Source organism: Oncorhynchus masou, chromosome 12, assembly GCF_036934945.1.
Source record: "Oncorhynchus masou masou isolate Uvic2021 chromosome 12, UVic_Omas_1.1, whole genome shotgun sequence".
Classification (NCBI taxonomy): domain Eukaryota; kingdom Metazoa; phylum Chordata; class Actinopteri; order Salmoniformes; family Salmonidae; genus Oncorhynchus; species Oncorhynchus masou.
The window spans coordinates 29,380,530-29,524,708 of NC_088223.1; the positions used below are offsets into that span (position 1 = coordinate 29,380,530).

Sequence of the window (144,179 nt, forward strand, 5' to 3'; positions counted from 1 at the left end):
CCCTCACACGTCCCCGTGCCTCAACTAATCTCAGCCCCCCTCACACGTCCCCGTGCTTCAACTAACCTCAGCCCACCTCACAGGTCCCCGTGCTTCAACTAACCTCAGCCCCCTCACACATCCCCGTGCCTCAACTAACCTCAGCCCCCCTCATACGTCCCCGTGCCTCAACTAACCTCAGCCCCCCTCACACGTCCCCGTGCCTCAACTAACCTCAGCCCCCTCATACGTCCCCGTGCCTCAACTAACCTCAGCCCCCTCACACGTCCCCGTGCTTCAACTAACCTCAGCCCCCTCACACGTCCCCGTGCTTCAACTAACCTCAGCCCCCTCACACGTCCCCGTGCTTCAACTAACCTCAGCCCCCTCACACGTCCTCGTGCCTCAACTAACCTCAGCCCCCTCACAGGTCCCCATGCTTCAACTAACCTCAGCCCCCTCACACGTCCTCGTGCTTCAACTAACCTCAGCCCCCTCACAGGTCCCCATGCTTCAACTAACCTCAGCCCCCTCACACGTCCTCGTGCTTCAACTAACCTCAGCCCCCTCACAGGTCCCCATGCTTCAACTAACCTCAGCCCCCTCACACGTCCTCGTGCTTCAACTAACCTCAGCCCCCTCACACGTCCTCGTGCTTCAACTAACCTCAGCCCCCTCACAGGTCCCCATGCTTCAACTAACCTCAGCCCCCTCACACGTCCTCGTGCTTCAACTAACCTCAGCCCCCTCACAGGTCCCCATGCTTCAACTAACCTCAGCCCCCTCACACGTCCTCGTGCTTCAACTAACCTCAGCCCCCTCACAGGTCCCCGTGCTTCAACTAACCTCAGCCCCCTCACACGTCCTCGTGCCTCAACTAACCTCAGCCCCCCTCACACGTCCCCGTGCTTCAACTAACCTCAGCCCCCTCACAGGTCCCCATGCTTCAACTAACCTCAGCCCCCTCACACGTCCTCGTGCTTCAACTAACCTCAGCCCCCTCACAGGTCCCCATGCTTCAACTAACCTCAGCCCCCTCACACGTCCCCGTGCTTCAACTAACCTCAGCCCCCTCACAGGTCCCCATGCTTCAACTAACCTCAGCCCCCTCACACGTCCCCGTGCTTCAACTAACCTCAGCCCTCTCACACGTCCCCGTGCTTCAACTAACCTCAGCCCCCTCACACGTCCCCGTGCTTCAACTAACCTCAGCCCCCTCACAGGTCCCCATGCTTCAACTAACCTCAGCCCCCTCACACGTCCTCGTGCTTCAACTAACCTCAGCCCCCTCACACGTCCCCGTGCTTCAACTAACCTCAGCCCCCTCACACGTCCCCGTGCTTCAACTAACCTCAGCCCCCTCACACGTCCTCGTGCCTCAACTAACCTCAGCCCCCTCACAGGTCCCCATGCTTCAACTAACCTCAGCCCCCTCACACGTCCTCGTGCTTCAACTAACCTCAGCCCCCTCACAGGTCCCCATGCTTCAACTAACCTCAGCCCCCTCACACGTCCTCGTGCTTCAACTAACCTCAGCCCCCTCACACGTCCTCGTGCTTCAACTAACCTCAGCCCCCTCACAGGTCCCCATGCTTCAACTAACCTCAGCCCCCTCACACGTCCTCGTGCTTCAACTAACCTCAGCCCCCTCACAGGTCCCCGTGCTTCAACTAACCTCAGCCCCCTCACACGTCCTCGTGCTTCAACTAACCTCAGCCCCCTCACAGGTCCCCGTGCTTCAACTAACCTCAGCCCCCTCACAGGTCCCCATGCTTCAACTAACCTCAGCCCCCTCACACGTCCTCGTGCTTCAACTAACCTCAGCCCCCTCACACGTCCTCGTGCTTCAACTAACCTCAGCCCCCTCATACGTCCCCGTGCCTCAACTAACCTCAGCCCCCCTCACACGTCCCCGTGCCTCAACTAACCTCAGCCCCCTCACACGTCCCCGTGCCTCAACTAACCTCAGCCCCCTCACACGTCCTCGTGCCTCAACTAACCTCAGCCCCCCTCACACGTCCCCGTGCCTCAACTAACCTCAGCCCCCCTCACACGTCCCCGTGCCTCAACTAACCTCAGCCCCCCTCACACGTCCCCGTGCCTCAACTAACCTCAGCCCCCTCACACGTCCCCGTGCCTCAACTAACCTCAGCCCCCTCACACGTCCCCGTGCTTCAACTAACCTCAGCCCCCTCACACGTCCCCGTGCTTCAACTAACCTCAGCCCCCTCACACGTCCCCGTGCTTCAACTAACATCAGCCCCCCTCACACGTCCCCGTGCCTCAACTAACCTCAGCCCCCTCACACGTCCCCGTGCCTCAACTAACCTCAGCCACCCTCACACGTCCTCGTGCCTCAACTAACCTCAGCCCCCCTCACAGGTCCCCATGCTTCAACTAACCTCAGCCCCCTCACACGTCCTCGTGCTTCAACTAACCTCAGCCCCCTCACAGGTCCCCATGCTTCAACTAACCTCAGCCCCCTCACACGTCCTCGTGCTTCAACTAACCTCAGCCCCCTCACAGGTCCCCATGCTTCAACTAACCTCAGCCCCCTCACACGTCCTCGTGCTTCAACTAACCTCAGCCCCCTCACACGTCCTCGTGCTTCAACTAACCTCAGCCCCCTCACACGTCCCCGTGCTTCAACTAACCTCAGCCCCCTCACACGTCCCCGTGCTTCAACTAACCTCAGCCCCCTCACACGTCCTCGTGCCTCAACTAACCTCAGCCCCCTCACAGGTCCCCATGCTTCAACTAACCTCAGCCCCCTCACACGTCCTCGTGCTTCAACTAACCTCAGCCCCCTCACAGGTCCCATGCTTCAACTAACCTCAGCCCCCTCACACGTCCTCGTGCTTCAACTAACCTCAGCCCCCTCACACGTCCTCGTGCTTCAACTAACCTCAGCCCCCTCACAGGTCCCCGTGCTTCAACTAACCTCAGCCCCCTCACACGTCCTCGTGCTTCAACTAACCTCAGCCCCCTCACAGGTCCCCATGCTTCAACTAACCTCAGCCCCCTCACACGTCCTCGTGCTTCAACTAACCTCAGCCCCCTCACAGGTCCCCGTGCTTCAACTAACCTCAGCCCCCTCACACGTCCTCGTGCTTCAACTAACCTCAGCCCCCTCACAGGTCCCCGTGCTTCAACTAACCTCAGCCCCCTCACAGGTCCCCATGCTTCAACTAACCTCAGCCCCCTCACAGGTCCTCGTGCTTCAACTAACCTCAGCCCCCTCACAGGTCCTCGTGCTTCAACTAACCTCAGCCCCCCTCACACGTCCCCGTGCTTCAACTAACCTCAAACCCCTCACACGTCCCCGTGCTTCAACTAACCTCAGCCCCCTCACACGTCCCCGTGCCTCAACTAACCTCAGCCCCCCTCACACGTCCCCATGCTTCAACTAACCTCAGCCCCCTCACAGGTCCTCGTGCTTCAACTAACCTCAGCCCCCCTCACAGGTCCCCGTGCTTCAACTAACCTCAGCCCCCTCACACGTCCCCGTGCTTCAACTAACCTCAGCCCCCTCACAGGTCCCCATGCTTCAACTAACCTCAGCCCCCTCACAGGTCCCCATGCTTCAACTAACCTCAGCCCCCTCACAGGTCCCCATGCTTCAACTAACCTCAGGACCCCTCACACGTCCTCGTGCTTCAACTAACCTCAGCCCCCTCACAGGTCCCCATGCTTCAACTAACCTCAGCCCCCTCACAGGTCCCCATGCTTCAACTAACCTCAGCCCCCTCACACGTCCTCGTGCTTCAACTAACCTCAGCCCCCTCACAGGTCCCCATGCTTCAACTAACCTCAGCCCCCTCACAGGTCCCCATGCTTCAACTAACCTCAGCCCCCTCACAGGTCCCCATGCTTCAACTAACCTCAGCCCCCTCACACGTCCTCGTGCTTCAACTAACCTCAGCCCCCTCACAGGTCCCCATGCTTCAACTAACCTCAGCCCCCTCACAGGTCCCCATGCTTCAACTAACCTCAGCCCCCTCACACGTCCTCGTGCTTCAACTAACCTCAGCCCCCTCACAGGTCCCCATGCTTCAACTAACATCAGCCCCCTCACAGGTCCCCATGCTTCAACTAACCTCAGCCCCCTCACAGGTCCCCGTGCTTCAACTAACCTCAGCCCCCTCACAGGTCCCCATGCTTCAACTAACCTCAGCCCCCTCACAGGTCCCCATGCTTCAACTAACCTCAGCCCCCTCACAGGTCCCCATGCTTCAACTAACCTCAGCCCCCTCACACGTCCTCGTGCTTCAACTAACCTCAGCCCCCTCACAGGTCCCCATGCTTCAACTAACCTCAGCCCCCTCACACGTCCCCGTGCTTCAACTAACCTCAGCCCCCCTCACACGTCCTCGTGCTTCAACTAACCTCAGCCCCCTCACAGGTCCCCATGCTTCAACTAACCTCAGCCCCCTCACACGTCCCCGTGCTTCAACTAACCTCAGCCCCCCTCACACGTCCTCGTGCTTCAACTAACCTCAGCCCCCTCACACGTCCCCGTGCTTCAACTAACCTCAGCCCCCCTCACACGTCCCCGTGCTTCAACTAACCTCAGCCCCCTCACAGGTCCCCGTGCTTCAACTAACCTCAGCCCCCTCACACGTCCTCGTGCTTCAACTAACCTCAGCCCCCTCACAGGTCCCCGTGCTTCAACTAACCTCAGCCCCCTCACACGTCCTCGTGCTTCAACTAACCTCAGCCCCCTCACAGGTCCCCATGCTTCAACTAACCTCAGCCCTCTCACAGGTCCCCGTGCTTAACTAACCTCAGCCCCCTCACACGTCCCCGTGCTTAACTAACCTCAGCCCCCTCACACGTCCACGTGCTTAACTAACCTCAGCCCCCACACGTCCCCGTGCTTCAACTAACCTCAGCCCCCTCACAGGTCCTCGTGCTTCAACTAACCTCAGCCCCCTCACACGTCCCCGTGCTTCAACTAACCTCAGCCCCCTCACACGTCCCCGTGCTTAACTAACCTCAGCCCCCTCACACGTCCCCGTGCTTAACTAACCTCAGCCCCCTCACACGTCCCCGTGCTTCAACTAACCTCAGCCCCCTCACACGTCCTCGTGCTTCAACTAACCTCAGCCCCCTCACACATCCCCGTGCTTCAACTAACCTCAGCCCCCCTCACACGTCCCCGTGCTTAACTAACCTCAGCCCCCTCACAGGTCCTCGTGCTTCAACTAACCTCAGCCCCCTCACACGTCCCCATGCTTCAACTAACCTCAGCCCCCTCACACGTCCTCGTGGTTCAACTAACCTCAGCCCCCTCACAGGTCCCCATGCTTCAACTAACCTCAGCCCCCTCACAGGTCCTCGTGCTTCAACTAACCTCAGCCCCCTCACACGTCCTCGTGCTTCAACTAACCTCAGCCCCCTCACAGGTCCCCATGCTTCAACTAACCTCAGCCCCCCTCACAGGTCCCCGTGCTTCAACTAACCTCAGCCCCCTCACAGGTCCCCATGCTTCAACTAACCTCAGCCCCCTCACACATCCCCGTGCTTCAACTAACCTCAGCCCCCTCACAGGTCCCCGTGCTTCAACTAACCTCAGCCCCCTCACACGTCCCCGTGCTTCAACTAACCTCAGCCCCCTCACAGGTCCCCGTGCTTCAACTAACCTCAGCCCCCTCACAGGTCCCCATGCTTCAACTAACCTCAGCCCCCCTCACAGGTCCCCGTGCTTCACTAACCTCAGCCCCCTCACAGGTCCCCGTGCTTAACTAACCTCAGCCCCCTCACACGTCCCCGTGCCTCAACTAACCTCAGCCCCCCTCACACATCCCCGTGCCTCAACTAACCTCAGCCCCCTCACAGGTCCCCGTGCCTCAACTAACCTCAGCCCCCTCACAGGTCCCCGTGCTTCAACTAACCTCAGCCCCCCTCACAGGTCCCCATGCTTCAACTAACCTCAGCCCCCTCACAGGTCCCCGTGCTTCAACTAACCTCAGCCCCCTCACACGTCCCCGTGCCTCAACTAACCTCAGCCCCCTCACACGTCCCCGTGCTTCATCTAACCTCAACCCCCTCACAGGTCAACGTGCCTCAACTAACCTCAGCCCCCTCATACGCCCGTGCCTCAACTAACCTCAGCCCCCTCACACGTCCCCGTGCCTCAACTAACCTCAGCCCCCTCACAGGTCCCCGTGCTTCATCTAACCTCAGCCCCCCTCACACGTCCTCGTGCTTCAACTAACCTCAGCCCCCTCACACGTCCCCGTGCCTCAACTAATCTCAGCCCCCTCACACGTCCCCGTGCTTCAACTAACCTCAGCCCACCTCACAGGTCCCCGTGCTTCAACTAACCTCAGCCCCCTCACACATCCCCGTGCCTCAACTAACCTCAGCCCCCTCATACGTCCCCGTGCCTCAACTAACCTCAGCCCCCCTCACACGTCCCCGTGCCTCAACTAACCTCAGCCCCCTCATACGTCCCCGTGCCTCAACTAACCTCAGCCCCCTCACACGTCCCCGTGCTTCAACTAACCTCAGCCCCCTCACACGTCCCCGTGCTTCAACTAACCTCAGCCCCCTCACACGTCCCCGTGCTTCAACTAACCTCAGCCCCCTCACACGTCCTCGTGCCTCAACTAACCTCAGCCCCCTCACAGGTCCCCATGCTTCAACTAACCTCAGCCCCCTCACACGTCCTCGTGCTTCAACTAACCTCAGCCCCCTCACAGGTCCCCATGCTTCAACTAACCTCAGCCCCCTCACACGTCCTCGTGCTTCAACTAACCTCAGCCCCCTCACAGGTCCCCATGCTTCAACTAACCTCAGCCCCCTCACACGTCCTCGTGCTTCAACTAACCTCAGCCCCTCACACGTCCTCGTGCTTCAACTAACCTCAGCCCCCTCACAGGTCCCCATGCTTCAACTAACCTCAGCCCCCTCACACGTCCTCGTGCTTCAACTAACCTCAGCCCCCTCACAGGTCCCCATGCTTCAACTAACCTCAGCCCCCTCACACGTCCTCGTGCTTCAACTAACCTCAGCCCCCTCACAGGTCCCCGTGCTTCAACTAACCTCAGCCCCCTCACACGTCCTCGTGCCTCAACTAACCTCAGCCCCCCTCACACGTCCCCGTGCTTCAACTAACCTCAGCCCCCTCACAGGTCCCCATGCTTCAACTAACCTCAGCCCCCTCACACGTCCTCGTGCTTCAACTAACCTCAGCCCCCTCACAGGTCCCCATGCTTCAACTAACCTCAGCCCCCTCACACGTCCCCGTGCTTCAACTAACCTCAGCCCCCTCACAGGTCCCCATGCTTCAACTAACCTCAGCCCCCTCACACGTCCCCGTGCTTCAACTAACCTCAGCCCTCTCACACGTCCCCGTGCTTCAACTAACCTCAGCCCCCTCACACGTCCCCGTGCTTCAACTAACCTCAGCCCCCTCACAGGTCCCCATGCTTCAACTAACCTCAGCCCCCTCACACGTCCTCGTGCTTCAACTAACCTCAGCCCCCTCACACGTCCCCGTGCTTCAACTAACCTCAGCCCCCTCACACGTCCCCGTGCTTCAACTAACCTCAGCCCCCTCACACGTCCTCGTGCCTCAACTAACCTCAGCCCCCTCACAGGTCCCCATGCTTCAACTAACCTCAGCCCCCTCACACGTCCTCGTGCTTCAACTAACCTCAGCCCCCTCACAGGTCCCCATGCTTCAACTAACCTCAGCCCCCTCACACGTCCTCGTGCTTCAACTAACCTCAGCCCCCTCACAGGTCCCCATGCCTCAACTAACCTCAGCCCCCTCACACGTCCTCGTGCTTCAACTAACCTCAGCCCCCTCACACGTCCTCGTGCTTCAACTAACCTCAGCCCCCTCACAGGTCCCCATGCTTCAACTAACCTCAGCCCCCTCACACGTCCTCGTGCTTCAACTAACCTCAGCCCCCTCACAGGTCCCCATGCTTCAACTAACCTCAGCCCCCTCACACGTCCTCGTGCTTCAACTAACCTCAGCCCCCTCACAGGTCCCCGTGCTTCAACTAACCTCAGCCCCCTCACACGTCCTCGTGCTTCAACTAACCTCAGCCCCCTCACAGGTCCCCGTGCTTCAACTAACCTCAGCCCCCTCACAGGTCCCCATGCTTCAACTAACCTCAGCCCCCTCACACGTCCTCGTGCTTCAACTAACCTCAGCCCCCTCACACGTCCTCGTGCTTCAACTAACCTCAGCCCCTCATACGTCCCCGTGCCTCAACTAACCTCAGCCCCCTCACACGTCCCCGTGCCTCAACTAACCTCAGCCCCCTCACACGTCCCCGTGCCTCAACTAACCTCAGCCCCCTCACACGTCCTCGTGCCTCAACTAACCTCAGCCCCCTCACACGTCCCCGTGCCTCAACTAACCTCAGCCCCCTCACACGTCCCCGTGCCTCAACTAACCTCAGCCCCCCTCACACGTCCCCGTGCCTCAACTAACCTCAGCCCCCTCACACGTCCCCGTGCCTCAACTAACCTCAGCCCCCTCACACGTCCCCGTGCTTCAACTAACCTCAGCCCCCTCACACGTCCCCGTGCTTCAACTAACCTCAGCCCCCTCACACGTCCCCGTGCTTCAACTAACATCAGCCCCCTCACACGTCCCCGTGCCTCAACTAACCTCAGCCCCCTCACACGTCCCCGTGCCTCAACTAACCTCAGCCACCCTCACACGTCCTCGTGCCTCAACTAACCTCAGCCCCCTCACAGGTCCCCATGCTTCAACTAACCTCAGCCCCCTCACACGTCCTCGTGCTTCAACTAACCTCAGCCCCCTCACAGGTCCCCATGCTTCAACTAACCTCAGCCCCCTCACACGTCCTCGTGCTTCAACTAACCTCAGCCCCCTCACAGGTCCCCATGCTTCAACTAACCTCAGCCCCCTCACACGTCCTCGTGCTTCAACTAACCTCAGCCCCCTCACACGTCCTCGTGCTTCAACTAACCTCAGCCCCCTCACACGTCCCCGTGCTTCAACTAACCTCAGCCCCCTCACACGTCCCCGTGCTTCAACTAACCTCAGCCCCCTCACACGTCCTCGTGCCTCAACTAACCTCAGCCCCCTCACAGGTCCCCATGCTTCAACTAACCTCAGCCCCCTCACACGTCCTCGTGCTTCAACTAACCTCAGCCCCCTCACAGGTCCCCATGCTTCAACTAACCTCAGCCCCCTCACACGTCCTCGTGCTTCAACTAACCTCAGCCCCCTCACACGTCCTCGTGCTTCAACTAACCTCAGCCCCCTCACAGGTCCCCGTGCTTCAACTAACCTCAGCCCCCTCACACGTCCTCGTGCTTCAACTAACCTCAGCCCCCTCACAGGTCCCCATGCTTCAACTAACCTCAGCCCCCTCACACGTCCTCGTGCTTCAACTAACCTCAGCCCCCTCACAGGTCCCCGTGCTTCAACTAACCTCAGCCCCCTCACACGTCCTCGTGCTTCAACTAACCTCAGCCCCCTCACAGGTCCCCGTGCTTCAACTAACCTCAGCCCCCTCACAGGTCCCCATGCTTCAACTAACCTCAGCCCCCTCACAGGTCCTCGTGCTTCAACTAACCTCAGCCCCCTCACAGGTCCTCGTGCTTCAACTAACCTCAGCCCCCTCACACGTCCCCGTGCTTCAACTAACCTCAGCCCCCTCACACGTCCCCGTGCTTCAACTAACCTCAGCCCCCCTCACACGTCCCCGTGCCTCAACTAACCTCAGCCCCCCTCACACGTCCCCATGCTTCAACTAACCTCAGCCCCCTCACAGGTCCTCGTGCTTCAACTAACCTCAGCCCCCTCACAGGTCCTCGTGCTTCAACTAACCTCAGCCCCCCTCACACGTCCCCGTGCTTCAACTAACCTCAGCCCCCTCACAGGTCCTCGTGCTTCAACTAACCTCAGCCCCCTCACAGGTCCCCATGCTTCAACTAACCTCAGCCCCCTCACACGTCCTCGTGCTTCAACTAACCTCAGCCCCCTCACAGGTCCCCATGCTTCAACTAACCTCAGCCCCCTCACAGGTCCCCATGCTTCAACTAACCTCAGCCCCCTCACAGGTCCCCATGCTTCAACTAACCTCAGCCCCCTCACAGGTCCCCATGCTTCAACTAACCTCAGCCCCCTCACAGGTCCCCATGCTTCAACTAACCTCAGGACCCCTCACACGTCCTCGTGCTTCAACTAACCTCAGCCCCCTCACAGGTCCCCATGCTTCAACTAACCTCAGCCCCCTCACAGGTCCCCATGCTTCAACTAACCTCAGCCCCCTCACACGTCCTCGTGCTTCAACTAACCTCAGCCCCCTCACAGGTCCCCATGCTTCAACTAACCTCAGCCCCCTCACAGGTCCCCATGCTTCAACTAACCTCAGCCCCCTCACAGGTCCCCATGCTTCAACTAACCTCAGCCCCCTCACACGTCCTCGTGCTTCAACTAACCTCAGCCCCCTCACAGGTCCCCATGCTTCAACTAACCTCAGCCCCCTCACAGGTCCCCATGCTTCAACTAACCTCAGCCCCCTCACACGTCCTCGTGCTTCAACTAACCTCAGCCCCCTCACAGGTCCCCATGCTTCAACTAACATCAGCCCCCTCACAGGTCCCCATGCTTCAACTAACCTCAGCCCCCTCACAGGTCCCCGTGCTTCAACTAACCTCAGCCCCCTCACAGGTCCCCATGCTTCAACTAACCTCAGCCCCCTCACAGGTCCCCATGCTTCAACTAACCTCAGCCCCCTCACAGGTCCCCATGCTTCAACTAACCTCAGCCCCCTCACACGTCCTCGTGCTTCAACTAACCTCAGCCCCCTCACAGGTCCCCATGCTTCAACTAACCTCAGCCCCCTCACACGTCCCCGTGCTTCAACTAACCTCAGCCCCCTCACACGTCCTCGTGCTTCAACTAACCTCAGCCCCCTCACAGGTCCCCATGCTTCAACTAACCTCAGCCCCCTCACACGTCCCCGTGCTTCAACTAACCTCAGCCCCCTCACACGTCCTCGTGCTTCAACTAACCTCAGCCCCCTCACACGTCCCCGTGCTTCAACTAACCTCAGCCCCCTCACACGTCCCCGTGCTTCAACTAACCTCAGCCCCCTCACAGGTCCCCGTGCTTCAACTAACCTCAGCCCCCTCACACGTCCTCGTGCTTCAACTAACCTCAGCCCCCTCACAGGTCCCCGTGCTTCAACTAACCTCAGCCCCCTCACACGTCCTCGTGCTTCAACTAACCTCAGCCCCCTCACAGGTCCCCATGCTTCAACTAACCTCAGCCCTCTCACAGGTCCCCGTGCTTAACTAACCTCAGCCCCCTCACACGTCCCCGTGCTTAACTAACCTCAGCCCCCTCACACGTCCACGTGCTTAACTAACCTCAGCCCCCTCACACGTCCCCGTGCTTCAACTAACCTCAGCCCCCCTCACACGTCCTCGTGCTTCAACTAACCTCAGCCCCCTCACACGTCCCCGTGCTTCAACTAACCTCAGCCCCCCTCACACGTCCCCGTGCTTAACTAACCTCAGCCCCCTCACACGTCCCCGTGCTTAACTAACCTCAGCCCCCTCACACGTCCCCGTGCTTCAACTAACCTCAGCCCCCCTCACACGTCCTCGTGCTTCAACTAACCTCAGCCCCCTCACACATCCCCGTGCTTCAACTAACCTCAGCCCCCTCACACGTCCCCGTGCTTAACTAACCTCAGCCCCCTCACAGGTCCTCGTGCTTCAACTAACCTCAGCCCCCTCACACGTCCCCATGCTTCAACTAACCTCAGCCCCCTCACACGTCCTCGTGGTTCAACTAACCTCAGCCCCCTCACAGGTCCCCATGCTTCAACTAACCTCAGCCCCCTCACAGGTCCTCGTGCTTCAACTAACCTCAGCCCCCTCACACGTCCTCGTGCTTCAACTAACCTCAGCCCCCTCACAGGTCCCCATGCTTCAACTAACCTCAGCCCCCTCACAGGTCCCCATGCTTCAACTAACCTCAGCCCCCCTCACAGGTCCCCGTGCTTCAACTAACCTCAGCCCCCTCACAGGTCCCCATGCTTCAACTAACCTCAGCCCCCCTCACACATCCCCGTGCTTCAACTAACCTCAGCCCCCTCACAGGTCCCCGTGCTTCAACTAACCTCAGCCCCCTCACACGTCCCCGTGCTTCAACTAACCTCAGCCCCCTCACAGGTCCCCGTGCTTCAACTAACCTCAGCCCCCTCACAGGTCCCCATGCTTCAACTAACCTCAGCCCCCTCACAGGTCCCCGTGCTTCAACTAACCTCAGCCCCCCTCACAGGTCCCCATGCTTCAACTAACCTCAGCCCCCTCACAGGTCCCCATGCTTCAACTAACCTCAGCCCCCTCACAGGTCCCCGTGCTTCAACTAACCTCAGCCCCCTCACAGGTCCCCGTGCTTCAACTAACCTCAGCCCCCTCACAGGTCCCCGTGCTTCAACTAACCTCAGCCCCCCTCACACGTCCCCGTGCCTCAACTAACCTCAGCCCCCTCACACGTCCCGGACTGTATTTTCCGATGGCCCCACGGCCGCCATCCCACTTCTGACACCAATGTGGCGTTCGAGGGTCCACTCCTCAGCCAGTTAGCTAACTAGAAGAATGAGGAGATGATAGCTCAAGATGAACCGGGGAACCAGGTTTAAACGGCTTCGAAATACAGGCTAACAGAGGGTTAGAAGGGTCGCCCAAAACAATAAACTTATCTGGCTTACTGTATAACTTGGTGGAACTCAGAGATGTTATTGCAATCCATACATTCTCGGTGTGTCTCGCTCTGACCCCCTTCAACCCCCAAAACTCGTGGCCTATCCGCTATTTGAACTATGGGTAACTCCTCCCCCCATACTCTTGTGTTATCAGGTGTGTGTGTGTGAGAGAGAGAGAGAGACCAGGAGTGGATAATTTGAGTGTTTTGCCAATAATCACCCATCAGGATCCTCCAGTGAAGAGGCACTTATTTACTGCTCTGCTTGAAATAGGACAGCAGCACTGAATGGTACTCTGTATTTGTAGCATGGTCCATCATGGGAATCACTGTGATTGTCTGCAATCATTCTCTCCAGAACCAATTGACGTGGCCACATCATCACTGAAATAGGAGAGAGGTTATCATCGTGGTTACAGACACAGTAACCTGTTATTAGGGTTGGTCGGCAATAACCTGTCATCAAAAGTTGTCCCTTTATGCATATCCTGATTGAAAAATCAGACCGATTAGATCAAATAATTGATCGTATAATATCAAACAGAGGCATGACCCCATGCCAGAGAGATTTTATATTAAATAGTTTTAAGTTGTGACCTGCAGCCGAACACTAAGATAAAGACCCTCTCATCATCAGCTGGAGTGGGGATCTCCCTGCCTACATCCCTGACAACTCTTTCTTTATGTCATGGTACTGTAATACATGGACTGGGGAAGACAATAAGCCATTATGGTGCTAGGGTTTGGGTTCAATTCCCTCAGGAATCACATACAAATGTATGCACTCCCTGTGCTGTAGAACGCTTAGGAAGAAAGTGGGTATTAAGCAGTACATATTGTATCTGATCCTAGCTGCTGTCTCTCTTTAAAACAAACGTTTGTTCTTCTTAAACAAGACAGAATTCTATGGCTTTAGGCTACTAACTCAACACTACCTGATATTCCAAGGGATACACACCGTGGACACACAGGGAGAGGGTAAGGGTAGCCTCCAGTCATACGCACAGCACCTGCCCTGTGTAACCCTTAACATCATTCAGACAGCACAGGCAAGCTACAATTAAGGGACATGCAGGGGCCTGTTGCTGAAGGAAGAAGAAATATCATTGAGTTCATCTTTTATTGTGCAATATTCCCCACGATTCAGTTGGCCTACATTAGATGTATTTATTTTTTACGGACAATATAAGCACTGGCCATCTGTTTGAATTGCTTAATAATGACAAAACCCTGTTATACTATAAACATCTAAAAGGGAGACTCGTCCACATGTTTGGGCCATTTTTGTCAGTAAATAAAAACAAACACAAAAGATAAACATATTGCCTGAGAGCCTTTGTTTATGTAACTACTTGACTGAACAAACATTGGATTATTTCTGGGAAGAGCTCTTTTGAAAGTGTGTGAACATGGTGTGAAAATCTCCATTTAGTTGTAACCGTCGCCATCTGGTGGCCTTGGTGTGTAATACATGGACAGAAAGCATCAATTCCAGTTACTGTGTGGAGACAAGCGTATCACTCAGGTTATAAACACACAACTGATTTTATGGTTTTCCATAAAGAATCAACAATGTTGAACATAAATAAGCACAGAGGTCAACAGACCAATCATTCTGGATCCATGACTGACATGAAATAGACCATTATAAAGTCAGTGCTTTTCATTTTGAGGAATATTGGCTGAAATAACAGGAAATGCCCTTTTCAAATTTGAAATGCATTGTGGATGACCACTGATCTATAGTGTGTCCAAGTTGTTGTGATGAAGGGAAACACTTTTTGAAATACAAAATGTGCAGTGTATTCACTTCTCTGCTCTAGTGAATGCAAATGCCGTAGGTCCAAGCGGACAATAAGGAATATCATTTTATTTGTATGAAATGGACTGTCAGTGGTAAGTGATCTTTGTGTGTCCCTACGACTCAGTGTGCTCGTGTTTCATGCTCAGTGGCAGTTCATTGCGTTTTCTGTGCAAATGACTGCAGGGGTAGGCGTAACGAAGTGGATCAACGTGAACTTTCACAGTTATCTTGTATATCAAATAACTAAGCCTATAACACAAAGACAGGTTCTCAATCTGAAACCACACTCTGAATTCTTCCTATTCAGATGCCCTGGTTCAGTGGGCCTTCTCATATCACACAGTATCTTATTAGATGTGTCAAACCGCACAAAGAACAAAAAGGTTCAAATGAACAAGAGGCTAATTTTGGTCCAGTATCACTGCTCAAAATCAAGAAAGGGATCCGATTCACACATCTAATATGTGGATTATGGAATAGCAATTAGTGCTGGGGATCCTGTCTGGACTAATAGTGCAAGCAACTCAAGGAGGAAGGAGTATTTGGACATGGCATGAGGCAACCACATGCGACGCAAGATACTGCTAACATGTCTCAGGTACATAGCAGTATTATAGAGGTGTATATGAATCATGAGAAACACTGCTTTAGTAAAAACACATTCCTGTGTGAGGTGAAGCATTTCTGAGGTATGCTGTAGGGGTGTCTTGAGTCGTTACTGTTGAATGAATGGTTGGTTTTGAACCGTAAAACAGCAGTTAGGATTTTCAAGACGTCCTCATCTGCCAGTGCATTTCAGTCATGTCCGTGTTGTGCATACTAGTCACTCTTACTATTGTCCTTGGGTCTTAGGCTAAGTACGAGAGCTACTCTTATCGATGTGGGGGATCTCTTCAAGTTCAGAGACATTGATCTATAGAAAGCTCTATGTACTAACGCTAGCCTATCACATACTAACTCAAGCTCATCCGTCCGGTTCTGCTTTTAGATTTAATAAAAGGATTTGGGTTGTTTGGCACTCACACAGCCAGGTTTTTGGGCCTCAAGCCAGCTACTCTAATAATCTGAGCCATCCCAAATCAGTAGGTAGGTATCCCCAAAGTTGATCAAGCCTTATTAAGCCAGACTGAATGCTGCACTCATAGCGACATCAGTTTGGATGCTAGGCTAGTTTTTGGCCGCCCAGAAAAATAACAGAGTCTGTATGAGGCCCTGTAGTGTTGGCTAGGTCTCTTCAGCTGGAGTGTGTCAACAGAAGAACGTATGGTTCACTGAGTAGCTACACAAGTTTGCCCCACAAAATACCAGCTCTTTTGTTGTGCTTTTCGCTGTAAACAAAGGGGCTATTCAGTTCAATTACATTTGGAGGTTTGTCTATGTGTCCTATAAGTGTTCACATCACATGTACCACTCTCACAGCAGGTAGCGCCCTCTTCTGATAGGACGCTGTAATGTATCTCTAGAAGGGCTCTCCATTCATTTGCAGTCTAATAAAGGCCCAAGCAGGCTATAGAAATTGCTAGTAGATGTGATAGGCCTAGCTAGTGAAAGCTGGCCACCGTGCAATGACTTCTCCAGACGGTCACACCCCCCACAGCGATCCTCAGTAATACATCCTTAAGCTCCAAAGTAACAGTCACACATCCTTGTCCCCAACCACCAGAGGCCCAGGATGTAAAGAGGGTGCTGGTGATGCTTCAGTCATGTCCCACCTCTCCCAGAGGACTTGTGGACTTACAAAGCTTTTATAATCTATCACCTGACTGCATCCAGTGTGATTGACTGTAGTCTCTTCCTATAGCCGTGCGCCATGAGTCTGGCAAGTGGGACTAAACTGTTGTACAGCATGCAGAGCGTAGAGCTGTGGAAGGCAGCAAGGCGCAGGTCCATTCACTCAGAGGAAGTGAAGAGTTTGCTTGACTCAGTGCAATGTGGCAAAGCTGTCCCTTACGTGCTCCTCTGCCCCTGTGCCATGACTAGGCCCAAGGCCTGGAGAGGTGGGGGGGCTGAGGCTGACGTTGTATGCCGGGTTGGAGATGTGGAGAGCAGCCCGCTTGCTGCTGCTGCTCCGTGCCGACCGCGTCTTGTGGTGCCGGTTATGGTGGTGGTGCAGCTGGCGGGGTTCGTCCGGAGGACTGGTGGTGTGGCTGTGGTGGCGGCCTCCGCATTTCAGAGAGGGCACCGCAACAGGGTCAGGATCAGAGGTTACATCAGGGTTAAAGGTCACCGCCGGGTCAGCTGGGTCGATGCTGTCTGGACAGGAAGTAGAGACGGTCTGGGGTTTCCCTGTCTGGGGACACGGAGAGCGAGATGCCGACTCCAACAGATCTTTAGTTCCCTGCGTGCACTGGGTGGGAGAAGGAGAGAGGGAGAGGGTGGCGGAGAGAAAGAGATGAGACAAGGGCAGCAGAAAAGACAAGAACCACCAAGAACAGTTAGCCCAGCTGAAAATAAAAAAAACAACAGAAGTCCCCCAGGGGAGAGGAGAGATCACTCAGACAGCTATGCAGAGCAAAACTATGGGTCAACGGTCAAGCTATAAGTAATTGAGGTGGTGCAAGGACATGCAGGTATTCTGATGCTTGGTAGCAGACAGTCATTTTGGTGAGGGGTAACCATGCAGATGATAAAAAAATGTAACTTGGAAGCTCAAAGTAACACAGTGATGTTGTATCAACCTTGCCACGGTATTTCCACAGCACCAGAGATCACATCAAATTCTCGTTTGAGTAACGTAAGACCCATACACGGTAAGGGGACAGGGCAATTGCTTTAAAGAATGGTCCTTTGAGGGTTTTATTCTCGCTTGCAAAAGTGACAGATAAATTCAAGTTACTTGAAAGATGAAGTAACAAAGGTCAACAAAAACCCACCAGAGCATAAACATTGTAGTGTGGAGATGATTGCATGTCTGACTGCTTAAGTAGAGAAGAGAGAGATGCTCTTATGATGTTATGTAAAGGACTGGCGTAGCTGTCAGCGCACATTTAGCACATGCAGAACCTGACCACCGAGGGGAATTTAGAAGTGTTTGCATTTTCGCCTCTGTGGAACAATTTTCATTTATGCTTCCAAAGAGAAAATAGAAGCAGTTGTAGAGACTGAATGGATATAAACTATTAACGAGTCTACTGCTTGAAAAGGTTTTGCTCATTGTCTGGTGTGTACATATACCGTGAGCACCAAGTATTGAGACAGTGATATGATGTTATGCCTCTGTACTCCAACACTAGATGTGAAATGAAACAATGGCTATGAAGTAGCTTAAAGTGCAGACTAAACTTTCACCCATAAATCATTTAGAAAATACTGCACTTTCCACCCCATTTCAGGGGACCAAAAACAAACAGCAAAAACTGTAATCATTGTGTACTAGGAATATGGGTCCAAATACTCAACTTTTGACTACTTTAATACACAAGTGAATTTGTCCCAATACTTTTGGCCCACTAAAGCTGAGTCTGCACTTTTACCTCCATCATTGTATCATTTCATCCAAAGCGCTGGAGTACAGAGCCAAAACAACACACTCACAGTCCCAATACTTTTGGGGCTCACTATCTGTGCATTTAAGCATGCATGAGTGTATCTGAGGCATAGCTGACAAGAAAACAACACAAATATATTAAAGTACAACGAATGTGCCATTATCCTTTCCTCGGTTTGACGGTCTGATATTCCAAACCTCACAGGTCTGGACTTTGTGTGTGATGGGATCCAGCCTGACGTGGTTGAAATCAGCCATGTTAAAGGAAAAGCATAGTAGCACTGGGAGAGAAGCCAGCCAGGCAGGCAGAAAAATAAAGCAGACAGCAACCAGCCACAGAGAGAGGGGCCCCTAGAAAACCTTCCTTCTGCACCAGGGTCGGGCTCTATTCAGTTTTCAACTCAGTACTTCCAAATAAGTGAATTGGCATTCAATTGAAGAAGATGTAGACAGTAGCCACAGAGACGGGTAAGGCCAGCCAAACACTCTTACTGCACTCTACCTGGGGTCATCTCACCAACCTGTCTGTCTCCACTAACCTTGCTCATCAGCCAGCACAGGACAGAGCAAAGTCCAGACAGCTGTCCTCCTAGTGGGGGGTGGTGATGGGCCATACACACAAATACGGAGAGACACAATACCAGTTGACACTACGGAATAGGCACACAGGGGTAAGGCTTAGTGACAATGATGACATCGGGACTGTTCACACATATGATTAAGCTACATCTTAACTGTAACACACAGGTGAGAATTTAAAAAAAGAATGCACGTCTATTAAACTCATTTGGAAATAAAAACGTATTTATTTCATTGTTAAAATGGAATATTTATTACTGTACATTTCAGATTAACATAATTTATTCCAAAATGACGTATAAATATTTAGATGACCAAAATAAACAAAAAGACAAAATAATAAGATTGTAATATAAAACATATTTTAAAAAGCATAAGAAAACAGTAAGAGGGAGATGATTTGGACTGTCTTGAGGCAGACAGGTAGACTAGTGTCAGGCCAGCGTCGGATTCGCTGGTTCGAATCGCCGAGCCGGCTAGGTGAAAGATCTGCCAATGTGATATTGAGCAAGGCACTGAACCCTCATCGCTCCTGTAAGTCGCTCTGTATAAGAGTGTCTGCTAAATTACTGAAAACATTTCAAATGTAAACGCAGGTAGCTTTTATGTCACGTTTAACATGACCATTACATTATGGTATGACACACAAAACTCAACACACACACGCCAATACACAGTCACGTCAGAGACAAATGCAGACAACAAGAACATTGAGGGAAGACAAATAAGTGTTTTCACACTCTGTAAACAAAGATAATTCCATGTGCATAAATAGAATACCTTTTCCATGCTTTCTCAGCAGACCCACTGAATATCAGTGAGGGAGGGTGTCCAGATTGAGACAAATGAAAACAGCACTTGGGTACAGATGTATTTGTGACCGGTAAATTCCCAGCAGTAACCACTTCCATTACCAGCATGTGGTTGCTAAAAGTAGAAATACTGAACCAATACTGTGCTTGGTCTCTCTCTCTGATCTAACTCCTTATGTGCAAATACATTCTAATCCGCAAACTTCCAGCAGAGATGACAGTGCCCTTGTATCCTTAAAGTAAACCGAGGTTCGGTCAGCTTGTCCCTATTGCCTGAATGTAAACAGAAGGAAGGCCTAGTCTGAACGGTCGGAGACTGCCACTGCTGTCAGACTGAACTACAAACACAGTGGCAGTCGTACTTTGTAAACAAACATATTTTAAAGAAAACTCCTAGTACCGACGTTTCTCCTCAACTGCAAAACAAGGGCAAAACCTTTAATCCAGCTGGGAAGCGGATGAAACATATGTAGGCTGGTCCCTTTTTCACTGAAATGAAATACATAAATGACACCGAGTTGCCTGATTATAAGATTAGGGAATGGAATGGCGTGAGTAACTAACGGTTGAGCTACACCCAGGTCAAACATGGCCTCGCAGCCAGTTTCACTTCCTCTTTCCAGCCAGAGACAGTCTTTTACTGTCAACTGTAAACAATCAACAGTCTGGTGTAGACTGGATTACCAGGACCAGGCAACAACATATGTAATGACCACACCAGGATCCTGGACCCTTAGCAATAGTACTACAGTACTCTGGTATGAGGGACTAAGTCATGAGGGGGTGACCCCATACACAACAGCCAGTCAGGCAACAGTCAAAGGGGGTTCGGTTGGAAAAGGCAACTAAACTGGAGTCTGCAAGTCAGGCTGATGGTGGTTTGGGGTTGCAGGTGGCGGTATAGGGGAGGGGGGAACCTGCAATGCACAAGGGGGCAGCTGGGACGGCGTGGGCCCTCCTACCACGTTTATCTCGTTCTTAGCGGCCAGCTCTATCTCCGTGGCAACGGTCTGGGACGACTCCTCCACTGGCATGAAGCCTCGCCTGTCAATCAAACTGAACACGGGACAACATGGAGGAAACAGGTTAGTCAAATAGTTCAGGCTTCAGGTCAATTCAGTTTCCTTCTTAGTCAAATCAAGGAGTGATTAGAAATTAAATTCATGCATTGGAGAAAATCCTCAGAAAACAATGGGGCATTTTTAAACACTTCCTAAATAGACGGATTTGAAGAAAGAACTGACTCAACCCCTATCAAAGATACATTATAAACCAGACTGAGTCTCACCTGGGAGGCATGGGTCCACAGAGTACAGAGCAGCAGTTAGTCAGGATGTTGTTATAGCTGTAGGGGTTACCGGTGTCCTCCGTCCCACTCTTCCCCGACCACGAGCCTTTGATCTGGGACCAAGAGAGACACACAAGACTGACCATCAGTCCTTGTCCAAGACTAGTTTTAGTATATTTGTCAGGGACCAGGCACAACAAATATGACACCATGTTAAGTTACATGGCTACTTTCCATCTGCAGTCTGCACATACCGGAAGGGTCACTTAACTGTTTAAAGCGCAAAATCTGCAGTCAGTCAAACATTTGATTTTCCTGGGTTTTATATACATTTCCACACTATAAGGTTGGAGTAATAATATGACATTTTGAAAATGCCCTCATAGTGTAAGAGCTGTTTAAAAAGCCTGTGAAATTTTTCCATTTTGGTGGGATGGGGTTTTGGCCTTCCATGGTGGCATCACTGTGGTAAATTAGTTTGTAATCCAATAAGAAAGAGTTCCAAACCTCTTTGCTAATAACAGCTAATTTTCCATTTCCCCCTCACCACTCAGACCACTCCCAGACCGTCCTAGCTAAACTCTTACTTGAGAAATTGCCCTTTGCTAAGATGCCTTTGTTTCTTTTTGACCATGTTAATTGAAAAACAATCACAGTAAAGATACTTACTGATTTGATAGAGATAAAAAGAGCTGCATTAAACCTTTAAAGTGTATAATACCTATATGTCTATTATACATATCCCAGGAGAGACAGAGATATCACACTCATTGGCATTTACTCACATCTTCATTTGTTGTCAGGTTAGAAGCAACCAGATAGGTATGGAAGCCTGAGAGGCCCAAGATGGACCAAACTGAAAAGAAGCAAATCACCAGCTCCACAGCAGTGCAGGAAGAAAAGTCAAGGACAACATTTATGGTTTGAGTATCTAAATATCACCAGAGATGTCAGCTGGACAGATTGAGAGACCCATTCGTATTCTGCAATATGGCCAATAAGCTGAAGTGAATGACAGTTTAGGTGCCCTAACACCAGACTACTCGAGGCAGGGAGTGGTATTATGAGGGGATCTGATCGGTTACCAAGACACAAAGACTTGGTAAAAGGATATCTGGCTGGACTCTCCTGAAGAGCAAACATCAGGCCTCTCCCTCCTTGTGCCCCTGAGGACAGAACCATTGAAAGTTGATACAGAAAACCATGACAGGATGACAAATCAGGATCTACGCAAAAGTTCCAAGCCTGGGCAGTGTCTTCTGTGTAGACTACGTACTCAGTGCTAGATGTGTGGCGACACAGCCAAAGATGAAGACTGTCAGGAAGGACAGAGAGACGATGAAGGTGTAGAAGAAACGATAGTTCCTCTTCCCAACACAGTTCCCCACCCAGGGACAATGGTGGTCGAATCGCTCTGGAGGACAGAAAGAAAGATTGAGGAAGAAGAACATTTACAAATATCTACAAACAACATCTCATTGACACGAAGGCCAAGCTCTCAAGCTCTCAAGCCCCTTTCAACAGTCAAATAAATGTGAATTAAATGTAGAAAAGTCTAGAAAAAAAAAATTAAGAAGGTCTGCTTTCAAAGTTGATCAACATCTTTACGGAGGAGACAAACACTAATAAATACTCTTTATAAGAATGTTTTGTATGAACAGTCTTTATTTATCAATCTCAGTAACAGGCTGTGTAGTATAGTCTAAATCACTCAGTCTAATAAATGGCAGTGTGTCCCTCTGTCTACGTTCCGTGTTGAACGTCCACCTCTGTCACCAGTCCTTACCCACACAGTTGTCACAGAGGGAGCAGTGGGAGGTGCGCGGTGGCCGGAACATCTTGCAGGTGAAACAGTACTTGAGCTTCACTACCTGCTGGTTGATCATCACCTCCTTGGTGCGGGGAGGGGGTCGGTAGGTGGAAGAACCAGAGTTATCTGAGGAGGAGAGAAAGACAGGGAGGACATATCAGGAGATATAGTACACAAGGTGTGTGTGTGTATTACTATTCTCTTGGGTACCGGAAATCCCCCAAATTCCTCACAAGGATAGTAAAACAAGGAAAATTCTCTTATTTCAGGCTTAGGTATTAGGGTTAGAATTAGAGGTCAGGGAAAAGAGGATTTTGAATGGAAATCTATTTTTGGCCCCCACTAGTATAGTAAAACCTATGCTTTGTGTGCATGTGTCCATGTTGTGATCCAGGCAGTAGTAGCTTTAGGCCTAATTGCTGGCGGAGTGGTGTCCATTAAGGCGGCGTCATTGGGGAGGCAATCAATCAACACAGGCTCTGTGTAATGTATGAAAGTGTGCTGCCTGCCTGGCAGTCCCATATGCTGAGTTTAGACAGGCAGTCCGATTGTGATCTTTTTGTTTCAGTTGAGTATCAGGTTTCAGTTGAGTGATGATTTGATGTATTACACTGGCTCTATCACTACATGGCATGAGCTCATTAATAAATAGTCAAGTGTAAGGTACGTTCAAGATAACAACGGAGTCAATGTTTGATAGACAGCTGAATATTTGGCAGCTAGTCAGAACTAAGTATGATACTTTTGATAACTTTCTGGAAGTATTCATCTGGTTTAAGGAAATAGGTCTAACCAGCAGATATGCACAACTTAGGCCTAAACCATGTTGCAGAAAGCTGAGTGGACATCACGCTCTGTCATCCTAACAGAGACACGTCACAAGAGCATGAGAATATCACTCAATAACTTATTTTTATACTTTTGGTGCCACACAATGAAATTACTCTATTTAAAACCACAACTCCCTCTACGTGAAGTGAGTTTCCACTCTACAAAAAACAGAGAGAAAGAGAAAATTAGGGAGGGGGAGCGAGAGAGAGAGAAGTTAGTGGCAACCCACTGCAATGGGGCCCGTGTCTTAATTTTTCACAAAATTAAACGGCGGAGTTAACTACCCACACAGAAACAAGCAGTGCCACTAACAATTCAAAGACCTCCATCCATCCATCCCTCCCTCCAAAACAAATGGTGAACGTCTACAAAAAAGCTGTGAAAGTGAGTGGGAAATGAAGAATGTTCATTCAGGTGTGTATGTGTTGCCCTTACCGATCTGCTTCTCAATGTCTGCGGCCTCGTCCGGTGTAGCCCGGGGCAGGATGCCAGGGTCAGTGAAGCTGGTCTGCAGGAGGGAGATGACTACAAACACAAACAGCACTCCTCCAATTGCTGGGATGAACACCGTCAGGTGCTTCAACAGGAAGGGACAGCTGTGGTGACAGGACAAAGAAAAAAAGAGGACTATATTCAGCAACAATTAAAGTGGACTGTCATATATGTTAAAATTAAGGGTGTGTTTATACTGGAAGCCCAACTCTGATATTTTGCCCAATTAATAGGCAAAAGACCTGACCTGATGAATCAAAAGACCAATGACACAGTAAATCCGTGTGGAGCGCAAATAGTGATCTTGAGTATTCGTTTTTCACAATCTATTCAGAATATTACTGTGCATTATCTGCATACGATCGGGAGCGCTTCTTCAGGAAAATCTCATTAAGCAATACTCGGAGTACTTCTTAAAAAGCCTAATTTACATGTTGCTTATGAGTGTATTTCACAATACTTTTGGATTATAAATTGGATTGTGAGTCGTGCATAAATGCTCTGCTGAATATAAAGTTCGTGTCATCCTCGCCAATCAATTACATTATACTTCAAAAACACGCCAACCAGTAAAATGGCTCTTTGGCTAGCTTTGCTACAAGCCTGTCAATGAGCGTTAGCATTCGAACTAACAACTGCTGAATCCAAAACAGGTATTTTGCACCTATCACAACCAAATATAATATTAGTGACTGTTCAAGCAATAATCAAAACAACATTGTAAGCCTAGGAGAACCCACCCCCCAAAAAATGATAATATCTTATTTCAGTGGGTGATAATACATGCGCGCTGACTGACAATGTGTGGTTATTCCAGCTTCATTTCCGCAACCAAAAATCATGCGCATAACGTAACGTTCGTGTGTCGGGTACCGAAAATAAAAATCAGAATTGGGCGGACTGTTAAATGCAGCCTAAAGTGTTTTGTGTAGCCTGGCTTCATTAAGGTCTTTTTTTAAGTACCCAGGACAACTAGAGGACAAGATTGATTGCAGAGAACTGCAGCAACAATCAGGACCATGACTAACCACATGAAGGACTAGTTCTCATTTTCAACACGAGAAACTGTAAACGCTGTCAAACAATAGTACAATATTGCAATAGTTTCTCAACCACCAGGATCTGGTTTTAATCAACTTTCACTTTTTAATTACTACTGGTAGCATAGTCTCATGAGATGTAACACACATTTCAGCAAGACACTTGTAAGAATGTGTAATGACATGTTCTGGTATTAAAACTATTCCTCTTATTGTTACCAGAATCTACTGTATTGGTTAAACTGCTAGACACACAACCAAACTTACCATGGTTTGTTGAAACCTGTGTGGCATAATTTTAATGGCTAGGGCAAACATGTGTCAAAGCCATGCAAAAGAAAACGAGAACTTGTACTTACTCGAAAACAAAGAACAGTACAGTGGTGACCAAAATGAGGCCGAGGGTGAGTGGAAGGACACCACTTTGCTGAGCCACTATGATCCGTCCATCACAGTAGAAGCGATTCTTGCCGGGGAAAACTTCCCATTTTCTCCGTGCGGTTTCCCCCTTCTTCTCTTCCTGAACAGCATCGTGTTGCGGCGGCAGGGTCGGTGTTGGCGTTGAAAGTGCCTGCGGGTCGATTTGCTGGTATTCGCAATGTTTCATGATTTACGAAATTTTGGCGCTTCCCGAATAGAAGAGCTGTCTTGTGCTTGCCACCGCTATCTACATAGGCAGCAACTTGCTAATTCTCTAGCTAATGTTTGCTAACTAACGTTACCTAACAATAACATCGACTAGCGTGTTGCCAGGAACGTCAGCTACAAACATGTTCCAGTGCCGGTAAGTTAGTGGTCGTCATTGAATCAACGTCACCAAGCGTATCCAGTGTATGCAAACAGTGTCCCCAAAAATCTACACTCCATGAGGAGAACAATTCGACAATGATATTATCCATCATATCGGTCTATCAACCTGAAGAACAGCAGTGTGTGTGACCCATTGCATTCGTATGACCGCTTAGCTGGCTAGGCTAACGCTCTAGCTAGGCTAACGCTACCTAGTTAGCCCAAAAATCAGTGATGAACAGACTAACGTTAGTGAATAGTAGCTAGGTAGAAAGCATATCCTATACACAGCATACAAATAGGTATCAATACCATACCAGGGTTCTGTTTCATACGGACGGTTCAATATGATCCTATTTGAAACCACCAACTCCTACACTTTCAGCCAGGCAGATGAAACAAAGTGATGTTGGAATTTCCCGGTGGTGATGTAGATGAGGGCTTTCGTCGGGAGTTTTCGTAGCTACAAATTGACCCTAACCAACTGAAGACCGTCTGTTATACTAATAAACATCATAATCGAAATTCAAATTTATGTTGGTCTCGTGTAGTCTATCACATTGGAAGCGTACAGGTCAGGCGCACTTCTCTCTATCATCCAGCGTTATGACCGAGATGAAGCGGCGAAGCGAGAGGATTTACTCCACCCAAAATCTATCCGCGTGAGAATAAGCCCCTTTTTTTCCCAACTGACATCACATGTATTTCCATTTCTATTCTAAAAGCGGTCCCTTGTCCATATAATATATAATATTTGGTTATGATCGCTATGGAATGTTTACGACACATTAAAATGTTGTACGGCGTTCATGATTTGCTGGCAAGGAATTACGTGGGTTAGTCAACTATTTTTCTCCTTCCCCCTTCTGACACCCAGGTGGCGACACGCATCTCTGCTTCCTCAAACTCAACCCTGATAAGACCGAACTGCTCTTCTTCCCCAGGAAAGTCTGCCCGCTCAAATACCTCTCCATCCGGGTTGACAACTCCAGTGTCACCCTCCCAGAGTGCAAAGACCCTTGGCTTGACCCTGAACAACACCCTGTCTTTCTATGCAAACATCAAAGTGGTGACCCGCTCCTGCAGGTTCATGCTCTACAACATCAGTAGAGTACAACCCTACCTCACACAGGAAGCGGTGCAGGTCCTAATCCAGGCACTTGTCCTCTCCTGTCTGGACTACTGCAACTCGCTGTTGGCTGGGCTTCCCGCTTTTGCCGAACCCCTGCAATTTATCCAGAATGCAGCAGCCCGTCTGGTTTTTAACCTTCCCAAGTTCTCTCATGTCACCCCACTCCTCTGCACACGCCACTGGCTTCCAGTAGCTCGCATCCACTACAAGACCATGGTGCTTACCTACTGAACAGCAAGAGGAACTGCCCCTCCCTACCTTCAGGCTATGCTCAAACCCTACACCCCAACCCGAGCACTCCGTTCTGCCACCTCAAATCTCTTGGCCTTCCCACCGCTACGCTCAACCCAGTCCAAGCTCTTCTCTGTCCTGGCACCCCAATGGTGGAACCAGGTTCAGAGTCCCTGCCCATCTTCCAAAGACATCTAAAACCCTACCTCTTCAAACATTATCTTAAATAATCCTCCTCACCTTGACACCCCCCCCCCCCCCTTCTCGCTCTGACTCAGCTAAGTTATTGAGGAAATAAATGTACTTTATATGCCTAAATGACTAAAATGTAAATGAAGTTACCAGTATCTTTGCTTACACCTCAAAAGGCAAAATCCAGGTAGTCTACTTTGTTTTATGATCATATTAACCATATTAAATCATGAACAAGTGACCCAATAATGTCAATGCAAAATTACTTTTATTAAACCTAGATATTTAGAAGACCAAATTTCTGCATTTCCATTAGTTGACTGTTGTCACTACTGTTCCTTTGGGGGGCTTGGGCTGGTGTTGCTACTGGATGACATGAAGTCTGGGGAATCCCGCTGGAAGAGTTTACACGAGTTTAATCTCAAGAGGCTGCCAGGGATGTGTTTGAGGTGGCTGCAGAGGGGCTTGGAGGCTCGCTGAACAAACTGTTGTTGCTCTTGACTGGACAACCCAGCAGAGCCACCATCCCACTGCTTCTACTAGTGGTCCTGGAAATGTCCAAGTCCATGGAGTTGACCACCCTTTTTAGAGAATACGGGAAGAAAATAGAACTTTATTTGTCCATTTTGCACAGGATATTCAAAATGTTCTCTGAAACCACCAGCCCTTCAGTTGCAATTTCAGTTCCCACGTTTTCATTGCCCTGCCCGGGATTTGAACCAGTGACCTTCTGGCTATAGGTCTGTCTCTAACCTTTGGGATACTTTCCTCTTGGCAGCCTGGAGAAGTGGGATTTTCCTCCTGCTGTCCTCTTGGACAGGCTTATTATCCGTCTGCCTGTTAGTGTGGGTGGGGCGAGGAGGGGATTGGCACCAGTGTTCTGGTATTCCTACCAAACTTCACAGCCAAAGCTCTGCTTTCCTTTGTATCTGTGGAAAGAAAAATACATCAGGATTTTATGAAATAATATACAGTAGTCTATAGCATATTTAGCACCAAATTCAATCTAATATGAGGTGTTATGAATATCATACAGGATCGATAAAGGTATTCAGGACTCCTACCCGAGACTGCATCAATTGGAACCTGAAAATCTCTATCCAGAGACAATGATGGATTTGGTCATCAGTATACACAGCATACTAATCAGCTCCACCCATTTCAGTTTGCTTCACGGCAAGAGCTCGTAAGGAGACTCAGCAGTGAATCTCCTCTGAATACTCTGGCCAATGCAGGTTCTCTGTAATAGAAGAGAGAGTGATTTTATTTACAATTAAGAAACATTGCATAGTATCAATAGCCCCAAAGGCTGAATTATTTGTTTTATTATACATTTCATAATAAAAATACCATGGACTATATGGTAATTGTACTTCAAGTACAATTGATAGGACTGGATTAAACTCTTTAAAGTATTATTGTGGTAGAAGTTTAAAAAGTTTGACTTTAAATCCGTTTTATGGATTTACGTGTGGTTTGGGAAAACATTATAGTAGTGGTAGTGTCTGCAGTAGTAACGGTGGTGACTGGTTATAGTTGAGAAATGTAGAATGGCCTGAACATATGAAAGTTGGTAGGGTGTATCTAGCTTGAACAGTTCAAGAGTTACTGTTTGTTAGTTATTTTATGCTAATTTACATTGTTATACTTGATAAAAGTTTTAAAGAATTTGAAGTTAGGATAGCCTGAACATGTGAAAGTTGGTTTGGTGTATGCAGCTGGAACGGTTTAAGAGTTAATGTTGATTCGTTATTTTATGCTAATTTAGATCGTTATATTTGTAAGTCGCTCTGGATAAGAGCGTCTGCCAAATGACTTAAATGTAATGTAATGTTATACTTGATAAAAGTTTTAAAGAATTTGAAGTTAGGATAGCCAGAACATGTGAACATTGGTTGGGTGTATGTAGCTGGAATGGTTTAAGAGTTACTTTTGGTGGGTTAGGTTATGCAAACGTGTGCACATTTATATAGTTATTAGTTAATAACATTTTGATTTGATTTACACAACATGCCTACCACTTTGAAGATGCAAAATATTTTTTTATTGTGAAACAAACAAGAAATAAGACAAAAAACTGAACACTTGAGCGTGCATAACTATTCACCACCCCAAAGTCAATACTTTGTAGAGCTACCTTTTGCTGCAATTACAGCTGCAAGTCTCTTGGGGTATGTTTCTATAAGCTTGGCACATCTAACCACTGGGATTTTTGCCCATTATTCAAGGCAAAACTGCTCCAGCTCCTTCAAGTTGGATGGGTTCTGCTGGTGTACAGCAATATTTAAGTCATACCACAGATTCTCAATAGGATTGAGGTCTGGGCTTTTAGGCCATTCCAAGACATGTAAATGTTTCCCCTTAAACCACTTGAGTGTTGCTTTAGCAGTATGATGAGATCATGTGACAGATCATGTAACACTTTATTTAACTAATTATGTGACTTCTGAAGGTAATTGGTTGCACCAGATCTTATTTATGGGCTTCATAGCAAAAGGGGTGAATACATATGCACGCACCACTTTTCCATTTTATTTTGTGTATGTCCATTTCATGAAATCCTTTTAAATTACAGGTTGTAATGCAACAAAATAGGAAAAACGCCAAAGGGGATGAATACTTTTCCAAGGCACTGTATCTGCCCCTTTATTTATCCTAAGGCTCTGACTTGGTGTACACGGCACATGTTCTGAATTCTGTTGGTGTACATTTCAAAAGTGCCAAACAAATAGTTATATTCACTATGTCCGTCCTAGCTCGCTCATTAATGTCTTAATCAAAATTACGGATGGCCTCTTATACGCTTGTCGTCCCCTTATGCCATAGTTTGTACATCTCAATTGTCATTAGAAACCACATTTGTTTAAGCAAGCCAGCCATATCAGCTGTGTTTTTTTTAAAGGCAGTAAATAAGGCCGAAGGAACTGTTTCACTGCCAGACAAGGCTTCGCTGATAGCCAGGTGTAGCAGTGGTAAGATGTTGGGACTCTGCTGTTGGGGCAGCTTTATGTAGGCCCTAATAGTTTGTGGGCACCGTTGCAATATTGTTTAGTGTTGTGTTGTGTAGCTGCTTTGCTGGCATGCATCCTACTTCTTCTTTTTGTCCCACCAAGATTTACATGCTAAAATCACCACTGATAATAATACTATTTCATTATTTCTCATGGATCAGAAAAGTTTATGTCTCGTTTGTGCACAGCATTCTCTGTAGCGGAGAGATGTCGAATTTCAAAAGTGAAACATTGTTTGCGAGGTCAGACAGGCTGACAGCAAGGGTTATACCAACCATCACTGTTGGAAATCAAATGCAAGTTGAGAAGCAAGATTAAATAATGTGTTAATAAATGTCTTATTGCTTATAACATTGGTTGCGTGTCAGATAGAATGTTGGTTGCATGTTGTGTTTGGCCTTAAGATGTACAATCACATCATGCATCTATTAGCCTCACTGTGGCTGAGCTCCCTGCCATCCAGGACCTCTATATCAGGTGGTATTTTGCATCTTCAAAGTGGTAGACATGTTGTGTAAATTAAATCTAATTTTATTTTTCACATACACATTGTAAGCAGATGTTAATGCAAGTGTAGCGAAATGCTTGTGCTTCTACTTCCGACAATGCAATAATAACCAACGAGTAATCTAACCTAACAATTCCACAACAACTACCTTATACACACAAGTGTAAATATACATGAATTACATAAAGATGGCAAGATGCAGTAGATGGTATAGGGTACAGTATATACATATGAGATGAGTAATGTAGGGTATGTAAACATTATATTAAATGGCATTGTTTAAAGTGGCGAGTGATACATTTTTACATCAATTTTTACATTATTAAAGTGGCTGGAGTTGAGTGAGTATGTTGGCAGCAGCCACTCAATGTTAGTGTTGGCTGTTTAACAGTCTAATGACCTTGAGATATAAGCTATTTTTCAGTCTCTCGGTCCCTACTTTGATGCACCTGTACTGACCTCGCCTTCTGGATGATAGCGGGGTGAACAGGCAGTGGCTTGGGTGGTTGTTGTCCTTGATGATCATTATGGCCTTCCTGTGACATCGGGTGGTGTAGGTGTCCTGGAGGGCAGGTAGTTTGCCCCTGGTGATGCGTTGTGCAGACCTTACTACCCTCTGGAGAGCCTTACGGTTGTGGGCGGAGCAGTTGCCGTACCAGACAGTGATGCAGCCCGACAGGATGCTCTCGATTGTGCATCTGTAGAAGTTTGTAAGTGCTTTTGGTGACAAGCCAAATTTCTTCAGCCTCCTGAGGTTGAAGAGGCGCTGCTGCGCCTTCTTCACGACGCTGTCTGTGTGGGTGGACCAATTCAGTTTGTCCATGATGTGTACGCCGAGGAACTTAAAACTTACTACTCAGTGGGTTTTGTCCAACATGTCTCTGGACCTACTCACTGACACAGTCATACTCTGGACCTAGTTTTGTCCCATGGATCTTAATGTTTTTCCTCATAATCCTGGACTATCAGACCACCATTTTATTATGTTTGCAATCGCAACAAATAATCTGCTCTGAACCCAACAAAGGAGCATCAAAAGTCGTGCTATAAATTCTCAGACAATCAAAATATTCCTTTATGCACTTCCAGACTCCCTCTGCCTACCCAAGGACATCAGAGGACAAAAATCAGTTAACCACCTAACTGAGGAACTCAATTTAACCTTGCGCAATACCCTAGATGCAGTTGCACCCCTAAAAACTAAAAACATTTGTCATAAGAAACTAGCTCCCTGGCATACAGAAAATACCCGATCTCTGAAGCAAGCTTCAAGAAAATTGGAACGTAAATGGCGCCACACCAAACTGGAAGTCTTCCGACGAACTTGGAAGGACAGTACCATGCAGTATCGAAGAGCCCTCACTACTGCTCGATCAACATATTTTTCCAACTTAATAGAGGAAATTAAGAACAATCCTAAATTTCTTTTTGATACTGTCGCAAAACTAACTAAAAAGCAGCATCCCCAAGAGAGGATGGCTTTCACTTCAGCAGTAATAAATTCATGAACTTCTTTGAGGAAAAGATCATGATCTTTAGAAAGCAAATTACAGACTCCTCTTTAAATCTGCGTATTCCTCCAAAGCTCAGTTGTCCTGAGTCTTCACACCTCTGCCAGGACCTAGGATCAAGAGAGGCACTCAAGTGTTTTTATTTCTTGACACAATGAAAATAATCATGGCCTCTAAACCTTCAAGCTGCATACTGGACCTTATTCCAACTAAACTACTGAAAGAGCTGCTTCCTGTGCTTGGCCCTCCTATGTTGAACATAATAAATGGCTGTCTATCCACCGGATGTGTACCAAACTCACTAAAAGTGGCAGTAATAAAGCCTCTTGAAAATGCCAAACCTTGACCCAGAAAATATTTAAAAAACTAAATCGGCCTATATCGAATCTTCCATTCCACATTTGAAGACAATCATGGTAGCAATAATGTATTCTAATACACCAGATGTGTCCTTGAACCGATTATTTTAAATCGCACATAGAAGAAGTTATAAGAATAGTTTAGTTGCTAATGGCAGCCTGCAATACCCCAGTTGGCATTGAACTTACATTTGTCAATGAGAGGGGGCAGCACTGAGCAAGCCTGCAATGTCACTTCCTGGAGTAGTTCAAACTGCAAAAGTTGTCTCCATGAGACACCATCTTAACCAACTTCATTTGGCTTCAATATGCTATTGAGTCTTCACATAGGAATGGTGTCACGTGATCGATGGTTTTTTGTCCATTCATATACATAGTTATTGCTCTTCATCCTGCATCTATCTCCTGCATTGTGGGAGGCTCTATTGTCAACCAATCATTAGGGTGTTTAGTTTTACCCACGCAAATGTGACCAAAGACCTGATTGAAACTGGAACTAACTGTGGAATGCTGTGTTTGGTTTTCACCAGGCATAATGGGACCCATGTCATGCAAAAAGTTATTATTTTGACCAGGGGCACAACTTTGGTTTAGAAGTGGGGAGGATATATCCAATTTTTGTTTTTCTTCAGTCAGATAAACACTCCAAACAGCAGTCAAGCATGGTGGTGGTAGTGTGATGGGTTGGGGATGATTTGCTGCCTCAGGACCTGGACGACTTGCCTTAATAGAAGGAACCATGCATTCTGCTCTGTATCAGAGAATTCTACAGGAGAATGTCAGGCCATCTGTCTGAGCTGAAGCGCAGCTGGATCATGCAGCAAGACAATGATACAAAACACACAATCAAGTGTACATGAAAATGGTTCAAGTCCAGACCTAATCCCAATTGAGATGTGGCAGGCCTTGAAATGAGCAGTTCCTGCTTGAAAACCCACAGATGTTGCTAAGTAAGAGCAGTTCTGCACACAAGAGCCGGCCAAAATTCCTCCACAGCGATGTGAGACTGATCAACTACAGGAAGCATTTGGTTGCAGTCATTACCGCTAAAGGTGGCACAACCAGTTGAGTGTAAGGGGGGAATTACTTATTTATTTTTTTAACACAGGGAAATTTGGCATTTCATAACTTTAATTAAATTAAAATAAGTATTTTGTTATTTGTAAACTCAGGTTCACTATCTAATATTATGTTTTGGTTGAAGATCTTAACATTCAGTATCAAGACTAAAATCAGAAAGGGGGCAAATACTTCTCCCCGGCACAGTATATGTATAAATTAATGTGATACTTGAGGCGCTCTCACTAATTAATTGTACACACATATATTCAGTTTGTGAGTGTGATATGTGGAGACATGTTAATTTCGACAATATAAAGAACAACTTTTATAAACAATGTCAACACTGCCATGTTGCACTGAGCCTTGCTATTGGAAAATCACATCAGTGTCCGATTTTCAGCTGTCGCAGATGCACTTCCCCCGATTTCAGTGCTCGACTTTTGTCTAGTCAGTTGCTTTTGATTTACCACTCAAAAACAAGCTCAATATCGCCGGTGCTGCTCATGGAAACGTCAGTTCAGTCTACTTTTAAGCAATGTACTGGCCTCTACGGTACTAGAACCTGGCTGAACCCAATTTGAGGTAGCTAACAAAAGCCTTATGAGGTGAAGGTAGATAGAACTGTACATACAGGAAGTGTGCTATGGTCAATCTCATAACACACTATCAGCAACCTCTAGGAGATCAGTAGCATTGTAAAACAAAATATATGCCTCAACTTGACTACAGCAGAGATCCTAACTTCCAAAAGACGTGTGGCACACTGGAGCAAAACACTTTGTACAAAATGAGAGTTTCTGCCCGTTCGGATCCTAGTGAATACACATGTGGTGTATGACTGCAGGGCCACCAATAACAGACTCATTCAAAAGCCCATAGTAAATAAATCCATCAAACATCTTACGAAGATTTAATGTACATTTATTCGTAACACGTGGAACATATAGTATAAAGATTTCATAATGAAGAAATTATATTCATTAAGCCAAAAAAAGGAAAAAAAAATAGGAATTTACATCAAGTCTTTAGCTACATCGTCTGAAATACAAATATGCAGAATCCATATCACTGGAAAAACAAAATGAACAAAATTCAAACGGTTTATTTCTTCATCAGGGGTCTTGCTTTGCTTTGATGTAGGAGCTGAAATGGAACTGTAGCAGACATGGTTTCTGTCATGTTAGACTCAGTGGTACTGGAGACAAACTTGATCAGTGTGTCGTGGGGGTGTGTGTGGGAGTGGGATGAGACGTTGCGAGGGAGTCGCAGCAGCGGAGTCCCTGTAGCGAGAGACAGGCGGGTGGGTCAGGGGTGAGGGTTCAAAGGTAATTCCATGGTGAACTTGATGCAGGGAATTTCACTTGAATGTAACCTTTAATTCATCTAAGATTAAAAATGGTGAAGAGCAACAGAAAGGTTAGAGAGAAAGAGAGAGGTGTAATGTACAACATCATATATACACAGCAGTCGGGACTGAGTCTAAAGTAGAGGAGCAGTCCTAAAAGGTGACTTATTTTATAAGGGTCAAGTCATACAATCGAGGGACAAAGAAGAGGTCGGGGTGTTGTAAGGTTCACGATACTTTGGGGGGAAAGCCTTTTGTCATCTCTCTCAGTTCAACATTTAACTAAAATCATTTTTAAAAACTACAGTTTGCTGCCAAGCCAGCGTATCTCAGTGTGAAACAGTATTATTACAGTATGTTTACAGTTGTTTTTAAGGTGTACAGTACATGGGGAGAAAAGTCCTACAATCTACTGCACAGGCCTCCCCGTTGAAGATGTCTGTCTGTTCACAGCTGATAACCTGGGTCGTGTAGGGCTGAATAGAGAGCGTCCAAGTTACAGCAGTATACCAAACCAGAGTCCAGGAGTCTGTTTCACCGTACATTAACCAAAAACAGGTTTTCCCTGTCCATGCCCGCCCTGCTCACCACCAACTCCAAGGGAGGAGAACCCGGGCACATATATCCCCCAAACTCACTGTAAACGAGACAGCAACTTTGGTTACAGTTTTTATGTTTTATTTTTTTGTGTCAATTTTTTAAAATCTTTTCATTAAAAAAGTTGTTTCCCGCCGGGCAGCGCTCTCCCTTCCTCCCAAGCCAGGGTCCCATTTAATCTGTTATCACATATCCACGTTAGTTTCTCAGTTTCCGTGTTCCAGAATGTTTAACTCCACCGCTACTTCAGTAAATCTGTCCTTTAAGTGAGAACCAGGGGGGTAGAAAGGACAGACAGTGGAATCCGAGGTGATTTTGCATAAATTAAAACTAGGACAGTCAGTTTTGCTCTTAGTTCTCCCACTCGACACACAAAAAAAATAAGGGTGGGGTGAAGAACGGGGTGGGGGAACAGAAAGAGAAAGCGAAGCTGAAACCCCCACGGCTGTCATGACTGGCCAATCAGAAAGAGTACGTCACAGATCACATGGGACACCAGAGAGTTCATGAGTGGTGAGACAGAGATGTCCAGTAGGCGGGACTCGTACAGGGTGAACTCTGAGTGGTTCTCCTCCACCTTAGCCATGGCGTGCAGGGCGCGGGCCGCTCGCCGCATCATGTCCACACTGGTGGGCTCAAAGTGAGCCCCCTGTAGGTGCATCAGGGAACTCTGGCTCTGCTGGTACTGCGTGGCTGCTAGACTGTCCTCCAGGAAGCCCAGGAGGTTACCTACGCTGGCCTTCTGCACGGCGATGGCCCTGGCCGCCATGCTGTCTCCCTGGGCCAGGTTGGCCAGTAAGACCACAGACATCTCCCTGCAGACAGCCACCTTCCTCTCCCCGACCAGACGCACCAGCGTCCCGTACAGCTTCTCCAGCCGGCTGAATGGAGGCGTGGCCAGGATAAGGTCCACGTTGTTGTCCTGGATGCTCAGCTTGCTGAGGGTCTCCAGCACCAGTCTCTGGGGGGATAGGGCCCCATGGGGCCCCAGCATGGGGAAGGGGTCCAAGGCCTCGGCTGAGGGACAAACAGCCCAGTGGAGCAGGCCATCCAGCAGGGGCAGACAGATGCTCTCTGGGTAGATGGACAGGTCCAGCTGGCCGGAGATGTTAGCCAGAGTGACCAGGCAGTTCTCCCTGAGGACCTCCAGACAGTCCCACCACCATTCGTCTCTCTCACAGCTCACCCCCTCGTCCTCCTCCTTCTCGTAGGTGACGGGGGCCTGTTTCCTCTCTGGGTGACGGTGGTGGAGCAGGACCAGACGGCCCAGCAGCAGCAGCAGCCCTGGGTGTTTGGACATCTCCAGGTCGTTGCCGGGGATGAAGGAGAGCGATCGAACAATGTTGGAGACGCAGATGCAGCGGCGAGCCAGGGCGTCCTGCCAGTCCGACAGCGTGCTCAGTGGGGTCTCGTCCTTGCTGTGAGGCTCGTCCTCCAGGATGGTGATGTTGCGTCGGCTCTGCTGCGCCTTGCGGATGGAGAACAGGAACTGTCCCCCGCTCTCCTTCTGCTCCTCGGCTGCTCCTCGCACCGCCTCCTCCGTCACCGAGCCCGGCCGGGCCGACAGCACGTCGTCAATGGTGGCGGTGACCGGGGCAGGTGTGGTTGGGGCGGAGGTCTTGGTGGTCTTCTCTGCAGGGGAGGTGGTCTGCTCCTTGCCAGACTTGGTCTTCTCAGGGTGTTCCGACACAGTCACGGCAACCTTCTTCCTGCTCTCGGTGACTGACGGCAGCACCCGTTTCCGCTGCTTGAGGAGTTCGGACCGGCTCTCGAAGTGGGTCTGGATGTGTTCCGTGGTGTCCCCCCCGCCGATACTCCAGTGGATCAGTCCGCTGTCAAAGCTCTGCCGCCGGCCTTGTTTACTGGAACGGCAACCAGGGAAGGGGTCTTTCTTACGCACCATCTTGATGGGCAGCTTGTCGAACTTACTGGCCTGTTTGGGTTTCTCCTGGGAGAGGCTAGAGTCCTGAGGGGCTGGGGAGGAGGAAGAAGACTCTCCTCCTTCCCTTTCCTCCTCTGCTGTCAACTTCTCCGTTGTGGATTTCTCCTCTTTCCCCACCCCCTCCTGTTTCACCTGGACCTGCTGCGACGAGGTGGTGGTGTCGGTGTTGCTTGTCCTCTCCTCCTCCTCCTCCTCCTCTTCGTCATCCTCTTCTTCTTCCTCGTCCTCCTCCATGTCCTCCTGCTCAGGTAGCTCTTCATCAGAGCAGTCTTCGTCGGCAGTATGCGGGTCGATGAGCATCCTCTGGCCAGGGTCTCCCACCTCATACTCCTTCAGGATGCCAAAGATCTGGATGAGGCAGCGTCTGAAATACTCCACTACCAGCTCCAGGAACCCAGGCAGCTGAGAGGAAACAGGATATGACAGGTCAGGCTGTAATCATGCATGAATTCTTTATTCAGAGATGTGACAACCTAGAAAATCTGATTGGAGGATAATGTCAGACAATACATAGATATTTGAAAGTTTTATTAGAATGCTTCTTAAAGAAAAACACGATCATCTGGTAAAAATGTTATATTTTTTAAGTACAATATTAATATAATAAAAGTATTATGGGTGTTTCATTCTAAGGCCTGTTGTTGTAACTCACCTGGCAGAGGTTGAAAGTAGAAATGCTGTTGTCATCATACAGTAGAATATTAATGGTGTCCAAGGCCCAAGTGCTCTCAGCTAGTAAGCCTGACTTCAGTGACATCATCACTCTCCAGGCCTCTGGGGTGCCTGAGAGAACACAGCAGAAAATACATCAGTGACTGATACAGGAGGATGGCACCACTTTACTAGCATTACAGACCTTTTTTAAGTAACATAAAATTGATCAGAAATACAGTGTAGACATTGTTAATGTTGTAATGGTATATCTACAGAGGCCCAATATCAGCAACTATCACTCCTGTGTTCCAATGGCACGTGTTAGCGAATCCAAGTTTATCATTTTAAAAAGCTAATTGATCATAAGAAAACCCTTTTACAATGTTAGCAGCACAGCTGAAAACTGTTGTTCTGATTAAAGAAGCGATAAAACTGGCCTTTTTTGGAGTAAATGAGTATCTGGAGCGTCAGCATTTGTGGGTTCGATTACAGGCTCAAATGGCCAGAAACAAAGAACTTACTTCTGAAACTTGCCAGTCTATTCTTGTTATGAGAAATGAAGGCTATTCCATGTGAGAAACTGCCAAGAAACTGAAGATCTCATACAACACTGTGTACTTCTCCCTTCACAGAACAGCGCAAACTGTCTCCAACTAGAACAGAATGAGTGGGAGGCCCCGGTGCACAAATGAGCAAGAGGACAAGTACATGAGTGTCTAGTTTGAGCAACAGACGCCTCACAAGTCCTCAACTGGCAGCTTCATTAAATAGTACCTGCAAAACACCAGCCTCAACATCAACAGTGAAGAGGCGAGTTTGCGCTGTTCTGTGAAGTACACAGCATTGTACGAGTTCTTCATTTTCTTGGCAATTTCTTGCATGGAAGCCTTCATTTCTCAGAACAAGAATAGACTGACAAGTTTCAGAAGAAAGTTCTTTGTTTCTGGCAAGTTTGAGCCTGTAATCAAACCCACAAATGCTGATGCTCCAGATACTCAACTAGTCTAAAGAAGGCCAGTTGTATCGCTTCTTTAATCAGTACAACCGTTTTCAGCCATGCTAACATAATTGCAAAAGGGTTTTCTAGTGATCAATTAGCCTTTTAAAATGATAAACTTGGATTAGCTAACACAACGTGCCATTGGAACACAGGAGTGATAGTTGCAGATAATGGGCCTCTGTGCGCCTATGTAGATATTCCATAATTATTACTATTATTTTAATTATACATTTTTTTTATTTTATTTTTTAAAATCAGCCATTTCCAGCTACAATAGTCATTTACAACATTAACAATGTCTACACTGTATTTCTGATGAATTTGATATTATTTTAAAGGACAAAAAATGTGCTTTTCTTTCAAAAACAATAACATTTCTAAGTGACCCCAATGTAAGTGACTTTGTGCAAAGGGTCTGCTAACATTTAATCTCCTGAAAATGGCAAGTTTGCGTACCGATGTCTTTCATGGTGAGTCTTCCTCTGGGTTTGAGGATGGGTTGGGAGGCCTCCACTGACCCTGGGGGGAAGGATATGTCCCGCCTGATGAGAGGGGGCTGCACAGGGGCCTGGCCTATGTGGGAAGCAGGCACGGGGGGCCCCGCCTTCTGCATCTTGATGCCGGAGTGCATGTAGGGCGACTTGGAGGGGGACGTCCGGCTCTCCATGGGGCGGGGCATGGGGGCAGGACTGGACACCTGGGATATGTGGTTCTGGGAGCTCTGATAGTTGGACTGCAGAGGTCTGGACATGGGGGGACCCGAGCCCCCCGGTCCGTAGGGGGGTTGTCTCTGGTTGGGGTGTCCCGGCCACTGGCCCTCGTGGTTAATCCGCTGGTCTGCCCCTGGCATCATCTCCTCAGACCGGTTCATGCCGTGGTACCCCTGGGGGGGCCCCTGGCCAGGTCCCGGAGGCCCCTGGCGGTTGGGGTAGTTGGGGTAGCCCATCTCGTTGCGTCCCTGCCACATGGGGCACTGAGGGCCATCAGGGGCCGCCTGCATTGGGCTGCCCATCATTTGGGGAGGCATGGGGGACTGGGAGTTTGGGCCTCCGCTAGAGGGCGCCCGGTCTCGGCCGAAGGGGAAGGGGAACTGGCCCTGGGGGCCAGGTGGTCGGCGGTCGGGGTAACCTGTGTTGTACTGATTGTACATGTCCTGTTGGCCCTGGGGGGCCCCAGGGGGCTGGGGCCCTGGCTGCTGCTGACCGCTGAAGGGGACATTGTACATCCCATCCCCCTCGTGACGCTTCGCTGGGGGACCGTAGGCCCCGTCGCCTGGAGACCGCTTATAGTTCTGAAAACAGTAACATTGTTAGCATCTCAATATCAAAACAATAGTATTGATTATGAATTCAATACATTTCAAGTTAAATATATACCTCATCCCACATTCATTACATGGAAGTTATACTGATAAATGTAAGTCCATTTTAACTCCACATTTACAAGGCTTCTGAAGCAGATATGGGTATACAAAGAGAGCAGTGGACAAAATGTTCTTACCGGTTGTTGCTGTGGAAACATTCCTGGCTGCTGATTGGGGTAGGGGCCACCAGGTGGCGCTCCTTGGCCAGGATACTGATTACCATAGGAATCATGCCTGAAACAACATGCAACAAGGTAAACAAACTAACACTTTGGCTATTGAAATGCAGCAGAACTTAACTCAAGTAAACTACACAGAAAACAACACAAAATAAGACAATGTAAACGTTTGAATAGAGAACATAAGCTCACACCGAGATCCACACCTTCTTGACAAAATACAGTAATTATTTAACATGTATAAGATCCATTATGTGACTTATTCCAGTTTGAGGTACTGACCGTTGCACCGGTGGGGGTCGGCTGGGGGAGTACATCCCCGAATCGGCCCCTGAAGGCATTAGGTTGGGCTGGGGGGCTCCAGGACCCATACTGCCGTCAGGACCCATCCCTGGTTCCTGTCTCCTGTCATATCCAGGTACATAGGGGTACTGTTGTCTCTGACCCATCTGCATGTTGGGGACCATGGGCCCTGGGGGGCCTCTGTTGAACTGCCCCTCCACACCACTGTTCGGGCCCAACGCTGGAGTCATGAATTGCTCTCCAGCTGCAGAGACACAAAGAGTTCTGGTTAAACACTAAACAGTGTCTCAATATTGAACGGGACAAGTCTGTCTAGGCCACTTAGCAGGTGATTAGAACCCACCACAACCCACAAAGCCACAGTCTTAACCAGCTGAGCCACGCATGATCACACTGGATGATAGACAATATACTCCAAGTCTTCGTACAGTATTCTTCTACAATTTCCTATGACCTCCAAATAAAATGTCTAAAAACAAGTTAACCCACTGCTCACCTTTCCTCATGCCACCAAAGGGGTCCTTGTTGGGTTCATAGGGCCCCATGCGCCCCATCATCTCCGGACCACCCATCCCAGGCTGGTAGCTGTTAGGGGTCATAGAGTTCCGTCTGGCAAACGCCGGGTCGCCCCCATCTGCAAACGGGTCCTGCAGCCTATAGGGAAGCAAGAGAGAGTTAATTACCCACACAATAAAAAAAGAGTTTTTAACTGTGTTAATGAGTTTGCTTCCCCTTGAATGGAAAAATCTCTTCTGTTTTTGTTACCAACACTTCTTCGGTGGAAGAAGGAAGGGGAGGAGATTGTTGTCAGGTGTGGTAGAGAGTGATGTATTGAGACAGTAGTAGAGAGTATTATAGGTACCTGACTCCTGGCATGGGGGGTATCTGGCTGTGAGGGGTGGAGGCTGGGGTGGGGGGCTTTAGGTCCCCCCCCTCCGCCATGGAACTACTGGTGGACTGGGGGGTCTGGGGGCCCTGCAGAGATCCAGACCCAGCTGCAACGCACAGTAGAAATACACACATTTTAGGAACACGTCACGGGGCTAAATCCCACACAGCCTCAGTGGTAGTAGAGGCTCACAGTGAGAGATAGAGAGACCACCTTAGCAGTGTTGAGGCTAAACCTCTCTCAAATCCCATGCTGCACACACAGTGCACAGAGGAGTCAGGCTGGCTTTGGGAATCCTACATCTCAGCATGACTAGCTGCCGGCATCACCAAATCACCAGGAAACAATGATCTAAAGTCAGCCTCTGTCAGATTACCACATGGTCCAGTGTGTTTGTGTTGCATGGCATGGGCTCTCATCAGATTACCACATGGTCCAGTGTGTTTGTGTTGCATGGCATGGGGGGGGCTCTCATCAGATTACCACATGGTCCAGTGTGTTTGTGTTGCATGGCATGGGGGGGGGGGCTCTTTTCAGATTACCACATGGTCCAGTGTGTTTGTGTTGCATGGCATGGGGGAGGCTCTCATCAGATTACCACATGGTCCAGTGTGTTTGTGTTGCATGGCATGGGGGAGCTCTCATCAGATTACCACATGGTCCAGTGTGTTTGTGTTGCATGGCATGGGGGAGCTCTCATCAGATTACCACATGGTCCAGTGTGTTTGTGTTGCATGGCATGGGGGGGGGGGGGGGGCTCTCATCAGATTACCACATGGTCCAGTGTGTTTGTGTTGCATGGCATGGGGGGGCTCTCATCAGATTACCACATGGTCCAGTGTGTTTGTGTTGCATGGCATGGGGGGAGGGGCTCTCATCAGATTACCACATGGTCCAGTGTGTTTGTGTTGCATGGCATGGGGGGGGGGGGCTCTCATCAGATTACCACATGGTCCAGTGTGTTTGTGTTGCATGGCATGGGGGGAGGGGCTCTCATCAGATTACCACATGGTCCAGTGTGTTTGTGTTGCATGGCATGGGGGGGCTCTCATCAGATTACCACATGGTCCAGTGTGTTTGTGTTGCATGGCATGGGGGGGGGGGGGGCTCTCATCAGATTACCACATGGTCCAGTGTGTTTGTGTTGCATGGCATGGGGGGGGGGGCTCTCATCAGATTACCACATGGCCCAGTGTGTTTGTGTTGCATGGCATGGGGGAGCTCTCATCAGATTACCACATGGCCCAGTGTGTTTGTGTTGCATGGCATGGGGGGGGGGCTCTCATCAGATTACCACATGGCCCAGTGTGTTTGTGTTGCATGGCATGGGGGAGCTCTCATCAGATTACCACATGGCCCAGTGTGTTTGTGTTGCATGGCATGGGGGGGGGGGGCTCTCATCAGATTACCACATGGCCCAGTGTGTTTGTGTTGCATGGCATGGGGGAGCTCTCATCAGATTACCACATGGTCCAGTGTGTTTGTGTTGCATGGCATGGGGGAGGGGGCTCTCATCAGATTACCACATGGTCCAGTGTGTTTGTGTTGCATGGCATGGGGGAGGGGGCTCTCATCAGATTACCACATGGCCCAGTGTGTTTGTGTTGCATGGCATGGGGGGAGGGGCTCTCATCAGATTACCACATGGCCCAGTGTGTTTGTGTTGCATGGCATGGGGGGGGGCTCTCATCAGATTACCACATGGCCCAGTGTGTTTGTGTTGCATGGCATGGGGGGGGGCTCTCATCAGATTACCACATGGCCCAGTGTGTTTATGTTGCATGGCATGGGGGGAGGGGGCTCTCATCAGATTACCACATGGCCCAGTGTGTTTGTGTTGCATGGCATGGGGGGGCTCTCATCCTTTGCCCAGCTCACGCCTTTCTGATGAGTCATGTGTTCCATTCATTAACTGACACAAACACACACACAGGAGGTCATTGGCAGGTCACAGTTATTCACATTTTCTCACTTGTCACATACAGCACCGCTCACATCAGTCAGCTGGAGGGAAATCCCTGCCCCTCTCCCTCCCTCCCCTGGGGCAGGGATTTCCCTCCACTACAGCTGAAGAGAAGGGAAGGAGGGGGGCAGAATCTCAGGGAGGGAAAAAAAGAGCAGTCAAGGGAGGGAGCAAAAAAAAAAAAAAAAAAGTGTGTCACTTTACACACACACCCACCTCTCTTCCCATTCATCATTTTCTGGCTCAGCACAAAGCTCCAGGGAGGGAGGGAGAGGGTGTCTGAAGCCGTGGGCCAGGAACCAGACACCAGGCACTGTAGTAGTATTAGCAGCAGCAGCTAGTAATGGAGGTATCAACAGACAATCCCCCTTCATCCTCGTCCCTTTCCGCCCCCCAACTCCCTGACTCCTCACCCACCATCCCCCCAGCACTGACTCTCTGCCACCAGATATGACTGACTATCCTTGGCTTGGCTAGGCCAGACCAGACCAGCAGAGCAGACTGCTGAGGAGCACGTGGCTGGTTCTGGCATCATATCATCATGGTGTGTCTGCCAGGCAGGCTGGGGGATACCAGAGTCCAGCCTCTCCAAAACAAATAGCATTTAGGGTGAGAACAACGACAGAACACAACACCCCCCTGAGGAGAGAAGCAGCGTAGGGCAGCCCCTTTAACCTCCAGCATTAGACGATGAGGAACCACAGAACAAACACACACGGTCTGCGCCTCTCATAGACAACCACAGGACTGCCTCAGCATACCAATATGTTTCGAATAAACTGAATGAGTGTTTGTGGCCTGAGGAGGCAGAAGGACATTGACATCCAGGACAGGACACATACCAAACAGACCAACACATACCAGGCTAAAGGACAAGTCGACCCCGCCCCTTGTCTTTACACACACACACACACACACACTTTGGTAAATGCCAGGAAGTATTCTCCCAGATATGCTCATGAAACTGTCGGAGGACACCACACACACACCCGTGACTTACTACCTTGGCAACGCTATCACTTATCAGCCAAAACAGCGGTGATTTAGAGAAGGCGGCGTCTCATACAGAGATGACAAAACGCTGCTGGAATTTTGCCTTTTAACTTTAAAATGAATAGGATACAGTAAAATATGCTAGTTCATGGTCCAGTTATATGGGGCGAAGAGGGAAACGAGAGATCCATGTGATAAATAGAACAGTAACCACACCAACCGCAAGAGACTGGAGAAATGAAACATTCTTTCATTCATTCCAGTTGAATCAATGCGACTATAAGTCAACCTGAACAGAGTCGGTATGGGAGAGAGGGGACGTAAAGGTTTAGTTTGACTGTCCGGCACTGACATGGGCTAGGGGGCTGATGCACACACACAACACTGACCTGGGCCGGGGGGCTGATGCACACACACAACACTGACCTGGGCCGGGGGGCTGATGCACACACACAACACTGACCTGGGCCGGGGGCTGATGCACACACACAACACTGACCTGGGCCGGGGGCTGATGCACACACACAACACTGACCTGGGCCGGGGGGCTGATGCACACACACAACACTGACCTGGGCCGGGGGCTGATGCACACACACAACACTGACCTGGGCCGGGGGCTGATGCACACACACAACACTGACCTGGGCCGGGGGCTGATGCACACACACAACACTGACCTGGGCCGGGGGGCTGATGCACACACACAACACTGACCTGGGCCGGGGGGCTGATGCACACACACAACACTGACCTGGGCCGGGGGGCTGATGCACACACACAACACTGACCTGGGCCGGGGGGCTGATGCACACACACAACACTGACCTGGGCCAGGGGGCTGATGCACACACACAACACTGACCTGGGCCGGGGGCTGATGCACACACACAACACTGACCTGGGCCGGGGGCTGATGCACACACACAACACTGACCTGGGCCGGGGGCTGATGCACACACACAACACTGACCTGGGCCGGGGGCTGATGCACACACACAACACTGACCTGGGCCAGGGGGCTGATGCACACACACAACACTGACCTGGGCCGGGGGCTGATGCACACACACAACACTGACCTGGGCCGGGGGCTGATGCACACACACAACACTGACCTGGGCCGGGGGGCTGATGCACACACACAACACTGACCTGGGCTGGGGGGCTGGATCTTGGGCTGGGTGGTCTTTTTGGCGTCGATGAAGAGATCCGGGGGCGGGTCCTCGCCACGTTCGATCTTGCACTCGAAGGCGTACAGACACTGAATGTACTGCTTCTTCAGAGAGCTGGCGGCGCTGCTGGACGTGCCCACGTTCAGGTTGGTGGACAACTCCCTCCACTTCTTATTCTTGTTCACCTGGTGGGCGGGCGGAACGAGGAGAGCTTACAACACCACAGAGCTCCCAAACAGTTCAGACTAGGTAACTATGTGTTCATAGAACAACTCTACATTTCTGTAGAAACATTAAGTGACGATAAGACAAGATTATCAGGCAAATGATGACACGTCGGTATACTAAAACACACAGATAAAGACACACTAAACACCAAGCACTGCAAAACCGGTATCCCACTGACCTGTGTGAGGCCTCCGATCTCTTTGACCGAGACGTAAAGTCTGAAGAGGTCCAGAGGTTTGCGTCCCACGGCGGGAAGGTTGGTCATGCCCGTGGCCTTCTCCTCAGTGAACGCCAGGTAACGGTCTACCCACGTCCTCCTCTCCGGCTCCGGACCCAGCTCATACAGACGAGTTATCTTCTCATTGGTCGTCGTCGAAGAGTTTGACTTCTGAAAGAGGGAAATGGGAGGAGGAAGAGGTGAGGATTTGGCTTGATGTTCACCATTGACATCAACTTACTTCCACTCACCAAGCCACAGTAGTAGAATCCCAATACTAGGTCAGCCATATTGAGTGTGCCCATGACGTTACCAGTCAAAGTGGCATGGTCAGAGTGGCTTTGACCTTTCTAGGGACTCTATTTCTATGCACAAACACAACCATGCAGCGCTTTCATTCTGACTGTATCATTCAGTACCACAAAGTCGGTGACCACAAACCTTCTTTACCTTCTTGGTTTCAGGTTTGGGCGTGCCGTCCACCTTGTTGTTCATCTTCTGGGCTGGGTTCAGTTTGACATCGATGCCAAACTCAGGGCTAGGAACAATGCCTGGCAGAAGGAGAACAAATGTTACTTATTAGTTAAGTAACATTTCAATCCAGTTCATTGACAGTTCTATACCATTTCAAATATCACGTCAGATGATATGCCAAAAGCAAAAATGTTGTCCACTTGAGTTTGGTGATAATAAAATGTCGAGACGCAACAGATTGGATATGTCCTCCAGACTCACCAGGTGTGTTGTTGGCCATGTTCCCTCCCATAGGCCCTCCTCCATAGGGTCCTCCCTGGTTCAACATGCCCTGCATGCTGTTGATGGCCCCTGGCCCCGGGCCGTACGGAGACCCTGCTCCCATCATCCCCTGGGGCATGTTGGGGGGGTAGCCTGGAGGCCTGAGGGGGGGCAACATAAAACCATTCACAATGGTTACGATACATGACACAGTTAAAAAACATACGCGGAAGAATACCGTGGGATGAAAACCTCATAACGAAAACGTATTCAAAATAGCTTCTGACGTTTCTAAATTGTATGTTCGTCAATGGGAAAATATGGCAGTTTATTCCATTTCCTGACAAGTTTCTGTTTTGGAGATAGGTTTTAATCTGACGATATGAATAATCTTTCACAAACAAAACCAACTAAATGTCTGAATACTGTATTTCTCATCCCTCCCTTTTCTTAGAGGCCCACATCTGCCTAAAATCCCTTGTTATCTCCGTCCCTTTTTTCCCCTTCCCTCTGTGCTCAACATCCTCAGAGGACACTTGGTTTGTGTTCAGTAGGGTACACTCTTATAAAAAAAAATAAGTATTAAAAAATAAAGAGTATTTCTCTCTGTTTCAAAACGTCTTACCTCCTGATATACCTGTCTGGGTCTCCAGGCTTCTTCTTCTCCACCCACCTACCTACCTGCCTGCCCGTCCGTCCGTCTCTGGAGCTGTTTCTCTGCTCTGAGCCTCAGCTGACTTCCTGACTGAACAACGGTGTGAGCTTTCTTCTCTGTCCCTGTGTTCTGTGTTACCCTGCCTGACTGGTAGACTGAATGGGCTCACACCGGACCTCACCCGCTGGGAGTGGGAAAGATCAAACAATGGGGTTCTCTTTCCAACAAAGAGATGAACCATGTAACACTGAATGGCACGCGAATCTGTCTCCTAAAGCAGCAATACTGTGTCGTTGAGTGCAGACCAGGCGGCCTACCTGTTATGGATAGAGTTAGCTCCGGGGCCACCGTGGTGCATGGCGGAGGCTGCATCCGGAGGGCCCCCGGGGCCCTTCCTGTTCATGCCTGGAGGGGGACACATCCCAGAGGTCACCTGTGGGGGCATGCCAGGGCCCATATTGGGGCCCATCCCAGGGCCGTAGGGGCGAGCACCCATCTGACCTGGTCCCATCCTGCCGGGGGGCATGCCTGCGTACGGCGCCCCACCAGCCTGGCCTGGCATAGGGTTCATGCCTCCTGGACCTCCAGGATAGTTGGCGTTGGGCATGCCACTGTAGCCAGGCTGTCTGGGGTAGCCTGGAGGGTGGGGAGAGAGAGATACATCAGGTTCTAGAGGGCATATGTCATTTGTCCATGTAGTACCTACCTATTTCACCATTTCCAAACGTCTTATTTTAATTGAATACAACCCAGGTCTTAGGCATTCTAATCCTAAATAAGAAAAAGGACTTAACAGCTGGGCCTACTATTTGAGTTTAAAAAGGAGGTGGTTTGGATTCAAGCAGATATATCGATACCTGTGGTGTATCTTTAGGCCTGTTGTACGCAGCCTGTGGTGAACCTAGACCTAGTCTGCCTCAGAAACCTTCTAGCCTCCGGCATATAGAAACCTGCCTGGGAGTTTCAGTGGTCCACGTCTAAATTTAACTCCACAGATATGGTCGGTCTTTGTTCTGACAGGCTAGCTGATGAAACATGGTGTAGACGCTGGGCTAGAGTCTGATTCGATGACTAATCTATCTCCATACTTCTTCAAAAACAGTGAAAAAAGCCCTCTGAGGGAGAGAGCTAGAGAAAATTACACGTTTTACATTTTTATTCTACATTTAAAATGCAGCTTCAAAGGGTTCACTGTATCGAAGCTACGAAACGCTGTGATGGTTGTAGGACGACAATTTAAAAATCTTTTGAAAGATTAGAATGTTCTGATCTTTTTCAACGGTCCAGAAAGCAATGCTAGGCTATAAATGAGGACAAAAAGGAGAGTACAGTGCTCCTACTATCCCAACAATCAATGGCTTTACAATCAGGGCGAGACACGTGTGTATGTTAAGGCAATAGCACTTTAAAGCAGGAAAGGGAGCACGTGGCTCTTACTACCGCGCTAAGATCTAGAACAGGAGGATCGTATGTTTCCTGTTGACACTTATTTCCCCTTTTCTTCTCCCACTCCTTTCACTAAGCCGGGAGAAAATCATTCAGCAGCTCTTAACGGACATCGTTAAAGGGATACTTCGGGATTTTGGCAATGAAGCCCTTTATCTTCTTCCCCCTGCTTATCCCATTATAACCAAGGTGCTTCAGCATGCAGCCTTCCATCACGCGGAGCGGCAAAACACTTTGCGTAGCTGCCATCGGTTTGTATGAGGTCTACATAGTTGTGAACGTATCTTCCTAACATTCATTTAACCAGGTTCGTCTCCTTTTCAAGAGAGACCTGGAATATTTAGGCCGGTCATTAGATTTGTTATTGAACTAGGCAAGTCAGGCCAACCTACAAGGTCAGCCATAGTAGTGTGGCGCCCCTGGAGCAAGTTGGGGTTAAGTGCCTTGCTCAAGGACACCGACAGGTTTTTCACCTAGTTGGCTCGGGGATTTGAACCAGCAACCTTTCGGTTACTGGCCCAACGCTTTAACCACTAGGCTACCTGCAGCCCCATTCAGCGGGACAGAACCAACCTGATGACTTCACTGTGTACAAGCTGTGTGTACGGGGCCTCACCTTGTGGTCCGTACTGTCCACCCTGAGGGCCGTAATTCCCCATGGAGTTGTTCTGAGGGTAGGGCCCCATCCCAGGATGCATCTGGCCTCCCGACGACTGGCGGGGGGATAAGGCGGAGCCAGGTTGCTGCGGCGACCCGTACGGAGGCATCTGGGGGTTTCGCATGTACACTACAAAAGAGAGAGCGTGAGATGGAGGAAAGGAAAAGTTAGCTACACTCTTTCATTCACACACAGCAGCCATAGAAGAGTCGTTTTTGTCTCCTAAAAGCCCATCGAGGGACAGGTGTTGAAAGTCGATCCGTCCTAACAAACTAGAAATAAGCAAGTTTGATTTGTCAATCGTGCAGGCTGCAGTCACCTGCGCCAGGGTAGTGGATCTCAAACACGACCCCTCTCTTAACCTACTCACCCCTGTCCTGGCCCATGGCTGACTGGTTCATGGATGAGTGGATGCTGTCTGAATGGACGCTGGGTGGCCGGGCAGGCATCTGGTTACCTGCGTGATTATCACCAGAGATTCAGACCCAATGGGCATCATAGCAAACAGATCAAGCCTCCATCTTACAACAAAGTGGTGTTTTACACCAGCTTCAGGAAGCTGGACGTGTACTATTTGATAGGATATTACTGCTTCTCTCTGGAAACCAACATCGGTGGCTCTATTGACCACTCGGATGTGCGATCATAAACACATGTAGCTCTATTCTCTCTCTCCACCCACCTGGCACGGCAGCAGGCGAGAGGGGTCCAGAGCGGGAGGGGGTGACGCTGGCAGGGGAGCCCACGGGGGAGGGGGAGGGCCCGCGGATGCCAGGCAAGTGGGGCGAGGTGTGAGGTGAGAAGGGTGACTGGGCGGGGTTACTCTGTTCCCCCTGGCTACTGGACACGCCCGACGTGCTGACGCCCGGACTCAGAGCCCCCTCCGTACCAGTCGGCAGGTCATCTATAGAACCAGAGAGGTCCTGGAACGAGAGAAGGCGAGAGAGGAGAGAGTAAGTACCATAGAATGGCATAGAACACTAGGAAGTATGAATCGAGAAACAGTATTTATTTATTTATTTGGAAGACATGGTTTTGGTTATGCAATAGAACGCGTGATGTTCACTTGGATATTGTGGGTTGTAAGTTCAAACATATTGGGCAGCAAAAGTCAAGTCGTCTCATCGGTCCAAAGTCTATAGAGGGGATCCACATGAACAGATTCCAGGGACGAAGACAACAAACCCACCAGCTGTGTGATCCATTTCAGAAGAAACACTGCAGTCCTGTGTCCAATTCAGAGACATAAGCGTCACCATTTATCCATCTGGCTATTCACAATACATTGTGGGGGTGACACATTTTCCCCAGTTCAGGATTCAGTGTGGCCCTAATGCTATGGTGTGGCAATGACATTGTCAGAAGAGGTGGGCTGATCATTGTGTTCAATCGGGAAGTTCAGTTGTTTACACGCCCGTGGATCCCATGTGCTCTCCTCTCTAACTGCTAGCTAGTTCATCTGACAGTCACGGAGGGAGGGAGGGAAAAAAAAAGAAGTGGAGGGAGGTGGTGGAGAAAGAAAGAGAAAAAAAAAAAACTCACTGGAAGGTAGCCAAGTATTCCCACAAAAATCGCACACTCTGTGGCAGGCAGGCAGAGAGGCTGGCTGCGGCCCCGAAGCCGGCGGTTTTCAAGTTGAAACGGAGCCCGGTGCTATTTTTGGGCCGTGACCTGACGGAGGCACCCGAGAGGGGCCGACAGAAGGAGGACGATGATTCAGCAACCCTCGCCTCCCTCGTTCTCGCTCTATGCCAGCAAAGAACTGTGAGTGCCATGACCCACGCAAGAACATGGCATTGTGTGTGTGTGTGTGTGTGTGTGTAACCCACAGGAGAGGTGGAGTGTCTGTATGCAACTCCACTCTATAATAGTGGCCTTGTCCCAGATTAAAGAGCCATGTCAGGATTTGAACCGTGTTAGTTGACCTCCCCCACTCTGGTCACAGAACACACATCACAAGACCAGTCATCTGACAGCAGGGTTGACGGGAGGCAGGGCGAGAGAGAGGCAGCCCAGGTAAAGCAGTCATTGTAGCATTCTGCCCAGGGCCCAGCCCTGCCTGCCCATCTCGCTGCTTGAGGACCCCACTCCGTCTCAGAGAGAGAGCAAGAGAAACTCCATCCCCACCCCACCAAGGCCACAAGGTAGGCGTTAAAGGTCAGAGGTGAGGGGTTAATCATCTAAGGCTGTGTTCTGTGGTCATCTCATTAAGAGGTCACATACAGTGAGCTCCAAAAGTATTGGGAAAGTGACCATTACTGTAAATAAGAATATAATATATGTCCCTAAACACTTCTACATGAATGTGGATTCTACCATGATTATGGATAATCCTGAATGAATCTTGAATAATGATGAGTGAGAAAGTTAGAGGCACAAACATCATGCCCACACGACATGCTAACCTCTCACCAATACAATTGCTCCTGAAGCTAAGCAGGGTTGGTCCTGGTCGGTCCCTGGATGGGAGACCAGGTGCTGCTGGAAGAGGTGTTGGGGGGGGTCAGTAGGAGGCACCCTTTCCCCTGGTCTAAAAAAATATCCCAATGCCTCAAGGCAGTGATTGGGGACATTGCCCTGTGTAGGGTGCCGTCTTTCGGATGGGACATTAAATGGGTGTCCTGAATCTCTCTGTGGTCACTAAAGATCCCATGGCACCCATCTTAAAAGTTGGGGTGTTAACCCTGGCGTCCTGACTAAATTCCCAATCTGGCCATCATAGTCACTTAATCATCCCCAGTTTACAATTGGCTCATTCCCCCTTCTCCCCTGTAACTATTCCCCAGGTCGTTACTGTAAATGATCATGTGTTCTCAGTCAACTTATCTGGGTATATAAGGGATAAAATATGATATCAAAAACAGTAGGAGGTTAGCATTTTTGGGTGGGTATGATATGTACGAGTCTAACTTTCTCACTCATGATTATACACCATTCAGTCAACGATTATCCGTAATCATGGTGGCATCCACGGTCATGTAGAAGTGCTCAGAAATGTATTCTATTCTTATTTACAATAAAAAGTGACTCCAAAATGAGACAATGCTGTATGTACCATTCATTTCAATTTGGCACGAAATAATCGGAGAAACAACCAAATCAAATCAAATGTATTTACAAAGCCCTTTTTTCTTTTCTTTTTTTTTTTTACATCAGCTGATGTCTCAAAGTGCTGTACAGAAACCCAGCCTAAAACCCCAAACAGCAAGCAATGCAGGTGTAGAAGCACGGTGGCTAGGAAAAACTCCATAGAAAACCAGAACCTAGGAAGAAACCTAGAGAGGAACCAGGCTATGTGGGGTGGCCAGTCCTCTTCTGGCTGTGCCGGGTGGAGATTATAACAGAACATGGCCAAGATGTTCAAATGCTCAGAGGACCAGCAGGGTCAAATAATAATAATCACAGTGGATGTCGAGGGTGCAACAGGTCAGCACCTCAGGAGTAAATGTTACCAAAACCAAAACAAACAGCAAATGTATCCAACACATTTGTAGTCACAAGCTTGATGTAGTCATTGCATGCAATGAATATGGGACTAAATACTAAACTTATTAGTGCTTTAATACACAAATTAAATTGTCCCAATTTTTTGGTCCTCTAAAATGGGGGGCTATGTACAAAAAGGGCTGTAATTTCTAAACGGTTTACCAGATATAGATGAAAATACCTCAAATGTAAAGCTGACAGTCTGCACGTTAACCACATAGTCATTGTATAATTTCAAATCCAAAGTTCTGGAGTACGGAGCCAAAACAACAAAAAATGTGTCACAGTCCCAATACTTTTGGAGCTCACTCTAAATAGACAGGCATCAGGACTATAGAGAAACTCAGCAAGACCAGGAAACAGCGGTCACGTTAGAGTTTGGAAATCAGCATTTTAAACCATTTCACCTGAGTTTTATATTGAAAGTCAACAATGTTTATCTTCTTCAGAGTGATCAGGGATGTGCAACTATAGTTTTCCTTCACAGAAAATACATTAGTGCAACACATTCGGCACAAAATAGCTTCATTTCCATCAAATGACAACAGAAGTGCAACGCTATTTGGCTAGCAGCCACACAACTAAATGATCTTACAATGGAACAGCAAGGTCTTGCTCACTAAAATAATGCGCGGCCTTCATATGTCTAATGTTTAACATAGAAAGAATGCTACATTTCCTAACGTCTTGCATTTTACCAGAGAAAATTAGGCTACACCAAGAAAAGTACCTGGGAAAATGGGAAGGGAGACACTGAATGTGACACGATGTATGGTCCTACCAGTGTGGAGCTTAGCGAGAGAACTGAATAACCAGTTATTGTGCACGACGCGCAAACAACCTCTTTAAAATTCCCCAATAATCTCCCCCAACCAAAACTGTCAGCTGTGATCCCTGGATACAGCCAATGCTGTGTACACACACAGAGCCTCCGCCTAGCTATACTACTCCCACTCCGCAGCCAGTCATTGATTTTTTTCCCCCCAACTCGATATTAGCAGCAGCAGCGAGAGCGAGAGAGAGCGAGAGCCAGGCTCTGTTCTGTCCTGTTCAGTTGTGCTGACTGCACAGATCTGCTGGCTGCCTGGACACACAGAGAGAGAGAGGAGAGAGGAGAGAGAGAGCTTAACAGGGGGGTGGCAGCACTACCTACTGCTTCCATTCACCAGATGGCTACTCATCACAGAGAAAGATAGAGAGATAGAGAGAGGGATGGAGAATGAGGGAGAGTAGAGAGAGGATGGTGCAGTACAGAAGGGCTGGGGGAAAAGACTATTGAATAGAAATGACCCAGAAATAGAAAACAGACCCCTATCAGAGCCCTGACAACAATCCACATATGTTACGTACTAAGGCTAAGCTAGCGCAACGTGGGTGAGAGAGAGAGAGTGGAAGCCAGTGCTGCAGCTCCTCTATAGCACCATCTCCCCCTCTGCTCGGTGGCAGCCATTTTGTGTTTCAAGCTAACATGGGAACTTCCATAGAGCTTGATTCCATCTTTTAAAACAAGAAAACACCCCGACTAAAATAGAAAAGCACTTGTAAAACGAAATCTAAAATTCTAGAGACAAAAATGTAAAAAAATATATATAAAATAATTAATTCCTAAGGTCCAGTCTTAGAAGATCATTTGACCCAATTTTCATAGTCTTATAGTAAGTATCCATGTTGTTTCTAAAGCAGCCACTAGCATAGCCATACAGCTACAGTCTCCTGTTCCCATCCACTCTACCGTCTAATGTATTCCATTTGCAGATTACTTCAGTGAATCAATCAGGCTAAACTCCAGAACATTAGTCTACACTACAGTCCAAAATGGCACGTTATTCCTTATTGAGTGCACTACTTTTGACCAAAGCTCTATGGGGCGCAGTTCAAAAGTAGTGTATTTTCGACACAGCCCATGAGAAGCAGAAAGTAGGGGAAGGACAGTGGTTAGTGTGAGTGTGCTGTGACATCACCAGTCAGTCAGTAACCTAGCTGCTATCAGGTGGCTAGGCTGTGACCGGGTCAGGGACAGCAGTGTAACATGATCTGGGGACTAGTGGGCTGGTGGTCCTGGAAGAGTTCAGCTCACTGTCACCCACTCTCAATAACACCCCCCTCTCTCCATTTCCCTCTGGCTTGCTTGCTCACCCACTCACTGCCTGCCAGGTTCTGTTCTCAGACTTCAGTACACACAGAGAAACAGGCTTTGGGGATAATACACACAGAGACAGTAGATAGGGCATAGGAACACGTACGTCTGCACATATGCTCCGTCATCCTCTCCAGAGAGGTGAGGGGAGGGGGATGGGTGAGGGGAGGGGGATGGGTGAGGGGGAGAAAGAAGAAGAAAAAAAGCTTGCTGCATCTCTGGGGCTGCCATGGTAACCATACTCCACGTGTGTTGACACATTAACACATTAGTGCAGACACCGCCCCTCCCCTCTGGCCTCCCTGTGAGCCTATAGGGGTCACGCTGCAGTCAGCTACTACAAGAAGTGGCGTCATTGTTACAAGAAGCTCAAATAAACCAAAGCCATCCTCTTCCTCCCAGCTTTGCATTATGTTTTCATCAGTTATAGTACTGCTCTACTAACTGAACACTAAATCGTACATTACCTCCGGTTACTATGGGTAATGCCTGCTTGCTATGGTACTGTGCGTCTCTGATCTTCTCAGAAGAGATGAAATTATTTTTCCAAAGACCCCATTTCACTATTAAAACAACATCTCACCTGATTTCACTTCCAGTGTTGTTTCTCCCCACTGCTTCAGTGCATATCCACTACCTGGACTCAGATGCATGGTAGTCAAATGACGACTGCACTGCAGCCATTTTATAGGTTTAATATGACAACAAATACCTATTTTCATATTTGCCTTTCGTTCAGTAGTTGTTGGGGACCATTTTGCATTCTGTGAGTATGTGGCTTCACCATAGACCCTCGTAACATCTGAACATACAGACAGTTGAATACAGTTGAACAGGAGAGTTGAACAGGAGAAGTGGGGGAGGGGAGATGACCATCCATGGTCAGAGGAGAGGGTTAGGAATGTTCCCTGCATGCAGGGCCAGGGTAGGTTAGAGTGTTCTGGGTTACTCAGTGTGGGTGTAGAGATGGAGAACCACAGCGTCAGCTCCCCAGCTCTGGGTTGGCTAGGCAGAGCTCAACCATAAGGGGGCACTCCCATCCCACAGTGGAGAAACAGAGGGAGAGAGGAGTAGAAGAGAAGAGAGAGGAGAAGAGGCAGGCCCCAGCCTCATACAGCACAGCAGCCATTACAGTTTCAGAAACACAAGGCTGCAGAATGAGAAGCTCACTACCACCAATGGTACCTTACACAACATAAAGCCAACCATACACACAGCGCTATAGAATCGACTACAAAGCATTACTGTGGTCTTAGACTGAAACCATCGTAGAATACCCTAATATCCAAGCAATGTAAGAGCGTGGGGGATAATTGATTACATTTAAATGAAAATCATTCCACCCGCTAGTCTCTGCCCTGAAGGCAGGTAGGGCAGCAGAGCCAAATGTAAGGCAGTATACCCCAAACCTAGATGCTGTTCTCTCCCCTAGCACACGCCACTCGGAACCCCTCCTAATCTAAAAGGTATGTTCCCTCTACAGACCTAGTCCCTTCCCAGTCCCATCTCCCCCGAGAGCAACATTAGCCTGCTACTTAATACAGAACACCATATGGGGATTGTAATTAATGGAAAAGGTAGAGGAGGCAACGTGGGAAGGGGACATCGTATAAAAAGGTAACAGACTGCTATCCAGTTTTTTTAACAGCATAATAAACTAAATCAATATTGCTCAGGTGTTCTTTTCAGAAATCTAGATGATTATGCTTAAGAGCACGGATGGGTCAAATGTTTAGTCATGAAAATATTGTCTACCTAACTAGATGGGTTTGTAAACATTCAACACCTGAACATTGAGGTTATCTACTGGTAGTAACACACACTGCAGCAGCCTGTGCAGGGGGGGGGGGGTCTAACTGCTGTGAATAACGGGGCTAGGGTGTTTGTGTGTGTGTGTGTGTGTGTGTGTGTGTGTGTGTGTGGGGGGGGGGGGCTTTTGTACATATCACAATGGAAGAGGAGAATCCCAAAGCTCTGCACAGATGCCCCAGTGAGGCAGGCAGCTGCCCTGTCCTGGGTGATGGGTGCTGGGATAGGAGGGGCTGGGAGGGAGGGACCGGGGTCTGCCTAGCCTGCCTGATACCAGGGGCTGATCTGGGGGCTGTGAGGGAGGAACAACAGCCTGTCTGATACCAGGGGCTGATCTGGGTGCTGTGAGGGAGGAACAACAGCCTGTCTGATACCAGGGGTTGATCTGGGGGCTGTGAGGGAGGAACAACAGCCTGTCTGATACCAGGGGCTGATCTGGGGGCTGTGAGGGAGGAACAACAGCCTGTCTGATACCAGGGGCTGATCTGGGTGCTGTGAGGGAGGAACAACAGCCTGTCTGATACCAGGGGTTGATCTGGGGGCTGTGAGGGAGGAACAACAGCCTGTCTGATACCAGGGGTTGATCTGGGGGCTGTGAGGGAGGAACAACAGCCTGTCTGATACCAGGGGCTGTTCTGGGGGCTGTGAGGGAGGAACAACAGCCTGTCTGATACCAGGGGCTGAGCATCTTGACTGGCTGCATCACTGCTTGGTATGGCAATTGCACCGCCCTTGACAGCAAAGCACTACAGAGGGTGGTGCGGACTGCCCAGTACATCACTGGGGCAGGGCTCCCTGCCATCCAGAAACTCTATATCAGGCGGTGTCAGAGGAAGGCCCGAAAACTTACCAAAGACTCTAGCCACCCAAGCCACAGACTGGTCACTCTGCTACCATACGGTAAACGGCAACGGCGCATCAGCTCTCGGACCAACAGGCTCCGAAACAGCTTCTAACCCGAACTCACAAGATTGCTAAATAGTCAATTAATGGTACCCAAATTATTTGCACTGACGCTACAAAAAACTCACTAGACTATACAGTACATTCAGAAATGATTCACACCCCTTCACCTTTACATATTTTGTTACATTACAGCCTTATTCTAAAATTGATTAAATCATTTTTCCCATTAACAACCTACACAATACCAAAGCAAAAACAGGTTAAGAAATGTTAGCACATTTATAAAATTAAAAAAAGAACTGAAATATTACATTTACATTAGTATTCAGACCTCTTACTCAGCACTTACATTAGCGATTACAGCCTAAAGGTATGACGCTACAAGCTTGACACACCTGTATTTGGGGGAGTTTCTCCCATTCTTCTCGACAGATCCTCTCAAGCTTGGTCAGGTTGGATGGGGAGTGTCGCTGCACAGCTTTTTTCAGGTCTCTCCAAAGATATCTGGGCTCTGGCTAGCCCACTCAAGGACATGGCACGATGCCTTCGCCCCAGTCTGAGGTCCTGAGCGCTCTGGAACAGGTGTTCATCAAGGATCTCTGTACTTTGCTCCTTTCATTTTTCCCTCAATCCTGACTAGTCTCCCAGTCCCTGCCACTGAAAAACATCCCCACTGCATGATGCTGCCATCCCCATGCTTCACCGTAGGAATGGTGCAAGGTTTCCTCCATGCATGACGCTTGGTAATCAGGCCAAAAGGTTCAATCTTGGATTCATCATAGAGAATCTTGTTTCTCATAGTTAGAGTCTTAACGTTTCTTTTGGCAAACTCCAAGCGGTCTGTCATGTGCCTTTTACTGAGGAGTGGCTTCCGTCTGGCCACTCTACCATAAAGGCCTGATTGGTGGAGTGCTGCAGAGATGGGAGGACCTTTCAGAAGGACAACCATCTCCACAGAGGAACTCAGGAGCTCTGTCAGAGTGACCATCAGGTTCTTGGTCACCTCCAATCAATTGACTTTACCACAGGTGAACTCCAATCAAGTTGTAGAAACATCAAGGATGATCAATGGAAATAGGATGCACCTGAGCTCAATTTCAAGTTTTATAGCAAAGGGTCTAAATACTTCAGGTAATTCCGTTCTTTGTTTTTTTTGCAGGCCAGCATCCCGGAGTCGCCTCTTCACTGTTGAAGTTGAGACTGGTGTTTTGCGGGTACATTTTAATGAAACTGCCAGTTGAGGACTTGGGAGGCGTCCTCTTCTCAAACTAGACACAAATGTACTTGTCCTCTTGCTCAGTTGTGCACCAGGGCCTCGCACTCATTCTGTTCTAGTTAGAGACAGTTTGCGCTGTTCTGTGAAGGGAGTAGTACACAGCGTTGTACGAGATATTCAGTTTCTTGGCAAATTCTCACATGGAATAGCCTTCATTTCTCAGAACAAGAATAGACTGACAAGTTTCAGAAGTAAGTTCTTTGTTTCTGGCCATTTTCAGCCTGTAACCAAACCCACAAATGCTGATGCTCCAGATACACAACTAGTCTAAAGAAGGCCAGTTTTATTGCTTCTTTAACTTCTTTGGGACTGGGGGGCAGTATTGAGTAGCTTGGATGAATAAGGTGCCCAGAGTAAACTGCCTGCTACTCAGGCCCAGTTGCTAATATGCATATGATTCGTAGATTTGGATAGAAAACACTAAAGTTTCTAAAATTGTTTGAATAATATCTGAGTATAACAGAACTCGTACGGCAGGCAAAAACCTGAGAAAAAATCCAACCAGGAAGTAGGAAATCTAAGGTTTGTAGTGTTTCAAGTCATTGCCTATCAAATATACAGCATCTATGGGGTCATATTGCACTTCCTAAGGCTTCCACTAGATGTCAACAGTCTTTAGAACCTTGTTTGATGCTTCTACTGTGAAGGAGGGGGGGAATAAGAGATGATTGACTCAGGGCTCTGCCAGAGTGGCATGAGCTGATCACGCATGCTCACGTGAGAGCGACCTGCATTCCATCGCATTTCTACAGACAAAGGAATTCTCCAGTTGGAACATTATTGAAGATTTATGTTAAAAACATCCTAAAGATCGATTCTATACATCGTTTGACATGTTTCTACGAACAGTAATATGACATTTCGTCTGAACCTGCCCGCACCTCGTGAGTTTGGATTGTGTACTAAACGCGCGAACAAAAAGGAGGTATTTGGACATAAATGGACTTTATCGAACAAATCAAACATCTATTGTGGAACTGGGATTCCTGATTACTTTTATCTCTATTTCTGCTTTTTGTGACTCCTCTACCGTCCCACATATCCCAGAGAGGTTAAATCAGCACAACACATTTCAACTGTGCTAACATAATTGCAAAAGCGTTTCCTAATGATCAATTAGCCTTTTAAAATGATAAACTTGGATTAGCTAACAACGTGCCATTGGAACACAGGAGTGATGGTTGCTGATAATGGGCCTCTGTATGCCTATGTAGATATTTCTTTACTTAAAAAAAATAAAAAAAATCTGCCGTTTCAAGCTACAATAGGTCATTTACAACATTAACCATGTCTACAGTGTATTTTTGATCAAATTGATGTTGTTATTTTAAAATGGACAAAAAAATGGATTTTCTTTCAAAAACAAGGACATTTCTAAGTGACCCCAAATGTTTAACGGTAGTGTGTGTTATACATACACACATACATTTATACACACTACCAGTCAAAAGTTTGGACACACCTACTCACTCAAGAGTTTGTCTTTGTTTTTACTATTTTCTACATTGTAGTGAAGACATCAAAACTATGAAATAACACCGTAACCAACTAAAAAAAGTGTTAAACAAATCAAAATCTATTTTATTTTTGAGATTCTTCAAAGTAGCCACCCTTTGCCTTGATGACAGCTTTGCACACTCTTGGCATTCTTTCAACCAGCTTCAGGAGGCAGTCACCTGGAATGCATTTCAATAACAGGTGTGCCTTAAGTTAATATGTGGAATTTCTTTCCTGCTTAATGCGTTTGAGCTATTAAGTTGCGTTGCAACAAGGTAGGGTTGGTATACAGAAGATAAGGTTATTTGGTAAAAGACCAACAGCTCAAATATGCAAAGAGAAATGACAGTCCATCATTACTTTAAGACATGAAGGGCAGTCAATTCGGAAAATTAAGAACTATGAAAGTTTCTTCAAGTGCAGTCGCAAAAACCATCAAGCATTATGATGAAACTGGATTTTATGAGGAAGGCCAAAGGAATGAAAGACCCAGAGATACCTCTGCTGCAGAGAATAAGTTAATTAATGTTAACTGCACCACAGATTGGAGCCCAAATAAATGCTTCAGAGTGTTCAAGTAACAGACACGTCTCACCATCACCTGTTCAGAGACTGTGTGAATCAGGCCTTCATGGTCGAATTACTGCAAAGAAACCACTACTAAAGGACACCAGTAATAAGAAGAGACTTGCTTGGGCCAAGAAACATGAGCAACGGACATTAGACCGGTGGAAATCTGTCCTTTGGTCTGACGAGTCCAATTTTGAGATTTTTGGTTCCAGCGCCGTGTCTTTGTGAGACGCAGAGTAGGTGAACGGATGATCTCCACATGTGTGTTTCCCACCATGAAGCATGGAGGAGGAGGTATGATGGTGCTTTGCTGGTTTTTATCTAGAATTCGAGGCACAGTTAACCAGCATGGCGACCACAGCATTCTCCAGCGATATGCCATCCCATCTGGTTTGCGCTTAGTGGGCCTATCATTTGTTTTTCAACAGGACAATGATCCAACACACCTCCAGGCGGTGTACGGGCTATTTGACCAAGGAGAGTGATGGAGTGCTGCATCAGATGACATGGCCTCCACAATCCCCCAACCTCAACCCAATTGAGATAGTTTGGGATGAGTTGGAAAAGTTTTTGTAAGTTGCTCTGGATAAGAGCGTCTGCTAAATGACTTAAATGTAAATGTAAATGTAAAAGCAGCCAACAAGTGGTCAGCATATGTGGGAACTCCTTCTAGACTGTTGGAAAAGCATTCCACATGAAGCTGGTTGAGAGAATGCAAAGACTGTGCAAAGCAGTCAAGGCAAAGGGTGGCTACTTTGAAGAATCTAAAATATATTTGGATTTATTTAACTGGTACACATACATACCTACCTACACACTCCCACACACATTCACTACATACATAAATACATACACACACTTTTAGACTCATCATATACTGCTGCTACTCTGTTCTTGATTTTACTCTTATTATCTATCCTGATGCCTAGTCACTTTAACCTGCTTTCATGTACCCATCTACCTCTAAACACTAATATGGTATTCCCTGTATATAGCTTCATTCTTGTGTATTTTATTTTATTCCATGGGTTACCATTTTATTTTTAAAACTGCATCGTTGGGAAGAGCTCATAAGCAAGCATTTCACAGTAAAGTCTACACCGGTTGTATTCGGTGCATGTGACAAATAAAATGTGATTTTATTTGATTCAGACTGCTTGCTTCTCTGCCTTGTTCTCCAGAGCAACGCCCCTCCCACCGACGACAGACACCCAGCAACAACCCAAAGTAGACTAGAGGGCGCTGCCAAAGCCCTTCACTAACTGACCCAACCACCGTTTCTCAGAGCAGAACAACAAAAGGTGGTTTAATCTAAAAGAGCATTACTTAAAATTTAATGAGCTGTTTTGGTGCATCTAAAATCCCCCTATCCAAGCAACCACCACAGAGAAAGAGGGAGCAGAGAGGAGACAGTGCTGCAGTCAGCCACTGCCTTTGTGCTGAAAAACTAGCTCAGCCTAGCAGAAATGGAGGGGGGAGGGGCGTGCTTGTGTGAGAGAGTGTGTGAGAAAGTGTGTGAGAGAGTGTGCGCGTATGTGCGCACAAGAGCAAAAAGCAGACTGGGTTAGCCAGCTCCAAAACAATTCACTGAGGCAAATTCAAACAATACATTATCAGCAGATTGAATTTTCTCAAGTACATTAATTAAAAATCATGTACGTACGAGAGAGAGAGAATGAGAGGGAGCAGAGGGGGGTGAGAGAAAAAGAGTAGAGAAACCGAGAGAGGCAGTCAACCCAGGAATCTGAATAAGACACGTGGGCACAGGAAGCTCTGGCCCCAGAATAGCAACAGGAAATACGCCCAGGACACTGAATACTGCAACGACAGGCAGAGCAGAGAGAGAGAGGTTCGCAAAATAAGGCTGAGCCGAAGCTGATTTACACACACAGAGACAGAGGGCGATTCCTTACAAAACCAGGACAAAAAAGACTATGATCACAACATTTCATCTATAGAATGGTCCTTTGGAGGAAGGATTGTTGACATTTGTATCTAAAAGCATAATATAGAAATAATCAACATCAGCATATGTATGACATTTTGGCATTACCGGGGCCTCCTTTAATAAGACTCCATGTTTTATGGAGTACGTGCTACAAAGCAAAGTGTCATATGAAGCTTTGTATGGACTCCCGAGTGGCGCAGCGGTCTAAGTGCTCAGTGCAAGAGGCGTCACTACAGACCCTGGTTCGATCCCGGGCTGTATCACAACCGGCGGTGATCGGGAGTCCCATAGGGGACAATTGGCCCAGCATCGTCCGGTTTAGGGGAGGGTTTGGCCGTCATTGTAAAATAATCATTTGTTCTGTAATAAGAGTAGTATTTTGATTTCAATTTTAAAAAAACATTCATTTATTGAAAATATGGACATTCTGAATGGGTAAATGTTTCAACATCTTGTTGGACATAATATAATCTACGGGCTAATTGAAGTTCCATAGTAGGCTCTCTGCTACCTTTAGAGTTATGATCGGATTTGTCTGCATTACCAACAGAGTGAATGTGTATAATCGATTTGCAATGATGTAAAAGAAGGGTTGTGATTGGTTACATTGCCTACTATTCAAATTTTTAAAAAATTGGCCAAACCAACAAAAGCCAAAAGAAAGGTTGGGGCTGAGTAGGGTGAGAGAGAAAAAGTGGTCCGGCCTAGCTAGGCAGAATGCGCCAGAGCTGTGTCGCACAAACAAGCTGCACTGCTGCAGAAGAGTAGAGAGAACTTGGAACATACACTATAGGTCATGGGGGCTGTTTGGGAGATGGGGTTGGTCCGCTAACAGTGATGCAAGCCACAAGTTCCTGTGTGAAGGAATCTAAGGGTGGGGCACAATTGGGCTTTCCTCTTGCACACAAACACGCTGGACAACACAGACCCTGAATCGTATAAGTTCTGAATCAACTACTTCGGATGAAACGCTTGTTAATGAGAAAAGGGGAAAAGCGGAAGGGAGGGATGAAAAGAGAGGGCGGAAAAACAACAGAGAGCGAGTGTATGACCAACATGTGACCTTCCCCTCTCTCGCTCCTCCTCTCTCTAGTCCAGAGCTCTTTCAGTCAGTCAGTGCCCACACACCGAGTCCTTAGGATCCTTAGCAGCGGGGGCAAAAGACCAAGACCAGTGGGAGTGTCAGTGGGATTAGCCCCACGTTGGGAGAGGGGTACAAAAGAAACTCTCAGAGGGCAAGGAGAAGATTAAAAAAGAAAGAGGGGGTAGACTTTCCCATTCCCACAGAGGGCTGACATGGAGAGGAAGTGTCACTTCCAGGGAAAGTGAAAGAACTGCCTGACATTGACAACACTGAGACCGCTACCCTCCCCCTCTACACAGTGACAGACACACACACAGTGACAGACACACACACAGTGACAGACACACACACAGTGACAGACACACACACAGTGACAGACACACACACACACACAGTGACAGACACACACACACACACAGTGACAGACACACACACACACACAGTGACAGACACACACACAGTGACAGACACACACACACACACACACAGTGACAGACACACACACACACACACACAGTGACAGACACACACACACACACACAGTGACAGACACACACACACACACACACACAGTGACAGACACACACACACACACACAGTGACAGACACACACACACACACACAGTGACAGACACACACACACACACACAGTGACAGACACACACACAGTGACAGACACACACACAGTGACAGACACACACACAGTGACAGACACACACACAGTGACAGACACACACACAGTGACAGACACACACACAGTGACAGACACACATACAGTGTTGTGTGTAGGTCTGGGGTTTTATGTGTCAACTATGGGCCTTGTAAATGATATTACAATATCCATATAACCCAGAGGACTTCAACTTATGCTCCTACAGTAGTGACCCCCTGACCCCTGTATGTCTCTGCCTGGAGCCAACCCGAGGCCAAGCCGATGCCTAGATGACCCAGGGTCAGAGCCACCTAAGCAGGGTTAAATCCTCTCTCTCACGGCCTGGAAAGAGTCCCCAGACGACCTCACCCCGTGGTCATCTTGGGTTTACGTCAGGACATTGGCTAGGCCATTACAAAACTAAAATTTTGTTGCTTTTATACATTTGCATGTAGACTTGCTTGTGTTTTGGATCATGGTCTTGATGCATGACAGGACCCAAGTAGTCCAAAAAGTCAGCTGAAGTTTGTCAAAAAGCACCTGGGAGCACCTGGATGATCGTGAAGACTCCTGGAAGTCAAAAGTGGAACTTATTGGACGACATGGTTCCCGTTATGTCTGGTGAAAAACAAAAACTGCATTCCACAGAAATGAACTCATATCAACAGTCAGGCATGGTGGTGGTAGTGTGATGGTTTTGGGGATGCTTTGCTGCCTGTGGGCCTGGACGACTTGCCATCACTGAAAGAACCACGAATTCTGCTCTGCATCAGAGAATGTCAGGCCATCTGTCTTAGCTGAAGTGAAGACAATGATACAAAACACAAAGTCTACATGAGAATGGCTGAAATGCAAACAAAAGTTTTGGAATGGCCTAGTCAAAATCCAGACCTGTTGCTGCAGGACCTGCAACGAGCAGTTCATGCTTGAAAACCCACATGTCGCCGTGTTAAAGCAGTTCTGCATGGAAAAGCGGACCAAAATTCCTCCACAGCGATGTGAGACTGATCAACAACTACAGGAAGCATTTGGTTGCAGTCATTGCCAGCTAAAAGGTAACACAACCAGTTATTGGGTATAAGGGGGAAATTACTTTTCACACTGGGGCATCGGGTGGTGCCACAACTTTGTTAATTAAATAAATAAAATAAGTATCAACAATGTGTTATTTGTTCAGAAATGTTCCCATAATCTAATATTAGGTTTTGGTTGAAGATCTGATAACATGGTGTCAAATAAAAACCTTATTAAAAGAAGAGTGCGGAATGTGTAACAACACAGTATGTTGAACACAGAGCGAGCGAGAGAGAGAGAGTGTGTCTGCAGTTCCGTTAGCAACCTGGCTGAAAACAAACGAGGAACCAGTTCAACTCGCCCGTCTGGTTTCAACCTGCTGCCTGGCTGTTTTTCCATTTTCTCATGCTGGTTGTTGCTGTGCTACCAGGGCTTGACTACAGTCTGTCAGTTAGTCTTGTGAACTCCCACAGGAATATGCAGCAGACAGAAACACTGGTTGTCAGCACCTGGATCAAGCAGACCAGTCTGCTCGTACAATGGCTGAGGAGGTGTTGCCTTGCTAAAGTTAAATCAATTCACCATACATCTTATGGTGAAACCAAATGGGAATGTCCACATTGTGTGAACAATTAAGTTTTTCAAAAGTTTCATTTCAAAAGGCAGTAGACCTAAGCTGTTCTAAAGCTACCTACCTGACATTGATGGTTTATAATTATGCAATGTGCTCTGTTCTGGTTGGGCTATCATTTGGCATTGGCTAAGGCAACACTGGCTTTATGATATGGCTGAGGCGATCAGTGTTGTATCTCCACTGTTCTGGCTGAGGTGTTAGCCAGCCAGCCAGCCAGCCGTGTGTGTGTGTGTGTGTGTGTGTGTGTGGCAGGCTGAAAGGCAGCATGGCTAAAGTTGGCGGGACTAATCTGCACACTCTGTCATGTGCACTCCACGGGGAAGGTAGGGGGAGGAGGGGGCGGCAGGCAATGTGGAATCTGCTTGTCCAGACCTCTGCCAGATGAATGGCTCTCATAGCCAATCACACACAGCCGATGGGGGGAATCCCCAGGAAACACAACCTCCTTGGCCAATGGCTGAGTCCCGAGATAAATAAATAGGATAAATAAGAGAGGGAAACACATCCTTAGTGCGTGTTGCTCAATCGCTCCCCTTCTCTCCCTCACTTTCATTATATCTCATTAACGATCTAATTTTTCACCTTCTATCCCTGCCGCCGTGAATGAGGTCATATGTGTTCTCTGTCTCAACCTATAAACAACCACAGATACTGACTTCAACTGGAGTGGTACGCTTTTTCACACAGAGAGAGAAGTAGTGAAAGTTCAAAACCCTTTCCTTTCATAATCCGGTATCTTTGAATTAGCATTTGCTAATTAATTAGGGGTGAAATAAAAGGTCAATTTCAAAGTGAAAAATATCAAATATAAATCACTTTTTATTTACCTCATGAACATGTTTTCACCTGCTTCTCGAGACAGGTTAATTGTGCTTCAGTAAATGTGGCCTTTTACTCAACTCAACTCAACTCTGTTCGTCCCACAGCTCCACCAACCTGCCCTTTCTCCTTACCTCTCCTCTCAGAGACCTGATTCACCGCTCCTCCCTGCAGTGTGAAGGGAACGCTCACGTCAGAATAACTGTCAACCCAGGAGAGAGTCTATAAAGACCGTGACGTGTGTGTGTGCGTGTTTGTGTTCCAGCTTATTACCATATGAACAGTCAAGGTCAACTCAGCCAGCAGCCAGTCCAACAGAGGGGGCTGGGCCGGAGGAGGTGGATATGCTAAAATAAGGTGCTGGGAAAGAGGTCTGCTGAGTTGACAGTCAGGGAGGTAGTGTTTGTTGTAGTGGTAGAATGATAGAATGTGTGTACGTGTGTGTTGAGTGACAGACCGTTAATGTCTTGGGAGGGCTCACCGGTAAGCTAGAAGGCCGTCCCTGCATGCTGTCCTCTGCTCCACTCTTTGTGGAAGTCATGGGCTGGTTGGAGGGGGGAGCACTGGACTGGGAGCTGAACGAGTCCTGGGAGAGCTCCTGAAGACAGAGGGAGGAAAAAGGGTGAGGAAAAACAGATGACCGTCTGTAGACTGAGGAGCCTACGCTTCCTTTTTCCATATCAAAAGACATTGTCCTGACGTGGAACCCTGCCGACTTACGTTAGCTCCCCAAGCTATGCCTAGGTCTTAGTTCAACGGGGTTGTGGTGATTTACCTGCGGTGGAGGTGGAAACCGCTGGAAGGGTGACTGCTGCAGGGGTGGGGTCTGGGAGTAGGGTGAGGGCTGGCCCTGCTGAGACTGACCCTGCTGCTGGGGGGGTCCACCGTGACCTGGAGAGGGGTGGTGGCCCTGGGGGCCTGGGGAGGGCTGATGGCCTGTGGGTGGCTGCTGCCCACCATGGCTAGGGGGTGGCTGGTGGCCTGGAGAGGGCTGGTGGCCTGGGGGTTGTTGATGGCCCGGGGGTGGCTGGGCCTGTGGAGGGGCCACCCTTTCTTGCTGCTGGGGGGGTCCTTGCTGCTGCGAGGGGAGCTGCTGCTGTGGAGGCTGCTGCCCTTGGGGTCCTTGCTGCTGAGTGTAGCTGGGCTGGGGGCCCTGACCCTGAGGCACGGCCTGGCCCTGCGGTCCCTGGTTGTAGGGTGGCTGGATCTGAGGTGGACCCACCTGCGGAGGGCCTTGGCCCTGGGGATAGGGGCCGGGGGCCCCAGGCTGGCTGTGTTGGGCTGAGGGCTGACCCTGGGAGGTGTGGACCTGCTGGGGGTAGGGGGACTGCTGCTGACCAGCGTGTGGTGGGGGGCCATGCTGGCCGTAGTAGCCCTGGCTCTGCTGACCGTAGCCCCCTGGACCCTGCTGCCCATAACTGGCCATCTGGAGAGGACAAACAGCAATGTAATCACAGATTTAGAGTCTTTACAATCTGTATCAGGGGTCCCTGTATACACATACAGCTGAAGTAGGAAGTACACTCACCTTAGCCGAATGCATTTCAACTCAGTTTTTCACAATTCCTGACATTTAATCCTAGTAAAAATTCCATCTTAGGTCAGTTAGGATCACCACTTTATTTTAAGAATGTGAAATGTCAGAATAATAGTAGAGGGAATGATTTATTTCAGCTATAATTTCTTTCATTACATTCCCAGTGGGTCAGCAGTTTACATACACTCAATTAGTATTTGGTAGCATTGCCTTTAAATTGTTTAACTTGGGTCAAACGTTTCAGGTAGCCTTTTCACATGCTTCCCACAATAAGTTGGGTGAATTTTGGCCCATTCCTCCTGACAGAGCTGGTGTAACTAAGTCAGATTTGTAGGCCTCCATGCTAGCACACGCTTTTTCAGTTCTGCCCACACATTTTCTATAGGATTGAGGTTAGGGCTTTGTGAAGTATGCTTGGGGTCATTGTCCATTTTAGAAGATCCATTCGCGACCAAGCTTTAACTTCCTGACTTCCTGTCTTGAGATGTTGCTTCAATATATACACATAATTTTCTTCCTCATGATGTCATCTATTTTATGAAGTGCACCAGTCCCTCCTGCAGCAAAGCACCCTCACAACATGATGATGCCACCCCTGTGCTTCACGGTTGGGATGGTGTTCTTCGGCTTGCAAGCCTCCCCCTTTTTCCTCCAAACATAATTGTCATTATGGCCAAACAGTTCTATTTTTGTTTCATCAGACCAGAGGACATTTCTCCAAATAGTACGATCTTTGTCCCCATGTGCAGTTGCAAACCGAGAGTCTGGCTTTTTATTGCAGTTTTGTAACAGCGGCTTCTTCCTTGCTGAGCGGTCTTTCAGGTTATGTCGATATAGGACTCATTTTACTGTGGATATAGATACTTTTGTACCGGTTTCCTCCAGCATCTTCACAGGGTCCTTTGCTGTTGTTCTGGGATTGATTTGCTCTTTTCGCACCAAAGTACGTTCATCTGTAAAAGACAGAACGCGTGGTCCCATGGTGTTTATACTTGCGTACTATTGTTTGTACAGATGAACGTGGTACCTTCAGGCGTTTGGAAATTGCTCCCAAGGGTGAACCAGACTTGAGGTCTACAATGTTTTTCTGAGGTCTTGGCTGATTTCTTTTGATTTTCCCATGATGTCAAGCAAAGAGCCACTGAGTTTGAAGGTAGGCCTTGAAATACATCCACAGGTAAACGTCCAATTGACTCAAATGATGTTAACTAGCCTATCAGAAGCTTCTATAGCCATGACATAATTTTCTGTAATTTTCCAAGCTGTTTAAAAGGCACAGTCAACTTAGTGGAATTGTGATAGTGAATTAAGTGAAATAATCTGTCCGTAAACAATTGTTGGAAAAATGTAGTGTCGTGCACAAAGTAGATTTCCTAACCGACTTGCCAAAACTATAGTTTAACAAGACATTTGTGGAGTGGTTGAAAAAGAGGTTTTAATGACTCCAACCTAAGTGTGTGTAAACTTCCGACTTCAACTGTAATTAACAAAATACAATAAATTGATTTAAGAAAAACAATCAAATTCGGCAGTTAACATATAACATGTATTTTTATACATTAGGCTATATTAAATAAGATTAAATAAAGAAGTCACTTGGTAGTCTTGCGAGGCTTTCCTGTACGTAAAAACACTTACAACTAGAGGTCGACCGATTAAATCGGAATGGCCAATGAATTAAGGCCGATTTCTAGTTTTCATAACAATCGGAAATCGGTATTTTAGGACACCGATTTGGACGTTTTTTATTTAAAACATTTTTTTAACACCTTTATTTAACTAGGCAAGTCAGTTAAGAACACATTTTTATTTTCAAAGATGGCCTAGGAACGGTGGGTTAACTGCCTTGTTCAGGGGCAGAACGACAGATTTTTACATTGTCAGCTTGGGGATTAAATCTTGCAACCTTACAGTTAACTAGTCCAACGCTCTAACCACCTGCCTCTCATTGCACTCCACAAGGAGACTGCCTGTTACGTAAATGCAGTAAGAAGCCAGGGTAAGTTGCTAGCTAGCATTAAACTTATCTTGTAAAAAACAATCAATCATAATCACTAGTTAAACTAGTAATATCATCAACCATGTGTAGTTATCTAGTGTGTCCTGTGTTGCATATAATCGTTGCGGTGCGCATTTGCGAAAAAGGACAATCTTTGCTCCAACGTGTACCTAACCATAAACATCAACGCCTTTCTTAAAATCAATACACAAGTATATATTATTAAACCTGCATATTTAGGTAATATTGCCTGCTAACATGAATTTCTTTTAACTAGGTAAATTGTGTCACTTCTCTGCAACAGTGTCAGGGTATATGCAGTAGTTTGGGCCGCCTGACTCGTTGCGAACTAATTTGCCAGAACGTTACGTAATTATGACATAACATTGAAGGTTGTACAATGTAACAGCAATATTTAGACTTAGGGATGCCACCCATTAGATAAAATACGGAACGGTTCTGTATTTCACTGAAATAATATACGTTTCGTTTTCGAAATGATAGTTTCCGGATTCAACCAACTTAATGACCAAAGGCTTGTATTTCTGTGTGTTAATATGTTATCATTAAGTCTATGATTTGATATTTAGTAGAGCAGTCTGACTGAGCGATGGTTGGCAGCAGCAGGCTCGTAAGCATTCATTCAAACAGCACTTTCGTGCGTTTTGCCAGCAGCTCAAGCATTGAGCTGTTTATGACTTCAAGCCTATCAACTCCCAAGATTAGGCTGTTGTAACCAATGTGAAATGGCTAGCTAGTTAGAGGGGTGCGCGCTAATAGCGTTTGGAGTAGTTGTTCTCCTTGCTCAGCAAGGGCCGTGGATTTTGTGGAGCGATGGGTAACTTCGAGGCTGGCGGTTGTTGATGTGTTCCTGGTTTGAGCCCAGGTAGGGGCTAGGAGAGGGACGGAAGCTATACTGTTACACTGGCAATACTAAAGGGCCTATAAGAACATCCAATAGTCCAAGGTTTATGAAATACAAATGGTATAGAGAAATAGTCCTATAAATAGTATATTAACTACAACCTAAAACCTCTTACCTTGGAATATTGAAGTCTCGTGTTAAAAGCAACCACCAGCTTACATATGTTCTCATGTTCTGAGCAAGGAACTTAAACGTTAGCTTTTTTTACATGGCACATATAGCACTTTTACTTTCTTCTCCAACACTTTGTTTTTGCATGATTTAAACTAAATAGAACATGTTTCATTATTTATTTGAGGCTAAATTGATTTTATTGGTGTATTATATTGAGTTAAAATAAGTGTTCATTCAGTATTGTTGTAATTGTCATTATTACAAATACATTTATTTTATTTATTTATTTATTTTAAAAATCGGCCGATTAAACGGTATCGGCTTTTTTTGGTCCTCCAATAAATCGTTATCGGCGTTGAAAAATCATAAATCGGTCGACCTCTACTAACAACACAGCACATTGGTGTTGTATTGTTCTCTAGTAACTCAAAAGAGCAGCTGACCTTGCCTAGCAAGTCCGGTGAGGGAAAAATGAAAACAAAAGCTGTGTGGTGTCTAGCAGGGCACTTACCCTCTCAAGGATTCAAAGAAAACACGAGGAGTTGCAGAAAAGACCTGCATCAAACCCACCTGAAGTGGCGGTTGTGCGAGAGGTAACAATGAGACAGGACTTGTCTTCTCTACAGGGTGCTTAGAACACCCAACAGGCCTGCGACTGTCTATCAAACTAACAGACCCATTTTAGCTGTGACTGCATGGAAGTGTGATGACAGAGGGTATGATGATCGAGAAAGAGAGCGAGCGAAAGCGTGAGAGAGCGAGCGAAAGACCAGGATCAACAGAAAAACGTTACCAACCTGCTGTCCGTATTGCATGCCACCCATGCCGCCAGGGGTGCGTCCCTGCATGCCCATGGGGTATCTCTGAGACCCTGGGGGTCCGTAGCCCTGGCCTGGGTAGGAGGCACCCTGTTGAGCCCCTGGAGGAGGAGGGCCCTGCCCCTGGCCTTGCTGCTGAGAGTAGGGGTTGACTCCACCATACCCCTGGCCTCTCATCTTCCCTGCCTGGTCCATAGGGCTGGGGGGCTGGAGAGAGGGGGAGAGGGCTAGTAAGAAACCAAACTTAAGACATTCATATGTTTATTTCCATCTTTAACAAACATTGCAATAACTGTACCCCTGAATAAAATCATTTGAACCAACTGAACTCATTAAAATGTGACATTGTGATGAATTGTACACAAGCTAAGTTAGAATTTTTTTCAATAAAATGTAAAAAAAAAACTGCATGAGATCTCACTCCGGGGTCCCATAACAAGGCCATGCCACCGGTGGGAAAAGTGAAACCTATGAGGGTATAGCTAAAGAATGCTAACAAAACAGGATTAGTTTCCCACTAAAAAAAACTTGGCCATGAATGAATGAGCCCAGTCTATCCTCCCTCCATCCCTCCGCCAGGAGCATTTGACTGCCCAGGAGATCAGAATGCCAGCGGGAGGATAAAGTTACGTTCCGACGTTGGGGAGTGTTAAAGTTCCTAGGAAAATCATCTGGAGGAAATGGAAGTGTCTGTCTGTTTGTGGTGGCTGGAGGCCTGCCCACCTCTCAGCTGGAGGACTGGAGGGAAGAGAGACATCATGGGAGAGGAGCCTGACCTTGGCTGCACCTGGGGTGGAGTGGCGGGGGGAACCACATGGCTGGGGCAGCGTGTCACACACACACATAAACACACACAGTCGCCTCAGTAATGCGTTGAACACACCGACAGCGTCATAGTGCAAAATAGTAAGCAGCATCATCTGGATATGTGTGCAACAAAAGTTCAACTTTCACCTTCTGCTACCATTTCTGTCAAGCCGTCTACGCATACAGTTTGACGCCTACCTTCTATAAATCCAACGTATGCACCACACCCTGAACGTACTGCAACCGCCTCTGCAACGCAATGCTGCAAGACAAACGCAGCGTTTCATTGGAAATTAATGTAATTCTGGTGTACCAAAAATGCAACGGAGCGGTCGGTGTGTTTGAAGCGTCAGTTTGATTGGACTGGTGGAATACCACCAGCAGTGTTTCCCCTACTACTGAGAGCTGATGGCGGCTAGTTGGTATTGCTCCACTCTTATCTGCATTGTTGGAAAAGGACCCGTATGAAAGCATTGTCCTCTTAGTCTACACCTGTTGTCTACGCTAGTGACATAACACTTGATTTGACTTCAATGCCTGTTGTTTTCTTATACATCTTATACGTCTGTCTCTTTTCATGTAAATGTCACTGGCGGCGACCGCCAGCATACAATCAGAGAGGGGATGCTAGTGGAGAGAGAGGATGCTTTGAAGTACCAGGCAGCAACAGCTTGAGCCTCTTGGACACCAAGACAGGTGGGCAACACAGACACAAGGCCTTCTCACTGCTTCCCACGGTTATTCATCCATCATGTTTTCCCCTGCCAAATCAAACCTCAGTCCCTGGTTATAGGAAGACAACCATAATGTATTTATAGCCCAGACCAGAGAGGAGGGAGAGGGCAGTGTGCCTGAAACATAACAGGTCCCAGCTGTATAACGTTTGAACCTGGGCCAGAGACTGGCTCCTCTCCTCTCTTCTTTTCCTGCTTTAATAACGCCGTTTTGGCACCGTATGAATGACACTGGCGGTATGTGGGAGAGGCGAGGGAACTGGTCCCATGGGGGGTGGGGTCAGCATAAGGAGATAACATATTCATCCACTCCACATTTTACCTCCAGCCAGCCCAGTCACCCACAGGGCAGGCCTCTCTCTCCAGGGCTACCCCAGGTTCACAGACAGAGAGTATGTGTGTTACTATACTCCCTAGGGTCATTACAGGACCCCACCACAGGGAGCTATTCTCCTGTGACCGCACTTTTAACCCAGTCTTTCTCGGGAGTCTGACTGGATGTGCAGAGGCAGCCAGCCACACGACCCTCTAGCTGTCCTCTGGCTAGAAAAGGTAAATACTATCTGCAACCACTTTCAGGTTTGACGTTTTAAAATGGTTTTATTCGTTCAAATTAGGTAAAAACAAAATCACAGTCATTAGTTTACCAGCCTCACAGGAGTGTCATCCAACCCCAGTCAGGTGACTGACCATCATCTATACCATTCTTTCAGTGATCGGTTTAGTTGCAAGCATTTCCTTATATTGTTGAAGTTGTTCAAATGTCTGACACACACATACATACTGCCCAGTCTGAGTCCGAGGCCCTAGGGGATCCCCTTGCGGCGTGTGCGAGAGAAAGATACTTGTCTTTTCATTCTCCTGGATGGAGGTCAAGGATTGTTATGGCATTCTGCTCCTTAACTCACCTATGGAGTACTGTACAACTGTCTCGTGACTGAATGAAACGTGTTGCTTTGAATAGAATTACAGACACACGAAGGTTGGTATTTCAACGTGTCATAAATCAATTGATGTCCTCTACCTTTTTCGTCATGGTTAAATTTGACAATAGCCATTAACGAATCCTACAATGTTCATATTTGTCTCAACCTATTAATTTGCACACAAAAAATGAATGGTGCTACTGTAGGTAGAACTAGCATTAGCTAGCGCTAGTTGGCACTACCTGCACCAAAACAGCGTTATTTTTCATCCTATAGCTTGTTCTCCATCTTTTTTTTAAAAAGTGAGCCAACATGTTTTCAGCATTCCCAAACTTTGTTTTATCATGCTCCCTCGTCTCTCTACAGCAGACATATGGTGAGCAATATGTTTGGAAAATTTATACATGGTGTCGGCACCTAAGTATCGTGACATTGTATTGTGAGGTCAGATGAGTTTGCAGAGGCATGTTTGTTGCTGTTGTGTAGCCTGCATTCTGAGATCATGTGCAATTGTGTTCACTTCTAAACTGGGTTAGAACGACAGTAAAAAGATAGTGGCTGGAGACGTTCAAAGGTTTATGACAGTCTAGAGACTCTCCCTCCCTCGCTCTACCCCACACGGTTCTCTCCCTCCCTCTCTCTACCCCAGAAGGTCCGCTCTCTCTCGCTCTACCCCACACGGTTCTCTCCCTCTCTCTCCCCCGCATGGCCCCTCTGAATTTTAATTTCAATTCAAGGCCTTTATTGGCATGGGAAACATATGTTAATATTGCCAAAGCAAGAAGTAGACAAAAATGTACAGTAAACAATGCACTCACAGAAGTTCCAAAAGAATAAAGACATTTCAAATTTCATATGGCTATATACAGCGCTCCCCAAACTCTGTCCCCTCTCCACCACACTCTCACACTGTCCCTCCCTTGCTCTCTGCCCAGTCATCTAATCAATCGCTTTAAGGAAACTCCTCCCTCCTTTCTTTCCTCTTTCCCCCTAAAAATAAATAAATGCAATTAGCACATGGCTAATCTGCATAGAGGAAAGCCAGAACACTCTTGGCCTTTGAGGGTGGTGGAGGGACTGATGATAGTGGTGCTGTGTGTGTGTGTGTCACAGTGGACTCAAACAGATGGGCTTGGGGCAGACGATAAACAAGTCCTGCTAATTTAATCCTCCACATGGCCTAGGATCTACACAGACTATTGTTCTGTTGTAAAGCCCTGCACACACCGACACACTCACTCAGGGGCCCCCGCACTCAGGGGCCCCCTTAGACGGCAGTCACTGTCACTTACACCCCATGACTTCATGGTTGGCTTTGAGTATATCAATCAATCACGGACGTTAAGGTACTGAGAACAGCTACTTCGAGCCTAAGAAACAACTTGCAAACCTACTGAGCAGGCCTAATCCAATGAGTGTTCACACATGCTAAGGAAAAAGAATACTCTTTGCTTTCACAAAAGTGTATGAAGAGAGGAGCAAGAACAACCATAAGAACACTTTCTATACCAGTATGTCAGTCCCCATCCCTGTTCCCCTGACTATCACAGGCCTAAAGCAAGAGTTGGTGAAACACTTTACAAACTAATGCAACCGCTAAGAAAAACAATGTCGATTAACAGTCGATTACCCGTTGATTTTTAAAAGAAAATATTATGTCTGGTGGGCCAAACAGTAATTTCACTGAGAGGGTCTGCAACCATCCATAGCAGTTAAAGAGCTAAATGTAAACAAAAGGAAAGTTAAACCCATGCCATGTTCTGGCCTGCCACACAACAGCAGTGGTTAGAACTCCAAGCTGACCGCCACATGACTCTGGAATAAAACAAGAAAAACCTCTCCTGCTTACTCTCCTATGGTCTGAGCACACACACGTGGACAGAGAGTCTGAGGCACCACACAGCTAATACAGCAGTACACACACACAGATATAACTCCAGCTGTTCACAAGAATTCTAAAGATCTACAGAACAAAACATAACTACAACAGGTCACACACCCCATAGATTAAAAACGCTTAATTTCAACCCTGTTGGAAGCGAACGGGATGAAACAAGGTTACCAGGCCTTAAGTTCTGAGCCTAAAACCTACATAAAAGATGGGAGGCTCTTATGATCACCATTCTCTTGGGGGGCTAGTCATTTTCTTAATTCAGGTCGGTTGCTTTCACTTGGCACCGGCCCAGAGGGCCACAGGACAAACCACTTGGATATTGAACTCTGCTATTAGACTAGATAGGCTACCCTTCTTAAAATGTAATATTAACCAAATATGGTCTGCAAAGTACTGTCTGGCTTAGGTTGAGAGAAGAACAAAGCGGTCGCCGTCACACACTAAACACAATATTACAAATCAAATTGTCTGACTTTCTTCTATCTGTTCAGCGACAACAAATAATTCTCCCATTTGACAGAGGAAATGGGGCGGCAGGTAGCCTAGTGGTTAGAGCGTTGGACTAGTAACCGAAAGGTTGCAAAATCTAACCCCCAAGCTGACATGGTAAAAATCTGTCCTTCTGCCCCTAAACCATCATTGAAAATAAGAATTTGTTCTTAACTGACTTGCCTAGTTAAAAGGTTAAATAAATCTAATTATTATCATTTATGTTTTTTAATGGTATTTGTTCTGACTTTTTCCTTCTATAGGAAGCATGGTATTAGGTCAATGATAGAAGATATTGAACAAGACCCTCCACTGCAGAACATTAACCTGTTACTGTCAGACCCATCTTCTAGCCAGATCACCATTCCTGACCTGAAGTGAGGCTGGGGGTGCTGGTGGTTGGACTGAGGAAGAAATGAAACAGGCTCACGCCATAGAGTACAACCCAAGTTTAGAATAATTCTGCTTTTTGATTGGTCAACCAACATCCCACCTCTGCTCAAATTTCATTGGCCACGCCATTGTCACCAACCCAGAAGTGAAGACATTTAAGCAGCTAATAAGGAATTATTTTGGCTTAATTTTAGGGGTAATGTCATGATTAGGGTTAGTGGTTAAAATCAATGTGGCACATTAGGCTAACCTTTATTTTAACCCGTAGAGTGGGTCTGTTTTATGCATCAGCCAAAGAGGTAAGACAATACCATGATGTCCCAGCCATATGGCCACAGGTCAGATGATGTCCTCAGTGTTTATACCAGCCTGACTATCAGCCACGGTGACCACAGTGGCCTGGCATGGATGACACCTTACGATAATAAGTGTGTCACTCAGTCACTATACTACCATTTACATGCCTGAAATAACCATCTGAACAAAGCCAGCGGGGCCAAGCCAGGCAGGCAGAGAGGAACAGAAGGTGCTTAAGGAACTGGCTGGGTCACAAGCCTAACCCACTAACACTCTTAGTCACACAACACCTGACTGACAGGGATGTCATTCCCCCTAGTCTCAACTGACTCAAGTACCGGTAGTTGGTCGCCGGTGTAGGTAAGCCTGCCTCAGAGAGGGGAGTAGAACCGTTGGACTGCTGAATTTGCACATCCAGTGCTTCAATGGAACGAAGCACCAACAGTTAGCGATACACACACTTCGTTAAGCCATAGTTAGGCCTGAGGCATGCAAATTCTGGGGTCGTGGAGAGGTTGGTGCATGGCAGGAGATAAACGCTGCAGCCTGCCACACCTACACCTGGACCTGGACTACATGCTGGTGGAGGCCGAGACCCAAGGAGAAACGGTACTAACAGGTTTCAGAAGAAGAAAATGGTAGTTGCCTTTCCCTACCAGTAACTGTACCATTTAACTTTAACCTGGTCAATGATGTTATTCCCCAAAATGCATTGCAAGAAAACCCTCCAACGTCTGCTTTCCCACCCCTCATGAAGCCAATGGCATTTTAGCACAGAGAGCTCGCCTGAGTCCTGAGCAGAGCTGTGTATGAAAAGATGTGAGGTACAGTAACAATCTACCTACCCCCCAGAATCAACAACTGAGGCACCATTCCCCCCTCAACAGCCACACATTTAAAGGTTAACCTGTTTCTCCATAAAACACAATACGTTATGCAAATAAAGTCAGCAGCGCCGCTCGCTAGGAGAGAAGCATATTCTAATCTAGTCCATTTAAAAAAAAAATTGACAATTCAATGCTTTAATTAGCTGTACATTCCAACCTGGACCAGAGTAACAGCCCAAGTTCGACATTTTGTCCAAACATGGAGAAACAAGAGGAATTTGACGACATTTTCAATGAGTTTGCCTTTTTTCTTTTTTTGCGCGTAGTCTTAAATAAATGCTAGCAGTTATGTTTTAAGCTGCACACCTTGTATGCTTCACCTAGTGGAGACCACTAGCATGGTCCCAATCCCATACCACTGCTCTAAGGGCAGTGGCTGGTACAAGTACAAGGAGAGTGAATGTTTTGAGGATGGGGAAAAACAGGTACAAAGTGAACTGATGAAGGTAGGTAACAACGGTGGACACAACGTGTGGAATGAGAGAATAATGTAGGGTCACAGTAAATAAATGAAGACAGGAGAGACTATCCTTCGTTTGCGCCACCTCCTTTTCAGGGATGGAGAAAGACTTCAGTACCGTATTACTGAAGAGAAGAGACGGATGGCTGGTGGCACGTGGAGCAGGTCACTGAGAGAGGATCCTCCTGAGGCTTCTGCCACACAGGAACACACAGACACACACTGCCAAGGACACACACACACAGCTGTCACAGGCAGCCAAAGATCATTCACAAAAACACCCTCCCCCCCAGGGTATCACTGACACTCTTACTCTTTCTCCCTCACTCACACGCACACAAACACACACACCAGCCCGTCACACAGGGCGTGCACACACAAACAGAGTGTTATGAGGCAGCGTGCTGTCCTGGCCGTGTGGCTAATCACTACTCAGCACTGCAGACGGAGAGAAATTAGCGGAGAGAATCTTTGAATGGACAGCCAGAATACAGTAGAACACACCTCCTGTCCAGTCCACTGGCTACACAGCACACCACAGTCCCCACCACCTCACCGGCTACAGCAGTGTTTCTCAACTCTGGTCCTCTCCAGTACATCTTGGTTGCAGAGATTGACAACATTCACCTTAAAAATGAGTAATCATGCTCCTATCAATATTTACCTATAAGATTCCACAAATTGAAGTCATCACCCGTCAGTATGGGCAGGCAAGTTCATAGTGCAGGGAAACAGACCAAAGCCACTCCAACGGAGACTTCACTTGGACTTTGGTCCACTATCACATCAAGGCCCTCAGTCAAACTTCAATACCACAGACAGACACAACCTTTAACTGAATGTACTGTGTGGATCACTACCATATGTCCAGGTTGGTAGATACTATTATTTCAAGGTTCTTATTGTCAAAGTAAATGGACACTAACCAGATTTGATTTCAGCCTGACATGCGGTTCTCTCCCAGAAAACAACTGGGTCTGTTTGTCGGCAGACATCAGAGTCAACCGTTAGGCTAGGTTTTTACAACCAAAGGGACCAATTAGCCCACTGATATTAGGTTAGACATCTCTCACAGCTTCATCTTTGCCTCAACCGATCTTAATCAAGCAATTGGCTTCTCCATCAATCAATAAATTAATTAATTAAAAGCAACATTTGTCACAAAGTGCTTTGCCGTAATTGAGACGAGACCCCAAAAGAGCAAGCACAGCGGAAAGGAAAAACTATTTTTCCATCTACTCCAAGTCCCACAGTCTCAGCACCACCCCCCTAACAACCTGGCCATAGAGCAGGGAAATACAGTGGTGAACTCTGTCCACAGATCTATAGAAATGCATGAACACCAAATGCAGAAACAACTTAAAGGCATTAAAAGTCAGTAACATAGTGATATTGTAGCCTAGGCAGGCACAGCAAATTAATGAAAAGGCATCTAGGGAGCTGAGGAGAGGCAAAAGCATTTCTATTCTGGTGTATCAACCGTTGGAACACGAGTTTATGTGAGCAGCACAATTCAAGAATAACATCTGTCAATCACAGATCGGATTTTAACAACATAACTTGGTTTAACACAAGTCTCTCAGAGGAGATTGCCACTAAACTGCATAATTCTAATTTCTTTGAATTTCCAGCATCTCCACATGCAGAACCGTGGGTGAATGAATCACAAATTGCAGTCCTGGGTATTAAATTGTCCACTACACAGCCTGCATAGAGGAGAATTAACAGGAGTCTGCAAACACCTGAGAGAAAGAACAAACTTTAATGAAGGCAAACTTAAATCTGTTTTACCTCATTTCTACCAGCATGTCACGTGCAACCAGAGGGGAGAGGGGGGGGGACCACACCACCTTTACTCCACACACAGAGACGTGTACAAAGCTCTCCCTCGCCCTCCATTTGACAAATCTGACCATAATTCTATCTCCCTGATTCCTGCGTACAAGCAAAAACTAAAAGCGGGAAGTAACTGTAACTCGCTCAATACGCCAGTGGTCAGATGACGCACATGCTAAGCTACAGGATTGTTTTGCTAGCACAGACTGGACTATGTTCCACGATTCATGCAATGGCATCGAGTATACCACCGCAGTCACCGGCTTCATCAATAAGTGCATCGACAATGTCATCCCCACAGTGCCCGTATGTACATTTCCCAACCAGAAGCCATGGGTTACAGGCAACAGCAGCACCGAGCTAAAGGCTAGAGCTGTCGCTTTCATGGAGCGGGACACTAATCTGGATGCTTATAAGAAATCCCTCTACGCCCTTAGACGAACCATCAAACAGGCAAAGCGCCAATACAGGACTAAGATTTAATCCTACGACACCGGTTCAGAGCTCATCAGATGTGGCAGGGCTTGAAAAATATTACGGATTACAAAGGGAAACCCAGCAGTGGTCTTCCCAGTGACGTGAACCTACCAGACGAGCTAAATGCCTTTTATGCTTGCTTCGAGGCAAGCAACACTGAAGCATGAATGAGAGCACCAGCTATCCCAGATGACTGTTTGATCACGCTCTCCGTAGCTAATGTGAGCAAGACCTTTAAACAGGTCAACATTCATAAAGCCACAGGGCCAGACGGATTCCCAGGGCGTGTACTCAAACATGCCCGGACCAACTGGCAGGTGTCTTCACTGACATTTTCAACCTCTACCTGACCGAGTCTGTAATACCTACATGTTTCAAGCAGACCAACATAGTCCCTGTGCCCAAGAAAGCAATGGTAACCTGCCTAAATGATTACCGCCCACAGCACTCACATCAGTAGCCTGAAGTGCTTTGAAAGGCTGGTCATTGCTCACATCAACGCCATCATGCCAGAAACCCTAGACCCACTCCAATTCGCATATCGCCCCAACAGATCCACAGATGACGCAATCTCAATCGCATTCCACACTACCCTTTCCCACCTGAACAAAAGGAACACCTATGTGAGAATGCTGTTCATTGACTACAGCTCAGCGTTCAACACCATAGTGCCCACAAAGCTCATCACTAAGCTAAGGACCCTGGGACTAAACACCTCCCTCTGCAACTGGATCCTGGACATCCGCTGGGCCGCCCACCGGTGGTAAGGGTATACAAAATCATCTGCAACGCTTATCCGAAACACTGGGGCCCCTCTGGGGTGCATGCTTAGTCCCCTCATGTTCTCCCTGTTCACCCACGACTGCGTGGCCAAGCACGACTCCAACACCATCATTAGGTTTGCTGACAACACAACAGTGGTAGGCCTGATCACCAACAACGAGACAGCCTATAGGGAGGATGTCAGAGACCTGGCAGTGTGGTGCCAGGACAACAACCACTTCCTCAATGTGAGCAAGAGAAAAAGGAGCTGATAGTTTACTATAGGAAAAGGAGGGACGAACAGGCCTCCATTAACATCGACGAAGGCTGATATGGAGCAGGTTGAGAGACAGTTGTGAAGAGGGCACGACAACACCTTTTCCCCTCGCGAGACTGAAAAGATTTGGCATGGGTCCCCAGATACTCAAAAAGTTCTATAGCTGCACCATGGAGAGCATCCTGACCGGTTGCATCACTGTCTGGTACGACAACTGCTCGGCATCTGACCGTCTAGAGGATAAAATGCCATTTCATTATTGACTGAATTGACACTAGCTGATATGACATTGCCACAATGAGGAGCATTGAAGCTGTATTGTATTGACACTAATGCTACAATAAATGTAACACGCTTCATGATTGGTAGCTAGATGCATGACCTAGCTACCAGGTCTAGGACCAAAAGGCTCCTTAACAGCGTCAACCCCCAAACCATAAGACTGCTGAACAATTAATCAAATGGCCACCAAGACTATATAAATTGACCCCCCCCCCCCTCCCCCTGTTTTTACACTGCTGCTACTCTCTGTTTATTATCTATGCATAGTCACTTTACAAATTACCTCGACTAACCTATACCCACGCATATTGACTCGGTACCAGTACCCCCTATATATAGCCTCGTTATTGTTATGTAATTTTCTTGTGTTATGTGATTTGATAACAAAAATTATTTCAGTTTATTTAGTAAATATTTTCTTAACTCTATTTCTTTAACTGCTTTGTTTGTTAAGGGCTTGTAAGTAAGAATTTCATGTTAAGGTCTACTACACCTGTTGTATTCGGCGCATATAACAAATTAAACTTGATTTGATAGGTGTCTTTAAGACAGGTATTCCACGAGGCATCATGCAAGTCTCTGTGGGGAGAATAATAAAACTTAACAATTAAAATGGTGGTACAGTAATCGAAAAGGGTAATGAACTACCGAGCTAACCAATAACTTGTTTAAAATGTTGATATAATGTTTTATAATGTTGAATATTATATGAACATTTAGGGCTAACAATGGCAAATGACAATTGCCAAGAAACGGAAATCTACAAATTCCAACGAAACTTCAATGGATAGAAATTACAAATAGGCCTAGCTATTCAATATTCAGGAGGTCAACGCTATAGCTAGCCTACACGTGGTTGATGATATTCTAAAACCGGAATACACCATTTGTCTGTTGACATGGTTACACATTGTGCAGCATCACATGTGAAAGTAATCATAGTAACCCAGTGAACAAAGCAGTGACACTTGGCTGACACCCCGGGCTGCTTGTAAACACTACAATTACTGCAGCCATCAGATTCTCCTCACAGAACACAGGTCAGATTCTCCTCACAGAACACAGGTCAGATTCCCCTCACAGAACACAGGTCAGATTCTCCTCACAGAACACAGGTCAGATTCTCCTCACAGAACACAGGTCAGATTCTCCTCACAGAACACAGGTCAGATTCTGAAACCCACTGTAGAACCACAGAGCACCAGTCAGATTCTCTCAAAGAATACAACCCATTCTGAAACACACTGTAGAACCACAGAACACCAGTCAGATTCTCAAACAGAACCACATAACTCCTGTCTCTCCTCTACAAGATTATCCTAGATCAGCTAGGAACACTATTCTAGCATGGGGGAAACAGCCACACCTACTCCCTCTGCTGTTCCAGAATCAGCACTAGAGTTCTGCCACATCTCCAATCTGCCCGTGGAGCAGTACATGCACGTATAAGTATGAACACAGCATTTTTGCATGAAGGCTACAGCAGAGATTTTACGTAAATGTACACTAAACAAATTTAGCTGTACTGTATTATTTGAGTGGCAGGCAATACAGTCATCATGCAAATTACTGCAGAGGGACTTACACAACATAATGTGTTCAATGAAACCATCCATAAAGTATATTTTGCACATTGTTATTTTATTTAGCATGCTTGGACACACGCATTACAGCTGAAATGTAGGCCGCTGCACGCTGACCGCAATACAAACATATTTTGCTTGCATATCAAGTAGGCTAAATGTCATGCACAGACGGTTAAACATGCTAAAGCGCGTGAATAATATGCGTAATGTCATCTTGACACTGCCAGAGTACATGAGCTGATGTGGGTGATTTCTACAGCGTTACATTGGACGCAGTTACAAATGGCCAGGAGCAGGGGATGGGGAGCCAATCAGATCTCAGCTAGCATGTCAACCTAAGACCAACTGTCTCCTGGCTTTGACAGAAGGATTTTACCTCCATAATTCAAATCCCAAAGCAAAGCAATCTGCTCCTTCTCAAATCACTGGCCGTGTTTACTACCGGTACTGAGACCACTCCGGAATACAGGGGCAAAATATAACGTCTCTCTGTCGTTAACTACAATGTAACACTCGGAACAATCATCAGAAGATACAATATAACAAGCTGGCGGGGGAAATGTTGCAACTGAAGGATAGTTATTTGCTACATTTACAAACGTCGACCACAGTCAGGTGTACTTTTAGTTATACAATCCGTTCTGCTTGCTTCTAACAAACTATTCCAATATAATCTTACGTCATGTGTCATTTACATCTTGCCGTTTAAAATTGGTGTGAAAGCTTGCAACAAACTTCAGGGCTACATGGAGTGGATATAGCATACAAATACATTTTGCAGTGATTCGTTAGCGGTATAGCTAACGTTAGCTGGAGAAATAACTGTCATTGCGCTTTATACAGTACACGCTTTGCTAAGAAAGAAAAATACACATTGCGCCTTCCAATTTCTCCTCTCAAACGTGTCCCCTTTGCCCCTGGCCAGGCAGACGCTACACATCTTTACCAGCTCAGTGAGTTTGGTATTTTAGCACAGACATGGCTTGTTTCTCTGTTTAAATACTCTAAAAGGAGGTGGTGTAAGGAGAAAACAGAGGCAGCCATTTTAGAGAGCTACCTAGCTAAGCTACATGGGCAATGGCTGTTCCATTGCAACCCTTCACTGCTACACAGAGCTATCTGCAACTTGCTCAAAGTGCACCAGTACTGAGAGAAAAGTTTACCTGGTTTCTGTTCAGAGGTCCCGTGTTCCCAGGTCCCGTGTTCCCTGGGCTCATTGGAGGCGGATGGTGGGTCCTTTGTTGCCAACCCGGATGGCCCCCACCATACTGACTGCTGGCCATATCTGCTGCTCCCTTGCTAGCCCCTTCCTGGTTACTATAGTCTCCTTGTGGGTAATTCTGGTAGGTCCTCGTTGAGCTGGGAGACGTTAGAAGCTGATTTAAAGTCGGGGTAGACGTGGGTTGTAGGTTTCCTATGTTATACCTCTGATTATTGTACGAGGCAGCCATAGCTGTAGTTCCGCCTGCTGGCTGTTGCTTGCCTGGCTGCCCCCCAGCCGCCGGGGGCTGGTTATTACGCGGGGAATTCATGGCGTATCCTTGGCCCTGATAAGAAGTCCGGTTCGGGAAGGGGCTGTAGTTGTTAAAATGGTTGGGGAAGCCGTGCTCGTGTGAGTTGGGCGGGTATGGGTCCATCATGTTACCTGGCTGCACTGCCGGCCCCGCTGCAGCTGCCATGCCAGGGCTTTGTTGTCCGCCATGTTGATGAAAAGGGCCCCGGCTGTAGTGCTGGTTGTAACCGTAAGGAGGTGGAGGGAATGAGCCCTGGTGGTGATGGCCCATCCCGGAGTGGTTATTCCCCTCCGGTCCCCCAGTATCATTCTGGTTGTTATTATTATTCACCCTGGACGAGTTCCCGTTCTTCATGTCAGGCTCCCCTCCTCCCCCTACATTTCCAGCATCGGCCCCGTCCTGCAGATCCTTCTGTCCAGGAGATCCGTTGTCAGATCCCGGTTCCTTATTTACATGTTGTTTCTCTCCCGGTACCGACTCCTCCAGTGGTTCCCGATCCGGCTTTTTAAGTTCGGATGGCGGGCTAGTGTTGAGAGTGGCGACGCTAGCGACCTGCGCGGCCATGATATCCCTCTCTGCCTCTCACAGCGAGTCACTCACAATCGAGCTCTCTGAATAGCATTGAACATAAATACAATTGTTTATAACAATGTACCCGTGTCCCGGATCATTCCCCCTACCTCCGGACCTAATCCGGCATCCACTCCCGTCTCCGATTCGACTGGAAAGTTACTGGAAGAATATAAATAAGGATCCAGGGAATTAAATTAACCAACAGAGAATGTGGGAAGGCTTCTCTTACAGAACGAGAGTGTGAGCAAGAAACCGACCAAACCAGCACGAGGCTTGGCGAGACACAGCCATTTTACTGAAGCGTTCAGATGAACGCAAAACACGGAGCGGACTCAACCAGTAGGTAGGAGGCGACTAGGCTACAACAAGCAGGGATAAAGGATGTATTCTGTTTATTTTGAAGGGGTTATAGAGCTAGTCCTAGAGAGACTATAGCAGAACATGATAAATAATGTGACTTATAAATGGAACATAATTCATAACATCCAGCATTTCGGCTATTTTGTGGACAATAACATAATCTGTAAATCATAAATTATTTCCATTACAGGCTATATAGATTTGTCTTAAAGCTTCAATCTGCATAGTTATAATGTATTTAGTTTTCATTTTATACAGAGGAGACACACATATGAATATGTTACTGGGAGACTATATAATTCTACAGACAATATAAGTCTATGTTTATAATTGCATCGTATCAACAATATATTCACACAGTTACATAGTATTAAGATTGGGATTGACTCCTGCCATGTGCTGAGAGAGAATGAAACAACTAGCCAAAGCAGAGGGCTTGATATGACAGTGTGTGTGAGAGAGAGAGAGAGTGTGTAATGTTTACTGTACATTTGTATTGTTTATTTCACTTTTGTTTATTATCTATTTCACTTGCTTTCACAATGTAAACATATGTTTCCCATGCCAATAAAGCCTTTTGAATGGAATTGATTTGAGAGACAGAGAGAGAGCTAGAGAAAGAAGGATAGAAAAAGGGAAGAAGGATGGGGGATGGACTGAGCCAGTCACAGAGCAGGAAGTGAAGATAAAAAAGAGAAAAGCAGAGTGAGAGAGAAAACAAAATTGAAATAGAAATTGAGAGAAAACAAACAGTGTGAGCCACTGAAAAAGCCTACATATAATGCTATATCTAAAGCAAAATTAACCGTTGAAAATGTGTGTGTGGTTTCGTAGAATAGGCTATAGGATAAATCAAGAGGAGATTTTGAGAAAGAATAAAGTAAATAATCAAATGACAACAGCCACGCTCTCCTCTTCCCCACTCTGCTGCTCTCTCCCTCTCTCCCTCCCCACCCCCTCTCCTCATTCTCTCCACCCGCCTGCCTGCCTCGTGTTCTCTCCTAGCAGCAGCAGCCTCTCTCTGCTTGCAAAAGCAGCAGAACTTTGCTATCAGCGCGTGGGGGATGGGCAGCGCAGGCACAGCTCAGCACAGCCCTTTTCTCCTCAACAATGCAGGGCTTTCTGGCGAAGAGTTACAGCGGCCAGGCTCATACTACTGACTAGCATGGGAAAGGGGATCCCCTTAGTTTAAGTTTTGTTTATTTTTTTTCTCTAAAATGTGCATTAAGGGAGGAAGGACAGACAGGCTGTAAAAGGGGGAGGTGTGGGGGTGGGGGCCAGAAGCCTGACTGACTATATTGGCTAGGGAGGGAGGAGTGTTGCTGTGTGCTGCTAGAATATAGAGAGAGGCAGACAGAGGAGAGGGGGGGGGTTGGGATCTTTCTTTTTTTTCTTTTCAGCATAAACTTGGTGTTTATCATAAGGGGACCCTGTCTATTTTTTACCCCTCCTGTCCTATTTTCCACCCTCCTCCCATTCACTGATATTATAGTCTGTTACACCTGGTTTTAAATATATTTTGTCTGCACACTTCTTTTTAGAATTAGTCCTAATGGAGAGAATCATCTCTGTAGTTGTAGGGACTCATCATTGTCCTCACACTGAGAACTGCTTCTTAGTGGGTCATAGAGCTCACCATACTCGTTCCTCTGGTTGCACACACACACACCTTATAATATATTCTGCTACAGTATTATTAGCTCACGTTAAACAAAATTAAACATAAATATACTTCTAAATGACAATCATTGATAATGCAAAAAATTCATATAGTGATTTGTGGAATCCATGTAAGACAAAGGCACTTTAGACATTATTAGTCTTCATAAAGTATGCTTTAGACATTAGTCTTCATAAAGTATCCTGCAGACATTATTAGTCTTCATAAAGTATTCTTCAGACATTATTAGTTGTCATAAAGTATTCTTCAGACATTATTAGTATTCATAAAGTATACTTTAGACATTATTAGTCTTCATAAAGTATGCTTTATACATTATTAGTCTTCATAAAGTATGCTTTAGACATTATTAGTCTTCATAAAGTATGCTTTAGACATTATTAGTCTTCATAAAGTATACTTTAGACATTATTAGTCTTCATAAAGTATTCTTTAGACATTATTAGTTGTCATAAAGTATTCTTCAGACATTATTAGTCTTCATAAAGTATACTTTAGACATTATTAGTCTTCATAAAGTATGCTTTATACATTATTAGTCTTCATAAAGTATGCTTTAGACATTATTAGTCTTCATAAAGTATGCTTTAGACATTATTAGTCTTCATAACGTATGCTTTAGACATTATTAGTCTTCATAAAGTATGCTTTAGACATTATTAGTCTTCAAAAAGTATTCTTCAGACATTATTGGTCTTCATAAAGTATGCTTTAGACATTATTAGTCTTCATAAAGTATGCTTTAGACATTATTAGTCTTCATAAAGTATGCTTTAGACATTATTAGTCTTCAAAAAGTATTCTTCAGACATTATTGGTCTTCATAAAGTATGCTTTAGACATTATTAGTCTTCATAAAGTATTCTTCAGACATTATTAGTCTTCATAAAGTATTCTTCAGACATTATTAGTCTTCAGATAGTATGGTTTAGACATTATTAGTCTTCATAAAGTATGCTTTAGACATTATTAGTCTTCATAAAGTATTCTTCAGACATTATTAGTCTTCATAAAGTATGTGTTTAGACATTATAGGCCTTCATAAAGTATGCTTTAGACATTATTAGTCTTCATAAAGTATTCTTTAGACATTATTAGTCTTCATAAAGTATTCTTTAGACATTATTAGTCTTCATAAAGTATTCTTCAGACATTATTAGTCTTCATAAAGTTTTATTTGGACCATTTGAATATAGAAAGATTCACTCCAGATACCCACTCAACTGTCTTGACGCAGAGGCAAACACTCTGCTTTGGATGGAACTTCTACAACCATCCTCTAGGCTTTATAATCTCAGGTCATCAACCAGCTGAAATAACATTGGTTGAATCAGTTGTTAATGACATTATGAAATGTTATGAAGGTGTTATGAAGGCTACTTAGATTGGACTCCTTTCACAGTCACCTGTCCTAGGATGGGGATTTAGGAGTATTTACTCTGTACCCCACAGTGTAGCTGACCATGATGCATCACCCCAAGCCTGGTGGCCTGAGTTCCTCCACCATCACCACGGATACAGACCTGGACACATGCCAGGGGAATACAGCCAGGAACTACTTTTTCTTTTGATATCAAGTATTGATTAGATGCCTCTATGAAAAAACAACAACAAACAAACAATGCATCAAGGAAAAGCATTATTTCAAAATGTTGAGTAAATGGTAGGGCGATTGGAGAAAAATAATGCTATGATAACAAAGATGTATAATGTGAAGACATTGGTTGGAATGAATGATAAGAGATGATTCAAATGTATTTATGCAATTGTCAGCAAGAGGGCCTTTACTCAGTATTTCCTCAGTATCACAGGCCTTCACTAGGAGAGTATACAAAAGAAGAAGCACATTGCTGGAGAATGCGCTGTTCTGGCGTCCACTATCCACAGTTACAACCCGTGACCGGGATCCAAAACTTAACAATGCATCCTTCCAACCACACACACTCGACTGAACTGTAAATAATATGTACTCAATATTCATCATCATCAAATGAAATCCAAATTCTTAGGTCTTTTTTATGAGCTTAAAACCCACACCAATCTGAGTGCAACATCGTTGGCCAATAACATTCTGCAGTTCCTTCCAAAGAGTAAGTGATTTAACAAAGTTCACCCAGAGGCCTTGTTGAGGCTTTCATAGTTAATTATTTTTCAGTCTGTGTCATAAAGCTATAGAGACGTTTTTGTATAGTACATTTATTTTTCTCTTTTTTGACCCAGGCGTGCGATGGTAAAAGTGTCAGTCTTGAGGAAGTTAATTGATGACAGATCATTGAGAAGTTTTTTTAATCCCCAGAGATCTAGTCTGGGAATGGAGCCATTTGATCGCCAAGACAACCCAATTATGTGGAGTGGAATTTCTTAACAAGACTGGAGTTGAGTTTGGAGTGACTGGGAGACACACAAACACACACACACACTTGCATTCATTACTGAAAAAGCAGCCCCGCATGTTCAGCCCGCCAAATATACATACTCCCACAAGCACAAAGAGAGAGAGAGAGAAAAAAACGTACATTCCCTCAACAACATGCTGTCATAGACGCACATGCTCACAGTAAATGTCAGGGACACTCCCACACAGGCTTGCTCACACGTGCACAAACACACACATAGACATAAAATAAGACGCACACAAAGTGCAGTTGGGCTGTGTCCAGTTGGTTGCCAGGCAGCAATAGAACACATAGTCTGGAGTGTGCATGGGAAGGAGGGAAGTACCACTTTGAGAACTGTCCAATGGCTGCCCGGCTTACTCCCTGTAGGATAATGTACATAAGAGCTCAGACCTGCATACGTGTATACCCAATTCAAATACTTAATCTGTTTTAAAAAAGGAATACAATGCGTCATGATGATATTAGAAACAGGTTATTATCAATGATATCATCTCTTGGTTAGTATTCTCAATCTCAGCACCAAATAACTCACACCAAATAGAGTTTGATTTGATACAACGGAATCAAACCATGTGTATTTTTACCCTCCAACACACCAGCAGATTTTATCACCAGATACTAAGCAAACATCAAATCCCTGTCATAGAAAACAGTGTGAGGCTGCTAGTATTCTGTATTCAGTCAGAAATGGAATCCTCTCAGCTCCTAATGTGAAAATAGGCTAGGACACACACACACACACCTCTGTGCATCTTGACAGGCTTTCACAACAAAGCTAATAGGATATATTCAGTTTAGACCAGTGTACTTTTATCTGAGAAGGACTTTTTCTCTGAAGTTATCATTTGCTTTGTGGCATTTCTGAAGTATTTTCATTCTTGAAAACCCCTGAATATTCTGTATGAAGAATTCAGTCACACACACAGGTTGTAACACAGACAAGCATGCATGCACACACACCTCTCTAAACGTTCAATTTCTCTCACTCTGTGTGTGTGAGAGAGAGAGAGGTCTGGGGTCCGCTCACCAACCAAGAATTCACAAAATGGGACAAACACCAAATTGAGATTGTGCATGCAGAATTCTGCTAAAATATCCTCAGTGTACAACGTAAAACACAAAATAATGCATGCAGAGCAGAATTAGGCCGATACCCGCTAATTATCCAAATCAAGAAAAGATCCATTAAATTCTACAACCACCTAAAAGAAAATGATTCCCAAATCTTCCATAAAAAAGGCATCACCTACAGAGAAATAAACCTGCAGAAGAGCCAATCCCCTTATTGCAACACAATCCCCTTAGTGACTGGTCTGCTGGTGCCATCATGGGTTGGAGCCCGTTCTGCCACTCTCAGTGACTGAAGTCAGCGCAGCCTGCTCCCGGACGTCTTCCTGGGGGCTCGGAAGTTGCCGCCATTGCCGGTACTCCGTCATTCCCGCGGAGTACCAAGACCTCCGGGAGGTGTTCAGTAAGGCCCGGGCCACTTTGCGGTCACTACAAGTATCTGGTCATGCCATTTGGCCTTACCAATGCCCCTGCTGTGTTCCAGGCTCTGGTTAATGATGTTCTCCGCAACATGTTGAACTGGTTCGTCTTCGTCTACCTCGACGACATCTTTGTCTTCTCCCGCTCCGCCAAAGAACACGTGCTACACGTCCGACAGGCTGTCCAACGCCTCCTGGAGAACCAGCTTTTTGTGAAAGCGGAGAAGTGTGAATTCCATCTCTCCACCATCCCCTTCCTGGGTTACATCATCGCTGCAGGTAGTGTACAGACGGATCCCAGGAAGGTGAGAGTAGTGGTGGATTGGCCCCAGCCTACGTCCAGAGTGCAGCTGCAACGTTTCCTGGGATTCAACTTTTATCTGCACTTTATCCGAGGTCACAGCACCCTGGCTTCCCCCCTGTCTGCACTCAACTCTCCCAAGGTTCCGTTCATGTGGTCCCCAGCGTTCCAGGATCTCAAACACTGTTTCACCACAGCTCCCATCTTGGTTAATCCTGACCTGTCCCGCCAGTTTGTGGTGGAGGCCGATGCTTCGGATGTCAGATTGGGGGCTGTCCTGTCCCAGCGTTCTGCCCTGGATGTCAAGTTACATCCCAGATAACCGGATGTTTGTTCCTGACATGGTCCGCTACCCGGTCCTGGAGTGGGCACACTCCTCCAGGCTTGCCTGCCACCAAGGCTCCTGTCAGACCCTGGCCTTTGTGCGACAATGCTTTTGGTGGCCTACCGTGATTCCCGACGTCTCCGTGTTCGTCGCCACATGCATGGTCTGTGCGCAGAACAAGACTCCTTGGCTAGCTCCGGCTGGTCTCCTTCAACCTCTGCCTGTCCCTCACCGTCCCTGGTCTCACATAGCCCTGGACTTTGTCACGGGTCTCCCCCCATCTGATGGCAACACTGCCATCCTGACAGTAGTGGATCGGTTTTTCAAAGCTGCTCACTTCATTCCTCTCCCCAAGCTACCATCTGCAAAAAAGAGACCGCCCAGCTCATGGTGCAGCACGTCCTCCGGATCCATGTACTCCCAGTAGACATGGTCTCCGACTGGGGTCCTCAGTTCTCTTTCCGGTTCTGGAAGGTGTTCTGCACACTCATTGGGTCCTCGGCCAGCCTGTTCTCTAGGTTCCACCCCCAGTCCAACGACCAGTCTGAGCGAGCCAACCAAGACTTGGAAATGACACTTCGCTGCCTGGTCTCCCCCAACCCCACCACCTGGAGCCAGCAACTAGTGTGGGTCGAATACGCCCGCAACACCCTTCCTTGTTCTGCCACGGGTCTCTCGCCCTTTGAGTGTTCCCTGGGCTATCAACCTCCACTCTTCTCTGAGAAAGATGAAGAGATTGGCATACCTTCAGCCCAGACATTTGTCCTCCTCTGTCATCGTACCTAGAAGAGAGCCCGGTCAGCCCTTCTCAAGACCACCTCCAGGTATCGACAACAAGCGGACCGTCACCGGACCCCGACTCCCCGGTATCGTCTCGGGCAGAAGGTATTGCTGTCCACCCGGGATCTGCCCCTCCGGTTGGAGTCCCGCAAAATCTCCCCCCGGTTTATCGTCCCTTTCCCCATCTCCAAGGTCATTAGCCCCTCTGCTGTTCGTTCTCTGTTGCCCCGTACCCTCCGTATACATCCCACTTTCCATGTCTCACAGCCTTTTGTCTCCTGTTTTCTGTACCTTGTCACACCGCCCTGGATTATTGACCTCTGCCTGCCCTGACTCTTGAGACTGCCTGCCGTTCTGTATCTTTTGACTCTGATCTGGATTACTGACCTCTGCCTGCCCTTGACCTGTCGTTCTGCCTGCCCCCTGTTCTAGTAATAAACATTTGATACTTCGACACTGTCTGCATCTGGGTCTTGCCTAAAACGTGATACACATATTTCCCTCAGATGACACAGACCCACAAAGAATTCAAAAACAAATCCAATTTTGAGAAACTCCCATATCTATTGGGTGAACTTTCACAGTGTGCAAATCACAGCAGCAAGATCTGTGACCTGTTGCCACAAGAAATCAAAAACAGTGAAGAACAAACACCATTGTAAATACAACCTATATTTGTTTGTACTTTAACAATTTTTACATCATTACAACACTGTATGTAGACATAATATGACATTTGAAATGTATTTTTCTTTTGTGAATATAATGTTTACTGTTCATTTTTTATTGTTTATTTCGCTTTTGTTTATTTCACTTGCTTTGGCAATGTAAACATATGTTTCCCATGACAATATAGCACCTTAAATTTAAATTGAGAGAGAGAGAGAGAGAATGAAGGGTACCCCCAGTCTAAACAAAGCACAGAGCAGGGTTAAGAGCACTCACAAAACATGGTGTCCTCCTCACAAGGACAGAGAAGTGCTCCAGACAGACTTTCATCAGGGATTAAAAGAGAGAGAGCAGAGAGAATGGAGAGAATCATCTCTGTAGTTGTAGGGACTCGTCATTGTCCTCACACTGAGAACTGCTCCTTAGTGGGTCATAGAGCGCACCGTACTCGTTCCTCTGGTTGCACACACACACACACACACACACACACACACACACACACACACACACACACACACACACACACACACACACACACATATTGTGCAACTTGTTCCGCTGGTGACAGAGCACTCAGTCGGTCCCTGACAATCACACTGAGCACGCTGTCATGAGAAGGGGACTCCGCAGTACCAAAATAAAGATGAGAGAAGGACTGATGGGCAGCACAGAGGAGTGTCAGGTAAAGAATGAAAACACAGCAACATAAAATGGACCATTTTGTTTGGCTCATGTAAAACAGACATGGCAGTCATTAGACTGCTTGGTTTCTATATGGTACACCGAGAGGAAAATTGATTGAGGAGCCAGGACAGTAATCAATGGTAGGGGACTAAGGAGTTGGAGTTTGTTGTGTCGAAGAAAGACCTGTCCATTGAGGGGACGGGCGGCCAGTTGGACTGGTCAGGCCGGGCTGGGCAGTATGAGTGATGTGATGCCAAGCTGGACATATTGACACAGTGCAGATTGAATAATTGAGCTGCCAGTTTTAGAACAGCCCTTGAAGCTGTGCAAATCAATCTGAACCATGACAGACTGAGAAGATGAATCGGACCGCTCGTTGCCCACCAGAGAAAATACAAAGAATCTATTTAGTTTAGGCTTTGATAGTTGTTGAAATTCATCTTAAGATTTGAGTACTTTAGTGTACAAGTCATCATCCGAACAGCTCCGTCTGCTCTACTAGTCATACATTTCTACTGCATTGCATTACTATTACTTTTCCCTCAACTGCCTGAGTGACAGCGACTGTGTGACAGTGAGGAGAAACTCAATGAAAATGAGTAGTAGCAGTAGTATTGCAGACACTGAATAGGATCATTCCCTCTTCAACTCTATGTTATAGCCTATTGTTTACAGAGTCTCTTACGGAGTCTCTCATGGAGTCTCTCACGGAGTCTCCCACGGAGTCTCTAACGGAGTCTCTAATGGGGTCTCCCACGGAGTCTCTAACGTGCTTTACGGTGTTTGTGTTGTTTGGAGTGTGAGCCGGAGCACCACAACAACTCAGAGGCCACAGATGAAGGGAAATTCTAAACGCTGTGAATATATTAGCAGCAGTGGCTACAGTTTGATCAGAGATATGTGCAGGGGTACATGTTGAAACAGAGGCAGATGAGAGAGAGAGATGTATAAGGAAATACATGCATGCATACATTTCCATTTATTTAACCAGGCAAGTCAGTTAAAAACAAATTCTTATTTTCAATGACGGCCTAGGAACAGTGGGTTAACTGCCTGTTCAGGGGCAGAACGACAGATTTGTACCTTGTCAGCTCGGGGATTTGAACTTGCAACCTTCCGGTTACTAGTCCAACGCTCTAACCACTAGGCTAACCTGCCGCCCCCATACATACTGATACAGAGACCGAGGAGGAGAGATTGGGAATAAACCTTGGCGGTTGCATTGTCAACATACAGAATGCATGCAATGCTTTCAATGCTGGAGAGGGAGTTACAAACCAGGTGTGGAGGACCAGAGGCAGGCTGGTCAGGCCTGTAACAACATCAACCACAAGATCCTCTCTGGATCTAATCGGGTCCTCCACAGGCTCTGTTCCTCATTTTCCTTTGAGACACACACCCGCCCACTCCCTCCTCTGTGGGCCTGGGGACCACAGCCGTGGCCCCTCCACCATGGGAGAGGTGCAGCTGTGACAGTGTGACAGGACATGCCGCCGCGTGGGGTCGACGGCACACTTCAGGAATGAACCCTCGCACCCATGCTGGGGGTTCCATGTTCCCGTACCACCACACACACAAACACACACACCGTCCGACACCACCCACCAGTCAACTGTGAAACAAAACTTAGTCCTGGCTTTGTGACGTCCCTGTGGGGGGGGGGGGGGGCAGCAGATAAAGGAGCACAGAGGCTTTGGAAGGACAACTATTATCTAGACCTGATGATTGGCCCCAAGACCTGGACAATGTGAAGGCTGTGTGTGTCTATGTGTCTGTCTGTGTGCGTGTGTCTGTGTCTCTGTGTGTGTGTCTGTGTCTGTGTGTGTGTGTGTGTGTGTGTGTCTCTGTGTGTGGGTGTGTGTGTGTGTGTTTGTGTCTGTGTGTGTGTGTGTGTGTGTGTGTGTGTGTGTGTGTGTGTGTGTGTGTGTGTGTGTGTGTGTCAATGTATGTGTGTGTGTAAAGAGGGGTGTAGGATTTGAGATATTTGCATTGAAATGCTGAAAAAAGAGAAAGACAGACACTGAGTTGAGAGTGCTCCTTTGTAGGCCTATAGCTGACTGATAGGAGGCGTATCCAGCCAATTAGCTATCTGAAAACCTAGAAATTAGAGAGTAGACACTACAAAGCAAAAGCTGCCATCTCTCTCTATCCATTGAGTGAATCCAATGAGGATAACCAACAAAAAATAGCTATAGTGTTTGATTACTATAATGTATGACAAAGCAAACTTAGTTTACATGTGACCTTGTGTCTGTTGCTGACTATTGCCAGATGAGGTGGCAGAACATTATTCATGGTTTCCTTTAAATATCACCATAACATTTGAAATGCAAACTAGCTTCTAGAATTTGGAACATGTTCACATTTAGAGGAGAGGGTATTTGAACTGGAACCTTGAGAGAGACACTGCTGCCTCGGCAGGGCAGAGCTGAACATGGCTGCTGCCAAATAGGGCATTTATAAAAGGTTGGCACAGACCCCTACAGCATGGAGGCTGGCAAAGGCACGATGCCCACATACTCAGAGTGCTAACCAAGGGTTTTGTTTGGCATGTGTCACTATCGTGTTCTGCTGCCTAGCCATGGCTCCAACAGGAGGATAACCTCTGAGAAACAGAGAGAGAGATGAATCCTCGGTCTGAGGCTAGAAGTATTCATGAAAAAAAGTGATTGATGAGACTGTTGTTACTCTATTGTTGCTTTGAGTCCGCGGCCGTGCACAGAACTGGAGGGGTGAGCAAAGGACCCACACATTCATTAATAATATCATTTTAATTACAGTAAGAGTGCAACACTGGTAAGAGTGAAATACGCAGAGTCACGTTGGAAGTCTTCTAAGTGTTATATATGATAAATAGGTGTATGAATGTGAAACCACTAATATCAGTCATGCTACTTCTCTGCTGTGACAGTGCCTTGTCCATGAACCTGTGTCTCCACTGAAGGATTTGGCTGAGTGCTTCTCAAAGAGAGATTTTGATATCTGGTGTCTATGATAGCAGCAGGCGCCTCATTACACAATCCTCAACCAGGGCTGTTACAATAAAGTGACTTATAAGAACCCAGACAGTCAGGGACAATAGCTATGTTTAATTTCACACACCAAGGAGAGAGACATTAGTCTGCCTTCCTTCGTGTGTTTCTTTCAGCAAACCAGTAAGGAGGAGGAGGATGGGAGAAATACAGCTGTTATCATAGCCTGTTATAACTATATTCCTTTTTAGAGAACGCAATTTAGAAAGAAAATGAAAAGAAGGGAGGTGGATAATAGATGAAAAGAAGAGGCTCCACCCCCAGTAGACCTCTATCTGTCAGTCACGAGGACTAATGCAAAAACAACATATTAAGGGTGTCTAGAGGGGGGGGGGGGGGTCAGAAACAATGGTGCATTCACAATCACAGTATTATAACACTATTCGTTTTGAAACATTTTATGTCTATTGTTGTGCGAGAGAGAACTGTATGAACACAGAGCAACAGAAACATTGAGCAGGAGGCAAAGGGGAGGCTTGGTTTGGTTTGCCTGTATAAGGTACTTCTTCCACTGCAAGAGAAGGGAGAGAGAGAGAGAGAGAGAGAGACAGAGAGAGAGGGAGAGGGAGAGAGAGAGAGAGAGAGAGAGAGAGGGAGAGAGAGAGAGAGAGAGAGAGAGAGGGAGAGGAGGCCCAGCAGACTTGAAAAAAATGCACAAGGCCAGTTATGCAGAAACCCAGATTTAATGTAAGGCTTGGCTCCCTGTTATAACCGGGAGAGAGAGGGGAAAGCTGGCCTGGATCGGGCCGAGGTAGGAGCGGGAGGCAGAGACAGAGAAAGCGAGAGACAGAAGGGAGCAGGGAGAAAGAGAACGGGCGCCTGCCACAGAGTCACTCTGTCAACCACAAACCCAGACTACTGGTAGAGTTTTCAAAAAGGATTCTGTCCAATCAGAGGAATTGCTGGCCCTGCACCCATGGTGATCCTCCTCTGTGGTAGGGAAGGGACTACTTGTCTGAGAGGAGTTGTTTGCCTATTGAAACTAAACTACTATCTCTTAGCTCTAAAGCTGGGTAAACAATGGCATAATGCATTAAATTAACAAAACCGGCACCAGGGAAATCAGGCCTCAACGCAATAAATTGACCCCCCCCCCCCCAGACACACATACTGCCCCTGATTTTCATGGTTTCAAGCTCAATAACCCTGCTATTAAACCACGCTTACTTGAATCACATGCATGTCCTTGTCATAGCAATAATACAATGCAGACATGCAACAGTAATAGCTGGATCAAAATAGGTACTGATTTGAACTGTACTTCTGGTGGTGCATTTAAATCTGTTCAAATATGTTGTGGCTAGCAGACCTATTAATAATACAACTACTATATATTTTACAAGAGCTGGAGCTTTGATACTTGTCTCATTTGAAAATGTGTATGTATATAACGCGTGCTGAAGAAATGAATATCAACTTTATTTTGTAGTAGTAGCCTAGCCGTGCCATCATACCCCCAGATGGTATCCCCATTTAGCCATTTATGTCATTTGAAACCTTAATATTCAAGGCTATGAGAAAATGTCATTCATGGGCAGCCCGTGTAATCTCTACTGGTGGTCTTTACTCTGGCAATACATTTAACATCAACCACATAATCAAGACAAGAAATACTGTTTAGCCACACAAAGCACAGTGTGAAAGGAAAGGGGGAACGACTCCAGCCTCTAGCTGGGTCTGTGTGTTTTAAGCTGTAAGCGCGGCGTCCGTCCCCAAATGTGTGACTCTGGATACGTCTCAAATGGCACGCTATACCCTATATGTAGTGCACTACTTTTGACCAGGACCCATAGGGCCTAAGGTAGTGCACTGTATAGGGAATAGGGTGCCATTTGGTACGCAGTCTCTGTTTGGCTTGTTTTCTCTGCTGGAGATCAGGTAGGGAACTCTCAGCAGCAGCTCCTCGCCCGCAGCTTAATCTCAGCCACAATCACCCTCAGTGACAGGGGGACAAAGCCATCCGGCAGACCGACAAGGCCCTGCTATTATGTAACCATCGACAGCTGGGCGCTACAGGGAGGGGTAAACCCCAGCCCCATCCCTGTCGCCACGGCAGCACGCTCTCTGTGTCAACCAGACAAACGTGACAATCAAACAGGGGACTGACTGAGGGGCCTGTGTCCCAAAACTAGCCCTGCACCCTAACCCCTAGCCCCTAAGGTTCATGGGTAAATGCAATATGGGGAATGGGTTAGGGTTTTCTCTAGACAGTAGCATGGGGTTTCTGACGGGAGGGGCCATCCAGTCGCAGAGTGATATCAATACAGTCTAAATAAACATAACAGCAAGGCCCAGTGCAGAATGCTGAGCTGACCTTTCCTCCAGATCATCCAATGAATGTCATCGAGAGATACAGGAAAACATTCAGCGATACAATTCGTCTACATTATAATTCCAAGGCTGTTCTTCCCACTCTCCAAATGTGACCATTACTAACGTTTACACCGGCACTGACTGAAATTGAACCACTATGTTTATTTTGCATGAAATCCTCCTCCTGCTCTGCTTTTTCACAATGATTTTCTGAGGTAAAAAGACTAAGATCAGCTTTCTGGATGAGAAAGAGAGATAGTGAGAGAAAGAGAGCGAGAGAGAGAGAGAGAGAGCAAGAGAGACCCTGTCTGTGATGATAGAGAATCATTTTCTTTGAAGTCCTCCCCAAAAATATTTTGGTTGCATGTCAACTAAATGTACCTCCCTGCTGTCAGCCTCTTTCAAAGACATGGGCAAAGGCAATTTTGTTTAGAGACTCCCAACACTCCAACAGGAGGTGATTTTTCCCTATTGTGTTCCCTAATATGTCATCTCTTTGAAATGGTGTCACATTGACATCGAACACAGTGGCACCCCAATGTTTGATTAAAGTCCTGGCTGAGGCCGCCTCATTCCTTGAAATCGGTCTGTCTTTTCTTTTTTCACATGTGCTGCAGCCTGGCTGCCTGTATCTCTGTCCAACAGCCCCTCTGATGCTCGGCGCACAGAGGAGGACAAACAGATGGGGACAGACAGAGGCATCAGACAGAGGAGAACAGAGGAGCAGGGGATAACCAATAGACCAATAGGGAGGTGTGTTGGTTTTGTCACCCATTCCAAATACTTGAGTGTTGTTTGAGGGAAGAATCCCGGCCAGTGGACGCATTCCCGGGCCAGAGGGCAGACAGTGGAGAAAGTTGGCGTGGATAGACTTAGGGTCAGGCTGGTTCAGATGGATCATAGAGAGTATATAGTCTTGTTTTTCTGATAGATCGTTGGCTATATAGAGAATCTATGGTCAGAGAGTTCTGGCCATCAAGCATGTATAGCCTATATTAGAAGATTGAGGTCTGGCGGAGATCACCCAAATGAACTAATCTATTTGTATTTGTTTTTTCCCTTCTGGTGTAATACATAAGTTCCCTCTGGAAAAAAAGATGGTATTCTATTCTATTCCAGTATTAATGTTGCCTACCATGTGACTGGAATATTTGATAAGAATGCATATGGACAAAATAATACAGTTGACTTTACTATAGCAAAATATAAAGATTGATACTTAAACATGTATCTTTACCTCACGACTGTGTGTTGCAGGCAGGCTTTCCCCGGCGTTGTTTCCATGAGGTAAAATATCAGCTCTAGTCTGGAGTACAGAACACCAGCCCTGCCCTCAATGAACACAAATATGGCATTTATTAACAGTTAAAATGTGGGAATAGAAAAATATATATTTAAATTCTCACATTGAGACACTATTTAAACCGAAGACGTGTGACGCTGGAGTTTTGTTTGCATACTTTTTAAATGGTTTTTGGGTTAGATTAAAATCAAACCCCACTCCGGGTTTTCGAAGCGATTCTAGCTTCAATTTACTGTGTGCGCTTTCAGCGGCGAAGCACGCACTGCCAACCTTAAGGATTCCTCCGCGGCTCACTTGTGCGTGTGTGTGTGCGTGTGTGTGTGTGACTGTGTTTTTTTACCGGAAAACAACAAAATACCCGGTCATTTCACCTTGGAAAATGGTGCTGGAAAATAGGATTTCACTCACTATTTTACAGGGGTGTGTGTATCGTGGTTAAAACCTACTAAATGACGATTTTAGATAACTTATGGACTATTTCGCCTGACTGTCCTGCCTTTCTAACACATACAATGCATTCCTGTGTTGCTCCGCCGGTGATGGGGCCTGCCTGCCTGCTGCTGTTCCTGTAACTCCCGCCTTAGAAGAGAAGAGAAGTGGAGAGAGAGGGTGAAAGGGAGAAAAGAAATAGAAGATAAGGGTAACGAAAAGTGGAAAGGCTCGGATAGAAAATATAGAAGGCAATTTTGGGAAAGATAGTTTATCAACAAAAATATTGAATTGGTACATTAATTGAAAAATATACATAAATGCACAAATATTGTCTGGGATTAAAATATGTTATTCTACCAGCAATTTAGTGTTTTTTACTGCACATTGAGGAAATACTGTTTATAATATTTCCAAAACATATTTCCCCATATTATTTAATGAAATGGGGGAAATAATCTATTTTACACATATATGACTATCTGTTATTTTGTAAGGCAAATTCTCTCCCCTCTTTCATATTCTTAATTTCCAATATCTTTAAAGGGGACTTCCCTCCCACTCCCTTGGCTTAATATCATATATAACCCGTCAATTCATTTTGAGTCAGCTTCTGTTTTGCGTAGAGGTTTGTGTCTGGGAGGCGAATAGAGCCGAGACTCCTTGGTTTGTGAGGGATGCCTGACATTTTCACAGCCGGACTAGTGTGGAAAACCAGATTCCACTGGCCGTAAGTGACACTTTATGGTCTCTGATTTGGTTTGGGGAGAGATTGCCAGGCAACAAAACTAGCCTGAGTCCTGAATGAAATAGCCATCTGTTCCGTGGGCCGGTAAAACTGAATTAATTTCACATCATCCTGGAATTCAGCTGTAGATTGATGTCTCAGTGTAAAAACTCCACATCGTGGATGGTGCCCCTGACCTCTCTGGTGATAAAATAAATAAATAATCAATAGCAATTTTGTTATTTTTCTTCAGCTATAAGTATTACACAATGCTTTTTGTTGTTGTATGTTGTCCATACTGTATGGTTGTACATATTTGCTTCTTATAGCCTGTACTGAGAGCATATAAAATGATGAAAGCAGTTTAGCAGTCTGTTATGGCCTAATTCAAATGGGACACACAGTGTCACACTGCAAAAACAAAGGACACAGGCTGTGTTTGTATTCCCATACAGTAAACCAGGTCAAAGTGGAATAATCCCTTTATCTATAGGCTGTGATATACTGTACATTTCCTTATTCACTCCTATATACTTCCTATTCATAAATCTAGCCTGGGCCAAGATGATTTGGAAGGAGATTGAGTTTCCTGGGTTATAGACAAATAACAAAAACCTTTAAAGACTTAATCTTTAGGAAATATTACAGCATAATCGAACTGATTAACAGAATCAACAAAATCAATTTCTTTATTGACGTTTGCAATATTACAACATGTTAATATATATTTTTTTTTAACAGGACAGACATTTCTGTGTGATTCTAAGGATTTTCTTCTGGTAACAGCAACGTAGGCAAAGCAGTCCTACGTACAAAGAGCATGGTTTGAGTGAGGGAGGGAGGGAGTCCGGGGTAGACGATACTGCAGTGATAGACTATCCAGGTGAACACACACACGCCTGCTGACAGCTGACCCTTAACCCCTGGGAGGAGGAGGGCAGAGGGCTGTGACTCTGCACCACGCAACATTTCCTGACCGAGCCTCTCCGGTCTTTCTGCGTATTAGACACAGACTGGTTTAGCTCCTGATCCACCGTGGTGGCTGGCGTTGAGTTGGGACATAATGCCTTTTCAGAGGAATGGATGAGGGGTCAGCACCGCGACCCCACCACATCACTTTTGTATGGAGCAAACTTTGTTTCTCACTCAGTGGTCTCACTGAAAACCACCTTCCCAACCTATGCTTTGTATGTTTGCATACATTTAATCAGTAGATTACTTACAGTTATGAGTACTATTGTATGGAGGATATAGACAGCAAACTTGGATCCCATTGTGTTCAAACGTTCACAACCCCATGCTTTACAATTCATTTCCTGTGCACATTAAATCATTGCTTTTCATTAGCACATTAGATATAAATCAAATAAAATTGTATTTGTCACATGCGCTGAATACAACAGGTGTCGACCTTACAGTGAAATGCTTACTTACAAGCCCTTAACCGACAATGCAGTTTTAAGAAGAATACCAAAATAAGAAATAAAAGTAACAAATAATTAGCAGCAGTAAAATAACAATAGCGAAGCTATATAAAGACGGTACCGGTACAGAGTCAATGTGCGGGGGCACGGGTTAGTCGGGGTAATTGAGGTAATATGTAGATGTAGGTAGAGTTATCGAAGTGGTTATGAGATGCGGTTTGAATAATTCCTCCGCTCTTTTGGTCTCTGCTACGGTCACACATGTCCCTCTCACCCAGTTCTCATAGGCACCGATGATCACATTTACTGTAACTCCACTGTGACTGACTATGACTCCATCAGTCTGAGTCCATGTAACAAGACTCTGACACTAGTTAATCCCAATGCCATTGTGGCTGTGGTGTGAGACTGTGGTGCCGTGTCATCATGATGATGTGTGCTTTACTTCATAGACTGAGAACCTGTACACAGCACAGATCCTCTTTCGTTGTCTTTTTAAAATTGATGATGCAGGTCGCATTAGTGTAAAAAGACAAATTCACTTTGACTATGCAGATTATGGTAATGAGGGTTATGGTAATGTGATGTATTTCAGAATCACGGTTATGCTCGATTAATCAATCCAAGAATACACTTTGAATAAAGCCCATATACAGTATTATTGTGGAAAATGAACTGTGAGGTAATATTTTTTTGACACACTTCTGGATATTAAAACGGGGGAGGTAGCAGATATGTTGGATTTTGTTCCCCTTTTTGTTCTAGAACATTTTCATAATAGCATTATCTCTTTGACGGAAATGGATTTGAACAAGAAAAGAACAAAAGAACGAAAGAAAGAAAGGACACATCTGTGAGGAGGGGGTTGGGAGGGTATAGGAAGGGGGCAGCTGCTATTTTTAGTGTTGCTATATTGCAGGCTCATTTTAATGAATAACCACCAGTCTATTCTTAATTCTTAATCTGAGAAAAACTTCGACAGTAATACAGGAGTGTGCATTAGTCTATGCAGCTAAGCAGAGCAATGATGCTGGTCCATAATGGATCTAACTAACTACTCCCTTTTATTCACAGTAATTACATCTGTGAAGGGGAAGTGTGGGACACAGAATCAGGCCCTTTGAAACAGAACAGCAACCCAGGACTCCCATCTAGTGACACAAAGTATGTAGCACAAGTTTGGAAATACATCCATTCCACAAGCTGCATTGCTTCACAGAAAATGGCCACATAAAAACATCTGAGGTTCTTGATTATTTATTATTATTTTGTATTTTTTTAAAGGTATAAGATACCAACATCGTGCAAACAAATCATTTATTTTATGTATTGTGTGTGTGCGTGTGTGTGTGCGTGTGGGTGCGTGTGCGTGTGCGTGTGTGTGTGTGTATGTGTGTGTATGTGTGTGTGGGGTGAGGGGAGGGGAGGCAGGGCCCAAGTGCCACTTAGGAATATTGCCTGAAGGACTGCTCTTCTTGTTAAACTCATTGCTGTGGGCATAAATAAAGCCACGTCACATGATTTACCGACACACGATCCCTCTCTTTATGCTTCCTCCTAACAGGCTGGCAGACAAATGAATGTTCCAGCTATGGGAATTCTGCCTTGATTTAAAACCTGCTTCCGCATGGCCTGGGGAAATGCTGTGAAAGGGGAGAACTGTGTGTGTGTGTGTGTGTTTAACTATACTTGTGGGGACCACAAGAATAGTAAACAAACAAACATTTTACCAACTGGGGTCATTTTGTTGGTCCCTACAAGGTCAAATACTATTCATAGAGGGTTTGGGGTTAAGGTTAGAATTAGTGCTAGGGTTGGAATTAGGGTTAGAGTTAGGAACTAGGGTTAGTTTTAGGGTTAGGGTTATTAGCTAGGGTTAGGTTTAGGGTTAAGGTTTTTGGATTAGGGTTAGGCTTAGGCTTAAAGTTAGGGTAAGGGTAAGGGTACAGGCACGGGTTAGGGTTACGTTTAGGATTAGGATTAGGGGTTAGGAAAGATTGGGGACATTTTGCTGGTCCCCACAAGGTCAAATGCTATTTCTAGGGGGTTTAGGGTTAAGGTTAGGGTAAGGGTACGGGTTAGGTGTCAGGAAAAATAGGACTAAATTGTGTATCCTCACAAGGTTAGTTGCACAAGACTGTGTGTGTGTGTGTGTGTGTGTGTGTGTGTGTGTGTGTGTGTGTGTGTGTGTGTGTGTGTGTGTGTGTGTGTGTGTGTGTGTGTGTGTGTGTGTGTGTGTGTGTGTGTGTGTGTACGTGCGTGCGTTAGAGAGAGAGAGACACACACATTTGACCCTGTTCAGTGTTTTCAATGGGTCGTTCTTGAATTGCGGTGGCATTTGCGATCCTTTTTTATTTCAATGTATTTGGGTACTAAATCAACTAATATGGTAGCTTAATGACCAAATCATTTGTACCTTTATGATAACATTGTGCCTAGAGTAGGAGTATTATAAAAAAACATGACCTGGCACACACCCAGAACGATTATTTTGTGTAGAGGTGCTGACTAACGGCGAATAAACTATAAACTATAAAGATAAAGAGAGTCGCACACCCAATAAATTACAGGAAGTTTCTATGTGGAGTGTGCAACTCTCTTCATTTGTACCAGTAGGAGTATTAACATCAATGACGGTAACACCAATGAGACATTTTTGGTTAGTGAGGAATTTCTTAAAGGCCACGGCTGCTTCAATAATTTACTTAAGTGATATGATTAAATATTTGTCTCACAATGTTATTTCCCTTCATTTAAATAGAGTAACACCAAGTGCTACTTTGAATTTAGACTGCATTTACACAGGCAGCTCAATTCTGATCTTTCTCCCAATTATTGGCAAAAGAGCTGTTCTGAATGGTCAAAGACCAATTAGTGGGAGGTACATTTTCAGAATTGGACTGCCTCTATAAACGCAGCCATAGACACACCAAATTATCAATGGAATCCTAAAATGTTTGACATGCGAACAAGGTGCAATTAGCTAATAATGTTCTTTAATGTAGACAGCTCCCCCGATAACGGTTTGCCATTGAAGGGAATGCTCAAGGTCCTTGTATATCTTTGTAATGAGTGATTTGCAAGGCAGTAACACCGGTTACATAAACTGAGCAGACAGACATACTAGTAAAAAATGTATTTTATTCAACTTTATTTATTGATTCTACAATATATTATATTAAATAATTTTGTTCACTTTCTAATATTCAAAATAATTGATAGATATCACAAAATCTCCAAAACATGTCACTACAACTCTACACACCACTACTGGGACAAGCCAATTGACCTATCTTAAGTACTTAAAGCAATTCATAAACATAAGGTTTTGCAGTATAAAGGACTTGTTTTATCATTGGTAAACAGTTCAATATAAACAAAGCATGTATGATGTGTAACTATTTGTCATTTTAAAGTGTTTTTCACCTCAATTCAAGAACGACCCCAACATATCTCTTAAACTGTATGCTGCATATCCATGACATAAAATTACACTTCACTTGGTGTCACAATCATTCACTTGAAAAGCCTCTCACAAGCGAACTGACCAATATAGCAGAGTGAAGGGAACAGCAACAGCTATGGCCATGGCCAATGCAACTCTTGGACTGAATGGAATGGATTACTTAATTGTTCATGGCTGTCTCATGTCACCATCCCCTATACTCACATGCAATTTATCTCCATCTCTCAACTCCTTTCCTCCTCCCTCTCTTTCTAGCTATGTGTCTGTCTGTCATTATTGCTCCCTAATCTAAGTGTCTCCATCTATCCTTCAACACTGTGTCGTAGCTTCCAGGTTGCTGGTGACGCATCCATATTTATCAGTTTTGACAATGAGCTACTCAGGCTAATTTACTCATTTAGATGAATATGATTGACATTTCATTTCAGCACGCATCACTCCTCACTCCCCTTCTCCCACCCTTCCTCTCCCCCATCTTTGTATGTCTGACAGCTGATTGGCTGAGCAAGGTGGTAATCACTGACAGCCCATTAGAAGAGTCTGCCACAATTATCTCACTAATTCAGAGGCTTCTTTTTTAATTCGGCAGCATAAAATTGTCAATCTTGGAAGGGTAATCAGCCTCATTCCCTATTCCAGACCAGGACTAAAATAAACAAGAGAGAGTTGGAGAGAGAGAAATAGAAAGAGAAAGTGAGAAAGGTAGATAAAAAGGGAGAAGGCAGACAGAGAGAGAGACAGAGACAGAAAGGAGAGAGAGAGATGGCAGACAGAGAGAGAGAGAGGGAGAGAGAGAGAGAAACAGAGAGGAGAGAGAGAGAGAGAGAGAGAGAGAGAGAGAGAGAGAAGGCAGACAAAGAGAGAGAGACAGAGAGACAGAGAGAGGAGAGAGGGAAGTCAGACAGAGAGACAGAGAGAGGGAAAGAGAGAGAGCGAGAGAGAAAGAGCAAGAAAGAGCGAGAGAGAGAGAGAAAGACTCATTAAACAACCAGTCACTACAGCCAGGCAAGCAGGGGGCATGCTGTTTCACTGGACCTCTGACAAAGGGAAGGCAAAGACACACTTTTCCTTATTTTATCTTCAAACTCAAACTGATCTGTTACGTGTGCGTGCATGCTTTCGTGCGTTCGTGCATGCGAGCGTGCTTGCGTGTGTGTCTGTTTGAGTGAGTATGTCAGACAGACAAAATTTGAATATTTATGTCTCTCAGAGAGGTTTGAACTCTCGCAATGCTACCCCTGTCATTCAGAATAACGTGCATTAGAAGACTCTACTGACGAGTTCCTGTCTTGATATGTGTGTCATGTTGAGTTTAACCTTTAGGAGAAACAGAGGGAAGATGCTGTAATGTTGATCGCCCTTACCTCCCAGTGCGCTGCCGTTCTTTCATTTTTCTAGGTCTTAAACTAACTATTTTGCTATGTTAACATCCATCACTTACTGTCTAACAAATGGTAAACACACAGATCCATGACCAGACGGTACAGGTTTCACATGTTCGCATGGGCTGAAGTCCCTCTTCTCTTCCTACAGTGGCTGTGTGTAATGACCCATGAGTTTGGAAAAGTAAGTCTACCCCTTCACTTCACAGACCCACCACTCATAGAATGGATTCAGAGCCACCTGCTTTACCATGCAGGAGGAGTACATAGCTACCACTCCAATCTAGCATCTCTCACACTGGGCTTTTCTCCTCTTTTTTCATGATTGATGCTCGGCTTTAGGGTGGTGGTAGTGGTAATTTCATCAGCACCCAGAAGAGGGCCTCCAACCCAGCTAACTCAAGGGCCAACGAGGGACTGAAGTTTGAAGACAAAATAGGAGAGTGGATCTGAGAGGGGGGTGGAAAAAATGAGAGTGAAAAAGAGAGATGGGGATTCTTTACATGAATGAGAGAGAACAAACCCATGGCATTCTGAGCTCGGAATTGGCTTTTCAATTCTACGCTCTTAGAACCAGAGAAGATAATTGGCTGTAATGTGCAACACACCCCCCCCCTCCCTCCCTCCCTCCCTCACTCACCCACTCACTGTTCTCCCGGGGTAAAATAAATCAATAAACTTTCTCACGTGCATTAATGGATACAACTTTATAAGATAAAGCATTTTATTATCAAAGGCTCAACAGTTCAATGCTTCCAATATTTACAACATTTTAACAATGACAATCCCTCTACCGGTCCGATATGATGCAAGGTTACATGGTACCAACAAAACTCCATGAAGCTAAAACGTCTGCCTCTGAAATGTAGTCTACATTTGAATTCAAATCGGTGCTTTGATTGCGTATTATCATGTTCAAAACAACACAGAGCCATCTGAAGTCTTTGGTTGTTCAACCATAAGAAAACCTCATTTCTGGGAATCTATCTAGAGGATTATCTGACTGTGTTTGAGAGTACTCGTCTTTTTGCCACTGAACCTTTGAGAGTTTACAGAATATCCTGTCGTAATCCTTGAGTAGGAGTGTTGCATTATTTGATTCATTCACAAGCCTTGTTTTCATTTGATTCACACTGTTAATATTCATGACTTGACACAGTTGGCAGGCAGGGTGAAAGGAAAGAGATTTGTCTGAATGGAAGGAGGGCAACTGGGTACCTCCATCCTACCAGAAGTGGGCATCCAAGCATCGCATGAGGACACTGGTGAGCAAGCAATCATCAATGGGATTGTTGATCTAAAAATCATGTAACTTCCATTCATATTGGAATTGAAAGGATGCCTAGAAACAACTGGATATATATGGGAATGATCTAGAAATCAGCTTTATAAGGATGACAACAGAAACGAAACATGCTATCCTTTGAACAAGCCCCTCGTATGCCTATCAGATTCAGAGTGAGTCTACGTTACTGTCGCAGCAAATACATCTAAGCATCTGTGCCACAGTCACCCCTTGTTTACTTCAGCTGTTGTACACACAACATTGCTCTGATGTAGTCCACCTCTATAATGGACCCTTCCTATTTAAACCCTTCATCTCTTCCTGGTTTGTACAGATGTGTTCCTCATGGGTTCCTCCAGGTCTGGGCAGTGAGTCAGTAGTAAACAAAGAGAGGCGGAGGGGGCCGTTTGGGTTTGGACAGGGAGAATTCAATGAAAATGTCACCAAACCTTGAAACAGAGTGGGCAGCTGTGGGTTTTTCCAATAAAACAAATGATCAAATGCCAGCCAGTCCACGGTAAACCTTATAGTTGAATAAAACTAAAACATTTTATTTGTCCTATGTTGAAGTGTTTGCAAGACTTCGGGATATACACAGAACAATTTTCAGGGCATCACAGAGAAGTACTGGTATTGATACCCCTGTAAGAACTTCGAAAGTGGAAAGAAGAGCGGGGGACATTGGTTTCTATGCCTCACATGTTCGTTGTACTCTCCTCAGCACCTAGTAGTACCATCATGGTTTACAATTATCAACATGATAGTACATGTTTTTACCAACATGTTATTCACCCACATGCTATTATCAACGGGTGGAGAAAGGGTCTTTCTCACACAGGCCGTAGCAGCGGACATGTTTCTCCCCTGCTCGATGTTATTTCAACAGGGGCAGACCAGTTTGTTTACAAGTCTGTTCTACTTGGTGAAACTATCCACAGCTAAGTTGACAGGCCCTGTCAGGATGGTGAGAGTGTGTCACCATCTTAGTGATGACTTGTGGAGACATAGATTAGCTTGTGCTAGCTAGCAACTCTTCTTGATGTGTGAAACTGACACATATGTATTATAAAAGCTTTCAGACAACATCCGATTCTCCTTGAAAATGATCCTTTATTCTGATTATATCAGATATATATATAGAATTTCTGAGGCTGATTTGTGTGATGATTTGCCCCCCCCCCCCCCCCAAAAAAAATGGTATAACCCAACAACTGTGATTCCAACCAAGTGGCTACGGACATTTTCTGTTATATTCCTCCAAAGGGTGCAGGTTATTGTTGTGCCTGAGCCGGTGCTGTTTCTGAGTGAGGTAGCTAAACTGTTCACTAGCGTGGTAGATGACCAGATTTCACAGTATGACAGTAGAAGGCCCACCTTCTCTTGACCAGAGGCTCTCAGCTCCAGAATTATTAATTAATTATATCCACACATTTTTCAGAGTTGTGTTTTTTTCCTCAGAAATTAATGCTTATGGGTACCATCATGTGTGTGTAAAATATTACTGTTCCCAGATTGTTTTATTCATAGATTTTTGTTGTTGTTGCAAAACTCTATATATCTATTGTTTAGCTGTAATGGGATGTTTGTACCTTGTATATTTGACTGTAATATGTAGTTGCCTCACCAAGCTATTTTAAGATGAATGCACTTTCTGTAAGTCCCCCTGGCTAAGAGCATATGCTAAGTTACGAAAATGTAAAATGTAAAGGTTTTACATACATATCTCATGTTACTTTATTGAATTATAAAAAATACAAATAAGTGTGTGTGTGAGAGAGTCTCTGTGAGTGCATGCGTGTGTGTGTGAGAGAGTCTCTGTGCGTGTGTGTGTGTGTGTGTGTGTGTGTGTGTGTGTGTGTGTGTGTGTGTGTGTGTGTGTGTGTGTGTGTGTGTGTGTGTGTGTGTGTGTGTGTGTGTGTGTGTGTGTGTGTGTGTGTGTGTGTGTGTGTGAGTGAGAGAGAGTCTCTGTGCGTGTGTGTGTGTGTGTGTGTGTGAGAGAGTCTCTGTGCGTGCATGTGTGTGTGTGTGAGAGAGTCTCTGTGCGTGCGTGTGTGTGTGAGAGAGTCTCTGTGCATGTGTGTGTGTGTGTGTGTGTGTGAGAGAGTCTCTGTGCCTGCGTGCGTGTGTGTGTGAGAGAGTCTCTGTGCGTGCGTGTGTGTGTGTGTGTGAGAGAGAGAGTCTCTATGCGTGCGTGTGTGTGTGTGTGTGTGTGTGTGTGTGTGTGTGTGTGTGTGTGTGTGTGTGTGTGTGTGTGTGTGTGTGTGAGAGAGAGTCTCTGTGCGTGCGTGCGTGTGTGTGTGAGAGAGTCTCTGTGCGTGCGTGTGTGTGTGTGTGTGTGTGTGTGTGTGTGTGTGTGTGTGTGTGTGTGTGTGTGTGTGTGTGTGTGTGTGAGAGAGTCTCTGTGCGAGCGTGTGTGTGTGTGTGAGAGAGAGTCTCTGTGCGTGCGTGCGTGTGTGTGTGAGAGAGTCTCTGTGCGTGCGTGTGTGTGTGTGAGAGAGTCTCTGTGCGTGCGTGTGTGTGTGTGTATGTGTGTGTGAGAGAGAGTCTCTGTGCGTGTGTGTGTGTGTGAGAGAGAGTCTCTGTGCGTGCATGTGTGTGTGTGAGAGAGAGTCTCTGTGCGTGTGTGTGTGTGTGTGTGTGTAAGAGAGTCTCTGTGCATGCATGTGTTTGTGTGTGAGAGAGTCTCTGTGCGTGCGTGTGTGTGTGAGAGAGTCTGTGCGTGCGCGTGTGTGAGAGAGTCTGTGCATGTGTGTGTGTGTGTGTGAGAGAGTCTCTGTGCGTGCGTGCGTGTGTGTGTGAGAGAGTCTCTGTGCGTGCGTGTGTGTGTGTGTGTGAGAGAGAGTCTCTGTGCGTGCGTGTGTGTGTGTGTGTGTGTGAGAGAGTCTCTGTGCGTGCGAGCGTGTGTCAATGGGGCACCTTCTGTTTTGACATCTTCGTGTACTCTAGGGCATCTCTCTCTCTCTCTCTCTCTCTCTCTCTCTCTCTCTCTCTCTCTCTCTCTGAATTCAATTTCAATTAAAAGGGCTTTATTGGCATGGGAAACATATGTTAACAACGGCAAAGCAAGTGACGTAGATAAGAAACAAAAGTTAAATAAACAATACAAATTTACATTACATTTCCAAAATAACAAAAACACTTCAAATGTCATATTATGTGCAAATAGTTAAAGTACAAAAGGGAAATTAAATAAACATAAATATGGGTTGTATTTACAATGGTGTTTGTTCTTCATTGGTTGCCCTTTTCCTGCGGCAACAAGTCACAAATCTTGCTGCTGTGATGGCACACTGTGGTATTTCACCCAGTAGATATGGGAGTTTATCAAAAGTGGGTTTGTTTTTGATTTTTTTGTGCATCTGTGTAATCTGAGGGAAACATGTGTCTCTTATATGGTCATATATTTGGCAGGAGGTTAGTGCAGCTCAGTTTCCACCTCATTTTGTGGGCAGTTGTAACGTTTCTCCTCTTCGTCTGAGGAGGAGTAGGAAGGATCGGACCAATATGCAGCGTGGTAAGTGTCCATGTTAATCTACTAAAACTGAACACACAAAACAAAATAAAAAAGTGAATGAAAGAAACTAAACAGTCCTGTCAGGTGAAACAACGCACTAAACAGAAAATAACTACCCACACCTCACAGTGGGAAAACAGGCTACCTAAGTATGGTTCTCAATCAGAGACAACGATCGACAGCTGCCTCTGATTGAGAACCATACCAGGCCAAACACAGAAATACAAAACCTAGAACAAAAACATAGAATTCCCACCCCAACTCACGCCCTAACCAAACTAAAACAGAGACATAAAAAAGGAACTAAGGTCAGGACGTGACATTACCCCCCCCTCCCCCGCCAAAGGTGTGGACTCCGGCCTCAAAACTTAAAACCATAGGGGAGGGTCTGGGTGGGCATCTGTCCGTGGTGGCGGCTCTAGCGCGTGGCGTGGACCCCACTCCACCATAGTCTTGGCCCACTTAAGTGGCGCCTTTGGAGCGGCGACACTCGCCGCCGACCTCGGACTAGGGACCCTTGCAGCGGGCCCCGAATAGATGGGAGACTCTGGCAGCGCCGGAGTGAAGGGTGACTCTGGCAGCGCCGGAGTGATGGGCGTGACAGCAGTGTGCATATAGTCTGTCTTCTCTTGAGAGCCAGGTCTGCCTACAGTGGCCATTCTCAATAGCAAGGCTATGCTCACTTAGTCTGTACATAGTAGAGAGCTTTCCTCCAAGTTTGGGTCAGTCCCTTCACAGCTTTGTGGAAGTTACTTTTGACGCTGATGTTTAGGCCGAGGTATGTATAGTTTTTTTATCTGCTTGGGGCAACGGTGTCTAGATGGAATTTGTATTTGTGGTCCTGTCAACTGGCAATTATAGGTCTGTAGGTCCTCCTTGGTTGGGGACAGAATCACCAGATCATCAGCAAACAGTAGACATTTGACTTCAGATTCTAGTAGGGTGAGGTCGGGTGCTGCAGACTGTTCTAGTGCCCTCACCAATTCGTTGATATGTAAATTATGTTGAAGAGGGTGGGGCTTAAGCTGTATCCCTGTCTCACCCCATGACCCGGTGGAAAGAAATTTGTGTTTTTTACTAATTTTAACCTCACACTTGTTGTTTGTGTACATGAATTTTATAATGTTGTATGTTTTCCCCCCAACACCACTTTCCATCAAGTTGTATAGCAGACCCTCATGCCAAATTGAGTCAAAAGCTTTTTTGAAATCAACAAAGCATGAGAAGACTTTGCCTTTGTTTTGGTTTGTTTGTTTGTCAATTAGAATGTGTGCAGGGTGAATACGTCTGTCATACGGTAATTTGTTAAAAAGACAGTTTGACATTTTCTCAGTACATTGTTTTCGCTGAGGAAATGTACCAGTCTGCTGTTAATGATAATGCAGAGGATTTTCACAAGGTTGCTGTTGACGCATATCCCATGGTAGTTATTGGGGTCATATTTGTGGATTGGGGTGATCAGTCCTTGGTTCCATATATTGGGGAAGAAGCGAGAGCTAAGGATGATGTTAAATAGTTTTAGTATAGCCAATTGGAATTTGTGGTCTGTAAATTTGATCATTTCTTTGATACCTTGATCAACACCACAGGCCTTCTTGGGTTGGTGGAATTGTACTTTGTCCTGTAGTTCATTCAACATAATTGGAGAATCCAGTGTGTTCTGGTAGTCTTTAATAGTTGATTATAAGATTTGTATTTGATCATGTATATGTTTTTGCTGTTAGTTCTTTGTTATAGGGCCACAAATAATAGAGGAGTGGTTTACCCATACATCTCAGTTTTGGATAGATAACTCTTTGTGTTGTTGTTTGTTTAGTGTCTTCCAATTTCCCCATAAGTGGTTAGAGTCTCTGGATTCTTCAATTACATTGAGCTGATTTATGACGTGCTGTTCATTCTTTTTCCATAGTACTTCTGTATTGTTTTAGTGATTCACCATAGGGAAGGCTACTGTTTTCTGGGTCTCTATGTTTTTGGTTGGGTAGGTTTCTCAATTTCTTTCTCAGGTTTTGCATTCTTCATCAAACCATTTGTCATTGTTGTTAATTTTCTTCAGTTTTCTGTTTGACATTTTTAGATTTGATAGGAAAGCTGAGAGGTCAAGTATACGGTTAAGATTTTCTAATGCCAGTTTACACCTTCACTGTTACAGTGGAACGTTTTGTTCATGAAGTTGAATTTGTTGTTGCCTAATTGTTTTCTGGTAGTTTTCCACACTACTTTCCTTCCATCTATAGCATTTCTTAATATTATTCAGTTCCGTTGGTTTTGATGCCTCATGATTGACTATTGCTCTGATCAAGTAGACTGTGATTTTGCTGTGATCTGATAAGGGTGTCAGTGGGCTGACTGTGAACGCTCTGAGAGACTCTGGGTTGAGGTCAGTGGTGAAGTAGTATACAGTACTACTACCAAGAGATGAGCTATAGGTGTACCTACCATAGGAGTTCCATCTAAGCCTGCCATTGACTATGTACATACCCATCGTAGTTGTGCCTAGGGGGGTCTATATGGGGGAGGGAATGTTGTCACCTCCAGGTAGGTGTTTGTCCCCCTGTGTGCTGAGGGTGTCAGGTTCTTGTTCAGTTCTGGCATTTATGTCACCACACTTGGGCCTGGAAATAAGTGATTTCCCCTCCAGGATGGAGAAGCTGTCTTCATTAAAGTATGGTGAATCTAGTGGGGGGATATAGGTAGCACACAGGAGGCCATTTTTCTCTGTTATGATAATTTCCTTTTGAATATCTAGCCAAATGTAAAATGTTCCTGTTTTGATTGATTTAATAGAGTGAGTTAGGTCTTCTCTATACCAAATTAGCATATCTCCCTCTCTCTCTCCCTCGCCACATGGACACACACACACACGCCTACACTCAGGCACGCACACAGTCACACAGTCACACACACAAATACACACACACATTCACTTACAGAAATACAGAAATGCATGCACGCAGGAACACACACTCACACCTCCCCTTTAACCATTTAAAATCCAATCAAGACTAATTGACTGCTCGGCAGTAGCAGCATATCACAATATCATTATGACCTACTCAGTCTAACTCATAAAGTGTTTCAGCACTCTCTCTCCCTCTCTCTCTCTCTCTCTCTCTCTTTCTATCCCTCTCCCCCTCTCTCTTTCTCTCTCTCGCTCTCCATATTTCTCTCTCTCATCCCCTCTCTCTCCCCTCTCTCTCCATCTGTCTCTCTTTCTCCCTCTCTCTCCAGCTCCCCCTACCTCTCCCCCTCTCTTTCTCTCTCTCTTCCCCTCTATCTGTCTCTCTTTCTCTCTCTCTCTCCATCTTTCTCTCTCCCCTCCCCTTTCTCTCTCTCTCTCTCTCTCTCTCTCTCTCCTTCTCTCTCTCTCCACCCTCTATCTCTTCCCTTCTCTCTCTTTCTCCATCTTTCTCTCTCTCTCCCTCTCCACCCCTCCTCTGCTAAGCTTTCACCCACCTCCGTCGCTCTCTGCTCTCCAACCCAGATGCCTCAAATGTATCATTTGTATAGCTCTTTATAAAAAATACTGTAAAAACTATCAGTACTACTTATTTCTCTGAGAGTGTGGCGGATTACAGCATTTAGAAAAAAACATGATTATTTGTCTCTCTGAAATGAATCCATCAAGCAATAGATTTTAAACAAATACATGACTGACATTGAACATGATTAAAACACACCAATATCTTTCATAATTTCCTTAATTAAACAAAAAAATCTCATTTACAAACATTTCTGAAAATGGATATATAGCATTTTGGAATGAAACTATTCACTTTCTACCACTCTGCCTGGACTGTCGTTGGGTGGTGTTGGTTGGGCTCAGGGCTGACGGGTAGAGGTTGAGGGCAGGAAGAGAGGGAGGAAAGGGGCAGAGGAGGAGGTATAGAATTCAGCTGAGAGCAATGTCTCACCCAGGTACGACAATTTCTTCATTAGCGAAGACACACAGACACCAGAAGATGAGGTGGGATGGGAGGGGGAGAGGAGAGGTGTGAGGAGGGGTGAAGGGGGAGAAGGGGAGATCTGCAAACACACCACCCCCTCCGCTGCGCTGACTAGCTGTTCCAGATTCGACGACTTGTTTTTTGGCGGTGGAACCTCATAAATCACCCAGAATGCTTTGCTCTCTGACTCACCATCATAACCGGCGTGTTTGCACTGCAAAAATATTCCTGGAAACGAAGGAATACATGAGAGAACTCCTAGCCAAGGACAGGATAGGAAAGTAGGCCTCATCCCCAGAAGCTTGTGTACTGAATGTAGAGATTGATAAAGGTTGGTTAATCAATTCCCAATCAGAATGTCTTATACTGTTCTGGCCTATCTATCTATCTATCTATCTATCTATCTATCTATCTATCTATCTATTCAGTTCTCTATGTGTTTTCAGTATACAAGAGAGGGACCAAAGGCACCACTATGACTAACCATATAGAAAGAAATAAACAAGAGGACTTTCTACTGTCTGATTGGGGTTTCCTGACCCCTTAGAACACCACTGAGCTTATCAAAACTCAATTGACCTCTTCTGTTTGGGATACAAACCAAATCAAATTGATTTATATAGCCCTTTGTACATCAGCTGATATCTTAAAGTGCTGTACAGAAACCCAGCCTAAAACCCCAAACAGCAAGCAATGCAGGTGTGGAAGCACGGTGGCTAGGAAAAGCTCCCTAGAAAGGCCAAAACCTAGGAAGAAACCTAGAGAGGAACCAGGCTATGTGGGGTGGCCAGTCCTCTTCTGGCTGTGCCGGGTGGAGATTATAACAGAACATGGCCAAGATGTTTGTAAGTCGCTCTGGATAAGAGCGTCTGCTAAATGACTTAAATGTAAATGTAAATGTAAATGTTCAAATGTTCATAAATTACCAGCATGGCCCAATAATAATAAGGCAGAACAGTTGAAACTGGAGCAGCAGATACACAGGCCAGCCCTCCACACCTTAATGCCAGGCAAGTGTGTGTGTGAGTGTATTCACACACACACACACACACACACACACACGTACACAATTAACGAGGACCAACTGAGACTGAAAGTCATAGCGATTGGAGCAAGCGGAGAGGCTAACATGCTGTGTACTCAGCTCTCTGGACGGACAAAGACTTCAGTCACTGAACTACTGTCTGTCTGTCTGTCTGTCTGTCTGTCTGTCTGTCTGTCTGTCTGTCTGTCTGTCTGTCTGCAGCTACACACACATCCCATAACATAGCAGACAGCTGGCCTAACTCAGCAGGACTTATTTACCACTGGAAGACTGAGCAAAGAGCAGTATGTGATGCCCAATCAGCAAACATCCTCACTGAGTATCCAGAAACACTCACACACAAACAAATGCACAGGCACACACACACACACACACACACACACACACACACACACACACACACACACACACACACACACACACACACACACACACACACACACACACACACACACACACACACACACACACACACACACACACAAATATATATATATTCAACACAAAAAAACTTGGACATCCCAGTCCTTTCAATCATAAGATGATCCAATGTCAAAGCCGATGCTACTTGAAGCCGCCATAAAGTTTATAGAGTTTGTAGTTATGTGTAAAGGTATGGAGGTATTTTGACTGAGGGGAACCTTCGCTCCTTGCTCCAGCACACAGGGTTGCAGTCCTCCGGCCTGCTGCAGTCCAACCCTAATTCGGCCAGGCCCTGTCAGCTGGATGTCACATTGCTGCTTCATTACTGTTTGCTGGTGTCCCTGTGACCCTGCAGTTTTCATTTACACCCTGGTGTGGAACCCTCCATCACTTTCCAGTCCTGGGACAGGTCCCCCACCCTGCTCTCTGAGCCTTTTAGAGAAAGAACGCAGAGAGAGAACGGTCATCATTCAGTACATATCAACCTTACCTGATGCCTAGCATGACAAAGATGGAATATGAGAGTTGAAAGTGTATGTGTATACCTATGATAGGTGTTCATGGTATTGTAGTGAATCGGAAAGTATTCAGACCCCTTTGCTTTTTCCACATTTTATTACGTTACAGCCTTATTCTAAAATTGATTAAATTGTTTTTTCCTTCATCAATCTATACACAATACCCCATAATGACAAAGCAAAACCAGGTTTGTAATCATTTTTGCAAATGTATAAAACCTTTTACACTGAAATATCACATTTACATAAGTATTCAGACCCTTAACTCAGTACTTTGTTGAAAATGCACATGAAAGTAGGCTGTCAAGTGCCTTTTACTGAGTGGCTTCTGTCTGGCCACTCTACCATAAATGCCTGATTTGTGGAGTGATCCACAGAGATGGTTGTCCTTCTGGAAGGTTCTCCCATCTCCACAGAGGAACTCTGGAGCTCTGTTAGAGTGACCGTCGGCCAAGGCCCTTCTCCCCCGCTTGCTCAGGTTGACTGGGCGGCCAGCTCTAGGAAGAGTCTCGGTGGTTCCAAACGTCTTTAATTTAAGAATGATGGAGGACCTTCAATGCTGCAGCATCTTTTTTGGTACCCTTCCCCAGATCTGTGCCTCCACACAATCCTGAGCTCTACAGAAAATTCATTCGCCCTCATGGCTTGGTTTTTGCTCTGACATGTACTGTCAACACTGGGACCTTATATAGACAGGTGTGTGCCTTTCCAAATCATGTCCAATAGATTGAATTGACCACAGGTGGACTCCAATCAAGTTGTAGAAACATCTCAAGGATGATCAATGGAAACAGGATGCACCAGAGCTAAATTTCGAGTCTCATAGCAAAGGGTCTGTATACTTATGTAAATAAGGTATCTCTGTTTCTTATTTGTAATATCTCTGAAAAAAAAAACAGTTTTTTTGCTTTGTCATAATGGGGTATTAAGTGTAGATTGATGAGAGAAAACATTTATTTAATCAATTTTAGAACAAGGCAGTAACGTAACAAAATGTGGAAAAGGCAAGGTATCTCAATACTTCCGAATGCTCTATATGAGCCACATTACAATTCCCACCAAGTGGGTTAACCCTATAAGTGTGACTTTCATGCCAGCAACATAGGTTCACTTTCCTGACATTACATTACACATTTACATTTAAGTCATTTAGCAGACGCTCTTATCCAGAGCGACTTACAAATTGGTGAATTCACCTTCTGACATCAGTGGAACAGCCACTTTACAATAGTGCATCTAAATCATTTAAGGGGGGTGAGAAGGATTGGTTTATCCTATCCTAGGTATTCCTTGAAGAGGTGGGGTTTCAGGTGTCTCCGGAAGGTGGTGATTGACTCCGCTGTCCTGGCGTCGTGAGGGAGTTTGTTCCACCATTGGGGGGCCAGAGCAGCGAACAGTTTTGACTGGGCTGAGCGGGAACTGTACTTCCTCAGTGGTAGGGAGGCGAGCAGGCCAGAGGTGGATGAACGCAGTGCCCTTGTTTGGGTGTAGGGCCTGATCAGAGCCTGGAGGTACTGCGGTGCCGTTCCCCTCACAGCTCCGTAGGCAAGCACCATGGTCTTGTAGCCCTGCCATTAGCTACATTGGTGTTATTAGTGGGATGGAGCCATTGGAATGCACGGCCCAGACATGTACGGGGGCTGATTAGTCAAGGCACGGGGACGTGCCTTGCTGTTCAGAGGGGAGGTGTAGCGATTCTTGCTACATAAGAAACATTACAATTCCCAACATGTGGGTTAACCCTACTGGCAAATCTGCGATGGGTGTTTGCCTTTCACACTAGCGACCCAGGTTTGCTTCCCTGCTCTGCCGTTAGCAACAGTATAATACAAATGGTTTATGGTTGGGGAAATGAGGGGATGATATGGTACAAATTAGATTTACCCTCTACACCCAATACACTAGAAGACGCGATATGAGAAATGTACTTTTCAGGGACACCTAAAGCAAAACAACCATGAAAATTGAGAGTTAAAGTTCTAAATAAAGCCGTGTTGCTTTCCATTTGATTTCTCTCCCTGGTGCGAGGCGGTCTGTCCTCCTGGCATACTGCATCTGGGGTTCATCTACTTTTTTAGTTTAATGACAGACAGGGAATTGTAAATGTGTTAGCCGTGTGTCACACCTCCATGAAGATTGTCACAAAGACACGTCAGCGATGGAAGCCCCTCAGAAGGATCCCTCAACCTGAACCATTCCATCTCTACATGTCATATCAATTACACAATTCACTTAGCATAGCTGTGTTGTCACTGGTATTTATTTATGCAGCAGCCCCAAAAGATGATTGAATTTGGGTGCAGGAGACCACAACACCAGTGTGAGCATTGTGAGACAGGTACTGTGTACGTTATGTGTGATAACCATTGTACTTTGGCAGGGACTTTATTTTCAACAGTTATTTACTCACAATTTGGCTCTTTACGGAAAAACTGTCTTCTCGTTTGTTTGTGTGGACTGTGTGTGAGTTCTTTTTGAGTTGTGCTGACAAAGGTTATTCAACAAGACTTATCGGTGCCAGTTGGAATAGGCTATGTACTCACCTTAGCCCTGAAAAAACATGATTTATTCTTTCATCCCGACATGGGCCTCAGTCTTTGGCTTGCAGTTTTATATTATAAACCTTAATATGACATAGGCTGAAATGTATAAATTCAATCCCTCTTCGCCTTTTAGGAAATGGAAATGATGTGATTGTAGCCACTGTAATGTGGTAGTTAACGTAGTGCATGCCTACGTTCCTCAGGTTAGGCTAATGTCATTGACACTGAACGCGACTGTAATTGACACGCTGAAGTCATATTTGAGAAAACAAAGGAACTTTTAATTTATTATTAAAATGACATAAATAAACATAAACTCCCAATGAGTCCAACAAACACAAATAGAATAGATATGTACATATGATTGCCAGGGAGGGAATGTACGCGAAGGAGAAGAGACATCTGTGCTTTCTCCTGGGCTGCAGTGGGAGGATACAAGGCACTTCTTGCTTTCATTCATTCTTTCCTTCTTTCTTTCTTTTCCTTCAGGCCACAAAAAGCAACACACTGACTGACACTGGATCCAAAACAGTTCCATGTAAACGGCTAACAAAGAAAATGGACGTTAATTTATTTTATATACACACATATACATGTTTTATGTTAGATCAACAGATTATTTCATCCTATTTATCTATTATAATAATAACCAAACTAATTGTAGCAATAAACAGTTAAACATAAGGATTGGCCCCTTTAATAAAGTTCAGGGGGTTACTTCACAAACTTAGCTTTGTGTAGCTAGTGATCCTGATTGTCTTACGCCAGCGTACGAATGTCTTGGAGTACTCTTGTCTGTACTGAAGGACACAACTACAGTAACACACCAGCAACTGGAACAATTGTAGAGGAAGTATAATTCAGATTGTCTTAGGCTTGTAACTGCACCTTGGAGAGAGTGAAGGAAACTCCCAACGGAAAAACACATGCCTCTTCCACTCAGACTAAGCTTAGAATGTCTCGGGTGTTTGGAATGGAAGATCAACCATGTCATGTTGGTAAAACACAAGGCCTGAGAGGACCCTACATCTCTCTGCTTCAGATAGATCTTCTTCTGAGTTGACTCTGCCTTTCAAAGGCGTTGCTGCTTCAACCCAAAAGTTTCCTCACTGATGGTCAGGCAGTAGAGTGGAGATGGTGGTGATGTGGAACAGGATGGTGGTTGAGGACAGTCAATGTCTGATGGAAGATGCATTGTGCTCAGTAGCTCTGAGCCACAGGTGCCCAGGAGGCGGTGAGCCTGGCGATGGAGCTTTCGAACTGGGCCTCGCCCACGCCTACACCCACCTCGCTAAGGCTGGGGTCGTACATGGAGGATGGTGAGGATACGGGCAGGGAGGATGTCAGGCCTGTGTAGGAGGAGCCTCGCAGGAACTGGCTGGTCAGGCCACCAGCGATGGAGCCAGAGGAGGAGCCGGAAGGAGTTAGGGCCGTCCCGGCAACAGACCACAGGCTGGGATACTGGCTGTAAGCGAGAGAGAGAGAGAGAGAGAGAGAGAGAGAGTGACAGAGAGAGAGAGAGAGAGAGAGAGAGAGAGAGAGAGAGGGAGAGAGAGGGAGAGAGAGGGAGAGAGAGAGAGTGACAGAGAGAGAGAGTGACAGAGAGAGAGAGAGAAAGAGAGAGAGAGAGAAAGAGAGAGAGAGAGAGAGAGAGAGAGAAAGAGAGAGAAAGATAGAGAAAGAGAGAGAGAGAGAGAGAGAGAGAGAGAGAGAGAGAGAGAGAGAGAGAGAGAGAGGTTTTTTCTAACCAAGAAGATATCTGGGCCTATTAAAGGTCTAAGCCCAGGACCCAGAATTGTTCCTGATAAAATCATGTCGTCAGGAACATACAGAAAAATAAACAGTGATATCAGAAACATATATATGATCAACTATGACCATGTGTTGCCATACCTGGAGTTGGATGTGGAGTTGCTGGTATGGGCCAGGGTTCCCATCCCGGTGGAGTTAGGGATCTGAAGGGCTGACCAGCTGTCATGGGTGGGCAGGGTTCCCGATGAGTTGTCCATGTAGTTGTCTAAACAATAAAGTACATGGAGAAATTACTAACAACAGCATACAAACATTTCTCTGATCAAAACAATGCATTTCCTTCAGTGGTAATTTCTCAAACATGTTTTAACCAACATCTTCAAAACCATGAAACCCCCATGCTGTATTCTATACCTATGAGTCTGACTAGAGGTCAGAATAAACAGTAAATAGTGCATTCCCAGAGTGCTGGGTTGGGTAGAGGAGGTTCTTACTTGAGCTGGAGGAGCGGTGTGGGTAGTGGCTGGGGTAGGGAGCGGCCCTGTGGCCCCTCAGGCTGGAGTACCTTTCACAGTAGGACCCTGAGGAGTGGCCAGGGGCCCCACTGAACGGAGGGGGGCTGCTGCTGGGGCACATGGGACCGTTACCAGGTAGAAACCAACCACCAACTGGAGGGAGAGAAGAGACAAAATGGTTTGGTTGATACACTTCCATTTTTTCATACTGTTCTCTATGTACAGTTTCATTGGGGACATGGAAGGCCTTGAAAATAAAATGTATGATGATGATGATGATGATAATGATTTTCTGAACATGAATAAAAGTGTGTTGGAAAATGATGTCTCATATAATGACTTGGTTTGATTGTTTGAATTGAAACGGAGAGGTACAGAAAGAGCTTTTCTAAGTTGGTTGGTGTTGTGAGACTTAAGAGAAGACTTACGTTGGGAATAACCAGACTGTTGACTGTCTCCACCATGGTCTGGCATGTCTTTATGGTCGCTTCTAAAATTGAAAACATAATATCAAAATTCGCACACAAAATGAAAAATACAGGAAAAGCATTGTCATATTGCCGACACAATTATCGGTCTCTTCCTCTTACCTCTCTTTGGCATCGAGGAAAGCTTTAGCGAATGGATTGTGTTTGATCTTCAACGCCGTTATCTAGAAGGTACATAAAACATGACAACTAATATTATTTTCTTCCTTCATTGTAAGCAGAACACAATATAATGTTTTTTTATTTATTGTGAACAAGGATTATCTCTGTGACTGTGTAATTAAGGCCACTGACCTCTTCGTTCTGGTAAGCAGTGACAGCGATGAACTGAGTCTCGGGGAAAGACTGGCTGCTGATCATCTTCTGGAGCCCTCCAACCTTCACAATGTGTATCCTGGGCTCATACTTGTGCAGAGAGTTCAGCATGATCTAGATCGAAATTATACATTATTTTAATAATATCACTATTAAGAATCATCAAAAAAACACACACTCAAACTGAATAAGATAGAAATATGAACCTACAGAGCCCTAACACAAAATTGTGAAGTTTATTTGCCATGAAATGAATAACGTTTTCCCGCAGAAAAGGCCTACTTTTGTCATTCAGCACAGCAGGGCAGAGCATCATTAGCTCTGAGAGAGCAGGGCAATATGACCTAGCCTACCAAGTTGACTTTAAAATGATTTACATAATAATGAATATGCATACTACAAATACGAACACAGAAGACGACAAAGAAATCCGGGCATTACTTGTCCTCCCCCGTTGAGTTTATTGGACAATTTGACTTTGCTAAATGAGACGGGCGCTTTCATCCAGTGCGCTCCGAAGTTAGGCGAGTCTGGGTGGATGTAGACGCAGCTAGGGCTCTGTGGCTCGGGCTTGCCACCGGGAACCCACTCGCCGTTCACGTACTTCCACCGGTTGTTGTCTGCAGCCACGAAGTCCAAGAGAACTGAGTACATAGCGTTGGGGTCCAAGCCACTCACATTCGCTCTGAGCACTGGAAACATCCGCCTGTAGGTTCAAATCAAGTTGTTAAATAAACAATTAGCCTAAGCAAGCCCAAATATTATGTTATGTTGGCTCAGCCGTTGATCTTTATAAATTAATTATTTGACAAACATATATATTTGCATTAATAATAGGGTTTATAAGATTTGACGAACATTGCGCGTTATACCTAATTCTTGACATGGTATTCAAGTTGTAACAGTAAAGCATATATGGCCTATAGATATGGCCTATAGCCTGGTCAATACCCTACAGACTATCCTGAAATGCTGAACATGCCTGTTGCCGATCTAACCTGTGCGCATCAGTTACGTTTAGCTTCGTAGTCGTGCGGACTACGATCTCTCCAGATAAACTTTGCTTTTAGCTAGGCAGGCCAGTAGGCCTCGAAGGCCTCATTTTGATCCGTAGCTAACAGCAAAAAACAACCATAGCCTACCTGCCAGTCTTGGTGACAATCATTTCGTTGGTTAGTTCTTTGAACTTGGTCCATAATTCTGCATCTTCTAGTCCCAGTTTAATATCCCTCTCTGAGGCGTCTCCTTTCTCGCTGCCCTTCTGAAACTCGCTCTCCACCACGCTCAGAAGGTGGTCCAGCCTCTGGTCGGAGTTTGAAGTCATATTTCCTATAGGATGAGTTCGTGTGCAGTTCCGTGAAATGTACCGTTAGAACAGGACTCACTGTTTCAAGATGAGTTTTGACAGTGAGATAAGTACTACTGGCTTCGGAGCCCAAGGCCTGATCATATAAGGCCCCCCAGGGACCACATGGGGACAAGGGCGTGGCGTTGCGTTCTAGACCACGCCCCGATGGCCTAACGGTCTGGCATCGAGCGTCTCTGCGATGTCCCCAATGCAAAATGCCCCATCATAACTGCGTCAATGCAAAATGAATAAATGTACCTATAGGCCTCTATGCCTCCTTTAAACAGGGTCATGTTTGAATAAGAATAACGTCTTCATTGTCCTTTCCTTTAGGTGTATAGCCTTCATGACCTAGGCCTTTACATTTTCTCAAATTGTTTGGATATTCGTTTACTTTTGCATAGCCTAATACATTTTTGGAGCTGTTCATATTTCATACATTCGTTATTTATCTTAAATGACCCTCTAACGAAAAAAATACACGTTAAAATGTTATTAGGTCTTATTGCCAAAAACATACAATATTTTTATGGAATTAAAAATAGTTTATTAGTATCCTAGTCTATATCATCTATCTGTCATATAGGAAAAAACATCGTTGGATGATTAGGCCAAACGAATTTTTTGAATATTTAAATAGAAACAAAAGAAAGGAAGAGACAGGGCAACAGGCTGCAGCCACGGTGCCTTTGAACTAAGTTGTATATTTGCGAATAATGCTAATCTTTTGTTGTCCCAAATACACACGTGAGAAATGTAGTGTTGACTGTGGCCGGGCCATTAGGCTGTTCCTCTGTTCCTGTACTTGGCGAAGTGTGGATAGCCCCGAGGTGACATCGGAGATCTGCATAATGGGGCCGCCTGTCTGTTTCTGATCTCACATCCACTCTCACTAACATCGAGGAAACATTTATTCACACTTCATTGTAAAAGTATTAGAATTCTTTATCATTAAGATCGGGGATTGAGTTTATAGGGAATAAATAATTGTATCCTATACCAAATGATCTGCTTATGGACTTTTTTTTCTCTCATTCTGATACCATAATCTTGAGCAATGTCAGTAGCCTAATGTCTTGTATATATAGGCCTACTTTTAAATTCTATACTAATTATCATCATTTCATATTTTGTTCCAGTTTATTATCTTCTTATCCATTTAATTTTTTTTTTTTACATGTGGTTTCCTGAAGATTACTCCAAATGTTACATGTTCATTTCAAGGCAGGTGAGGCCTTGAACCTGTGTCCCTCCCTATAATGTCAGAAGATTTAGGAGGGAACTTGTGTGGCTAAAGTCTTTCCTGACGTATGAAGGTTATATTAGGTCTAACAGTTACCATTGATCCTGAGGGGAGGCAGAATACAGTGGGTCTGTGTGTTTCTGTCTGCTCTGTCTCAGGCTCTGTGATGTACTTGGAATTGAGTGGGTTCTGTGGAGCGTGACTCCAGTTTACTACTCCACTTCCTGCAGCTCTACAGAGGTCATAAATGTAAAGGGGTTCTCTCACACCTTTCCATCCCATATCATTCAACTGCCTCTTCCTTTACCCCTCTTTATTTTGAGGCCTGAGAAGAGAGAGAATTCCACCACCAGCTACAAAATACAGGACTGTTCTCTATCCCAACCAGTCCCTCTGTCTAAGTCTGAATTTAAAATGTATTACATTTCGATTTTTGGTCACTGGCCTACACACAATAACCCATAATGTCAAAGTGGAATTATGTTTTTAGATGTTTTTTTTAATACAAATTAATAAAAAATAAAAAGCTGAAATGTATTCAACCCCTTTGTTTTGGCAAAAGCCTAAATACATTCAGGAGTAAAAATGTGCTTAACAAGTTACATAATACATTGCACGCATGCAATAATAGTGTATAACATGATTTTTGAATGACTACCTCATCTCTGTACCTCACACATACAACTATCTGTAAGGTCCCTCAGTTGAGCAGTACACAGTTTCAACCACAAAGACCAGGGAGGTTAACCAGTGCCTTGCAATGAAGAACACCTATTGGTAGATGGGTATATGTTTTGTTTTTTAAAGCAGACGTTGAATATCCTGTTGAGCATGGTGAAGTTATTAATTACACTTTGGTTGTTGTATCAATACACCCAGTCACTACAAAGATACAGGCATCCTTTCTAATTTAGTTGCCAGAGAGGAAGGAAACCCCTCAGGGATTTCACCATGAGGGCAATGGTGACTTTAAAACAATTACAGAGTTCAATGGGTATGATAGGAGAAAACTTATGATGGATCAACATCATTGTAGCTACTCCACAATACTAACCTAATTGACAGATAAATAAATATTTTTTATTTTTTATTTGAGTGAAAAGAATGAAGCCTGTACAGAATAGAAAATATTCCAAAACCTGCACCCTGTTTGCAGCAAGGCAAAAGTAATATTTTCAAACATATTGGTGGCTGCAGCAGGTTATGGGTATGTTTGTAATCATTAAGGACTGGGGAGTTTTTCAGGATAAAACAATTAATGGAATGGATTAAGCACAGGCAAAAAAACCTGGTTCAGTCTGCTTTCCACCAGACACTGGGAGATGATTTCACCTTTCAGCAGGACAATAACCTGAAACAAAAGGCCAAATCTACACTGGAGTTGCTTACAGTTTTGACTAAAATCTACTTGAAAATCTATGACAAGACCTGAAAATGGTTGTCTTGCAATGATCAACAACCAATTTGACAGAACTTGAAGAATTTTGAAAATAATAATGGGCAAATGTTGCACAATCCAGGTGTCAAAACATAGTATTGACTCAGGGGTGTGAATACTTATATAAATGACATATTTTTGTATTTCATTTTCAACACATTAGGAAACATTTTGAAAAACACGTTTTAACTTATTTTTGGTTCTAGGCCTATGTATGTAAATAACAACTTGGTGTTGAGTTGTATTGTTTGAGTGAAGTTCTACTCAACCAAAAATACATCTGAAACTAAGATTAATGTAATTCCTTCATTTGTAATGTGTACCTCAATGTTATTTGTTAAATGTTGTTTCCCATAATCTCTTTGGCCTGGTCTGTTGGTGACGTGAGGGTTAAACCATCCAGTCTCCTCAGACATCGACACACGCTCACCTAGGTGAGAAATATTACAGAGGCCTGGTGCTTCACAAAGGGACAGTTATAAGGCCAGGCATATTTTCCAGAGGACTTCGTCTTCATCTTCGCTGGCCTAAATAAGTAAATACAGAGACGAGGATGAGTCAGCCCTGAGAAAGAAGAAACAACTCACTAGACACAAGTACACACACACACACACACACTTAAGTTTGAGTCTCTTGTGTCCTATGCACATTAACGTCTAATATCCTCAGCATTATTTTCTATTTGAAGACACTTTACTATAAGTTAGTGTAAACACCATTGAATCCATCTCTCCTTTATCACAGATTTCAGACTCAGTGGTCCTCTTATCTCATCTCATATAGTATATCTGCTGTGACCACAGACTTAATTTTCCCATTTTTGTGTTTCATCCTCCTCTCTTTGTCTGTTTCAGGATATAAGGTAACAGTATACGAGTACGGTAATGACATGACAGAACATGTTACTTCCCATGCCCCTGTCATTTCACCAGACTCTTCAAGCTCCCCCTAAAACTATCTGTCTGTGTTTTCCTATTTTGTTTATCACCGATAATTCAAGGTGAGTTTGAGTGGAGCGAGTGTTGGGTTTCTATTGCGAAGGTGGGTTTGAGTGGAGCGAGTGTTGGGTTTCTATTGTGGTCGTTGTATTGTATTTTAATGGTACTTTATTAGTGGCTGGTGTAACTGTGGCTCTGTGTGAATAAGCAAAGGTGTTGTTGTCCATAGGGACAGATAGTACCTGAGTGAAACACACTAATAGCCACTTCCCTCTCCCAAACCCAAACCGTAGCCCTCCTCCTACCCCTGTCCCTTACCCCCTCCCCCTCCCCTCTCTGATGTGGATTGAGCCCAAAGATACGTCTGTCGCTTTGAATTTCGTTACAAGTTCAGGAAATCTAAACTTTCCTTTTCTAATCACTAAGGCCTTTGAAAGGGATACAAATAATTAGTCTGGACAGTAATTTCCCCCGCTGCGCCCCTTATCGCCCCCCATCCCACCCCTACCCCCCTCATTCCTCTATAATCCTTGTGGAGGTGGAGGTGCCATAGAGGAGACACTGGGACCTTTGGGATGCTAATGCCAGCTCAACTAATGCCAGCTCAACTAATGCCAGCTCAACTAATGCCAGCTCAACTAATGCCAGCTCAACTAATGCCAGCTTAACTAATACCAGCTCACCTAATGCCAGCTCAACTAATGCCAGCTCAACTAATGCCAGCTCAACTAATGCCAGCTCAACTAATGCCAGCTTAACTAATACCAGCTCACCTAATGCCAGCTCAACTAATGCCAGCTCAACTAATGCCAGCTCAACTAATGCCAGCTCAACTAATGCCAGCTCAACTAATGCCAGCTCAACTAATGCCAGCTCAACTAATGCCAGCACAACTAATGCCAGCTCAACTAATACCAGCTCAACTAATGCCAGCTCAACTAATGCCAGCTGAACTAATGCCAGCTCAACTAATGCCAGCTTAACTAATGCCAGCTCAACTAATGCCAGCTCAACTAATGCCAGCTCAACTAATGCCAGCTCAACAAATGCCAGCTCAACTAATACCAGCTCAACTAATGCCAGCTCAACTAATGCCAGCTCAACTAATGCCAGCTCAACTAATTCCAGCTCAACTAATGCCAGCTCAACTAATGCCAGCTCAACTAATGCCAGCTCAACTAATGCCAGCTCAACTAATGCCAGCTCAACTAATGCCAGCTTAACTAATGCCAGCTCAACTAATGCCAGCTCAACTAATGCCAGCTCAATTAATGCCAGCTCAACTAATACCAGCTCAACTAATGCCAGCTCAACTAATGCCAGCTCAACTAATGCCAGCTCAACTAATTCCAGCTCAACTAATGACAGCTCAACTAATGACAGCTCAACTAATGCCAGCTCAACTAATACCAGCTCAACTAATGCCAGCTTAACTAATGCCAGCTCAACTAATGCCATATCAACTAATGCCAGCTCAACTAATACCAGCTCAACTAATACCAGCTCAACTAATGCCAGCTCAACTAATGCCAGCTCAACTAATGCAAGCTCAACTAATGCCAGCTCAACTAATGCCAGCTCAACTAATACCAGCTCAACTAATGCCAGCTCACCTCATGCCAGCTCAACTAATATCATCTCAACCAATGCCAGCTCAACTAATGCCAGCTAGACTAATGCCAGCTCAACTAATTCCAGCTCAGCTCAACTAATGTCAGCTCAACTAATACCAGCTAAACTAATACCAGCTCAACTAATGCCAGCTCAACTAATGTCAGCTCAACTAATGCCAGCTCAACTAATGCCAGCTCAACTAATACCAGCTCAACTAATGCCAGCTCAACTAATGTCAGCTCAACTAATGCCAGCTCAACTAATGCCAGCTCAACTAATACCAGCTCAACTAATTCCAGCTCAACTAATACTAGCTCAACTAATGCCAGCTCAACTAATACCAGCTCAACTCATGTCAGCTCAACTAATATCAGCTCAACTAATGCCAGCTCAACTAATGTCAGCTCAACTAATGCCAGCTCAACCAATGCCAGCCCAACTAATGCCAGCTCAACTAATGCCAGCTCAACTAATGCCAGCTCAACTAATGCCAGCTCAACTAATACCAGATCAACTCATGTCAGCTCAACTAATGTCAGCTCAACTAATGCCAGCTCAACTAATGCCAGCTCAACTAATACCAGCTCAACTAATGCCAGCTCAACTAATACCAGCTCAACTAATGCCAGCTCAACTAATACTAGCTCAACTAATGCCAGCTCAACTAATGCCAGCTCAACTAATGCCAGCTCAACTCATGCCAGCTCAACTAATACCAGCTCAACTAATGCCAGCTCAACTAATACCAGCTCAACTAATGCCAGCTCAACTAATACCAGCTCAACTAATGTCAAAACAACTAATGTCAGCTAAACTAATGCCAGCCCAACTAATGCCAGCTCAACTAATACCAGCTCAACTAATGCCAGCTCAACTAATACCAGCTCAACTAATTTCAATAATACTAGCTCAACTAATGCCAGCTCAACTATTGCCAGCTCAACTAATGCCAGCTCAACTCATGCCAGCTCAACTAATACCAGCTCAACTAATGACAGCTCAACTAAAACCAGCTCAACTAACGCCAGCTCAACTAATGCCAGCTCAACTAATACCAGCTCAACTAATGCCAGCTCAACTAATTCCAGCTCAACTAATACCAGCTCAACTAATACCAGCTCACCTAATGCCAGCTCAACTAATGCCAGCTCAACTAATGCAAGCTCAACTAATGCCAGCTCAACTAATGCCAGCTCAACTAATACCAGCTCAACTAATGCCAGCTCACCTCATGCCAGCTCAACTAAAATCATCTCAACCAATGCCAGCTCAACTAATGCAGGCTAGACTAATGCCAGCTCAACTAATTCCAAATCAGCTCAACTAATGTCAGCTCAACTAATACCAGCTAAACTAATACCAGCTCAACTAATGCCAGCTCAACTAATGTCAGCTCAACTAATGCCAGCTCAACTAATGCCAGCTCAACTAATACCAGCTCAACTAATGCCAGCTAAACTAATGCCAGCTCAACTAATGCCAGCTCAACTAATACCAGCTCAACTTATGACAGCTCAACTAATGCCAGCTCAACTAACGCCAGCTCAACTAATGCCAGCTCAACTAATGCCAGCTCAACTAATGCCAGCTCAACTAATGCCAGCTCAACTAATGCCAGCTCAACTAATGCCAGCTCAACTAATACCAGATCAAACTAATGCCAGCTCAACTAATATCAGCTCAACTAATGCCAGCTCAACTAATGCCAGCTCAACTAATGCCAGCTCAACTAATGCCAGCTCAACTAATGCCAGCTCAACTAATACCAGCTCAACTAATGCCAGCTCAACTAATGCCAGCTCAACTAATGCCAGCTCAACTAATGACAGCTCAACTAATGCCAGCTCAACTAATACCAGCTCAACTAATGCCAGCTTAACTAATGCCAGCTCAACTAATGCCATATCAACAAATACAAGCTCAACTAATGCCAGCTCAACTAATACCAGCTCAACTAATACCAGCTCAACTAATGCAAGCTCAACTAATGCCAGCTCAACTAATGTCAGCTCAACTAATGCCAGCCCAACTAATGCCAGCTCAACTAATGCCAGCTCACCTAATGCCAGCTCAACTAATACCAGCTCAACTAATACCAGCTCAACTAATACCAGCTCAACTAATGCCAGCTCAACTAATATCAGCTCAACTAATGCCAGATCAACTAATGCCAGCTCAACTAATGCCAGCTCAACTAATACCAGCTCAACTAATGACAGCTCAACTAATGCAAGCTCAACTAATGCCAGCTCAACTAATGTCAGCTCAACTAATGCCAGCCCAACTAATGCCAGCTCAACTAATGCCAGCTCACCTAATGCCAGCTCAACTAATACCAGCTCAACTAATACCAGCTCAACTAATACCAGCTCAACTAATGCCAGCTCAACTAATATCAGCTCAACTAATGCCAGATCAACTAATGCCAGCTCAAATAACACCAGCTCAACTAATGCCAGCTCAACTAATGCCAGCTCAACTAATACCAGCTCAACTAATGACAGCTCAACTAACACCAGCTCAACTAACGCCAGCTCAACTAATGCCAGCTCAACTAATACCAGCTCAACTAATGCCAGCTCAACTAATACCAGCTCAACTAATTTCAATAATACTAGCTCAACTAATGCCAGCTCAACTATTGCCAGCTCAACTAATGCCAGCTCAACTCATGCCAGCTCAACTAATACCAGCTCAACTAATGACAGCTCAACTAAAACCAGCTCAACTAACGCCAGCTCAACTAATGCCAGCTCAACTAATACCAGCTCAACTAATGCCAGCTCAACTAATTCCAGCTCAACTAATACCAGCTCAACTAATACCAGCTCACCTAATGCCAGCTCAACTAATGCCAGCTCAACTAATGCAAGCTCAACTAATGCCAGCTCAACTAATGCCAGCTCAACTAATACCAGCTCAACTAATGCCAGCTCACCTCATGCCAGCTCAACTAAAATCATCTCAACCAATGCCAGCTCAACTAATGCCAGCTAGACTAATGCCAGCTCAACTAATTCCAAATCAGCTCAACTAATGTCAGCTCAACTAATACCAGCTAAACTAATACCAGCTCAACTAATGCCAGCTCAACTAATGTCAGCTCAACTAATGCCAGCTCAACTAATGCCAGCTCAACTAATACCAGCTCAACTAATGCCAGCTAAACTAATGCCAGCTCAACTAATGCCAGCTCAACTAATACCAGCTCAACTTATGACAGCTCAACTAATGCCAGCTCAACTAACGCCAGCTCAACTAATGCCAGCTCAACTAATGCCAGCTCAACTAATGCCAGCTCAACTAATGCCAGCTCAACTAATGCCAGCTCAACTAATGCCAGCTCAACTAATACCAGATCAAACTAATGCCAGCTCAACTAATATCAGCTCAACTAATGCCAGCTCAACTAATGCCAGCTCAACTAATGCCAGCTCAACTAATGCCAGCTCAACTAATGCCAGCTCAACTAATACCAGCTCAACTAATGCCAGCTCAACTAATGCCAGCTCAACTAATGCCAGCTCAACTAATGACAGCTCAACTAATGCCAGCTCAACTAATACCAGCTCAACTAATGCCAGCTTAACTAATGCCAGCTCAACTAATGCCATATCAACAAATACAAGCTCAACTAATGCCAGCTCAACTAATACCAGCTCAACTAATACCAGCTCAACTAATGCAAGCTCAACTAATGCCAGCTCAACTAATGTCAGCTCAACTAATGCCAGCCCAACTAATGCCAGCTCAACTAATGCCAGCTCACCTAATGCCAGCTCAACTAATACCAGCTCAACTAATACCAGCTCAACTAATACCAGCTCAACTAATGCCAGCTCAACTAATATCAGCTCAACTAATGCCAGATCAACTAATGCCAGCTCAACTAACACCAGCTCAACTAATGCCAGCTCAACTAATGCCAGCTCAACTAATACCAGCTCAACTAATGACAGCTCAACTAATGCAAGCTCAACTAATGCCAGCTCAACTAATGTCAGCTCAACTAATGCCAGCCCAACTAATGCCAGCTCAACTAATGCCAGCTCACCTAATGCCAGCTCAACTAATACCAGCTCAACTAATACCAGCTCAACTAATACCAGCTCAACTAATGCCAGCTCAACTAATATCAGCTCAACTAATGCCAGATCAACTAATGCCAGCTCAACTAACACCAGCTCAACTAATGCCAGCTCAACTAATGCCAGCTCAACTAATACCAGCTCAACTAATGACAGCTCAACTAACACCAGCTCAACTAACGCCAGCTCAACTAATGCCAGCTCAACTAATACCAGCTCAACTAATGCCAGCTCAACTAATTCCAGCTCAACTAATACCAGCTCAACTAATGCCAGCTCAACTAATACCAGCTCAACTAATTCCAGCTCAACTAATACTAGCTCAACTAATGCCAGCTCAACTAATGCCAGCTCAACTAATGCCAGCTCAACTCATGCCAGCTCAACTAATACCAGCTCAACTAATGCCAGCTCAACTAATGTCAGCTCAACCAATGCCAGCCCAACTAATGCCAGCTCAACTAATGCCAGCTCAACTAATGCCAGCTCAACTAATGCCAGCTCAACTAATACCAGCTCAACTCATGTCAGCTCAACTAATGTCAGCTCAACTAATGCCAGCTCAACTAATGCCAGCTCAACTAATACCAGCTCAACTAATGCCAGCTCAACTAATGCCAGCTCAACTAATGCAAGCTCAACTAATGCCAGCTCAACTAATGCCAGCTCAACTAATACCAGCTCAACTAATGCCAGCTCAACTAATATCATCTCAACCAATGCCAGCTCAACTAATGCCAGCTAGACTAATGCCAGTTCAACTAATTCCAGCTCAGCTCAACTAATGTCAGCTCAACTAATACCAGCTAAACTAATACCAGCTCAACTAATGCCAGCTCAACTAATGTCAGCTCAACTAATGCCAGCTCAACTAATGCCAGCTCAACTAATACCAGCTCAACTAATGCCAGCTAAACTAATGCCAGCTCAACTAATGCCAGCTCAACTAATACCTGCTCAACTTATGACAGCTCAACTAACACCAGCTCAACTAACGCCAGCTCAACTAATGCCAGCTCAACTAATGCCAGCTCAACTAATGCCAGCTCAACAAATGCCAGCTCAACTAATGCCAGCTCAACTAATACCAGCTCAACTAATGCCAGCTCAACTAATGCCAGCTCAACTAATGCCAGCTCATCTAATGCCAGCTCAACTAATACCAGCTCAACTAATGCCAGCTCAACTAATGTCAGCTCAACTAATGCCAGCTCAACTAATGCCAGCTCAACTAATACCAGCTCAACTAATGCCAGCTCAACTAATACCAGCTCAACTAATTCCAGCTCAACTAATACTAGCTCAACTAATGCCAGCTCAACTAATGCCAGCTCAACTAATGCCAGCTCAACTCATGCCAGCTCAACTAATACCAGCTCAACTAATGCCAGCTCAACTAATGTCAGCTCAACCAATGCCAGCCCAACTAATGCCAGCTCAACTAATGCCAGCTCAACTAATGCCAGCTCAACTAATACCAGCTCAACTCATGTCAGCTCAACTAATGTCAGCTCAACTAATGCCAGCACAACTAATGCCAGCTCAACTAATACCAGCTCAACTAATGCCAGCTCAACTAATACCAGATGAAACTAATGCCAGCTCAACTAATATCAGCTCAACTAATGCCAGCTCAACTAATGCCAGCTCAACTAATGCCAGCTCAACTAATGCCAGCTCAACTAATGCCAGCTCAACTAATTCCAGCTCAACTAATACCAGCTCAACTAATGCCAGCTCACCTAATGCCAGCTCAACTAATACAAGCTCAACTAATGCCAGCTCAACAAATGCCAGCTTAACTAATGCCAGCTCAACTAATGCCAGCTCAACTAATGCCAGCTCAACTAATGCCAGCTCAACTAATGCCAGCTCAACTAATACCAGCTCAACTAATGCCAGCTCAACTAATGCCAGCTCAACTAATGCCAGCTCAACTAATGACAGCTCAACTAATGCCAGCTCAACTAATACCAGCTCAACTAATGCCAGCTTAACTAACGCCAGCTCAACTAATGCCATATCAACTAATACAAGCTCAACTAATGCCAGCTCAACTAATACCAGCTCAACTAATACCAGCTCAACTAATGCAAGCTCAACTAATGCCAGCTCAACTAATGTCAGCTCAACTAATGCCAGCCCAACTAATGCCAGCTCAACTAATGCCAGCTCACCTAATGCCAGCTCAACTAATACCAGCTCAACTAATACCAGCTCAACTAATACCAGCTCAACTAATGCCAGCTCAACTAATATCAGCTCAACTAATGCCAGATCAACTAATGCCAGCTCAACTAACACCAGCTCAACTAATGCCAGCTCAACTAATGCCAGCTCAACTAATACCAGCTCAACTAATGACAGCTCAACTAACACCAGCTCAACTAACGCCAGCTCAACTAATGCCAGCTCAACTAATACCAGCTCAACTAATGCCAGCTCAACTAATTCCAGCTCAACTAATACCAGCTCAACTAATACCAGCTCAACTAATGCCAGCTCAACTAATGCCAGCTCAACTAATGCAAGCTCAACTAATGCCAGCTCAACTAATGCCAGCTCAACTAATACCAGCTCAACTAATGCCAGCTCACCTCATGCCAGCTCAACTAATATCATCTCAACCAATGCCAGCTCAACTAATGCCAGCCAGACTAATGCCAGCTCAACTAATTCCAGCTCAGCTCAACTAATGTCAGCTCAACTAATACCAGCTAAACTAATACCAGCTCAACTAATGCCAGCTCAACTAATGTCAGCTCAACTAATGCCAGCTCAACTAATGCCAGCTCAACTAATACCAGCTCAACTAATGCCAGCTAAACTAATGCCAGCTCAACTAATGCCAGCTCAACTAATACCAGCTCAACTTATGACAGCTCAACTAATGCCAGCTCAACTAACGCCAGCTCAACTAATGCCAGCTCAACTAATGCCAGCTCAACTAATGCCAGCTCAACTAATGCCAGCTCAACTAATGCCAGCTCAACTAATACCAGCTCAACTAATGCCAGCTCAACTATTGCCAGCTCAACTAATGCCAGCTCAACTAATGCCAGCTCAACTAATACCAGCTCAACTAATGCCAGCTCAACTAATGTCAGCTCAACTAATGCCAGCTCAACTAATGCCAGCTCAACTAATACCAGCTCAACTAATGCCAGCTCACCTAATGCCAGCTCAACTTACGCCATCTCAACTAATGCCAGCTCAACTAATGCCAGCTCAACTAATGCCAGCTCAACTAATACCAGCTCAACTAATGCCAGCTCAACTAATGCCAGCTCAACTAATGCCAGCTCAACTAATGCCAGCTCAACTAATACCAGCTCAACTAATGCCAGCTCAACTAATGCCAGCGCAACTAATACCAGCTCAACTAATGCCAGCTCAACTAATACCAGCTCAACTAATTCCAGCTCAACTAATACTAGCTCAACTAATGCCAGCTCAACTAATGCCAGCTCAACTAATGCCAGCTCAACTCATGCCAGCTCAACTAATACCAGCTCAACTAATGCCAGCTCAACTAATGTCAGCTCAACTAATACCAGCTCAACTAACGCCAGCTCAAATAATGCCAGCTTAACTAATGCCAGCTCAACTAATGCCAGCTCAACTAATGCCAGCTCAACTAATACCAGCTCAACTAATGCCAGCTCAACTATTGCCAGCTCAACTAATGCCAGCTCAACTAATGCCAGCTCAACTAATACCAGCTCAACTAATGCCAGCTCAACTAATGTCAGCTCAACTAATGCCAGCTCAACTAATGCCAGCCCAACTAATACCAGCTCAACTAATGCCAGCTCAACTAATGCCAGCTCAACTAACGCCATCTCAACTAATGCCAGCTCAACTAATGCCAGCTCAACTAATGCCAGCTCAACTAATGCCAGCTCAACTAATACCAGCTCAACTAATGCCAGCTCAACTAATACCAGCTCAACTAATGCCAGCTTAACTAATACCAGCTCAACTAATGTCAGCTCAACTAATGCCAGCTCAACTAATGCCAGCTTAACTAATACCAGCTCAACTAATGCCAGCTTAACTAATACCAGCTCAACTAATGTCAGCTCAACTAATGCCAGCTCAACTAATGCCAGCTTAACTAATACCAGCTCAACTAATGCCAGCTTAACTAATACCAGCTCAACTAATGTCAGCTCAACTAATGTCAGCTCAACTAATGCCAGCTCAACTAATGCCAGCTTAACTAATACCAGCTTAACTAATACCAGCTCAACTAATGTCAGCTCAACTAATGCCAGCTCAACTAATTCCAGCTCAACTAATACCAGCTTAACTAATACCAGCTCAACTAATGTCAGCTCAACTAATGTCAGCTCAACTAATGTCAGCTCAACTAATGTCAGCTCAACTAATGCCAGCTCAACTAATGCCAGCTCAACTAATGCCAGCTTAACTAATACCAGCTCAACTAATGCCAGCTCAACTAATGCCAGCTCAACTAATGCCAGCTTAACTAATACCAGCTCAACTAATGCCAGCTCAACTAATGCCAGCTTAACTAATACCAGCTCAACTAATACCAGCTCAACTAATGCCAGCTTAACTAATACCAGCTCAACTAATGCCAGCTCAACTAATGCCAGCTTAACTAATACCAGCTCAACTAATGCCAGCTCAACTAATGCCAGCTTAACTAATACCAGCTCAACTAATGCCAGCTCAACTAATGCCAGCTTAACTAATACCAGCTCAACTAATGCCAGCTCAACTAATGCCAGCTCAACTAATACCAGCTCAACTAATGCCAGAAGGTGTCAGGATCAGCAGGTCAGGTACGCAGGGTAACAACATGACTGATTTACTACTTGTTGTAATGTCAGGTAGCCTAGCAATACTTTGCTGTTTCATGATATGTTTTCATCTCATGTTTAATCAAGAAGTGTTTGATATATAAATGGACTAATATTTTTGAAGTATAGTAGGGCTCCAGACAAATGTTTTCCCCCCGGGTGCCACTGGAACTAGTTTGGGACCTGAATACCAGTAAAGTAGTTCACTGCTGGAATGTTATTTTGATAGCTTCTATACTCTCACAGGCCTGTATACTATCTCAGAGGGAAAAAGTACAATAATTACAGGTATATGACTAAGGAAAATCCTTGTTCTACTGAGGCTATATCATCAAGCCATTTAGTCTCCTCAAACCTGTCTGCTGTCTCTCTCTCTCTCTCTCTCTCTCTCTCTCTCTCTCTCTCTCTCTCTCTCTCTCTCTCTCTCTCTCTCTCTCTCTCCCTCTCTCTCCCTCTCTCTCTCTCTCTGGTGTTGCCTGGTGTGAATACAAGCGGCTGTTTTCAGTCTGTTTCAGTGGGTTTTGTGTTGCCTGGTGTAAATACAGTGCATTCGGAAAGTATTCAGATCCCTTCCCCTTTTCCACATTTTGTTACGTTACAGCCTTATTCTAAAATGGAAGCACATCAAACATTTTCTACACACAATACTTCATAATAACAGAGCAAAAACAGGTTTTTAGAATTTTTTGCAAATTTACTAAAAATGAAAAACAGAAATAACTTATTTATATAAGTATTCAGAACCTTTGCAATGACACTCAAAACTGAGTTAAGGTGCATCCTGTTCCCATTGATCATCCTTGAGATGTTTCTACAACTTGATTGGAGTCCACCTGTGGTAAATTCAATTGATTGGACATGATTTGGAAAGGCACACACCTCTCTATTGAAGGTCATACAGTTGACAGCGCATGTTAGAGCAAAAACCAAGCCATGAGGTCGAAGGAATTGTCCGTAGAGCTCCAAGACAGGATTGTGTCGAGGCACATATCTGGGGAAGGGTACCAAAAATGTTCTGCAGCATTGAAGATCCCCAAGAACACAGTGACCTCCATCATTCTTAAATGGAAGAAGTTTGGAACCACCAAGTTTCTTCCTAGAGCTGGCCGCACGGCCAAACTGAGCAATTGGGAGATAAGGGCCTTGGTCAGGGAAGTGACCAAGTACCCGATGGTCACTCTGACAGAGCTCCAGAGTTCCTCCAGAGTGCCAGGCAGAAGCCACTCCTCAGTAAAAGGCACATGACAGCCTGCTTGGAGTTTGCCAAAAGACACCTAAAGGACTCTGACCATGAAAACCAAGATGCCTTGATCTGATGAAACCAAGAATAAACTCTTTGGCCTGAATGCCAAGCGTCACAACTGGAGGAAATCATGATGTTTTTCAATGGCAGGGACTGGGAGACTAGTCAGGATCGAGGGAAAGATGAACGGAGCAAAGTACAGAAAGATCCTTGATGAAAACCTGCTCCAGAGCGCTCAGGATCTCAGACTGGTTCAAAGATTCACCTTCCAACAGGTCAGCATACAGCCAAGACAATGCAGGAGTGGCTTCGGGACAAGTTTATGAATATCCTTGAGTTGCCCAGCCTGAGCCCGGACTTGAACCCAATCAAACATCTTTGGAGAGACCTGAATCTAGCTGTGCATGAGAGGATATGCAGAGAGGAATGGGGAAAACTCCACAAATGTTATCTTTACTTAACGAGGGAAGTCAATTAAGAACAAATTCTCATTTAAAATTACAGCCTAGGAACAGTGGGTTAACTGCCTTTTTCATTTTTACCTTGTCAGCTCAGGGATTTGATCTAGCAACCTTTTGGTTACTGACCCAACACTCTAACCACTTGCCTACCTGCCACCCGAATAAAGATGTGCCAAGCTTGTAGTGTCATACCCAAGAAGACTCAAGGCTGTAATCACTGCCCAAGGTGCTTCACCAAAGTAAAGGGTCTGAATATTTAAATAAATGTGATATTTACATATGTATAAAAACATGTTTTTACTTTGTTATTTTTACTTTGTAAGGCTATAACGTAGCAAAATGTGGAAAAAGTTAAGGGGTTTGAATACTTTCCGAATGCACTGTATGAGCAGCTGAGGTCAGCAGACACTAGTGTGTGAGAAAACACTGTTAAATCTGCTCAGTCAAGCCCCTAGCTGTGCCATCTCTCTCTCTCTC

General features: G+C 45.8%; 3 protein-coding genes across 5 annotated transcripts; all 3 read right to left on the reverse strand.

Annotated features, from left to right (window-relative positions):
* Positions 1–13,804: 13,804 nt before the first annotated feature.
* Positions 13,805–25,444, reverse strand: LOC135549817 (palmitoyltransferase ZDHHC18-B-like). Of its 2 annotated transcripts, XM_064980142.1 has the most exons (10): positions 25,197–25,444; positions 23,741–23,901; positions 22,451–22,600; positions 21,941–22,078; positions 21,779–21,830; positions 21,450–21,552; positions 20,665–20,777; positions 20,339–20,432; positions 18,525–18,635; positions 13,805–16,845 (listed from the first exon to the last, which is right to left on the reverse strand). In XM_064980142.1, exons 1-10 carry the CDS (start codon positions 25,442–25,444, stop codon positions 16,420–16,422), a joined length of 1,596 nt encoding a protein of 531 aa, XP_064836214.1. In that variant the 3' UTR covers positions 13,805–16,419. The 2 variants fall into 2 exon arrangements, with proteins under 2 accessions (XP_064836214.1, XP_064836215.1); XM_064980143.1 differs by lacking the exon at positions 18,525–18,635.
* Positions 25,445–34,537: 9,093 nt separating this feature from the next.
* arid1ab (AT-rich interactive domain 1Ab) lies at positions 34,538–87,709 on the reverse strand. 2 transcript variants are annotated; one of them, XM_064980145.1, is made up of 19 exons: positions 86,470–87,709; positions 73,179–73,406; positions 68,582–69,232; positions 68,288–68,404; positions 50,657–50,897; positions 50,345–50,431; positions 49,933–50,103; positions 48,188–48,506; positions 47,216–47,376; positions 46,931–47,031; positions 46,442–46,651; positions 46,016–46,220; positions 41,878–42,010; positions 41,512–41,669; positions 40,995–41,259; positions 40,671–40,767; positions 39,627–40,461; positions 38,169–38,299; positions 34,538–37,918 (listed from the first exon to the last, which is right to left on the reverse strand). In XM_064980145.1, exons 1-19 carry the CDS (start codon positions 87,382–87,384, stop codon positions 36,023–36,025), a joined length of 6,921 nt encoding a protein of 2,306 aa, XP_064836217.1. In that variant the 5' UTR covers positions 87,385–87,709; the 3' UTR covers positions 34,538–36,022. The 2 variants fall into 2 exon arrangements, with proteins under 2 accessions (XP_064836217.1, XP_064836216.1); XM_064980144.1 differs by having other exon boundaries at positions 46,922–47,031.
* Positions 87,710–124,630: 36,921 nt separating this feature from the next.
* On the reverse strand, positions 124,631–127,824 carry LOC135549061 (T-box transcription factor T-A-like). Its single transcript, XM_064979127.1, has 8 exons — positions 127,643–127,824; positions 126,942–127,206; positions 126,480–126,614; positions 126,288–126,349; positions 126,126–126,187; positions 125,677–125,850; positions 125,324–125,447; positions 124,631–124,895 (listed from the first exon to the last, which is right to left on the reverse strand). The coding sequence occupies exons 1-8, from the start codon at positions 127,822–127,824 to the stop codon at positions 124,631–124,633; spliced, it is 1,269 nt and encodes a 422-aa protein (XP_064835199.1).
* Between the last annotated feature and the right edge of the window lie 16,355 nt (positions 127,825–144,179).

Excerpts from the sequence above, each read along its gene's own strand:
- LOC135549817 (XM_064980142.1), bottom strand. The coding sequence starts at position 25,444 with ATGAAACATTGCGAATACCAGCAAATCGACCCGCAGGCACTTTCAACG. Across the intron at positions 22,601-23,740 it reads AGACATTGAGAAGCAGATCG|ATAACTCTGGTTCTTCCACC; the intron begins GTAAGGGCAACA and ends TCTCCTCCTCAG. Across the intron at positions 18,636-20,338 it reads CTAAGAACGAGATAAACGTG|TGTCAACTGGTATTGTGTCT; the intron begins GTAGGAGGGCCC and ends CCTATTCCGTAG.
- arid1ab (XM_064980144.1), bottom strand. The coding sequence starts at position 87,384 with ATGGCCGCGCAGGTCGCTAGCGTCGCCACTCTCAACACTAGCCCGCCA. Across the intron at positions 73,407-86,469 it reads GACCTCTGAACAGAAACCAG|CCCCCCAGCCCTATGGACCA; the intron begins GTAAACTTTTCT and ends CCCTCTCTCCAG. Across the intron at positions 46,652-46,921 it reads AAACCAAGAAGGTAAAGAAG|AAGTCAAACTCTTCGACGAC; the intron begins GTTTGTGGTCAC and ends TCCCTCTTTCAG.
- LOC135549061 (XM_064979127.1), bottom strand. The coding sequence starts at position 127,824 with ATGACTTCAAACTCCGACCAGAGGCTGGACCACCTTCTGAGCGTGGTG. Across the intron at positions 126,350-126,479 it reads CTGCTTACCAGAACGAAGAG|ATAACGGCGTTGAAGATCAA; the intron begins GTCAGTGGCCTT and ends TGTACCTTCTAG. Across the intron at positions 125,448-125,676 it reads ACACCGCTCCTCCAGCTCAA|ACAACTACATGGACAACTCA; the intron begins GTAAGAACCTCC and ends TTTATTGTTTAG.